Source organism: Haematobia irritans, chromosome 1, assembly GCF_050003625.1.
Source record: "Haematobia irritans isolate KBUSLIRL chromosome 1, ASM5000362v1, whole genome shotgun sequence".
Lineage (NCBI taxonomy): Eukaryota > Metazoa > Arthropoda > Insecta > Diptera > Muscidae > Haematobia > Haematobia irritans.
In genome coordinates, this window is record NC_134397.1 from 1687184 (window position 1) to 1793497 (window position 106314).

General features: G+C 33.1%; 13 protein-coding genes and 1 long non-coding RNA gene across 24 annotated transcripts; 8 read left to right on the forward strand and 6 right to left on the reverse strand.

Annotated features, from left to right (window-relative positions):
• Window positions 1-41623: 41623 nt before the first annotated feature.
• nAChRbeta2 (nicotinic acetylcholine receptor beta2) lies at window positions 41624-57048 on the reverse strand. 2 transcript variants are annotated; one of them, XM_075288756.1, is made up of 10 exons: window positions 56821-57048; window positions 56009-56202; window positions 55813-55941; window positions 55180-55498; window positions 52371-52498; window positions 47241-47416; window positions 46911-47063; window positions 46460-46542; window positions 46158-46264; window positions 41624-42855 (listed from the first exon to the last, which is right to left on the reverse strand). In XM_075288756.1, the coding sequence occupies exons 1-10, from the start codon at window positions 56876-56878 to the stop codon at window positions 42640-42642; spliced, it is 1563 nt and encodes a 520-aa protein (XP_075144871.1). In that variant the 5' UTR covers window positions 56879-57048; the 3' UTR covers window positions 41624-42639. The 2 variants fall into 2 exon arrangements, with proteins under 2 accessions (XP_075144871.1, XP_075144872.1); XM_075288757.1 differs by lacking the exon at window positions 56821-57048 and adding an exon at window positions 56302-56406.
• A 45-nt stretch (window positions 57049-57093) lies between these two features.
• Window positions 57094-59933, forward strand: DZIP1 (DAZ interacting zinc finger protein 1). Its single transcript, XM_075288755.1, has 4 exons — window positions 57094-57556; window positions 57621-59055; window positions 59113-59275; window positions 59366-59933. Exons 1-4 carry the CDS (start codon window positions 57457-57459, stop codon window positions 59819-59821), a joined length of 2154 nt encoding a protein of 717 aa, XP_075144870.1. The 5' UTR covers window positions 57094-57456; the 3' UTR covers window positions 59822-59933.
• A 307-nt stretch (window positions 59934-60240) lies between these two features.
• Window positions 60241-61168, reverse strand: Sld5 (DNA replication complex GINS protein Sld5). The gene is made up of 2 exons (XM_075288758.1): window positions 60530-61168; window positions 60241-60461 (listed from the first exon to the last, which is right to left on the reverse strand). Exons 1-2 carry the CDS (start codon window positions 61098-61100, stop codon window positions 60340-60342), a joined length of 693 nt encoding a protein of 230 aa, XP_075144873.1. The 5' UTR covers window positions 61101-61168; the 3' UTR covers window positions 60241-60339.
• Window positions 61169-61277: 109 nt separating this feature from the next.
• Window positions 61278-62032, forward strand: LOC142219961 (pre-rRNA-processing protein TSR2 homolog). Its single transcript, XM_075288760.1, has 2 exons — window positions 61278-61480; window positions 61540-62032. The coding sequence occupies exons 1-2, from the start codon at window positions 61364-61366 to the stop codon at window positions 61984-61986; spliced, it is 564 nt and encodes a 187-aa protein (XP_075144875.1). The 5' UTR covers window positions 61278-61363; the 3' UTR covers window positions 61987-62032.
• Window positions 62033-62653: 621 nt separating this feature from the next.
• On the reverse strand, window positions 62654-63152 carry PIG-P (phosphatidylinositol glycan anchor biosynthesis class P). Its single transcript, XM_075288761.1, has one exon. The coding sequence runs from the start codon at window positions 63150-63152 to the stop codon at window positions 62658-62660; it is 495 nt and encodes a 164-aa protein (XP_075144876.1). The 3' UTR covers window positions 62654-62657.
• Window positions 63094-63594, reverse strand: Tcs6 (Threonyl-carbamoyl synthesis 6). The gene is made up of 2 exons (XM_075288762.1): window positions 63437-63594; window positions 63094-63376 (listed from the first exon to the last, which is right to left on the reverse strand). Exons 1-2 carry the CDS (start codon window positions 63463-63465, stop codon window positions 63118-63120), a joined length of 288 nt encoding a protein of 95 aa, XP_075144877.1. The 5' UTR covers window positions 63466-63594; the 3' UTR covers window positions 63094-63117.
• Window positions 63595-64541: 947 nt separating this feature from the next.
• Fip1 (Factor interacting with poly(A) polymerase 1) lies at window positions 64542-66722 on the reverse strand. Its single transcript, XM_075288763.1, has 4 exons — window positions 65112-66722; window positions 64918-65053; window positions 64794-64861; window positions 64542-64741 (listed from the first exon to the last, which is right to left on the reverse strand). Exons 1-4 carry the CDS (start codon window positions 66605-66607, stop codon window positions 64585-64587), a joined length of 1857 nt encoding a protein of 618 aa, XP_075144878.1. The 5' UTR covers window positions 66608-66722; the 3' UTR covers window positions 64542-64584.
• A 2228-nt stretch (window positions 66723-68950) lies between these two features.
• On the forward strand, window positions 68951-70032 carry LOC142219970 (uncharacterized). Its single transcript, XR_012717828.1, has 2 exons — window positions 68951-69404; window positions 69462-70032. It is a non-coding gene; the product is annotated as an uncharacterized LOC142219970 (long non-coding RNA).
• Window positions 70033-71804: 1772 nt separating this feature from the next.
• On the forward strand, window positions 71805-76709 carry fabp (fatty acid binding protein). The gene is made up of 3 exons (XM_075288777.1): window positions 71805-71966; window positions 76121-76392; window positions 76456-76709. The coding sequence occupies exons 1-3, from the start codon at window positions 71894-71896 to the stop codon at window positions 76504-76506; spliced, it is 396 nt and encodes a 131-aa protein (XP_075144892.1). The 5' UTR covers window positions 71805-71893; the 3' UTR covers window positions 76507-76709.
• Window positions 76710-79412: 2703 nt separating this feature from the next.
• On the forward strand, window positions 79413-88392 carry sea (mitochondrial citrate transporter scheggia). Of its 2 annotated transcripts, none has more exons than XM_075288774.1 (4): window positions 79413-79552; window positions 86112-86456; window positions 86518-86741; window positions 87487-88392. In XM_075288774.1, the coding sequence occupies exons 2-4, from the start codon at window positions 86134-86136 to the stop codon at window positions 87891-87893; spliced, it is 954 nt and encodes a 317-aa protein (XP_075144889.1). In that variant the 5' UTR covers window positions 79413-79552; window positions 86112-86133; the 3' UTR covers window positions 87894-88392. The 2 variants fall into 2 exon arrangements, with proteins under 2 accessions (XP_075144889.1, XP_075144890.1); XM_075288775.1 differs by lacking the exon at window positions 79413-79552 and adding an exon at window positions 81024-81059.
• On the forward strand, window positions 81590-83464 carry LOC142219968 (uncharacterized). The gene is made up of 4 exons (XM_075288776.1): window positions 81590-81831; window positions 81892-82309; window positions 82377-82497; window positions 82937-83464. Exons 1-3 carry the CDS (start codon window positions 81744-81746, stop codon window positions 82411-82413), a joined length of 543 nt encoding a protein of 180 aa, XP_075144891.1. The 5' UTR covers window positions 81590-81743; the 3' UTR covers window positions 82414-82497; window positions 82937-83464.
• LOC142219965 (8-oxo-dGDP phosphatase NUDT18) lies at window positions 88254-106104 on the reverse strand. 7 transcript variants are annotated; one of them, XM_075288768.1, is made up of 4 exons: window positions 91725-91970; window positions 90270-90338; window positions 89495-89796; window positions 88254-89418 (listed from the first exon to the last, which is right to left on the reverse strand). In XM_075288768.1, the coding sequence occupies exons 3-4, from the start codon at window positions 89760-89762 to the stop codon at window positions 88652-88654; spliced, it is 1035 nt and encodes a 344-aa protein (XP_075144883.1). In that variant the 5' UTR covers window positions 89763-89796; window positions 90270-90338; window positions 91725-91970; the 3' UTR covers window positions 88254-88651. The 7 variants fall into 7 exon arrangements, with proteins under 7 accessions (XP_075144883.1, XP_075144879.1, XP_075144880.1 ...); XM_075288764.1 differs by having other exon boundaries at window positions 90158-90338; XM_075288765.1 differs by having other exon boundaries at window positions 90158-90338; window positions 91721-91970.
• Window positions 93475-96685, forward strand: Pp1alpha-96A (Protein phosphatase 1alpha at 96A). 3 transcript variants are annotated; one of them, XM_075288772.1, is made up of 8 exons: window positions 93475-93732; window positions 93785-93994; window positions 94077-94208; window positions 94670-94886; window positions 95083-95171; window positions 95845-96041; window positions 96116-96263; window positions 96329-96685. In XM_075288772.1, exons 2-8 carry the CDS (start codon window positions 93949-93951, stop codon window positions 96478-96480), a joined length of 981 nt encoding a protein of 326 aa, XP_075144887.1. In that variant the 5' UTR covers window positions 93475-93732; window positions 93785-93948; the 3' UTR covers window positions 96481-96685. The 3 variants fall into 3 exon arrangements, with proteins under 3 accessions (XP_075144887.1, XP_075144888.1, XP_075144886.1); XM_075288773.1 differs by having other exon boundaries at window positions 93475-93725; XM_075288771.1 differs by having other exon boundaries at window positions 93475-93994.
• On the forward strand, window positions 101095-104378 carry Jhbp12 (Juvenile hormone binding protein 12). The gene is made up of 4 exons (XM_075308386.1): window positions 101095-101320; window positions 103438-103527; window positions 103653-103803; window positions 103870-104378. The coding sequence occupies exons 1-4, from the start codon at window positions 101230-101232 to the stop codon at window positions 104300-104302; spliced, it is 765 nt and encodes a 254-aa protein (XP_075164501.1). The 5' UTR covers window positions 101095-101229; the 3' UTR covers window positions 104303-104378.
• Window positions 106105-106314: the final 210 nt, after the last annotated feature.

Here is a 106314-nt window from a genome sequence, read left to right on the forward strand (position 1 = left end):
AGAAAACTTTCTCAAAACATAATAATTCCATGAACTAAAATAGAATTAAATTGGTTTTAGGTTCGCTTTTTTCGAGTGTAGAACCAATGTTACAAATGAGATTGGTTTACAGATGATGTTGATAGATCTGATAAAGGTAATATAGCCATATTTGTTAAGATCTGGGAATGCAAAGAAATATGGAAGCCATATCGAAATTTAAACTAATTTGTATGGGTTTTCACATTGAAGGGAATCCCCCTAGGATTGTGGAGCTGATTGTTTATGAAATGAAGATAATATGGTTATATTGGTACAAATTGAATTTTGCTTTCTTTCAACTAAAAAATTTCGTTAGTTAAAATTACTTTTTTATTTGCTTATAAAGATAATACTTCTTATATCTAAACTTTCGCTTCTCAGGAAACACTTCTTTCGATGTACGGTGATTATGAGGCGATCAAAACTTAAGTCCTGAAACGATACCGTACCAGCCCATGGTGTGTATAGACCTTTCTCACTTCTGATTAAAAAGTTTGGAAGGGACCCATCACATTAACACGTATTTGTCTACCCTACACAGAAAGCAAAACTACTTCCATCCGAAACCATGATTTATGACTAACAATGCAGCGTTTTTTAAATTCATTTTAGGAAAAAATGTTTATCACAAAAAAGAAAAATTCCCTTGTCTACAATTTCATTCTTTGAAAAGAAATCTCTTCTTTCAGTGAGAACACAATAAACCTTCTTCCCTCTGGAACGAAATTTTATGACTATTTCCTTCTTTCCTAATAATATACACATGCCTAGTTATACATGTCTTAACACCAGCGAAAATGCAGTTCCTAAACCTTTAATATAGATCTGGTGGGTGGGAGATGATTTTATCTGTTTATTATACACTAATTTCTACCGGGAAATACATATAAAAATCGACAAAAGTATTTTTAATTCGCTCTGTACATCACCTAAAAATGGCTTAATCTTATTTTTATTTCTTGCTCTTTTATTACATTTCATTTTGTTGGTATTTACCCTTACGTAAATAAAAAATATTTCATATACATATTTTTCGAAATCCTTTCGACAGAATATTTATATGCAGCTGATTATAAATATATGACAACAATGAAATAAAGGAAGCAACTATGAAACAATTGCATATCATATGACTACATCACATGTCCTTGATAGAACCTTAACACATTCGGTGGCTTCTTTGAATAAAAATAAAACAAGACATATTCGATAACTTTCATATTTCGTGATTTGAATTCTGTTTTATCATTCGAAAATGTGAATTTTTCTCCTCCAAGGTTGCTATTTTCACCTTTACCCAAGAGATTTTTGGCCATTTTTGCACTTCTCTGAGGATTACAGCGGAAATTTCCTTTTCAATAAAGGAAATGGCTTGAACCCTTGGACTAACCCTTGGACCACGCGGCAGCTCACAATGATAGGAGAAGCCTAAGCTAACATCAGTTTCTGCATTTTATGCAATTATCTTTTCCATTACACTTGGATTGCTTACGGCATTAGGGCTATCTACGACTGCTATACGTGCTTACTTCTGTATGTTGGATTTGTATTTGTATGACTACTACAATGGTAAGGATATCCATTTGAAGAAAGATACAGACTCTCACTTGCCAGCGCTGTGCAACACAATACAAACAAATGTACAGTTTTTTCTAGTCCTTGTTTAGAAGCACAGAAGTACTTTGCCACAACGGCATTAAACCATTGAAGTACGACTATTGCTTTTATATAAGAGTATATAATCTAAACCAACCGTAAAACAAGCCATTTTATTTCAGATTTATTATTAAAAAATTATTTCAGATTTCTTCAAGCCAAGATGAATTTAATTCAAACCCCTCTTTTTGTAAATCAAATGGCTTAACTTTGAGGACAAATAAACTTTGGTCAAGTATACAAATTTTCATATCTCTAAATCATGGACGGAAAAATGTTGAAAAATGTTCTTTTCTCCCTATCCAAAAATAACATTTTCCTCTAATAGGTGATCATAGTCCTTCTCTGCGTATGGCCAAACAAAATTTGTTGGGGACAAACGTGAAAAGGGTACCATAAATTGACATTTATTAGCTTTAAAGAGGTAACTTTAATAATAAAAGAAGAATTCGTTGGTCTAAAACTTCGTTTCGTAGGAAAGATTTTTTTTGCATATCTACACCCTCAAAAAAAATCGCTTCTTTAACATATGTTCCAAACATATTTTGCAGGAAGCACATATATTATTGGATACTGCCGAAACATTAATATGTTTGTTTTATGTGAACATATTATATGTTTGGAAGCATTTTGAGCCCAAAAATATTATATGCTTGGAAGAATTTTTCCCAAAGACGATTGTGCTCATTCCCTAACATACTCGTTATTTTCACTTCCACGAAATATTTTAATTCTTGGCACCTTTTTCTGTAATACAAATAATGTTGAAGAAATTAGTCACTTTTATAAATTTTTTAAATTTTACCTTTCGCCTGCACGGAGAATCGAACCGAGTACCATACAGTTTGTAAGCCAACACACTATCCACTGGGCTACGTAGCTGTTATGGTCACCAGCAGATAATTATCGTTATAAGTTACATTCATATAGCATAGTTTGCAGCGCCAACGAGCCCATGCAAACATAACATTAATTAACAGAAACATACATTTGTTTGCCACGTGGAGCAGTGGTTAGCATGTCTGCCTTGCATGCAAAGGGTCGTGGGTTCAATCCCTGCTCCTACCGAAAACTTGTTTTTTTTTTTTTTTTTAATTTGCACATTTATATTTATACTATATTAAATTTTTATAATGAAACTTCGATTTCATTCAAATTTTTGGCCTTATCATAAAACAGTTTTCCGAAACAACATACGAGCGGTTTCACAGAAATTGTTCTCACAACATATGTATGTTTAGTCGAAATTTGTAAATTTATATATGTTTGCATTCACACATATGATTTTTATGAAACATTTATGCCCCAAACATAATATATTCTAACATATTAACATAGATGTCCCAAACATTTAGTGTTAGTTTAGGAACATTACATGTTTGCACTTAAATATATTGTGTTTTAAAATTGTGCCCGAAACACACTTTGTTTATATCGGAACATATGAAAAACATATTTTTCTAAGAGTGTATTGGCAAATTATAGAGATCAAAATTCGAGGTCTTAACACTTCCAAAATATGTATATATAGGAACGGGTATATTTTGAAAATGAGTCTACTCTATTTCTTTTTTTTCGACAAGTTGCATTTTAGAAGCTCAATCTCAAAAATTGAATATTGACTGTGTCAACACGTCTTAGAATTGGAATGAGTAGCTTGTTCAATAAAGAGAATTATTGACAAAATAGAAATCGAAAAACAGCTTTTTCCCAGTTTGAACCGCTTAAATCCGATTGCAATTGATATGAGTTCAACATGATAAAATTCCTTTGATTTTTAGCTTGAATTCTAAGTCTAACCTCGCTACTAGATCTAGGGATTTTGACCTTTAACATATGTTTAAGTTAGAATAAAGATTAATTGGGGTTAATAGTGTTCGTTAGAATTTGTATACTACTTTTTGGTACATCCCTGCCAGAGTAGAAATGTCATAATTCGAATATTAATTTATCTTGTCAAAGACCCCCGCCTTCCGCCATCTTGGTTGAGAGCATCTCTCACTTTACTCGTTATCTATAAGCCAATTGGTGCGGTTCACAATTTATCCATATCGTTGGAAACTAGGTAATATTATTTACCATTTTGTATTTATTTAAAATCATCAATAAAGCATCCTGCTTTTGTTCTACATTGAAAAAAAAAAACTAAACTATCATGTTTTTATTTTTCTTTATATTTTCCATATTCTTCGCAATCGGCGAACAACATAAGTCAACAAATTTTGTGATTACCTTTACATAAACATTTTGTTGTAGTTTTAAATTAGCAATTTGATTTTGATAAGTTAACACACACTCCAAATGGCTGTAGCCATTCCAATAGCATGACCCATTGCTGAAATTTCAAACATTATATATTTTCGAAATTTTTAATATTTTACAACATTTGTTCTCAAGTTGGATGACAATGGGTCTGACTTGAGCAGAAAGAGTCAAGAAAAAGGAAGAAAAAAGCCATTGTTGTCCTCGTACATAGCATTCAAATACTTATCCTTCTTCAGCAACAAAGCCAAGAGGTAATATTGACAAAACTATTCTCCAGTGTTTGCCCTAGGCAATAGTCCTAGAAAAAACACAATCACCACCTATGAGCCCACCCACATACACGCACCCACCCACCCATATCCTTTGAATCCTTACACCTAGAATTTAACAAACTCTAAAACTAACTCGTGACTAAGAACTTGTCATGGATTGTAGGTAGGGTTTTATTACAGCCAAAATGTTTCATTTCTTATTGAAAGCGAAATTAAATTTAAAAGAATTTCTACTGGCAATCTATTTCACATAAAAGGTAGTTGGTGTTTGAGTATCGTTTGTTTGATTTACCTTTTAGGGATTGGAAGAATAGTCACCTTTTGCAGATGGAGTTTGTACGTTTGGGCCATTAGTTGACACATTGAATCACCAAAGATCCGTTATTAAGGAATTTCAAAATGTTTATTATTCGAACTGAACATATCAAACAACGAACTAAACCTTAAATTAAAATAAACTTTAAACCTAATTTACCCATATGAATTACTTCCGTTTATGTCATTTTGAAAAAGGGCAGTATAATTTAACCTATAACATTTATATGTATTTTTTGAGGTGGGATTGCCGTGATAAAAGATTTTCTTTTTTATTTTGGAGATAAACAATCGTTTGTTGAGTATAAGAGAAGATATCTTTGGTGGTGTACGAAGTTGGCAACCAATACAAATATTCGATTTAAACACAGGCATAATCCTTCTCTTCATCACAATCATCCCATACATAATGAGTGAGCTAGGTTAAAATATGCCTTTTGACTGCATTCATCATCGCCCGTGCATACAACGATGATAATGACTTCTTTGGCCATGTTTGATAGCATTGGTCCCCTTTATTTCTGCTCGGTTTGCGACTTTTCGGTTTTCAAAGCTGACAATCTTATCTTTATGGTGCTTTACAATACATTTGAATGCTATATCATACACACATCCACACACACCCCCACACTCCTACAATAATATGCAGATATGTTACGAGAAGCAGAAAACTCGTATATGTGTCGGTTGTGTGGGGACGAAAGAGAAAGGGAAAGGAATGTCGGTTAAGGTCGGTTAAGTCGTTAAAAATAAATAACTCTGACTGATATCATTAACACACAAACACCGACACAGATATGGACGAACTAATTAAGAAATGTTCATGCAATGGAAAAAACAAAACGACACATTTCTCAGATCACAAAGAGAATGTCTTTAATATCCGATGCGTTTTTGAAAAACTCTTGTACACCTACACACACACACATTCCCACACAAATCAGCTTTGGATGTGTAATTTTCACTATAAATGGGTGTGTGTGTGAGTATAAGTGTTGGAGATGACATATTTACGCACGTCTTTGCCGCCACGTTTAAGAGCCTAAATCTCCACGGATACTTAAAGCCGAGTGCATAAAAATATCTTCCTTTGATAGTCCAACGGAAACAGTCATGGCCATCATTTAGATATTTTGCTAGCATTTCGTCATTCGTAAACGACCACATTTCAGTTTCTCTTTACAAAAAAATTTAGTATTCAATTAGAGAATATCATAGAAAGCGAAAATATTCTAATAGTTACTAGAAAGTGAATTTCAGAGACTCTATATATCTTCAAAGGAAATGGTAAAAACTAACTTTAAACCAGTAAGAGCCGAACACAAATGTAAAGTAGACGAAATGAGTTATCACTCCAAATGTTTCCTACAACATTATACACATTGGATAGATTTAAAAAGTATGTCAAAATTTATATGCAATTGTAAAGAGTAATTTGCATATCGCAGGAAAGGGGATTTAGAAAATAGCATTAACTTTGATATTTTTCTTGCAGTATCCCACTGCACAAGAAGTTCATTTGAGCCAATTTTCCTATAATTCGTTTTTTTTTGTTTCAAATAGGTTAAAAACAGATTAAGAATTAATAAAATGGTACAATTTTTTTTTTTAATTTAGCCGAAAAAAATGCTAAATCCTTTCTAGAAAAGTTGCGAATTTTTGAAAATATTTGAGGACAAACATTCCAGACAAGCGTTATAATGCCTAAAAAATCAAAAGTTTTAAAAATTATTTGTTAAAATATCACAAAATGTTTTTTTAATTCACATCCAAAACACTGAATTCGCCTCACACCTTAAGAAGTGACGCAAATTCAGTGCAGCGGCTGTTGAAATGGTGGACACCCGTCCTATGACAAGCCCATGTTAAATTCATCGCTTCTGCGTCAATTTGGCACCAATTCCGGATCCAAAAATAACATTTTGACTACTTTTTTGGCAACGCTTTTTTTGCTGGGATGCTATAGGGTAAAGTATATCAGTCAGAGTTATTTATACGCAACAATTCAATATCCCAAACGAAATTTTAGGATTTAATTTAAAACTTTTGAAACCTTCCTTATGAATAACAAATACGAGTACTAATCCAGATGCCGTTTTACCCTAAACATGCCCAGCAAAAAAACTGTCGCCAAAAAAGTAGTGAAAATGTTCTTTTTGGATCCGGAAGTGATGCAAAATTGGCGCAGAAGCGATGAATTTAACATATGCTTGTCATAGGACGGATGTCCACCATTTCAACAGTCGTTGCACTGAATTTGCATCACTTCTTAAGGTGTGGTCCGAATTCTATGTTTCGGGTGTGAATTATAAAATTGTGTCATATTTTGTCAAATAAATAATTTTTAAAATTTTTTATAATTTTTAATGCAATCTAACGCTTGTCTAAAACGTTTGACCTCAAACATTTTCAAAAATTTCCAATTTTTCTAGAATGGATTTAGAATTCTTTTCGACAAAATTTAAATTTAAAAAATTTATATCATTTTATTAATTATTAATCTCTTTCTAACCTATTTGAAATAAAAATTTAAAATTTCTTATTAAAAATATGAAAAAAGCGAGTTTTAAAAAATCGAATCAAAAGAACTTCCTGTGTAGTTAAAATAAAGAACATTTTTGGGAGGTCTTTTGGAAGTGCTTTTAAAGTAGTGCCTTTAGAAAAACTTCAAAATTTTTTTTCTGGGACGACAAGGACAAAGCTTTTAAATAAATAACTCGTTTGTCCATCTTAAGATAAATAGATAGTTTAAGATTAGAATTCTTTTAGTTTCGTAAGATTTTTCTAAATGGTATATATTCATCCTATAGATCTTCCCGAAAAATATTGATCTAATATGAAAGATGACGCAACCTAAATATATCAATTTATACAATATTAAGGAAAAATCTCATAATCTTTAAAAAAAAATTCATTGAATTTAGGATATTATTCTTTGAAATATGTCTTTAAAGTAAAGTAATATCCCTTAAAGTAAAGAAAACCAAACTTACAATAAACTGATATATCCATTCATTAGATTAGAAATGCAAATGCAAATATATTGGGAGCCACCGTAGTGCAATGGTTAGCATGCCCGCCTTGCATACACAAGGTCGTGTGTTCGATTCCTGCTTCGACCGAACACCAAAAAGTTTTTCAGCGGTGGATTATCCCACCTCAGTAATGCTGGGGACATTTCTGGGGGTTTCAAAGCTTCTCGAAGGGGTTTCACAGCAATGTGCAACGCCGTTCGGACTCGGCTATAAATAAGAGGTCCCTTGTCATTGAGCTTAACATGGTCGGGCAGCACTCATTGATAAGAGATAAGTTCACCAATGTGGTATTACAATGGACTGAATAGTCTAAGTGACCCTGATACATCGGGATGCCACCTAACCTAAATATAGTCTAAGACTTACTCTGAGGATGTTGAATCTTTAGTTTAAAGTCGAAGTCGACCTTTTGTAATTTGGAAATTCGACTAATCGACTTTTGACATTTATGAAAATCGACTCAAATCGAGTTTTGATGTTTTGCACAATCGTCAAATCGACTTCTAACCAAAAAATTAATTTCAAATTATTTTTATTGCAAAAAATATTCTATTGTAGTTAAATTTTATTATTTTTTGAGAAATTGTCCACATCCCAATGAAATTTTTATTTTTTTAAGTCTGTCTCAAAAATTGTATGAACTAATCGTGGATATAAAGTTCATTGTCCGTACATACACATAAGTTCAGTGTGAACTAAGGCAAAAGGAAATATTCGTACGATTCCCAAAAATAGTAAGAATGATCTACAGTATGGTTAAAATGGTCATGATTTGGCGGCAATGATTTTGTTCTTTACTTTTAGTTCATGTTTTCTTCTATGAGGTGGTGTAATTTCGTGAACTGCATTTAAAACTTACACCAGGACATCATATTTTCCTGGTTTTAACAACGTTTTGTAGAAATCTCATAATATGGAGAAAAATTTAGTTCAATTTTGGTACGAGGTAGTTCATTTTTCCTATAAAACAGTTTACTTGTTTTCTGTGTATCTATGGCTGACATCATATATTTTGAGAATTATTTTAAAAGGACATACGTTGCACATTCATATTCATTCATATTCATCGTTCCGGTATACCGATGCTTAAAAAATTTAATAAAAGTGACTTTTCCAATATTTTAATAAGTCAAAAACTCGAAAGTCTACTTATCCCAATTTTCAAACAATCGAATGAGCGAATTTTGGAAAAGTTGAAATTCAAAAAAAGTCGACTTTTTGGTTCTGATTACAATCTCTGATAATTAATGAAATAATCTAAGTGCACTAATAACCTAGTTTGGAGATAATACTTACTCCTATATTTTTTTTGTATATAAAAACGGTCATCCCTTGTGCTCCTAAATACACAACATCCTTAAATGCTATTAGAAATTATTAATCCTCTGAATGAAAAGAAACAGGAGTTAGCACATGAATATTCTACCACAAAGACATCCTTCTTCCTATAAAGGAAGGAAAGCATTGTCGTAGTCATATCAATTTCAACAAAATCGCAAAAGGGTGGAAAAACACTAACAATAAAACTGCAACTCTTTTGAGCCACCAACAGATAGTGTCATGTTTAATTTGCTTCACCACCCAAGGATTTATCGCCTCGACCAGAACATGTGGTCCTTAATTGTACTCGCAGATATGTCTTGCAGCCAACACAAAGGACACCAAAGACTACTCGACATCAACAATAGCTGGGAATATTCAAGTTTTTCATTTGCCACAAATAGACGATGATGCCGACAATACTAAATCGGATTGGAGTGATTCATTGCATATGGTAGAGAGAGCAGAAAACTGCATACAAATTCGTTGCATATCTTCAGGCAGTTTTGTAGCATTTGCATAAACATGTCTCGCTATGAATTAACAAGATTCCTCTATGACTGTATGTTCTCATATTTAATGTCAGTCAAATAAAAAGGCAGACCTAGTAGGCGTTAGGATGTCCAAAGGATAATTGGTGGGCACATAATTGAGTTCGCGGATAAAAGGCCGCTCCGTTACACGCTCGAATAGATTTTCAATTGTTTGCACACCATTAAAATGATTCGCACGGTGTAAAAGTGGCACAATACACACACCCACACAAAGAGTGAGCACTGTATGAAAAAAAAACTAATATTGATAGTCAAGCTGGCGCAAACAGAATTTCGTTTTTGTGCTTATAATTCTCTTCTATACTAGAAATCAAAAGCCAAGTTCTATTTGAAAATCTCTTGACAACGAAATCTTTTGGAAAACTGCATATGCTGCCCTTGACAAAATGAAGCATGGAAAAGCCTACAATGGATAACATAAGTATTCGGGGCACTCCACTTCACAGTGCTTTTCCATAGAAATGCAAAATGAATGGAATAAACTACAAAATACGAGTATAGATGAGGAGGCATCAGCAATTTTAAAACGGCATGGCCTGAATATTTGGATATCATCAACAACAAGTCCAAGGTTGAAAATGTATTTAACATCAACGGTATACTATCACTTGGAGTGCTGATAATGAAATGAGTTAAGAAATTCATAATCGATCTTGTACAAGAATACTACAGAAGAATATCTTTTTACTGTATAAACTAATGCTAGGACTTGTTTATTCCTAATCGAAATCAATATTAAATGCAATCGTGCGTATAAAACCAAATCAATCAAATTGCAACTTTAGCTACATACATTAGACAATGGAAATTAACCTTAAGCATTTAAACGTTCAAGTCAATGAAGACAAAACATACCAGGATGACTGATGAATCAAAACCTTAAGGCAATGCCATGCAAATATCATAATGATGTGATTTATTTTTCACAATGAAAATATAAGCTAATATTTGTTATGGTCTTGTGAATTCACATACAATTTTTTTCACCAAAGAGTGAACGAAAATATAGACAAACGAAATTTGCCTTTGTAATAAAGCTCTTTCTTTAAGAGCAAATAAATCCGAAGTTATGGCGAGCCCATGATAATGGAAGGATTTAAATATTACAGCAAATTCATACCACGGAATGTTCGAACAGGCCGATCAGAGAGCTGAAAGTAGTCTGATATAGTGCATTTGCAATACATTTCAACCTATACCAATAACAACTAGTGGCAAGTTTTACGCCGATTTCATTCGAAAGTTAGCGTGATTTCAACAGACAGAAGGACGGACGATATAACAAGATCGAATAAAAGTTCGCCTTACACCTGGTAAAAAACAAATATGTCGACAGACAGACTGACGGATAGACCGAGCTACATCGACTCACGAGCACGGTTGCCACATGTGTTAAAATATACTCATATTCTTCCAAAAATATAGAATTTTGTCTTATTAACATAGAAATTAATGTCTAGCCAGAAAATATAGATTTTTGAAGATAATGACTAAATGCATACACACAAAAATTTTTTTCTGATTCAATCACGAAATTAATTGATCCAATTAATTTTTTAATTGAAATGTCTTCAATCACAGAAATGATAGTATCAATTAAAAAATTTATTGACAGTCAATTAAAAATTAATTGAGTCAATTAAAAATTAAAAAATTGATACTATTAATTTGTGTGATTGATTTTTGTTTCAATTAAAAAAATTGTTGAATCAATTAAATTTGTAATTGAATATTTTTTATTAATTGGACAAATTTTCGTGAAATTTTTTTCTGTGTATTGCGATAATTTAGGATAGCGTAAACGCAGGGCTAACTTAGTAGCCCCAAAAAAATATCCATTTGAACTTAGTTATCAATTAATATGAATATTGCGAAAATTACACTATAAATACAAACATACACCCAGAACCCCTTCTTTAAGTGTGACCCCTTCTTTAAGTTAAGATGAACTGATTGTAAAGAAAGTTGAACTTCGTATAGCGCCAAAGACATTTTTATTTTTTTGAACCATGTGATTTTCGTTGAAATTAGGTAGAATGCATTCCATATATTAGTTAACATTTTCCTATATTTATGTACCACTATACTACAGAATGAAAAAATTTAACTGAATTGAATTCATATATGGAATAATTTTATTGAACTTTTTTCATTCATTGGGACAAATCTTACATATTTGTGGTAAACCTTTTTACTTCAAACTTAGAACTGCATACCTTCGTTTTTAAATACAATTTTATTTATTTATATAGGCAATTTTTTCTTCAATAAAATACACGGTTTATTAATATATTAAATATATTTATTAAGAATCAACAGCATCGACTGGCCTTGAAATATTAGTTTATTATTCCACTATTTCCAATTTCCATGTAATGTCATCAACTGTAAAACGCATTTTTCCTTCTTCTTGTACCTTTCACTTTTAATACGTTGCTGCGTAACGAGTTTGTCCTCCTTTTACAATTTCAATACCTACAAATAAAAAAAAATCATAAACCAATTTTTTCACAAAAGGTTAGCGTCACTGATTGTTACCTGTTAATTGAAGATTCCAAAATGAAGACGAACGAAGGGGTTGTTATTCTGTCTTCTTTCTTTATAAACCATCACGAACATAGTATTTTCTAACTAATTTAAAATAACAAATATTTTATATACTTTATTTATTATATTATTTTACTATATTATTTTTTAACAATCCCTCGGTATACCATAACAACGCGATTCCAACTAAAAAAACAACCCACGCGCAAACATACCGATTACATCGATGACAGTTATCGATTACAGTTAACATAGATAACAGAAATATAGGGAAATTTCCTATATTCTAACAAGTGTGTTTCCTTAAGTTTTGAAAGGATTGAATACTTTTTAGTTCGAATGAACTAAAATACTTTTCTATGCCAAGTGTTATTCGTATGTATGATAAGCTTTCTATAATAAAGGAAGTCAGAATTATCATTTTATAAGAAATTTTACTAAGTTTGAGGAAACTTGGTCTTAGTTCATATTTTGTTTATTTTTACGAATGCTTTGTTATCCGTGAATAAAATTTTCTTGTTCAGTAGTAAATTCTTATACCCAGCGAAGAAAACAGTATTGGTAAAATTCCATGCCTTATTCTAGTTAATGAAATATTCCTAACTGCTTTAAGTTTAGGATTTTTTTACTGAAGCAAGTAAATTTTATCATTTTAAACAAAAATTTAACTTAATGGAAATAAATTGGCTAAACTAAATTGATGAACATTTTTTCCTTTAGTTCCGAAGGCACTTTTTTCTAGGTGCAATAATCGGTATCATCCTAATTTCTCTATACTAAAATTGGTCAAAAATATATAACATTGGAATATTGGTCAAAAATATATAACATTAAAATAAAAAGTTGGTGTTAAATATTTTAAACAATCTACCAAAATGCAAAGAATTCTACCAAACGATACAAACTCTAACATTTTATGGAGAATTCTATCAACTGTGGCAACCGTGCTCACGAGGTTCTGATTCTGAGTGGATCTGTGTATAATGTCCCAGCAAAAACATTTGGAAGTTCTTCCAAAGGCACAACTTTAAAAACACTTCCAGAAGATGCACTCCCAATGATGTTCTTTATTATAACTACCCAGGAAGTTCGTTGAATTCAATTTTTTATAACTTGGTTTTTTCATACTTTTAATGGGTAATTTTAACTTTTTTGTTTCAAATAGGTTAAAAACAGAGTAAGAATTTATAAAATGGTACAAATCATTTAAATTTTGTCGAAATAAATGCTAAATCCAATCTGAAAAAATTGTGAATTTTTGAAAATATTTGAGGTCAAACGTTTCCGACAAGCGTTAGAATCCATTAAAAATTATAAAAAATTATAAAAATTATTTATTTGACAAAATATTACAGAATTTCTTAATTTACATCCAAAACATTGAATTCGGATCACACCTAAAGAAGTGATGCAAATTCAGTGCAACGGCTGTTGAAATGGAGGACTTCCGTCCTATGACAAACCCATGTTAAATTCCGGATCCAAAAAGAACATTTTCATTACTTTTTTGGCGACGCTGGAGTTTAAGAGCAATATGTCTGGTATGGAAATTTTCTCGCATTTTATTATGTCATTTTCACAATATCTACTATGTGATCAGGATATTTTTCTCAACTAGTGGACGAGATATTCTATGATTGAAAAAAGTTATGATTTCCTTTTAGTCACTTTGTCATTATTAAAGTTTAGATCCCGTATAACCTTTAAACTAAAAACAAAAGAACAACTGAAAAATGCTTATCTGGGAGACCCGCATGCAACATCTTCAATAAAACATCAACCCCACTCACATGTTATCTATTCGGGGCTTTATCCACAGAAACAAGACAAAAAATGAATAACCCTAGAAAACAATAGCTCTGAGCAACATTTTACCGCCTAAATAATCCAAACATAAAACTTGCTCAATTCCACAAAACAAAGTGGAATATTAAATTACAAATCTATTTTGACATTTTTGGTAACAGGCACAATAGCTGGAACAATGGCGCATTATGAAGCTCCCGCCCCTTTCCGCACCGAATGGAATGGCATGGTACTCGAATGGACGAGCCCCAATGTTTAAAATTAATGATGAGAGTGTTGCTTGCAGCAAGTGTTTGTGCAAGTCTGAGTATGTGTTGGTGTTTATGCAGAGATGTTTAGATATCCTGTAAATGCTTTTGTATACCAGGGTGTGTGTGTGTGTGATTTTTTTTTTCTTCAAAGCATATTCTCCGCAAGTGGGTTCAGTTCAGTTAAGTTTATCTGTCAGTTAAGGGGTCACACGGGGTATATACTCGCACTCAGAAATAGAAGGCAATTTATTGTTATTAATGGTCCATGTACGTGGTTCCTTGAATAGAATGGACTGGTGGTGCCACAATAGCAACATCAACTGGCAGCATCTTTTCTACTCCGCGTTCACAATAAGGATTTAGTTGAGATTTCATAGAGCTTCATAAAAATTCTATTACAAATGACATTCTCCGTTAGAATATAAGGCAGAATAAAGCCAGCTAAGAATAAAAGTCTATATGTACATATGTACGTCTGTAAATATTAGAGTGGCACGTACACGCTGAAAAGGAATATGATCAGGCCAAATATATTTCAAGAACATATGTAAGTTTGGGACAGTGAAAATGTAACACATACGCAGAGATAGAATATGGTCACCCCAAACATGTTTTAAGAGTCTTTAAGGCCTCTGCTATCTCGATCAACTTCATTTTACGGTCATTCAAAATCATTTTCTGGATTTTTTTTATGTTTTCGTCGGTAACAACCTCTTTCGGGCGTCCACTGCGTTGACCGTCCTCCGTACTCATTTCATTACGCTTGAATTTCAATTATTGTTGATTTCCCTGGGGCAGAGTCCGGAAACTCATTATCAGGCCAAGTTTTTGCTTCCACCGTATTATTTCCCTACAGAAAACAGTATTTTATCAAAACACGAAATTCCTTTTTTTCCATTTTTTTCACAATAACAAAAGTTGCTGCACAAAAGACGCTCTATCTCGCTCTATCTTGACTTTCAGAAGTCAAATTTTGACACGAATCATTTGAAGGCTGGTACTATATAAAAATAATATGCTTTTAATACTAGCGACACCATCTATGTGTCAGACCGGGGACTTATCAGCCAACCTGTTAGTTAAGTGAACTAAAAATCGGGAAAAAATTATTTAAAAATCGGGAAAAAATTATTTAATTAAGCATAAAGATTTACTAAATTCGTATTCCTCACAATATAGTTCATTATTTCTTTAAATTTGTCAATTTTACTATAAATGAGGCCATCATGAACTTCGTATGTCACTAAAGACATTCTTGAAATGTTGAACTCCAATTTCTTCCTTCAAACTACAAAATTTTCTTTAACTAGTGAAAAAAGTTATTTATATCTAATAAATTTTCGTAAATTTGTCGAAAAATATTTACTTAGTTTTGTGATATCAGCGTGATCCCAGCGTTTGTAATACTGTTTAGTTAAAATTTTCTAAAAATTTTCTAAAATTAACCAAAAGTTTTCTTCCTGGTCAGTTCACTGTTTTTTTTTTTTCAGTGTGTAAAAATCTTCAATTTTTTTATTGTTCTCATTAATCTGTTTTTCCACGATTTTAATTGTGGAATCATAATTCCTCACACTTGAGACATCTCATCTAACGCACACAATTCCCTTGTAACACCAAAGTAACCCAAACAGAAAGAAAAATGTGTAGTTAAATTAATGCTAAATTTACTTTATTTTTTTGCAAAAAATATTTGTTTGTAATTAAATTTTCCACAGCCCAATGAAATTTTTCTTATCCCTAGAATGTCTCGAAAATTGTATGAACTAAACGTTCAACCACCATACACATAAGTTCAATGTTAACTAAAGCACAAGACAATTTTCGCACGATTCCCAAAAATAGTAAGTATGAACTTGTATATTGTTAAGATAATCATGATTTGACGTCAATGATTTTTTCTTTATATATTTGGTTAATTTTTTCTTCTATGAGAGTGTGTAAATTCTTAAATTGCAATTAAACCAGTATGTCGTCAGGTCATTACCTTCTTTTTTGTTTAAACAACGCATTGTGAAGATCTCATAAAAATTGAGAACCCTTAAGTTCAAATTTAGACACGAGTTAGTTCATTTTTCCCATCAAACAGTTTACTTTTTTCGGAACATCGGATGTTTCTTCCACCTCCCATACAATGCACATACTCTAGGAATTGGTGGCCTCTCGATTCTAGACCTTCAATGCCGACTCTACAGTGCTAAACAGTTTGAATTAAATATAAAGTTCTATATAATTTTCTAAGCGGTCCACCCTTATATATTTAGATGCCCTCAAGTTAGGAGGTTATGGTCATGGTGTTTTAATGTCCCGCATAAACCCAAAACATCTCAAATAAACGGTGAAGGATGGGCATTCCGTTTCCATTCTTTGTGCTTTTTTTTCTTGCTGTCGTTTTCTTTTGAAAATGAGAAATGGAACAGCTCAAGATATTCTCATAAAATACAACGAGCCTTGTATTCATTTGTGCGTGCGGTGAGGTTGTCAGCTATATTTGGTGCTGCTGGTGGCCTGGTGAGTTTTTGCTTTCCTTTTCTTTGTAGGCAAATAAAGAAGGAAAAAACTTTGAAATTTCACTTGTTTTAAGGCCTTTCATTCTAGGCATTCTATTAATTTAATTGAAGATTATCAGAGATACAATCCAAGCTCCGTTGTTGCCCTAACCCACAACCATAAGGCTGGGAAAAGTGAATGCGTTTTACCATTTAAGCATCTCGTCTGGCAAAGAATTCAGTCACACATACATACAAACACACGCATTTTTAGCGATTGTGCGGTTGATTCTGCTTTCCCCAAATGTAGCTGATGGCAGTGAACATCTCCTCTAACTAAATAGGCTCACATTTAGATAACGATTAAATCGTTTGTACTCCCAGAGCCTCACCGCTCTCTATCATCATCAACAACAACATCATCATTTATCCCCAAGGGCAAGGGAAGACGCAGAAACAGAAACATTACTTTGCTCAAGAAACACTCGCATATTTATGTAAATTGTCATTTAGCGTTAAACGATACTTCAGTCGTCGGTTGCACACACACAGAAACACTAAACCAATACTCGCAGAATGAGAATAGGACTCATATGCGGGAGCATGAATAAACCCTAATCAACACATATGTATGTACACACACATGGATTCCGATATATAGGCAAAACAAAGAGGAGACAATGAGAGAAGTTTTTGAATTATAACTGCTAGTACTGAAATTTTAAGTCAGCTTTTTACTTTTTAATTATGACCCCATTTTGTATAGATTGAGAAATAAAGTTGCAGGATCATTACTCTGATACCCTGAAAGTAGGCTTGAGAAGGATATCTAAATTTAATTGCGATTTCTCTCAAAGTCAATTGCGCTTCCCTAGTAAGAATTTCAATCTCTTATTTTCTGGCAAAAAAGAGATGGGCGGACTTACAGTCATGGCTAGACCGACTCTGAAGATCATTTGGGTAGACCTGTACGTACACTGAAAAAAAAAACATACTCGGTTCCAAAGATTTCGTCTTTACTTTAAAAAATTTGGTATTGATTCCGAGCCAAAGAAGCGGAGAATACAAGTAAGGATACTTTTAAGACACAATTCTCTTTTAAATTTAGGTTTTGTGTACTTGCTTCTAGGAAACAAATTGTAATTTTTCGCTTTCTCAGCTTTTTTTCTTCATATGCTATCAAAGTCCTTTAAAAACGAGTTAACGGCAACTTTATTTTCCAAATTAGGACTCGACTTCCAGTAGAAATTATGCCATGTTTGAAGTAAAACACTTCTTTAAAATATAGTTTTGAAAAACATGTCCTATATTTTAACGATTTTTTGCTTTGTAGCCAAGATGCAAAAAGACAACAAATTTAAAGACAATTTCATTAAATTTAAAGAATTTTTCTGAATTATTAAAGTCAAGTTGACCTAAATTTTTTCTTTCATGTTAAGATACCCATTTTTAAGTCAAATCACTTAATTATAAGGACAATATGACTTCATTGAAAAGTTTATCGACTTTTGGACAAGGAAAATAACTTTATTTTAGAGAAATGCGTCTTCTATGCTAAGCAAAATTTGTATTCGTATTTTAAAGACATTAAATCTTTGACCTCACGACAATATTTTTTTCAGTGTATAATGTGGGGTCTAGGTTAGGTTATGTATAGTTGCAGCCCGTTATCATTGAGTGCTGCCCAATTCCATGTTTAGCTCAATGATCTAATTTTTAAAGCCGAGTCCGAAAGGCGTGTCACATTGCGGTGAAACCACTTAGAGAAGTTTTGAAATGCTCAGAAATGTCAAATGTCAGCATTACTAAAATGGAATAATCCATCGCTGAGAAACTTGTTGGTGTTCGGTCGAAACTCGGATTAAACCAATGGTCCTTAGGCGTGACGTGTGGAGTCTCGGATCAAGATTTCTGAGAGACACATAACCACTTTCCAATGGATCTCCATACAAAACTAACTACATGTAGGCTCTTTGATATAAAATAAAATGCCTTTCTGTAGCGCATCCTATCAATACTACGTTCACATTATGTCTGAAATTTCCTTAAAGTAGATTTCTGCTGAAATCTCTATTGATCTGTGGTTTTAGTTCTAAAACCCACCGTTTTTCAACTCTGTAGTTATTTCCAGGGTAAACCAAAGACAATATAATATGGGAAATTGGCTTGCGTCATACCAAATGTTGCATTGACGGCGCTAGGTCCATACATGTTTGTAATTTTTTTATTTATTTTTTTATTTATTTTGACAAGACCTAGCGCGGTCAATGGTTTGTTGTTCTCAGCAGCCAATTTCCCATCTTCTAAAGTGTATTGTCATAGGGGTAAACTAAAAAATTCTAAATGTTTACTTTTTCCTATTTGTAAACAAAACAAGTAAGGAAAGTCTAAAGTCGGGCGGGGCCGACTATATTATACCCTGCACCACTTAGTAGATCTAAATTTTCGATACCATATCACATCCGTCAAATGTGTTGGGGGCTATATATAAAAGTTTGTCCCAAATAGATACATTTAAATATCACTCGATCTCATTAGCGTAGCTAGACAATTTTCCTAGGGGGGCTATAGCCCCCCTAGCTAAAAATTTATATTTCATTTATTTATATTTCAATTAATGTTTTATTTCATAAAAAAATTAGACATCAAAATAACTCGAAAATTAATTTATAATAAAGCAAGTAAAAGTAGTTCCACACATTTTCCAGCAAAAAAATTTGGAAGTTCTTCCAAAGACACAACTTTAAAAGCACTTCCAGAAGATGTACTCCCAATGATGTTCTTTATTTTAACTACTCAGGAAGTTCTTTATTAAAAGTTTTTTCATACTTTTAATGGGAAATTTTAACTTTTTTGTTTCAAATACCTTAAAAACGAAGTAAAAATTCATAAAATGGTACAAATAATTTGAATTTTGTCGAAAAAAATTCTAAATCCAATCTGAAAAACTTGTGAATTTTTGAAAATGTTTGACGTCAAACGTTTCCGACAAGCATTAGAATCCATTAAAAATTATAAAAATTATTTATTTGACAAAATATAACAGAATTTTTTAATTTACATTCAAAACATTGAATTCGGATCACACCTAAAGAAGTGACGCAAATTCAGTGCAACGGCTGTGGAAATGGAGGACTTCCGTCCTATGACAAGCCTATGTTAAATTCATCGCTTCTTCGCCAATTTTGCACCACTTCCGGATCCAAAAAGATAATTTTCATTACTTTTTTGGCGACGCTGTTTTGGCTGGGCTTGTTTATTTTTTATAAAAATGGAAAATCGTAAATAGGTTTTCAAATTCTGGGGGGGGGCTAAAATTTTTCTGGGGGGTCTAAGCCCCCTCCCCAGAGGCCTTCCTACGCTTATGCTCGATCTGGACAGAATTTGATAGACTTCTACAAAATCTATAGACTCAAAATTTAAGTCGGCTAATGCACTAGGGTGGAACACAATGTTAGTAAAAAAATATGGGAAATATTTAAATTTTATGGAAACTTCGCAAAAGTTTATTTATGATTTATCGCTCGATATATATGTATTAGAAGTTTAGGAAAATTAGAGTCATTTTACAACTTTTCGACTAAGCAGTGGTGATTTAACAATGACAATGTTGGTATTTTGACCATTTTTTTCGAAATCAGAAAAACTTATATATGGGAGCTATATCTAAATCTGAATCGATTTCAACAAAATTTGGCACGCATAGCTACAATGCTAAATCTACTCCCTGTGCAAAATATCAACCAAATTGGGCCAAAACTCAGGCTTTTAGGACCATATTAGTCCATATCGGGCGAAAGATGGGAGCTATATTTAAATCTGAACCGATTTCAATCAAATTTTGCACACTTGACTATACAACTAATTGTACTCCTAGTGCAAAATTTCAATTAAATTCGGCCAAAAATCTGACTTCTGGGGCCATATAAGTCCATATCGGGCGAAAGATATATATGGGAGCTATATCTTAATCTGAACCGATTTCAATAAAATTTTGCACACTTGACTATACGACTAAGTTTTATGTTTGTACAAAATTTCAAGCAAATCGGTATAAAACTCTGGCTGCTGGGTCCATATTAGTGCATATCGGGCGAAAGATATATATGGGAGCTATAACTAAATCTGAACCGATTTCTTCCAAAATCAATAGGGTTCTATTCTGACCCAAATTAGGAACATGTGCCAAATTTTAAGGCGATTGGACTTAAATTGCGACCTAGACTTTGATCACAAAAATGTGTTCACAGACAGACGGACGGACGGACAGACGGACATGGTTATATCGACTCAGGGAGCCACCCTGAGCATTATTGCCAAAGGCACCATGTGTCTATCTCGTCTCTTTCTGGGTGTTACAAACATATGCACTAACTTATAATACCCTGTTCCACAGTGTGGCGCAGGGTATAAAGCGGCGGTTAAATGTGCAAATGAAAGAAATCTCCATTTTTTTCAATATGAACACTTGAGATTTGTAAAGAATTTTTTTGCTAAAGATCAAGAATATTTACGTTTTTATGACCTTTTTATCATCAAAATTACAGGTTTTTAATACCTTATGTTAGTATTTCTTTAATCAAATTTTTTTGGAAACCAATGTTATATTTTTAATGTAAAAAACAAATATTTCATTTCAGAATAACCCCTTAAAATTTGGAAAAATTTTTAGTACTCCTTTGCTTGTAATTTAATAGTGAATTGGTAAGGATTCCTTAACTTTCTTTTAACCCTGTAGAGTCATCCTTATTTTTTGTACATTAACGTCATCCTTCGTCATTTTGACTACGGCTCATTTCAAGACGCTATAATTTTCATCGTGAGCGAAAAAGTGAACCAAACTTGAATTTAATTTCTTATTCAATTTGGTTTTAAGTAGTATAACACAAAAATTCATAAAACGGTCGAATTAGTATAACTTAAATTTACCATTTTCCAAAAGACTAAAATGCATTTTAAATCGAAAATGAAATTACGTGTCGTCATTTTGACAAATGATGACTGTCTAGGGTTAACCATAATATTTTTATGCATATTATTATTTTTTTCATTAGATTTTTTGGAAACCTATTTAATAATTTTAATTAATGTAAAAAATATATATTTAATTTCAGAGTAACCCAAATAAATTTGGACAACTTTTTATATTTCCCCTCAGCGTACAATTTAATAGAGAATTGGTAAGTTTTATATTAAAAATTTGGCTTTCTTTCAACTAGAATATTTATTTTATTATATCCTTCACATCGATAACAACACAGTTTTATGAGTTTATATAAAATACTTCATTATTTCTCTAATTGTTTGAGGTACAAATTTTATGAGATACGTTTTCCAAAGAAAAGTTGAATTCCTTACACCATTTGATAAAATGCCCCCAAATATGGTAAGTTACAAGCTAATATAAAGAATTAAAAACTTATATTTCATTACATGGTGTTAATTTTTAACAATTTTCATTATTGCTTCCATTTTTTTCCAGCAAGATATGTGAAAAAATTACCTACGATGAATAAAAAAAGGATAAGTCAAAATGTCCAAACAGCGAGTTCAAATGAACTACTCTCTGTTCCACGTGGTCATAATTTTTATTCACAAAAAACATTGTATTAAGAACTTTCATCATAAGTTTTTATAATAAAGTACTTTTGCTTAAAGAAAGTTTAATTTTGATGTATGAACATTTTCATAATAGTAAAACGATTTGTTGTTCCTTTAATTATTTAATTTCTCTGTACCGTGGAAGGATTGATTTAAAAATAGTTTAGTTGTCGACATTTTAAAGAGACTATAAGCCAATTTTTATTATCGGGTTTCCCACAAAATAAGCAAGTAAACCAAAAGAATATTGACTTTTTAACTTGGTAGGGGTATATAAATCTTATGGTGTTGTAAAAATGAACTAAAATACAATGTTATAGATGAACTAAAATTTAAGAGAATTATAAACTAGACAAGTTGAAAAAAATCTTAAGGGCTAAATCATGGTCAATATTACTACAGTTTAGTTCATTTTGCAATGGAAATGGGTTCACTGTTTTTTCAGTGCACAAAGCAAAGATCCATCATGACGCTAACACTCTGATCAGAAACAATCTCCTGCTATCCACTGGTCGTAAAGAATAGGCAAGAAATCGAAGAAATTCCCATATATCCTATGACCCTTCGCACTTTCACATTTATATTGCTACATTTGTCTATCATTTCATGATCCAAGGCTGTATCGCCCAAAATACTTCAATATATTCTGCTGCTGCTGCATCAAGGAGTAAAAACATCGAAAAGTCTTACAAGCAGGAATTAAAATAAAGTTTTTCTACCCCACATCATTAGCAAGCAAAGTGTGTTCCTCATTATGGCCCTGGGCTTACCTTGAAAATAGTTGTTATTCGACTGTAATCCAAAAGCTGTAAGTAGATGCTTTCCAGCAAAACTTTGCTCGAAAGCCATTTCCTTTAAACGTTTGGCAGTTCCAAGTAATTAGAGACAACATCACTTACTATTCCATCTAAGGTGTTCATATCTATCTAAACAGGGCTTGCCATCCGGTATAACTTTGCAAACTTGGAACAATTTCGATGATAGCGGAAAACAGACGAGTGGAGTAGAAGGTAGTGGTAGTAGGGCCAACTCGTAAGACATAGACACTGATTGGTTTGCAAACTCCTTGCCGGCTCTACCACCACCACCGCCACCTCAACACATACGAACATTTAGATTTTACCCTGAATAACTTTTAAATGTGTTTCCGCTAAAAGGAAAGCGTTGATGACTCCATCTGGATGGGGGTACATCGAAGCGAACAAACATCGAAGAAATCACATGGCATGGTGGTATGTGTGTTTCGGCTTTTAGCGAATAGTTTAGCTATGAGTTTTCAAATAGATACATAGTTTGGAAACTATTGAACACAGCTGACACAACAACCGGGGGCCACATTTGCCAACAAATTGTTGTCGGTTAAATAAACAAAATAAAATGAACGAATAAAAAAAACAACAAGCGTAAAGTTTGCAAAACATTAAATATTCAAAAAAGGATGAATATTAAAGAGTCATGTGAAAGTTTTCATAACTAAAATTATATTTGCTTAAGGTATTTTTGATATGTAATATGATTGTGTCATCTCAATGGGATGGTAGAAAATCTAAACTGGATATCGAATAGAAAAATCATCCTTCGTTGTAGTTGATAATGATGATAAAGTGAACTCCATACTAGTATTGCAGTTGGTATTATAGCTTTGTGCTAATAATGTTAAGCAACTCAGCTTAGATTGTGAACCGAATAGGTCACAGATCCCTCAAAATATTTGCGGCTAAAAAAAAACTATTTGAAACCCGACAAAGTTTTATAAAAAATCCCGTAATATTTCGATATGCAGGGTCCCAAAAGATGAAATGTGTAACCGATATTATACAGTTACCATTGAAACAAAATTACGCAAAAAGTTGACATAGTTACTGAAATATTACTTCGTCTTGAAAAGAGGTCAAAATGTCTCGCATCATGTTAAGTAGCAAGTATCTAAGGCCGTATTGGTTTTTTTTGGGAACTGCGTATTTTTAACGAATTTGTCGACAATCCCACCTTCCAAGGAGGGTTCTTGAGTATGGTCCCTTCCCCCAAACGGACAGTGAGTTTGGTAGTTCTTCAAAATCTCTTTATTGTCAGCCCATGCCCTACATTCTTTACTGGTCTTATTCCATACATATGTTATGATTCCCACAACTATCCTCTCTATAGTTCTACTACACTTTAAGAGTTATCTCGACGATTTTCATCTCCGTATCGTTCTATCTTTCTTTGTGGACCTCTGTGGACATGTCCGCTTATCCCAGAGTATTCTGAAATGTATAGAATGAAGATTCTAATGTCTAGTCTGTGTACTCGGCCATGGTATACTTCTTGCAACCATAAAACAAAGACCACATTTTAGAATGTAGTTCCAAGTCTCCTCATTCTAAAATAGGCTGGAATAGAGTATCATATAATCGGCTCCACCCTTCTTTACACCCAGAAAAAAGTGATCCCTTCTGTAAGTAAAAATGAACTCATTGTTAAGAAAGTTGAACTTCGTATAGCGCCAAAGACATTTTTATTTGTTTGAACGATGTGATTTTCGTAGAAATTAGGTAGAATGCATTCCATATATTAGTTAACATTTTCCTATATTTATGTACCACTATACTACAGAATGAAAAAATTTAACTGTATTGATTTCATATAAGGATTGATTTTATTGAACTTTTTTCATTCATTTGGACAAATCTTACATATTTGTGGTAAACCTTTTATATCGAAATTAGAACTGCTTACCTTCATTTTTAAATACAATTTATTTATTTATATAAGCAATTTTTTCTTCTATAAAATACATGTTTTATTAATATATTAAAAATACTTATTTAAAATCAACAGCATCGACTGGCCTTGAAATATTAGTTTATTATTCCACTATTTCCATTTTCCATGTAATGTTATCACCTGTAAACCGCATTTTTCTTCTTCTTGTACCTATCACTTTTAATAAGTTGGTGCACCCTCACAAAAAATCGCTCCTGTAACATATACTCCCAAACATATTTTGCTTAAAGCATATACATTTTTGGGTATTGCCCAAACATTTACATGTTTGATCTCTACCAATATATAATATGTTTGAAAGCATATTGGTCTAAACAATATATGTTTGGGTAGTCTAAGTTCCAAACATTTTGTATTTTTGCATCCAAATTCAATAATGTTGTCTTCCAAAAAACAATATGTTATTATATGAACATATAATATGTTTGGAAGCATTTTGCACCCAAAATTATTATATGCTTAAAAAAAATTCTCAAAATGTTATTTATTTATTTATATATTTACAATCATAATGAATTATGAAAATAAACAGGTAATATAGGTGCTAACAACATAGGTTTTCGACCTGAACGCTCAAAATTTTGTTTCTGCCCAATTGTATATTCCCCGACATCTTTCTCACTTCCACGAGATTTTTTAGTTCTTAGCGCCTTTTTCTGTAATACAAACATTGTAGAAGAAATTATTCAATTTTATGCACTCAAAAAAAAGTGAACCCTATATTTCACTAAAGCTGATTTTATTCTCTTTTAGTTCATGGAATTACTACGTTTTAAGAAAGTTTCCATGTCATTAACAATTTTTTGCGTACGTAAGTTAACTTAACTAAAGCAGAAGAAAAAATTATACACAATTGAAGTATAAAGATGAACTAAATTCGTGTCTCCCACAAAATAGTTCAGAATTCCTTAATATTTGTAAATTTTACCAATAATGCGTCCATCATGAACTTTGTATGGCACTAAAGACATTTTTTCAATTTTGAATTCCAATTTTTTCCTTCAAACTACGAAATTTTCTTTAATAAGTGAAAAATAATAATTTTGTCTGATAAATTTTCTCAAATTTGTCGAAAATTTTTTACTTGTTTTTGCGAAATCGGAGCGACATCTGCGTTTATAATACTGTTTAGTTAAAATTTTCTACAATTAATCAAATTTTTCAACAATTAACTAAAATTTTCTTTCCTGGCGGGTTCACTGTTTTTTCAGTGTGATTTTAATTTTACCTTTTGCCGGACGGGGATTCGAACAGCGGACCACACAGTTTGTAAGGATCAAAGAAGTAGCTGATCAATTGCCCAAGGAAAAATAAAATGTTAATGTTGTAATAACAAGCAACAACCACCAACTTAATTCAATATCGCTCCCTGTTAAATAGCGCTCCAAGCTACTAAACACATATATGTTTATAGGCTATTTCTAAATTAATATATGTTTGCATCCAAGCATATTATATTTACAAACATTTTATGTCCCAAACATAATATGTTCTAACATATTAACATATATGTCCCAAACATGTTATGCTAGTTTATGAACATTATATGCTTGCACTCAAAAATATTGTGTTTAAAAATTTGTGTTCCAAACATATAATGTTTATAGCCAAACATATGAAAAACAGCCTTTTTCATCCGTGTGCCTAACGATTTTGTCCTTCTTTTACAATTTCAATACCTACAAATATAAAAAAATCATAAACCAATTTTTTCACAAAAGGTTAGCGTCACTGAATATTACCGGATAATTGAATACGAATTAAGGGGTTGTTATTCTTCTGGTATTTTCTCACTAATTTAAAATAACAAATATTTTATATATTTTATTTGTTATTTATTATATTATTTTACTAAATTATTTTTTTAACTATCTCTCCGCATATCATAACAAAACGATTCCAACTAAAAAAACAACCCATGCGCAAACATATCGATTACATCGATGACAGGTATCGATTACAGGCTAATAAAAGAAATATAGGAAAATTTCCTATATTCTAACAAGTGTGTCCTTAAGTCCTTAAGTTTTGAAATGATCCCAGCAAAAATTCTCATTACCCGGTAATCTTGTAGGTAAGCCTATTTAAAAATTAATAACCACTTATTAATTGGCATCGCTTCGGATTACATTTACATACGCATGTCCTAGGAGGAAAGTACTTCTCCCCAGGCATACTTTCGGCCAAAAAATAAGTAGTGCATTTAAAGCATATAATCACCTAATATGTAATGACTTATTCGTAGATACACCAAAGCTTGCAAAATAGCCACTTATTGTCTCAGGCAACCAAATCTCGAAAATATTGATTTCTATCGCCGATTACAATGGATCAAAATATGGCGAGTGGTGCTGTAATAGGAGAACTACTTGAATAGAAATAGAATATTGTATAAATAAAAAATCTAATAAATAATCTAAATAAGATTACACTCAAACTAATTTCACACTTAAAATAGAAATAAATGTAGGTTGTTTAAGGGAGTTGGATTCGTGAATTACGTTATAATATATCCAATAACCAATTCACATAAGGTTCGAAATCTACTAAAAGTGGATTTTAGGTCTCTTTTTTTTATAAGACAAATGGCATTTGAAATTTTGTTTAAGCGCATTTTGGAAGTGTAATGTCAATGAGGTATAAGAAAGCATTTATTTAAAACATAATGTGATAATGTCATTAAACACAATTAATATGAAATATTTGTGATAAAAAATTCTTAACGGAAAAATTTTCAGAATTGCCTTTACATTACATATTCTTTTTGATTTTTTATGTAAGTGCTCGATTATGTGAATAATTATATTAACTACAACTGCCTAAAAATTTGAGAATAACAATTCGAAAATTACCGAGAAGTATTTATTTTTGTCATTACAAGTTAGTCATTATAACTCGCCGCAATGTAATGCAACGTGTAATGACAGCTTTACTCCTGGTAATGTCAATTGTAATGAGATGTGGTTACCTAGTTTTTGCTGGGATTGAATACTTCTTAATACGAATGAACTAAAATAAGGGAAACCATAATTATCATTTTACTAAATTTGAGGAAACTTGGGTTTAGTTCGGGTTTTGTTTATTTTTACGAATGCTTTGTTATCAGTGAATAGAATTTTCTTGTTCAGTAGTAAATTCTTATACCCAGCGAAGAAAACAGTATTAGTAAAATTCCATGCCTTATTCTAGTTAATGAACTATTCCTAACTGCTTTCAGTTTAGGATTTTTTTTACTGAAACAAGTAAATTTTATTATTTCACACAAAAATTTACCTTAATGGAAATAAAATGGCTAAACTAAATTGATGAACATTTTTTCCTTTAGTTTAGAAGGCCCTTTTTTCGGGGTGTAGCTACTATCACATTTCTTTACAAATCTGCTTCAAACTTCTTCTACTTGACAAATGCATTTCAAGGTTATAGCCCTTTGTTGACTCTCTGACGGTATGGCCATTCGGCTTCATTAATTCGATTTCAATGTACAAGTACACATTTGCTTGCCTAGGAAAAGAAGGACACAAAATGTTACTTCCAAATTACAAAAGTCTAGAAGACGAAACACTAACTTTTAATTGTTTTTTTTATTTCTTTTCAAATCAGTCAAATGTTTGCACTTCCACTAGCACTCCTTCATGGCCTCCGGTGTACTCATCATCCATCCATCCTTGCATCCACTTAGTCAGTTGCATAGTCAGGGACAACGATAGTTACTGAAAACCTACCTATAAGGGGTTTGAGATGTTGTTTGGTACTTGCTTCGGTTGTTTGCTTTGGAATAAAATTGAAATTAATTCAATCTCTAATGAGTTCCTATTCTAACTTTCTTCATTCACCCATCATTCAATGGTGAAGAGTACTGAGTTACGAATAAATGTTTTATGCCTTCAGTGCATGGGTAGTCTGAGTTCTTTAGTAAGTGTTGACAATACATATTACAAGGTTGCAGAAGAAAGGAAACTGCAACTAAATGAAATTCCAATTATTTGGGGAAAGATATTTAAATTACAATAGGACAAATCATCACTCTATTGTCCAAATGTCCATGGAAGTTGTGAAGTCTCCTATTTATATGTTTCATGATTCTTTACCCTTTTTGGAGATAAAATCCATTTTGTTAGTGACTTACATAAGACTATTTACCATCAAAAGCATTTGACTTGGATGCTAAGACTTTGGTTGAAATATTTTGACATTGAAGCCAGAAGAAAGGAAATAAATCGATATTAAACCAAGACTGTGTATTTCTATGACTATGAGAAATATCTCATTAAAGATATTTTAATGTCGTTACTGCTGAAAGTTTCCAAAAAAGTCGTACAAAATGTAGCAAAAATATTTTTAAAAAATTCCAATCTCCTATAAACAAAATAAATCTATAAACATTCAAGAATATACCTTACACAAATTAGATTTCAATTATACAAACACTTACCTTTCTATTCGGAAAAGTTATTTTTTCTTAAATTCTTGCATACTTTCAGGCGGCAACATCCAAAAGAAACCATGGCTATTTCTTACGGAAAAAGTTTCTAGCAAATTAATTTCGCATTAAATTCCAAAATATCGAACGGTGGTTAATATCCTCATTATTGGTAGTCACGGACTCGGCTATAAGTATTATGTCTTTTTGGTTGGTATCTCTAAAACAATCGCAGTATTTGAATTGCTAATTGACTTATGACCTAGGCTCCTACCCAAGCGATGACTTAAGTTCTTTATCCACAAGAGCAAAGAAGAATGATGACTGGAACTCCGACTATGCAAACCTATTTGGCCACGCACTCTGCTGCGTTAAGACTATCCTGGATATCGCTATGGTCAGAAAAAAGTGCTTTGACAGTACAATATTCACAATTGTCCCAGATGTACTAACTATATGGGAACATACGCCTGTAAAACACCTCTTGGACAAGGAACTTAAAACACTGAGTCGAAGTAGTGAAACAATAGTGCAATAGTTATGCCCTGTTCCTGTATATCGAACGAAAACCAGTTCGAAAGAAAGGCAGTCACTCGAATTCGAATGAATTTGGGTTTTTCTATTTTTGAAAGTTCGATTCGTTTGTATGAGAATACATTGATTATTAAAAATGAGTATTTTTAAATTTTTGGCCTGAGAATTCATTCAAATGTTAACAATGCTTTTACTTTTTTCTTGACACTTATTGTATATGTTCGTTTATTACTCGACAACAAAATATCAAGTGACTTGCCTTTCGAAATAGAAGAACAAAAATCAATTTTCTTTCGTTTGGAATACGAAAGAAAGCTTTCGTTCGATATACAGGAACAGGCCATTAGAATGCTCGCCTTGCATGGGCCATGGATTCAATCCCAATTTCGAGCGAACATTAATAAGTTTTTCAGCGGTGCCTTAAGCTTTAAAGCTCCTCTATATGGTTTCACCGTAATTTGCGACGTTCGGTCTCGGCTATAACAAGGAGATGCCTTATCAATGGGGTAAATGTGGAAGATCACAAGGGTCTGAATAGTCTTAGTGAGCCTGCAATAAAGAGCTGCTACTAATCCTCACCTAACCTAGTTCACCTAAAATGATCCCAGCACCTAGAAAAGAAATATGATCACCTCAAATATGCCTCAAGAGCATAATGTTATTTGTTCACGGGGAACATGTAACATGTTTGTCGCAACCATGCTATTTTCTCGTTAATTATGTATTCGATTTCAGCAAGCATGTTATGCTTGACGAGAAAACTATTTTTGCGACATGTTCCCCATGAAAAAGTGACATTTTGCTCATAAAACACAGTGGCAGCCCTATTCTTTTTTATTTTAGCTCAATGTCGAGGGATCTCCTTTTGCAAATCGACCATTTGTACTTTCTGCTATTCAGAAAAGAAAATTAAAATTGATTCAAATTTTAAAACACAACGAATTGACTCGGAAACAGTGCTGCCGCTACTACTTCAATCGAAGTATTTTGCTTCATTTTCACAAAATTTACTTCGTCACTCCTTCTTCCAAAAATCTGCTTCACTTTTTGTTCTGCTTTAAATTTTAAAAATTTTCCCCATATTACCTAATTGTTTTTCCTATTCCTTTAATTACGATGAACATAGCGGTTTTAATCATTGAATTATTAACCGATGTGGACCATTTTTTGCATAGTTTTTAGAGACCATATACATACACCATGTACCAAATTTCGGCCGGATCGGATGAAATTTGGTTCTCTTAGAGGCTTCGCAAGCCAAATCGGGGGATCAGTTTATATGGGGGCTATATATAATTATGGACCGATGTGGACCAATTTTTTCATGGTTGTTAGAGATCATATGCTGAAACCATGCACCAAATTTCAGCTGGATCGGATGAAATTTGCTTCTCTTAGAGTTCCCGCAAGCCAAATTTGGGGGTCCGTTTATATGGACGCTATACGTAAAAGTGGACCGATATGGCCCATTTGCAATACCATCCGACCTACATCAATAACAACTACTTGTGCCAAGTTTCAAGTCGATTGCTTCTTTCGTTCGGATGTTAGCGTGATGCTCAGATCGACTCAGAATTTCACCACGACCCAGAATATATATATATACTTTATGGGGTCTTAGAGCAATATTTCGATGTGTTAATAAACCCCCATCCTATGGTGGAGGGTATAATAAAATGAATTCTATTGTTTTATTTTCAAAAATGTATGTTACTTCCAGGGATCCGGAGCGGAGCGTGGAGCGGAGCGGAGCAAGCCCTTTTTTAGCCGGAGCGGGAGCGGAGCGGGAGCGGCATTTCTAAAATCCGGAGCGGAGCGGGAGCGGAGCGGTTTCCAAATGAAAAACCGCTCCGCTCCGAATAAAATATTACTTGAATGAAATGTGTAACTTTGAAATTACACTGTGTAGGTAATTTCAAATTTAGCTAGTACTTAGCTAGTGTGAGCAAACGTTTAAAATGTACGATATGTATTTTTGTAGGTACGTACATTGGGGAAAACACAACGTGTTTTTTAGTAATTGTTTTCAAAAACGGCAAATGTCAAAATATATCTCTAGTATGTGTTGTAAAAGTAACAACAGTACTTTCGATCAATTTCATCCCGTATTACTACAAAGATGTTTGTAATGAACGTCATATAAATGCAATTAAACGATCTTATTTATGTTTAATTTTTTAGTTTTCTACACTGAAAAAAATATTGTCGTGAAGTCAAAGATTCCATGTCCTTAGAATAAGAATGCAAATTTTGCTTAACATGGAAGACGCATTTCTCTAAAATAAAGTTTTTTTTTCTTGTCCAAAAGGCAATAAACTTTTGAATGAAATTGTAATGTCCTTATAATTAAGTGATTTTACTTAAAAATGTGTATCATAACATGAAAGATACAATTTTTGAGGTAAGGTCAACGTGACTTTAAAAATTCTTTAAAATTAATAAAATTGTTTTAAATTTGTTTCCTTTTTGCATCTTGCCTACAAAGCAAAAAATCGTTAAAAAATAAGACATGTTTTTCAACACTTCATTTTAAAGACGCTTTTTACTTGAAACATAGCATAATTTTTACTGGAAGTCGAGTCTTAATATGAAAAAAAAATAACTCGTTAACTCGTTTTTAAAGGATTTTGATAACAACTGACGAAAAAATCTAAAAAAATGAAAAATTACCATTTACTTCCTAGAAGCAAGTACATAACCCCCAAATTTAAAAGAGAATTACGTCTTTAAAGTATCCTTACTTGTATTCTCCCCTTCTTTGGCTCGGAATTAATACCCAAACTGTTAAAGTAAAGACAAAATCTTTGGAACCGGGCATGCTTTTTTTCAGTGTAAGGACATTCATATTTGCTTTACTATTGTACTATATCCTAGCATTCTCTTATTTCTTATATTAGTTCTCGAAAATTTAATTAAAATTATGGATAGTTTCAATTTTGGTTTAAAAATGTGCGCATATACATTTATTATACAATAAAGGGGAAAAAAGCGAAATTAGGTAACACTATATCTGAGTAAGAATATTCGTGGGTATACCACGGACTGATGTCGATGGAGGTTGTTGCAAACATAAACATACACACACACATTACAAATATAACAAAACATCTTCAAACGTCTGTTGCAAAACAAAAAAAACTTTCGGAGAGTAGTTACTTCTACACTGAAAAAAATATTGTCGTGAGGTCAAATATTTCATGTCTTTAAAATACGAATACAAATTTTGCTTAGCATAGAAGACGCATTTCTCTAAAATAAAGTTATTTTCCTTGTCCAAAAGTCGATAAACTTTTCAATGAAGTCGAATTGTCCTTATAATTAAGTGACTTGACTTAAAAATGGGTATCTTAACATGAAAGAAAAAATGTATAGGCTAAGGTCAACTTGACTTTAATAATTCAGAAAAATTCTTTAAATTTAATGAAATTGTCTTTAAATTTGTTGTCTTTTGGCATCTTGACTACAAAGCAAAAAATCGTTCAAATATAGGACATGTTTTTCAATACTCTATTTTAAAGAAGTTTTTTACTTCAAACATAGCATAATTTCTACTGGAAGTCGAGTCCTAATTTGGAAAATAAAGTTGCCGTTAACTCGTTCTTAAAGGACTTTGATAGCATATGAAGAAAAAAAGCTGAGAAAGCGAAAAATTAAATTTTGTTTCCTAGAAGCAAGTACACAAAACCTAAATTTAAAAGGGAATTGTGTCTTAAAAGTATCCTTACACAGAAAAAAATATCACCAAAATATTTCCAATTAAAAAGTTAATTGAAGTTGAAAATTTTTTCAATTAATAAATTAATTGATACAATTAACTTTTTAATCATGATAGAAACATTAAGTTAATTAAGTCAATGATTGAAATTTTTAAAATGTTTAATTAAAAAATTAATTGGTACAATTAACTTTTTAATCAAATTCGGAAGACTAATTCAGTTAAAAAAAGTGCTGATTTTTTTTTTACTTTTTTAATTAAAAATGTATTTCAAACAATCATTTGTTAATCCAAATAAAAACTCTAAGCCAATCTAACTAAGTAATTAAAAATAGTTACCTTTTTTAATTAATAAATTAATTGCGTTTTGCAATCAACATCAATTAAATTTTTAATTGAATCAATTAAAAAATTAATTGAATTTTGCTGAAAAAATCAATTAATTTTTTAATCAAGAATTTTTTCTATGCCCAATTAAAACTGTGATTGATACTATCATTTTCGTGATTGAAGACATTTCAATTAAAAAATTAATTGGATCAATTAATTTGGTGATTGAATCAGAGAAAAAATTTTTTGTGTGTACTTGTATTCTCCGCTTCTTTGGCTCGGAATCAATACCAAATTTTTTAAAGTAAAGACAAAATCTTTGGAACCGAGTATGCTTTTTTTCAGTGTACTCTGTGTATAGACTTTCAATTCCAATCAGCGTTGCCGTTTTGGTCCGATCGGACCAAAATTGGTCCAAAAGATTTCTAATTTTTGAATTTGGTCCGATGGTCAGACCAAACAGAATTTGGTCCATTTTGGTCCATTTTCATAAATTTGGTTTCTATCACATATTAAATAGTAGATGGTGCACCGCAAAGAATATTGTCGGGAGGCCAAATACTTCACATGCTTCAAATACGAATTTTGCTTAGAATAGAAGACGTATTTCTCTGAAAAAAAGTTTTTCCTTGTCTAAAAGTCTCTAAACTTTTCAATGAAGTCTATTTATCCTTATAGCTAAATGATTCGTGTATCCTAACATGAATACAAATTTCGTTTTAATGAAGTCAAAATGGATTTAATATTTCTGAAAAAATCTTCAAAATTAATAAATGTTTCAACACATTGTTTTAAAGTCATTATACCCTAAACCACATAGTGGTTAGGGTATAATAAGTTTGATCTGCCAAAAAATGTGCCTACAAGAAATATTGATTTTAGACCCCATAAAATATATACCGATCGACTCAGAATCACCTCCTGAGTCGATCTAGCGCTTGGCGTCCGTCTGTCCATGTATTTGTTGTTCACAGGATTTCGGTCGCAATTATTAAGCGATTTTGATGAAATTTGGCACAGGGAGTTTTTTTGGGCACAAGGACGAACGTTATTGAATTTGGAAGAATTTAGATATAGCTCCCATATATATGTATTGCCCGATTTCGACAAATGGGGTCACGTTGCACTTTTTTTACTAACCGATCGTCGTCAAATTTAGCACAAAATAATCTTCTGTATCACCCTTTAAGTCTGAAAATTTCATCGAAATCGGTTCAGATTTAGATATAGGTCCCATATATATGTATCGCCCGATTTTGCCAAATTAGGTCATAAAACCCTTATTTATCAACCGATCTTACTCAAAGTTGGCGAAATGTAATCTTCTATAGCACTAACTATATGTGCAAAAAATCAAAGAAATCGGTTCAGATTTAGCTATAGCTCCCATGTATGTACCGCCCGATTTTTCTAAATAAAATAAAACTCAATTGAACAAATAATACAATGCTTGTACTATAATTTTCTCGAAGAGGAGCGGAGCGGAGCGATTTTTTTTTTCTCGGAGCGGAGCGAGGAGCGGAGCGGTTTTTTTTTCTCCGGAGCGGGAGCGGAGCGGAGCGAAAAAAATGGACCGCTCCGGATCCCTGGTTACTTCAATTTTATTCAATCTACTCCACTTTTTTCCAAAATCTACTTCACTCAATTTTTCACTAGCGGCAGCACTGCTCGGAAATAGAACTCATTGCTAGAATAGCTTACATTTTTTTTCTTTTCATCTTTCAGAATTCTATGTCCTGTCATTCGTTAGAATTCTTTCATTTCATTGCGTAGACGAGTGTTGAATAATTGGAAAATATTATTTAAATATTTGTTTTAACAATCGGTCCTTTTTTCTTTCCATTGTAACCCTTTCACCACAAAACAATTGAAATAGTCCTTGTCAGCCACAATTTAGTTGGAGAACTCTTGCCAAATGGGTAGATGGATGAGGATGGATGATGCAGTTATAACCAGGCGTTTATTAAATATAAATTAATTTCTGGACACAATGCCCGGTGGCATAATAAATCAAATGACCCAATGTTATTTCTTTCCTTACCATTCGTATGTCTTGTCTTTTCCCTTGCCTTTTCTTTTATTTGTGTTGTTGATTTTTTTCTGTTTTGCGCGTGTATGTATGTGTGTGAAAGTCTTTTTCCATTTTCTTTCGTATTTTTTAACGTTCAAATTTATAATACCCCATGGCATGCACATACACATACACACGCACATTTACTTATGAAGGAACTGAACTTTGGCCAGAAGGATGAGTGTGAGTTTGAGTGTATTAGTGCGTAAACAACCACAAAACTGTCTAATAAACTTTGACCATGGTTTCTTATTTTGGTTTTTCTTTTTTGTAGTAGCGACGGGACCAAATGTGAGATCCCTTCTGGACGTGAACCCTTTTTTCACAATATAACCTCTTGTCAGTTATCGAAATTCATGGCACATGATACGAATGCCCAACTTCCCCTGAGGTGGATACTGAACCCTCTATTGCTACTACTACTACTACTACAACTTATTCTTCATGTTTGGACAATTTGCTCTAAAAACATAACGAAAAAAACCACATGTGTTAAATGTGGAATGTGAAAAACGAAAGTAGCCCCGTCTAATACAAGTCATGACAGAATGATGACGAAGCATGCAACGAAAGTATTTTTGCAAGAAATTTCATTGGCAGTAGGACTTGGGTGCTTTTTGAAAAAAAGAACTAAACAAAACTAAACCTTCCGTCTTAAGGTGGGTACTAAGTTCGAGATTAGCCGCTAAAATCGCTAAAGTGAAAACTAAATCAGTAAGAAAAAGGCATAAAATTATACATATTTGTTGCAATTTTTTTTTTTATAACTTGATGGGGAAAAGCCCAAAGCAAATTTTCACAAAGTTTGTATTCCTTAAAATGGATTATTAAAGAAAAGTAATCATGAAAAAATGAAGATTTTAGCGGCTAAACTCGAACTTAATACCCACCTTTAGCCCATAAATTTCCAATCAAATATTTTTTCTTATGTACTGAAATATTTTTTTACAGAGTTTGAAAGCTACGAAATATGACATAATATTCAGTCACGATAAATTTCATGGAAATAAAATATTCAAATATTCATTAAAAACATTTTTATTAAAAAATCCATTGGTACAATCAAAATCGTGATTGATTCAGAAAAATATTATTTTCTGTGTATATAGAATCTGAGACACAAGTTTCTTGCAAAATCAAGTGAAAAATAATTTCAAGATTTGGCTACAATCTTTAGCCTCGTTAGCAATTTGATTAAGTTACAAAATCTTTCTATTCCGATTTTTGCAAAATAAAATTTGAATAACAAAATTTCCAAAATGTTAATATGCTACTCACACTCAAAAAAAAGTGAACTCTCTATTTCACTAAAGCCAATTTAACTTTATTTTAGTTCATGGAATTATTATGTTTGGAGAAAGTTTCCTTTACTCTAATAATGTTTTGTTTACTTTCGTTAAATTAACTAAAACCGAGGAAAAAAATATACTCAACTGAAGAATAAAGATTAACTAAATTCGTGTTTTCCACAAAATAGTTCAGAATTTCTTTAAATTTGTAAATTTTACCAAAAATGCGTCCATCATGAACTTCGTATGTCACTAAAGACATTCTTGCAATTTTGAACTCTAAGTTTTTCCTTCAAACTACAAAATTGTCTTTAACAAGTGAAAAAACTTAGTGATGTCTAATAAATTTTCTCGAAGTTGTCGAAAAATATTTACTTATTTTTATGACATCGGCGTGATGCCAACGTTTGTAATACTGTTTGGTTAACATTTTCTACAAAAATTCAAAATTTTCTAAAATTAACTGAAAGTTTTCTTCCTGGTGGATTCACTGTTTTTTCAGTGCAGCTAATAGAAAACCATGGATAAATGTAACGAACGATTGATCAATTTTTGATAAAAATCGTGAGAAATGTGGAGAAAAATTAAATTTATGTGCCAACAATTTAATTTGTCTTCGAATGTCCCTAATGCAGGGAATTTAATCTGGCACCAAATCACCGCAGTCGAAATCGAGTACTTCGTCTTCGTAATGTAGTTTACGCGGATCACCGCAGTCGTTATCGAATTGTTTTTACTCGAAGTTGAGCACGATAGGTAGCATGCTATCGAAAACGAAGTATGTAGTGATTTTTGAGCAGAAAAAAGGTAAACAAAAAGAAAAAATTTGGTGAAAATGTAATTATTATTCCATTTTGGCAAAATACATTTAAGAAAATATAATATTACTTGCATTTAGGGAATCGGATCAAAGAAAGGAATGCTCAGTAGCCGCTTCAAAAAAACTTATTTTTTCAAGAACATATTTAAAAGCTTCTTTTGACATATGAAAACGTCTTTTAAATCTATGGATGTTAAAAACACAATTTACTCTTACTCTACTTCAGGCAATGCTAAAGGACTGCTTTTGTCACGAATATTTTTCCTTATAATTGCCACTTTGTACTCATCGTCTGAATCCGAAAACGAGGAAAAAAACACTTGGATTCATAATATATTTTTACACATATATTTTAACACACAAAAACAATATAAATATCTCAGAAATAACATAATTTGATAACAAAACATTATTTTGAAATTCTACTCTCTTTCAATTTTTTATTACCATATGTTTACAGCAATGTAAAAAAAAGTATTAGACAAAATAAATTACGATCGAATGCGGTGATCCAAAAATTTAATGCGATCGAAATGTTTCTCTATACGAAACAGAACTCGATGACGAATGCGGTGATTTGGCCCCTGTTTTGAGATTTTGCTTTTACACGAAGTTTGCATATTTTTTCCTCTTAGTTCAAAAGTAATTTCAAGAAATTAACATAAATGTAGACGCCACCAAAAATGATATTCTTTCTAAACCCCCCTACCCCAGCCCGGGAAACCTTCCAAGTAACTTGTATTGAAAGTCAGATATCATAGATGAACATTGCGAACTTTTTGATGGTGCATAGGAAAGTCTAAAAGCATTTGCACATGCTGACGCAAAACTTGAAAAATTCATAAATTCTAATTAAAATCAAACCAAAAATATAGAAACAAAACAATTACTGAAGTAAAAGCTAATAGCACACAAAACCACCACCACATTGTTGTGAATATGTGGAATAAAGTTATTTGGGAGATGTGAACGTGAATATAATCTTAAGCACAATCATCATTGTAACCCACACATATTCACGAAGTCATAAACTCACATGCTCAAGAACGCCTTCTTGCCCGCGAAACAAATCGAAGAAAATTTGAATTGCTGTTTTTCAATTTTTCTTTATAATTATGCTAAATTTTACTTATTTTCATTGGGAAAATTTGTTTAGTTTTATTTTAATTTAATTTTTTTCGAAGCTTTGCAGAGCCCAATGCAATTTTCCTTATACACTAAAAAAATATTGTTGTGAGGCCAAAGATTTTTCCTTAGACGCATTTTTCTAATACTTGAGTATCTTAACATGAAAGAAAATTTTGTTTGACTGTTTATAAGAACTTTTTCAAATCATATCCATAACTGCATCTTTCACCGTGATGTACATTACAGCGGTAGCATTTAAATTACTCCCATATGGAATTTTATTCGTAATCGAATAAAACGACAAATTAATGTCTCCTGAGACTTCTGTGTCAATGTTTTTCTAGGATTCAAATTCAGAATGAAGTAGCTACACTGAAAAAAATATTGTCGAGAGGCCAAAGATTTCATGTCTTTAAAATACGAATGCAAATTTTGCTTAGTGTAGAAGACGCATTTCTCTAATATAAAGTTTTTTTCCTTGTCCAAAAGTCGATAAACTTTTCAATGAAGTCGTATTGTCCTTATAATTAAGTGATTTGACTTAAAAATGGGTATCATAACATGAAAGAAAATATGTTTGGACTAAGGTCAACTTAACTTTAATAATTCAGAAAAAATCTTTAAATTTAATGAAATTGTCTATAAATTTGTTGATATTTTGCATCTTGACTACAAAGCAAAAAATCGTTCAAATATAGGACATGTTTTTCAACACTTTATTTTAACGATGTTTTTTACTTGAAAAATAGCATAATTTCTACTGGAAGTCGAGTCTTAATTTGGAAAATAAAGTTGTCATTAACTCGTTTTTAAAGGTCTTTGATAGCATATGAAGAAAAAAAGCTGAAAAAGCGAAAAATTTAAATTTGCTTCCTAGAAGCAAGTACACAAAACCCAAATTTAAAAGAGAATTGTGTCTTAAAAGTATCCTTACTTGTATTCTCCGTTTCTTTGGCGCGGAATCAATACCAACATTTTTAAAGTAAAGACAAAATCTTTGGAACCGGGCATGCGTTTTCTTTCAGTGTAGTGCGAAAATTTAACTAAATTGTATTGCAGTTTTTGAGATATCCTTTGTGCGTTGCTAATATAACGCAATTTTACCATTTACGAAATTCTTCCTTCTCATTTTTAAAGTAAAGACAAAATCTTTGGAACCGGGCATGCTTTTTCTTTCAGTGTAGTGCGAAAATTTAACTAAATTGTATTGCAGTTTTTGAGATATCCTTTGTGCGTTGCTAATATAACGCAATTTTACCATTTACGAAATTCTTCCTTCTCATAAAAGCAAAATTTAAACTTCTTAATATTTTTGAGAAGTGTACGAAAAATTTCTTCTGCTTTGGCTAGCATTGAATTTATTTCTACGGTCGTTGAAACTTATGCCCACGTTTTGCTCACTTAGAATAAAGAAAATTTTATTGGGCTGGAGAAAATTTCTTAAAAAATGTATGATTTTAACTAAGACAAAAATGTGTATATTTTTTGTAAACATAAGTTAATTTTAGCATCAGTTTAAAAAAGGATTTTTTTGTTTGCACTTAAAAAAATATTGATCTAATATGGATGATTATGCAATCTATACTGAAAGAAGAGATTTCTTTTCTTAGGAACGAAATTTTAGACAAACGAACTTTTCTTTTGAAGCTACATTTGTTTTTCTTTAAAAGCAAATAAAAAGTATTAGAGGCAATAGTTGAATCGCTTACTTAACATTAAAAGGAAATTGCGTTTGTCTTAAATTTCGTTCCGGAGGAAAGTATTTTTCTTTGGGTATTAATTGTATGACTCGCAACTTACACAATATTAAAGACAATTTTCCTTAAAATAATTACCCCCCATGTTCTGGTATACAAATTAGCAAAACACAAAATTTTCCTCAACCTCTATTTCTGAACCATACGAAAATTTTATACATAGTTTTAATGGATAAGACATTTAATTGGAAGAAATTTCATGACAAACATGGAATAGTTCAAAAGATGTTGACAATTCAACATTTTGCGTTTTGCGAATTCATAAACCAGAACATGGGGGTTCATTTTAGTTAAAAATATATAATCTTTGTTTCAAACATTTTTTTCATTAGATTTAGGACTCAAATCTCTGAGTTGGATTTGGATTTTTTTTAATTATCATTTGTTTCTCAGTGAATAGCTTTATTAATATAGCGAAAATTCGATAAAAGAGATATGTATCTTAATTTTAATTTTATGGATCCTAGATTTAAAAACAGATAGGTCGATTAAATTTGTCTTTATTTTAAAGGTGGCGTAACTTTTGCTCGGAATGAATACCAAAAACCTTAAGGAAAGGTCAAAATCTTTGCATCCAAGCAAACATTTTTTTGAGTGTGTACACCTACTGTTCGCATATTCCAAAATTCCTTTCAAATGTACCCTATGAAATAAAACAAATGAATTTCGATTAAACTGCGGATGCTGTTGCCGCTGTGATTATTTTCAATTCAATTCATCTTTTATTTATTTATTTTTATAAACTTTTCTTATATTCTATATGATGAGAATGGGACATATGTTGTATTCAGTACTAAACTGCCTTAGGATTGAAAACAATAGGCAAATGCAAACATAACAAAGTAATGCCTTGTTGTCCTTGTTATTAGGTTGTACCGAAAAAACATCAATTGAAGGGGGTAAGTAAAACGAAAATATTTCATTGATTGTTTTAAAAAGTCTGAAGTATGGAAGACATGCATGAATAGTTGACAATAAATATTTGATTTTATCTACCAATCCTTTTTTTGCGGTACAACCCAATCTTTATGGGATAGTCACATTCTCTCGATGTTCTTAGGGACTAGGGGTAATAAAAATTGTGAGTGTTTAAATGTGATTTATAGGCGAATATGATGTGTGATGATGCTAAAATTCCATTTCAGTTAATCTAAATTGGGAGCAGCCTTCAATTTCAATCTCAAAATTCAAATGTTGTTGACTTTTGATGTTGGTTGCTATATCAATTGATTTTAAAACTCATGCATCCTCTATTTCCATACCCATGCCCATGAGTGAATAACTTGGACGATATATAGATGATGCTCAGCTTGGTTAATTTCCATGGGATATTGCTTGACATACTTCTTGCAGGATAATTTGTGGCTTTTAGACTTCCAAATGGTTTGATAGGTGCGTCCCCGAATGAATGAAAAGCGAATAGGAAATGGCCATATTTCTACCTCACTTCAAACACACGGCCATATCATTTACACATGCACAAAGCCACCGATTTTTCAATTATTCCTAAAGCACTCCCTCAGTGCTCATCATCGTTATCGACTAGAACATCAGCGGAGTCATTACAGTCAGCCTACATAAAGATGAATGGGCATGAAGGATGTGGACGCGATAAAATAGACGGAGAATGATGAATAGTACGTGTATGTGTTGTGGATGTGGACTTGGAGCTAGAGACATTTAATTAACAATCTGACGCACAATATCCGGCGGCAACATGAAATTGTTCTTCCTCAATGGTATCTCACTCAATTGGCGGTCGATTGGGAGGCGCGTGTCATACAATGATGGCGATTGGCAGATAATGGCAAACGTCCCAAAGATGCACGACAAAGTGAAGGTCCACAAAAAGAACCGATCCAAGACCATGGAAACGAATTTCCAATCCTCAATGATCTGAAAGCAAAAAAACGCCATAGAAAGTGGTGGAGAAAAGTCCACAAAGAACTGAGTAGCCAAAAGACGAACAAAAAAACTGACAGAAAAGAAAACAACAAAAACCATTCAATGGTCCCAATGCACAAACACATACAGTTGGAAAAACAGCAACAGAAAAAAAATGGAAACATTTTCAATTAGGCCTAATGAAAAACCACTAAAAACTCATCATTTTAAGCATGAATTGCACAATTTACTTAATTTCTCCCTAATTACCATTTGACCTACCTCCATCAAAATCCAAGCGCAGATGTTAAAATTTGGAGGTTTGCAGCAGAGTTAGGTATGAGAAAAAGTAGAACTAAAACCGCACTAATAGATTTCCCACTCCATTAACTTGACTAGGTTAGCTTTTAATCTTTGCGGGTTTTTATACCAAAAGCCGTAAGAATGAGACCACTATGTGGGATGGGTTTGATCTACGTGAAATATTGAGCCTAAATTTTAATTCTGCTAGTCCATAAGGATTGTAAATCATAGACTTAAATAAATAACAAAATATCAGTTACTAAGTCAAACAATAGCTTCCTACAATATTTATATAGTACTATTGGTAAAGTACATAGAACTTAGATTTTAAAATAAAAAATAATAAAAAACAATTCGAAAAAATGCCATTCTTCCAACACTGTCTCCTTTAAATCGAAACACTTGGCGCAAATAAGTTCCAATTTTTCTTTTATCGCGTCTGAAAAATACTTTTTCATAACGCCCTTGGCAGTGATATCCACCTCATTCTACTGATATATGTGACCACCGAGTTGGGACACTAAAACAAATAAAGGGTGATACGGTCAAAATTTGGTCAAGGTAAACGCGTGTAAATCGGTGAAATCGTTTATTTAAAAAATCAAATTAAATTTCTTTTTCAAGTTCAATTAGTATAAAATTCAGGAAAAAAATTCAGATAGGCTTTCGCTTTTCCAAATTCGAATTGCCGGGCCTCACGCTTGACACCTGCCATCAGATTTGGTACAGCCACCTTGTCCACCTTCTTCGCCGCAGAAAGCCAGTTTGCCTTGAACTGCTGCTCGTCCTTAGCAGTTTTTTTGGTCCTGTTTAGGTTCCGCTTGACAATAGCCCAGTATTTCTTAATTGGGCGGAGCTCTGGCGTGTTGGGGGGGTTCTTGTCCTTGGGAACCACCTGCACGTTGTTGGCGGCGTACCACTCCATGGCCTTTTTACCGTAATGGCAAGATACCAAATCCGGCCAAAACAGTACGGAACAATCGTGTTTCTTCAGGAAAGGCAGCAGACGTTTATTCAAACACTATTTCATGGAGTGGTACGCCTGCACGTTGTTGGCGGCGTACCACTCCATGGCCTTTTTACCGTAATGGCAAGATGCCAAATCCGGCCAAAACAGTACGGAACAATCGTGTTTCTTCAGGAAAGGCAGCAGACGTTTATTCAAACACTATTTCACGTAAATTTCTTGGTTGACAGTCCCGGAAGCTATGAAAATGCTGCTTTTCAAGCCATAGGTACAGATGGCTTGCCAAACCAGATATTTATTTGCGAACTTTGACAGTCTTATGTGCTTGAAAATATCTGCTACCTTTCCCCTTCCTTTTGCCGTATAAAACTCCTGTCCCGGAAGCTGCTTGTAGTCGGCTTTGACGTAGGTTTCGTCGTCCATTACCACGCAGTCAAACTTCGTCAGCATCGTCGTGTACAGCCTCCGGGATCGCGCTTTGGCCATCGTATTCTGTTTATCATCGCGATTTGGAGTCACTACCTTCTTGTAAGTCGATAGTCCAGCTCGTTTTTTGGCTCGATGCACGGTTGTAGACGATACACCCAGCTTATTTGCGGCATCTCGGAGAGAGAGGTTAGGGTTTCGCTTGAAACTACCGGCAACTCTCTTTGTCGTCTCAGCGGCTTCCGGTTTTCGATTTCCCCCCGATCCAGACTTTCTGGCTGTCGACAAATGTTCCCCAAACACTTTAATTACATTTGTAACGGTTGATTTGGCAACTTTTAGCGATTTTGCCAGCTTTGCGTGCGAGTAGCTCGGATTTTCGCGATGCGCGAGCAAAATTTTGATACGCTGCTCTTCTTGCTTGGACGGCATTTTGACAACTGAAGAGTGGATTCCAAAATCAAAATAGGAGCAATATTCTACACACACACACCTTCAAAATGAGGGGTGTTCAGGTTTTTTAAATGCAAAATTGAAAGAAATACGTCAAGTTTATATTGACCAAATTTTGACCGTATCACCCTTTAGCATGGGGAATGCGGTACAAAGAACGAGGAGTTTTCTTTTTTGAGGAACGAAATTGTTGAGAAACGATTACGGAGGAAAGTATTTTGTTTTTTTGTATGTAGAATGGTAATAAATTCGTAACTCAATATGATCAATTCGGAATAGTATAAGCCTAGGCCTAGCTAGATGAGATCGTAACTGTTTATCACTTTGTCTTGGTGCTACGGTCTATCTCATAAAACCCCGATTCAAATCTGGTTGAAGTTTCAACAGAAGGCGTTTACAAGAAAGTACTAAACGTTAGTAAATTCCTCTTGTGCTACTATTAGATCATTCTGTAAGACTAAGTACACTTAAAAAAAAGTTAACCCTCTATTTCACTAAAGCCAATTTAAATTTATTTCACTCCATGGAATTATTACGTTTGGAGAAAGTTTCCTTTAAAATTTTTCTACGTACGTTAGATAAAGTAACTAAAAAACGGGGAAAAAATTATACACAGATTTACTAAATTCCTACTTCTCACAAAATAGTTCATTATTTCTTTAAATTGGTAAATTTTACTACAAATGGGTCCATCTTAAAATTCGTTTGGCACTAAAGACATTCTTGCAATTTTGAACTCCAATTTTTTTAGCAAGTGTTAAAAATTAGTTATGTCTAATAAATTTTCTCGAATTTTTTGAAAAATATTTACTTAATATTGTGATATCGGCGTGATGTTAGAGTTCGATATCAAGATTGAAGAATTCGCGTGCAATTCAGTCGCACCTTAGCTCAATAGGTAACCCAGCTTCTAAAATGTTAGTCACATGTTCATTATAATCACCCCTCTAATTTTTCGAATACCACCAATTCAGTAGAGGTGATTTGGAGTTTTAGATTGTTGCTCTGTATACAGCATTATTATATATAATCTATGTAACCCCAATAACCTAACGTCTTTTATACAGCCGATATATTCAAATTATATTGTTTGTCTTTTGACCAAGTTATTGTGCTAAAGAACCATAGCTTCTCAATTCATTCGAAGTCGAAAAAGTCTACATACCTCATTATCCTTATCAGCATCTTTGATATGTTGTGCAATAAACCGAACCGCACGTAAGGCTTGCAAAACTTCCGGTGTTAGCCGACGTGGAATAACATTATCTGAATCTTGAAGGAAATACAAAAAAAGAAGAAGAAATGGCATTAAGAACAAATAGTCTTAATGGTTATCAACAAAGCTAGCCAACTCATCTATCGGTCTCGAAGTATCTGTGGCTATTTTGTTGAAACTGTAAAGTGTACAACAAAATAACCTCAAATACTTGCATTTGAATTATTTTGATTCGAAATTCGAAAACCGACCTATGGATGCCGCTTGTACACCATTGTCGTAAACGGCATCCTGTCCATCTTTGAAGTCGCATGGATAATCACTGATGCTGTCGCTGAAAATGTGAGAAGGGAAGAAAACAAGTATTAGAAATCAACTCATCATAAGATTTTTCCCATACTAAATAGAAAAGAAATATTCGAGGATAACTCCTAATACAATTAAATCGAAGATAGCAATATCAATAGGGCTGTTTTCTTTTAGCACTGATACTCAAAACATTTCCTAATTCTTTGTTCGGAATCCGTTTTTATGGGAGTTCCTTTGGCAGTACATATATTCGTAAAGCCACAATAATAAAAAATTATTTTTTTTTTTTTTAATTAACAAGTAAGTGTAGGACAATTGATTAATGTTGAAAACGATTCCTTATGAAATAACCTAACGTTAATCATCTGTAATGGAATATAATGGAATACTTACCGCACATCAATCTCATTGGTATAGCCATTGCATTCCGGTAAATTGACAAAGTCCGGCATGTCAATGGGCGAACGTTGCATGAACATGATTTTTGGCATAAACGTAATGAAGACGGTGCGTACCCACGGTGACATGTTGTGGGTAGATGGTGAACTGGGCGTTGGTAAAAGCAATGTAAAAATTCATTAGAATTTTGTGCCATTTGAAGGAGAGATGACAAATGGCCATTAGTCGAGTAAGAGAAGAGATAGTCAGAAAACAAACCAACCAAAACAAAAGGAAAGGAGAAAGAAAGTGAGAAACGTACCCGAATCGGGTTCCTTGACTTACCGAAAGTGGATATTCAAAACACAAACCGTTGTCCAAACAGACAACGATACCAAGATCATTGTAAATAGGAGATATTTGCCGAGCAGCGGAACAGCCAACGATGTGGGAGGTATAATTTCAGCCAACAGCAAGAAGAACACAGTCAAAGACACAAGAATAGAAATACATAACGTAACCTGTCAACGATATGTAAATCGCAAATGTACTCAAGCAAATCCCATGCGGCCACACAGACCGTATAGGAAGCCGAGCACAATTTGTGTGTAGTGGTTATGTCCATTACTCTTGTTATACTCATTTTGTATTTTTCAATAATTTTCAAATGTAAGTTTTATTACAAAAAAAATTTTTGTTTGCAATTGGCATCTAAACAAAAATTAGAAACACCGATACAGACACAGACAGACACACACACGCAGGCATCGGTGTTGTTTGTTGGTAGTGGTGATAGTGGTGGTTAACCAACTCAATGAACATTCATAATTCATCCACATACTCGTGATGGCAAATATTACAACGTATTAATTACAATTATTAATTAACAATACTTTTAATAATATTTTTTTGTATATATTTTTTGATTCTGTTTCATCCCCATTTTAATGATTGACGCAGGATCGAAGTCATTATTATTTTAATGTTTTTTTTTTTTTAATTCTTACTCTACTTCTAAAGATATTTCATTAACTACTATTTTAAATTATTACAATAATACTAAAAAATAGTAAAAGAAATAAATGGAATTAATAAGGCTTACGGTGGAGAAAACTGAAATTTATAAGCGACGAAATTTTTTTCGTTAGGTTTGTATCGTACGAAATACCGGTACTACATTTTAGCTACCGACGGCGGTGGATTGACGGCTAAGCTCAAGCACAAATTCGTACATCTTATAGATCAATGTTCTAATGGGCGCCGAGAATTAAGCCGAAGAAGCCGAAGGCTTCAGCCACAGCTGACTCATTTTTGGCAGTCGACGTCGTCGCCGGTTCAGGCCAACCAATCTGTATCCGCCAGTTAATAAAAGAATCAAAGTTTGTTGATGAGTCATATAGAAGAAAATTGTTTTTTTTTTTAATATAGAAAATTACAATATTAATTCATAACAATATAAAAATATGCCTCAGCGCCAAAAAAGACTTGTAGAGGCTAGTAGTAGGCAACTATAGCATTTACAATTGCACATTATTCATTTTAAGATTAATAACTAAGTATTAATAGTAAAATAATAACTATCGAAAGTTTAAATATTAACCCCCATATTCATAAAAGTTAACGTAAACTACTATTACCATACAAATTAGTTCGATAAACTGTCAGTAAATTATTATGAATATTATTATTATTATATTTGAAATATTAAGACTATTAAACTATGTCAACTTGACTTTAATGTATCTGAAATTGTTCTTACTCCACCCTTAAATTCGATTATTTTTTGTACCTTGACTATAAAGGTAAAAATTATTTAGAAAAGCAGCAATAAACCGCCGCCGCCGAGAGTAAAAATATAGTAACAACCGCCGATAAAAACGTGTCGGCTTTTTTCTTGGGACTAGATTGAAATAGCAAATGTCTCATCGCGCATTTTGAAGGCGGTAGAATAATTTATGCCAGTCGACGAACAATTAAAATATCGATGATTTTTAGTACAGATAAATCAGTTTATAAGAACAATCTTACAACAGTTTGAAATATTTTCTCATGAGATTATAACTCTAACGATTAACTTGTAGATTTTTTGCAGTGGTTAGCGAAATATGATTAATGCAAATTAGAATTAAAAAAGACAAATGACCTCGATCTTGCCTTAATCTTAAAAACGGAAGATCTAAAGCAAAAATAATTTTTAATACTCAACTAATCAAATGGCACAAAATCAAATTCACAAAAAACAAATACAGTTAGGCAGATACTTCAGTTACTTATCTCATGTCTACGTTCATATTTAGGTACAGTTGTGTTAATACATACATACAATTATTTGTTATTTAAAATTTATCAAATTACATACAAGGTACATTATACATACGTACATATGCGGTATGTATGCCGATGTGGCCTAAATACAATGGCAATACATCGATCGGAACTACAGGAAAAATGACCAAGCACAAATCAACGGGTAACGGGAATCTTGAACAAACTTTGAATGTTTCGACTGATATGTGTGATTGTGTTCGACAAGATGTGTTCACGATCGAAAATGTTGTGGACCCGATCTAACGCTGCCCCACCTTATGCATGGATGGTGATGGAAAAACAGAAACACACAAACATTCATGATACTCCCGAAAAACAAAATGAAAACCGCAAATAATTATGAGCCATGCTGGACATCATTTGCAGTACCTCAACTTGTTATTTTTCGCGGTTAAACCAACCGCGATAGAGGTTCACAAACATAAAAGTGACAAGGAAAGTTTCAATCTGTGGGAATTTTATCTTAATTCAGATTAGATAGTCGCATCCAAAGATTATAGATTATAGAAGATGGGAGATTGGCTACTGAGCACATCAAACCATTTACCACATTAGTTTAATACCCTAACCAAACGCGTATACGACAAGTATTGACATAGCATTAAAATGCAAATAAAAAGAAATTAAGAGCACGAAATAAATTTCCATAAAGGGGAAAATGTATTTTTTTTTTTGCTGTTGCCTAAAATTTAATATTGTTTCATTAAGAAAATTACATTTTTAATTTCAAAAATAAAAACTAACAACAACTAAAAGATTACAAACATGTATTAAACTAATGTGGTAAATGTAACATTTGGTATTACGCAAGCCAATCTCCCATCTTCCGCAAATCTATAATCTTTGAGTCGCATCGACTAGATGAGAACTCGTTGCAAACCTTCTATATCTCCCACAATTAGGCTTACCCAAATATTATCATTTCAATACCGGTCTGGTTATATTACTCCCATCCTTGAAATATATTTTGGCTCCAATTAAACCTTACATGGTTTGTGATATCCATATACGAATGATACGTAAATTTCATGTTATGGATTAATTATATCCTTTAATTTTTAGACAATGATGAGATGGGTATAGTCTTACAACAAGTTAATAGGACAAAATTTGCCATGGTGAATATTTGTCGCAACCATGTTATTCCCGGAAATTATATATCAGATTCCCGGAAATTATATATCTGATTTCGTAAAGCACGAATGTACATGTTTTCGTGCACCAGAGAAACATATGATTAGACAACTTAGGCAATTAGGAGTGGTCATAGACTATAGATGAGCCTGTTTTCTCCGCGAAAAAAAATGTGTCAGTTCCAAAAATTAATTTTTTGACATTTCGTTTTGGTTTCTTCGTAACGAGCCATCCCCAAACAATAGTTTTCCGGCATTTGCCTTTATGTTGTTCGTAAAGAGCAATGCTGCTCAAAATTAATTTTTGTATTTTCACATATTAATTTATTTATAAATCCTTTGGCGCGTCATAAACGTTCTAATTTTGTCTAAAATTAGCAAACTACAAAAAAGAAAACGAAAGAGAACGTAAGCGTGCACTTATATTCTTCGTTTATTCTTAATCTTCGGAACTACCAAACATCGTTTGACACTAATGGATCATCTATCTAGAATAGGGACTATGGGTGTGGTCAAGCTTGTAGGATATGGAGAAACTTCAGAGTTCCCTGGGAAAGTGTCTACCGAAGACAGGTAAATAGACGCAGAGAGGAAATATGATCACCTCAAATATGTTTCAAGAGCAAAATGCTATTTTTGGATGGTGACCATGGTACATGTCTGTCGCAGATATGTTGTTTTCTCGCTGAACATAACATGCTCGCCGAAATCAGATACATAATTTCAGAGAAAATAACATGTTACATGGTCCCTATCCAAAAATAACATTTTGCTCTAGAACCATGTTAGAGGTGGTCATATTCCTTCTCTGGGTGTATACGATTTTAAAGAATCCAAACTTCTCCACTACACTCCCTAATTTAATAAAAGAAACAAACTATTTTCTGGAAGTGTTGGCTAGCATTTGATGGATACTTATTTCTCTTTCCGGGTCCTTTTATCATTGTGATAGAAGGAAATTAGGAAAATACTTTGAATCCTGCAAGTTTTATGTGCAATTCAAAATTCTAACATCAGTCTCCCATCACCTTTATGTCTGTGGAACCTCATAGCATTCAGCACGCTAATCCCATTCAACTAATTTATTGTGATATGTGCATTGAACATTAAACAACATTCATGTCCATGGATTACTATATACTATGTATATTTTAAAACAAGCAACATGTATGTATGTATGTTGAAGAATGTATATGTATGTATGTGAAGCAGCATAATGGTTGATAATGAAATTCTGTTGACATCCCATAAAATATTTGCATATATTTCTCGTTAGTATTCTTCAAAAAAATGTCCTATAATTCGGATTTTAAATGCAAGTACGGACGGACAGTTACCAATGTTCACACAATTGGAAAATTCGAGTGTTTTAACGCCTTTACATTCGATGATATTTACGTTATGAGATTTCCTTACTCTTTTTTTTTAATTAACACAAAAGGTGTTCCTTTTACCATAAAATAATTATTTCTCTCTCTCTCTCTCTCTCTGCAATAGTATTGGCTATTAACCTTTTGTGTTAATTTTGTTTGTTTTTTCTTTCTTTTATGAAATATGTAGGGGAAAGATAAAGAGAGAAAAGCATTGTGAAAGCTAAAATTATAATGAAACACCTATGAAGCGTATTGGAAATGGTGTTTATTGTCGAAATTTGAAAGCAATTTTTAGAGCTGATAGCCAGGATTGATGTCAGAAAAATAGGATAAATGAACATGCACGAATAGAGATATATATGTATGTGTATGTAGCGTGTAGGTATGTATGTATAAGTTTATGATCGTCTTTAGGTATAATTGAATATAGATAACAAACATAAACAACTAGGCAATGAACAAGAAACAAAGATAGTTTTCGAAATACACATATATAGAGCCAATAACTATCTATACTCAGCTTACATAACAGCCAGTATACATATATAGTAGATATGTGGCAACATGAAGACGTATCAAATTAAAACTTGTCTTGTAATAGAATCACAAATCATAAGATAGTTATTGGAAGCGTTACTTGCCTTCTCGCCCGAATCACTGGGCAAATAAAACACAAGCACTGTGAGGAATGTTAGAGCCACACATGGAATTATCAAATTGACCGTATAAAATAAAGTCTTTCGTCGCATTGTTAACTTGAATGTAATATCTGTAATTAGAAGAGAGAAACTTAGTTTTATTTTTGTGATTTCGAAAAATTTTATCTTTCAGTACATTGAAAAAAAAAAAAAATATATATATATATATATATATATATATATATATATATATATATATATATATATATATATATATATATATATATATATATATATATATATATATATTGGCATATTTTATTCGAAATTCACCGTCTGCCACGAAATAAGTCGTCAAATTTTCCAACCATTTTTAGTTTAAATTTATATTATTTTTTGTAAAATGTTTACAAATTCATACTATATATGGCTTGGTAACTGAGTGAAAGAAAATCCACCTTTCTATATAGTGTAAATATAAATTTGTACTTTAAAGATTTGTACGACGTTAAGAGCCTATTAGTCGAATTTGGTCAACATCGATTTTGTCAACATAAAAAGTCAATTCGTCGATTATGACTAACATAGATTTTGAAGCACTGGTGTTCTATCAAAAAAAAAATTATCACTACAAACCTCTCCGGTATTGATCCTTCACGAACACGAATTCAATAGACTCTAAAGGTGGGTATTAAGTTCGAGTTTAGCCGTTAAAAACGTAATTTTTTCACGATTACTTTTCTTTAATAATCCACTTTAAGGAATACAAACTTTGTGAAAATTTGCTTTGGGCTTTTCCCCATCAAGTTATAATAAAATTTACAACAAATTTGTATAATTTCACGGATTTTTCTTACTGATTTAGTTTTCACTTTAGCGATTTTAGCGGCTAAACTCGAACTTAATACTCACCTTAAGTATAGCAAATAGTTCACAATAGACATTTCGCATGTGGACATTTTCATTTGAACTCCAATTCCCACAAAAGCAATACTAAGCAATTTTGCTAGTTCTCTGTTATTTGATTTTTATACCCTCCATCATAGGATGGGGGTATATTAACTTTGTCATTCCGTTTGTAACACATCGAAATATTGCTCTAAGACCCCATAAAGTATATATATTCTGGGTCGTGGTGAAATTCTGAGTCCGTCCGTCCGTCCGTCTGTTGAAATCACGCTAACTTCCGAACGAAACAAGCTATCGACTTGAAACTTAGCACAAGTAGTTGTTATCGATGTAGGTCGGAGTATTGAAAATGGGCCATATCGGTCTACTTTTACGTATAGCCCCAATATAAAGGGACCCTCAGATTTGGCTTGTAGAGCCTCTAACAGAAGCATATTTCATCCGATCCGGCTGAAATTTGGTATATGGTGTTGGTATATGGTCTCTAACAACCATGCAAAAATTGGTCCACATCGGTTCATAATTATATATAGCCCCCATATAAACCGATCCCCAGAATTGGCTTGCGAAGTCTCCAAGAGAAGAAAATTTCATCCGATCCGGCTGAAATTTGGTACATGGTGTTGGTATATGGTCTCTAACAACCATGCAAAAATTAGTCCACATCGGTCCATAATTATATATAGCCCCCATATAAACCGATCCCCAGATTTGGCTTGCGGAGCCTAAAAGAGAAGCAAATTACATCCGATCCGCCTGAAATTTGGTACATGATATTGGTATATGGTCTCTAACAACCATGCAAAAATTGGTCCACATCAGTTCATAATTATATATAGCCCCCATATAAACCGATCCCCGGATTTGGCTTGCGAAGTCTCCAAGAGAAGAAAATTTCATCCAATCCGGTTGTAATTTGGAACATGGTGTTAGTATATGATCTTTAACAACCGTGCCAAAATTGGTCCATATCGGTTCATAAATATATATAGCCCCCATATAAAACGTTCTCCAGATTTGACCTCCGGAGCCTCTTGGAGGAACAAAATTCATCCGATCCGGTTCAATTTAGGAACGTGGTGTTAGTATATGGTCGCTAACAACCATACCGAAATTGGTCCAATCACACAAAAATTGGTCCATATCGGTTCATAATCATGGTTGCCACTAGAGCCAAAAATAATCTACCAAAATTTTATTTATATAGAAAATTTTGTCAAAATTTTATTTCTATAGAAAATTTTGTCAAAATTTTATTTCTAGAGAAAATTTTGTTCAAATTTTATTCGGTTCATAATAAAATTTTCATCATTGTCAAAATTTTATTTCTATAGAAAATTTTGTCAAAATTTTATTTCTCTAGAAAATTTTGTCAAAATTTTATTTCTCTAGAAAATTTTGTTCAAAAATAATCTACCAAGATTTTATTTCTATAGAATATTTTGTCAAAAGTTTATTTCTATAGAAAATTTTGTTAAAATTTTATTTCTGTAGATATTTTTTTCAAAATTTACTTTCTATAGAAAATTTTGTCAAAATTTTTATTTCTATAGAAAATTTTGTGAAAATTTTATTTCGATAGAAAATTTTGTTAAAATTTTATTTCTGTAGAAAATTTTGTCAAAATTTTATGTCTACTTTGGCAACTGAATTATATACGTATTGGATCGATCTTTTTTGATTTAATATATACCACGTATGGACTTACATACAATTTAGAAGATGGTGTTAGGAGGTTTTAAAATTCCTTGCCATCGGCAAGCGTTACCGCAACTTAAGTAATTCGATTGTGGATGGCAGTGTTTAGAAGAGGTTTCTACGCAATCCATGATGGAGGGTACATAAGCTTCGGCCTGGCCGAACTTACGGCCGTATATACTTGTTTCAATTATGTTATACTTACCTGAAAAAGGTTCTAATGTATCCGGATAATATTCTTCATTTTTAGTGGCTGGTACTTCTAAAATATCCCACTCGACGGATAAATAAAATTCGCTTAAATCAATTCCAATTTGCACAAGATTACTTCCAGGAACCTGGTCTAAATGTTTCAAATCCACTTGGGCGCCGTTGTATGTCCATGAGCCGAATTTCATAAAACAAATCTGCTCATCATACGGAAAATATTCAACATTCATCTCACACGATGATTTGTAAATTGCTGGTGGTTCCCAAAATACTTCGCCCGTATATTTCAATGTAGCCTTGGTCATGAGAGTTACCTGTAAAAAAAAAAAATAATTTAAATCGCACACATTTTACATGATTTCTTTTAAATGCGGTTAGATTTGATATAAATTAAAAATACAACCGATTATATTTTGCAAGCAATTTCGAAAACGCACAGTTATCACATTGTTTCTTGAACACAGCACTGAAAATAGGTAATGTAAGCTAACAAAGATAAATCAGGAAATTCCTCTATATACAAAATATTTAGCCAACCGTTATCAATATTTTACAGCTGTCATAGCCTCGATTATTAAAGATTCCAGCGTAAAGATTTATTCTCATAAATAATTCTAATTATCATTACCTCATAATTACCATCCCAGTTGTTATAGAGTACAATATCTGGAACCCAGATATGTTCGGAAGGAACATATAGCTGTTCCACACCTCCATATTCTTCAGGATCCCACCGTAATTTATAATCAAACCATCGCTGTGTCAATGAAAATATGAACATTTGAAACAGCTTTCTTGAACTCTTCCAAAATCATTATACATACCTGTTTGACCCAAAGATTTGTGGTCATCACCTGATTCCTAAGATTTACTTCAATCAACTGGGAGAGTTTTAAACCCAGCCATACTGTCAGCGTTTCCGTATTATTGACAACGGGTCTAATTAAACGATTATAATTGCTTAAGAGATCATCATAAAGGCGTTTCGTATCAGGGTTGGCTTCAAAACTCAATGGTGCTGAAAAAATAGAATGAGAAAAAACGTGTTCACATGGAATTAATTATATTCATTACGATATATTATTAGCTAAATTATCTTAATTAACGAAAATCTTACATAGTACCGGCATTTAAGGTGAGTACTATGTTCGGTTTTTTCACCAAAACACGAAATTAAAAGTACAAAAATATTTATGAAGACTTATATTTTTTATCAAGTCTTATCAAATAATGGATAGAAAAGATCCAATGAATTGATTTATAATCGTTATATATTTCTAAATTAATTAATTAAGAAAGTAACCGTGAAAAAAAGCTGCTTTCAGCTTGAAAACTGAACATAGTACTCAGCTTTACTTGGAAAATTTGCATTAATTCCTCATCTCCCTCCCCTTTCATATGTATTTGAAACTACCACCACCAATGTTTACGTTGACCCATTACCGGTACAAAAATAACAACAAAATTTGTTTGTAAACAAATTTAGCCGACTTTCCAGAGTGGAGTTTTTTGCGCATGTCGCCTCTCATCGAATAAGGGTGCTCATTTATTCCTCTCAATATTTCACAACTATGACGAATACATAACGAAGTAATGCAAAATTTTCACTGGGACGACTAAAAAATTTGTCACTTACCCATGCAAAGAGTTTTAGAAATACATAAACAAATTATTATAACTGAAAGTTTAGTCATTATTATTTCTTTCAGTTCTTTTTAGGAGTTGTTCAAGATTTAATTCTACTCCTTTTTTTTAAGATTTTGCTTAAAAATATATTTGTGTTTTACATAATTTTTAATTTAAAATGCGAAGAAATTCCTTTAGAGCCTATAGATGCTGCAGCTAAGAGAGTAAAATGTATACTGAACATTTAACATCAAAGGATGCGGATGCTGGGTTATAACAGTAATGACCTATTTAAGACCAACTGTGAGGACAGTTTGATAGGCATTGGTTCTGAAAATAAACTGGAAATACATTTATGAATTTTTGTACGTTTAAATTATTTAATTGATGTTTATCTATTTTTTATTCAATTCATGGAGAAATAATCGATGGATTTCTCTTAACATAAATTTATTAAAAAAAGGTCATTTCTATATCTCTGTTTTCTTAAAATGCTACCTTAAATTTCCAATCATTCTAAAACTATGTATATTGGTGTACCAATTGCGATTGTTCGGTTACCTAGTCCGTTACTAAGCAACAAAGTTTTTGCTTTTATTTAAATGGAATTTCATTGAAAACATTCCGTGAAGGAACATTTGTTGAAATGTCTTTTGCTTTTAAATATAATTATCCCCAAGTGGCACGGGAATCAGGCTTCCAACTGAGGAATTTTAAAGACGGACCATTGGATTGGCGTTTAATTGGTAAAATGTTTGCGTATATATTTAAAAAACCCTATTTGTCTAAAAACTAAGTTTTATCTATAAGGTACTGTTGAAATCGAGCGTGTTTTGCGAGAACAATGTTTGGAACAATTGGATTCGGTACTGCCCCATTTATCGGAGGCTCCCCTTGGGTCGATACTCGAAAATAAGGTTTTGGATGGAGGTATAGCGAAATATTTCTTGCTTTCTCAATTCTCCATCCAGTATCTGTTATTTTGTCGCAAATTTCTTGAAGAAACCATTGAAGATCTAAGAGAAAGTCACGGAGCTGCTCAAATGGAAGTAGCCACGCTAAAAAGATCGCTCTCAGAAGCAAATAATGAGATACTACAATTACATAAAAAGATTACTCATATGGAGGCTATACATGAAGTTATCTATCCCTGCACATTTTGCACCAAAAATTTTGTAAGTAACGACGCCCTTAACCTTCATATATCTCGAAAGCATTCAGTAAATGTCAGACACGAAGGAAGCGAGACCCCATCAACTAAGGATAGGGGTAATGATTTGAATTTAATTAACACAATTAAACTTGAACTGGAAATCAAGCAACTGAAGGAACGATTAAATAATGCTGAGATAAAAATAAGAGACGGTTTAAAAGTTCCAACGTCCCTTCAAAGCAACAGAAGTGATTTCGAACAAGAGGAGAAACGTAGGTCCTCCACTGTTAGCATAGGTATCCAAAGTAATTTGACTGAAATTAAGGAACAGGATGATAAAAATGAAAATGTATCGAGCCATGAATGTCACTATTTAGGCCAAGTTTCCGAACTACAAGATAAGCTCGTAGACTTGAATCAATGGAAGGAGGAACAGAAGGCACAAAATGCACAATTTTTAATTGAAATTAGTAAACTGTTCACCACTGTTGTGGAATGTCAAGAACTACAGCAAAAGCGAGTCGAAAATGAGCTAATTACTCCATCGCCATCTATGGATCATTTGGATGCTTTGCTAAGTAAAAAGATTGAGGAGATTGGTGAAACAACCACAGCAAAACTTAGCGATGTAATGAGCAAACTGGAATTGAGTTACAAACATAAACTGGAAGAGTTGGAAAAGACATTGATTAAAACTGGACATCAAAACGTTCCTAAAGAAGAGTCTAATAAAATTATGGTAACACCCAAAAAAGAGAATTTGCTAAAAGTGAAACCAGAGGATGAAGAAAAAGTGGAACAAGAAGTGATGGGTGAATCTAAATCTAAAACAGAGAAAGAAATAACAAAAGTTGAAAACCCGCAGATGCCAGTGAAGCAAGTACAATCTCTTAAAATACCCCCAGAGAATTCATGTGAATCGATTTCGGAAGACGAGTCTAGTATCCTTAGTAATCAGACATTTGTTAAGTCGAAATCGGATAATTTGAATAAAAGCAAGGAATATTCTACTGAACAATCAGAGGAGAGCGCAGAAGAGGACAATAAGGACTTACCAACTAAGGAACACGAAAAAAGAAATATAAAAGCCAAGTAAGAAGTCTCTATTCAAAACCAATTGCCCACTTTAAGTTTCTAAAATTTATACAGATCACATGCAAGACCTAAATCAGTTACGAGAAGCGAATCCAAAAAAATGGTAAATTCTCGGTTGGTGGCATTGGGCATTAGTCCTAAGTTAACCCATTTGAGTAATTCGTCTTTAAAGACAATTTCACATGAACTGAATGAAAGACGTCACAAAACTAAAGAGGTAAGTGCGAGTGTAAAACGAATCGGTTTCTAATTTATGTTAAAACAATCATTACAATTAATTAAAAACATTTCAATGCCATAATTGCAGAAGCATCCCAACTTCTATGCAACAAGAAATAAAATCAAAAAATTCGTCGACAAGCTGTGTTCTTCAAAAATGCCGGAAAATGCTCAAGCTTTGTTGAGAGCAACACGACCCATAAAGCAACAAGATCATTCAGTAAAGCACACTGTACTGAGTTCATCCGATGAAGAAGAATCAAATTTAGGAGGAAGCCAGAATAAGACATCAACGCCTATAAAAGAAACGCACTCATTTCATAATACACAGTTCAAACAACGACTGGAAAGAATATTGGCCTCGCCAATTCGAAAACCCGATGAGCAGACTAAAGCCATAATCCATAAGCAAAATGAGCCGCTTGAACAAAGATATCCCATACCTATGCCAAGGACAAAACGTGTGATGTTCAATCAGCCCGAGAAGAAAACCAACGATATTTTTAGTGCATCCGAGAGTGAGAATGAACCCAATTTCAGATAGGAAAAAATAAAGATGTAAATACTAAACACAGTTTTTCAAAACATAGTTTAACAATGGTATGGGCATTAAGATTGAGATTTCAAGTCGGTATTGATAAATGTTTTTCATACACCCGATTTTTAAATGAATGTTCTTATTAACAATTTTCATGATATATGGTTGAAGAGTGTGCAAAATTCATTTTTTTTTTTTGTAACTAGACATCTTTAGAATAGCCGATGTGCACTGACCAAGTTGAAATGGGGTAAAGTATACCATGAGCGGTTCCACCCAACCTAGTCAATTTGAAATATTTGCGAGAACTTATAAAATTTGAACAGGCATGACAGATCTTTTGCACATTTGAGAAGTATCGCTAAGAAATTCCTTCAGCTATAGTTTAAGGTTTGGTTAGGTTAGGTTCATTCACGTTAACCAACAATCGAAATAAACAAACTTTTTTGTTTTAGACAGATGCTGGAATGGCCAGAATGTATTAAACATTATATAGATTGTATATTGCCTAAATACTATTGGATTCAAATTAGTTGCACTTGCTGTTTTTGTACAAGGTCCGCAATAAGTTGATAGGGTATTATATGCTGAGAACCAGCTGCCAGATCCACTTCTTCATCGTCCACACCAACAACAACTGCAGGAACTGTAAAGAAGTTACACATTCAAAATTTCAATACGTTCAAAGATTAAAAAAAAAACATATTTACTTACCGGAAACGTTTGCTTTAATAAATACATGGCTCATCATATTTGGCCTCACTATTCTTTGATCCGTGTCGGAGCGTTGCGTATTGGGCATATATTGAAGAGCGATTTGTTGAAAGCATTCCTCCATACTCTCATAGTATTCTTGGGCAAACTTAGTTTCCTCGGGCGAAAGTCGTCTTTCCTCAACATTTCGTGTGGCCTCCTCATTGAGAATATGTTTAGTGTAGGTCTCAATTTTCTGCAATCGACATCTAAGATAGCTGGCCATTATATAACGAATACGTTCCAATTCCATTTGGTGTACTATATAACGAAAATCATTCTTGTCCAGTTCCTTCATGTTCTCCTCCATATGGGCCACTTGACCCATCATAAGTTCTAGCATATCACTTTGATGCTGTAAAATTTCCGGAGAACACATTTCATTTGTCCATGCTGTTTCCAAGAACTCGAGTACTTTTTGTGCTGTTATCTCTTCTCCATCATAATCGTCATCGGCACCATCTTCCGCAGTGTTGTTTAAATAGTGTTCATCATTATTATGATTTGGGGGACAGTCGTCTTCTTCAGACATTTATGTGGTGTATATTAAGAGTATTCGAACGCCAAAGCAAGAAAATAAGCGGGAAACATTTTCAAAACAAATACACAGCTGGTACATGTCTGACATTTAGAAAACAACAAAGACACCCCCGTAATCTGTCATTGGCTAGATGAAAACAAATGCACCTTCTTCTTCTTCTAGCTTAATCAAAACATTCACTGTTTTGATCAACTATCTCGTTTCACGTGCATTTCTATTATCCACATCTTTGGGAACTCGGATCAATAACAAATATGGATCAAACAGAATTTCAGAACAATTATAGAGTTATTGTTGAGAAGATTTTTAATAATTGGCAAAATTTGCGATTAGCCGTTGAACATGGAATGGGTGGACGAAATGGACACCAAGTAAACCAAAACACCTATAATAAGCATATGCATTCAATAACGCCTAATTATCTTTACAGGTTGCCATAGACATTATGAACTATACTTATCAATATTGCATTGGCAATGAAAACATAACTGAAGGAGAGCTTCAAGATGTCATTGAAGAGCTTATGGACCAGGAATTCGATACCATTTGTGAGGATGGGTCGGTTTCCGAGATATGCCGACATTTATTACGCTACAAACAGATGAGTTTACAAAGCAAATATGCTGAAATCGAATCTGAACTTAATAGGTTGCCACAAGGTAACGAATGGTTGAGAAAGGATGCCAAAATAAACACACACATCGATGATTCATCTGACGATGATGATGGTTCAGATGGATCAACAGACGACGAGCATGGAATGGATGTAGACGATGAACCCACTTCAAGCAGTAAAAGAACAAGTAAACAGAAGCAAGAAGATGAATTTGTTGAACCCGAACCAGGATGGACAACCGTAAGAAGTAAACGAAAATAGTATTAGAGTACGCCAACAATTAGTCCAATAAATCTGATATGCCTAAGACTTGTTTTGTTATTTCAACTCATCTGTTACAAATGAAATATGTTCATTTTTAGGTCAGTATTAAATTATATGAATGTCGAATTAGGAAAATACATCTACAATAAGAGGATGTCCTAAAGCTTCACCAAAATACAACAACGAATAAACGACCAATTCAATTTTATCACCTCAAAGCTAAAATAAATCTTGTATGATATCACATAAATGCAGACGCTTCAATTTACCCTTGGGAGCCACCGTGGTGCAATGGTTAGCATGCCCGCCTTGCATACACAAGGTCGTGGGTTCAATTCCTGCTTCGACCGAACCCCAAAAAGTTTTTCAGTGGTGCATTATGCCACCTCAGTAATGCTGGTGACATTTCTGAGGGTTTCAAAGCTTCTCTAAGTGGTTTCACTGCAATGTGGAACACCGTTCGGACCTGGCTATAAAAAGGAGGTCCCTTGTCATTGAGCTTAACATGGAATCGGGCAGCACTCAGTGATAAGAGAGAAGTTCACCAATGTGGTATCACAATGGGCTGAAAAGTCTAAGTGAGCCTGATACATCGGGCTGCCATCTAACCTAACATACTCTCAAAAAGGCCAGGAGTACACATAAGTAGTCGTACACAAAAGAATATATTAATTAAAAATACTTTTATTTACTTCCTCCAAATCCATAAAATGTAAAGTAGCAATTTGTTCCGAAGAGTCTGGTATGCGATGATCATTTGAACAAAATTGACAATTATCAATGACGCCGGAGTGCTCCATTCGACATTTTACATTTCCCTCTTTCAAAATATTTTGTACGTCCTTCCAAGAAGATACAGATTTGATTGGTTTTCCTTTAAGCAACAATGAAACATCAACGATAGATGAGATTTCATCAATATCAGGAGTTAAGGACATATTAATGGCCGGGTAAATAAAAAAAGCAAAGAAAGCTAATCCCACCAATACCAACATTGGCAATAGGACAGCAAAATACTTATCAGGTAAGTACGATAAACCTAGCTCTTTAGTTGGAAGCAGAGCCCATAGAACATAAAATATAAAGAGTGTTATAACTAATAAATAGAAAGAATAACCATATACCGCTCTATGCGGTGTTGGCGCTGGAGAGTGCTCCGGCATCGAATGATTTTATAGTTTCCGAACACAATAAGAAATTCTCAAAAAATGAAGTTATGGCAGTCCGTAAGTTCTTAACTTGGTCGGCAACCAGATGAACTTCTAAAACATTGCCGTTTAAGGTAAGTTCTTTTTGCACAAAATTCCTCCTTGGTTCTTGATCAACTCGCAAAACGCGATAGGCTACCTCAGCATGCTTGACTGAATCGAATGGGATTTTTAATGTTCTACAAGAAAAAAAGAGTTTCAATTTTAATCACCTCGAGAATTAAACTATGATAACCTACGCTTCCGTGCTTTTTTCCTCCGATGACATTTTAATTGCATGGAATTGACTGATTTGATTTCTTTTCTCGTTGTGCAAAAGAATTATTTCGCCTGTAGTGTGTAGTGATTTGAAAACCACTATGAAATAAAACAATAGACCAAGAATGAAATGAACAGCTACAGCTGTTCATCAGCTGTGCAATCAAAATCAATGGAAGCGGGAAAACCCAGCACACATTTTGAAGGCATGTCAAAGAGGCAGCAACTTGGTTGAAGCAGTACAAGACAGATAGCTTCAATTGTTGCTCTGCCAATAGTTTCACACTTTTGACCAAAGGATGTAATATAATCGTCGAATAAGTGTAGCTGTGAAAATATATTGATAAATTGACGAAAAGGTTGTTAATACTAAACGCAGTTTATCAAAACATAGTTTAACAATGGTATGGGCAATTAGATTGAGATTTCAAGTCGGTATTGATAAATGTTTTTCATACACCCGATTTTTAAATGTATGTTCTTATTAACAATTTTCATGATACATGGTTGACGAAAAGGCTCCACAACAAAGAAGTTAGGACACAGTATGTCATAACGTCTTTGTTGGTGGCATATAGTGGATGCTATATATACAAACTAAACGCAATCAGTAATATCAGTTAAAATTTACGTAAATTCGTTATGTATGGTAAGGTTAGGTGGCCTCCCGATGTATCAGGCTCACTTAGACTATTCAGTCCATTGTGGTACCACATTGGTGAACTTCGTTATGTATGCTTCATCTGATTTTCACAATTATGGCCATATTACCATGATTTTTAACTTCTCGCGAATCTTAAGCATCAACCATATAATTTTCAATTAAATGAAATCCATATACAGAGAAGAGAAACCCCAGTTTCGTAGTTTTTGTTATAGAATATCAAAATAAATTAAAATTAATATTAAAAATATAAGGCTACTTACTCATTAACCAATAACATTGACAATGTACCAAAACATGTAGCCCCCTGAAATTAATATAAATCGTCTACAGAGCCACTCCAAGTAATAAAATTAAATAAGGCAGTAAAAAAACCGTGTACCACTAATGAGATAGTAATTGATGCAATTTCATAAATGACATTTAGGGTATTTAGCAAATTTATTTCTTATTAAATTTGTGTGTTTATTCTTCTTCTTCTTTGCGATGAGACTTTTTATCACTTCTACTTGAGGACGATGATGAAGTTGTACTGGCTTTTTTGGAACGCTCACGATCCTTCTCACGGGATTTTGAACGACGACGCGACTTTTCCCTGCTTCTTGATCGCTCTCTTCTAGACCTAGAATAACATATATTTTATTTACATATAATACGATTTTATAAATAATTACCTCTCCCTGTCCCGATCGCGGTCTCGCCGTCTCCTCTCACGTTCTTCATCGGATCGTTCCGTGGTATCCTATTACAAAATACTTATTAATACAATAAATAATATTAATAGCTATCCATAATTACCGTCTCCTTTTCACTTCGCTCTCGGTCTCTATCACGATCACGTTCTCTTTTATCACGATCTTTATCTCTCTCCTTTTCACGAGATTTTGATCGTCTTCGGGATTTTTCCCTACTTCGGGATCGTTCTCTTCTTGATCTATGAATACCAGAATTAGAATGTATAAATGTTTGTATAAAATGTTTCTGCGATATACCTTTCACGGTCTCTATCCCTATCTCTTTCACGTTCCCATTCTCGTTCACGTCTTCGCCTCTCTCTTTCATCTTCCATTCTATCTGGTGGCGGTCCATTTGGTCCCATCATCCTCGGTGGACCCATTGGCATTCGCATTGGCCCACCAGGTCCCATCATCATGCCCATGGGTGGTGGACCCATGCCAATGTTAGGCGGTGGCATATTACCCATTGGGGGTTGAGGATGAGGCATTCGCATTTGCGGAGGTGGTCCAGGCATCTGCGGAGGCGGTAAACCAGACATAACGCCTGGGGGTCCTGGCATTTGTGAGGATGGAGGATTGGGACCAGGGGTAAGTTCTTTAATACCTGTAGGTACCCAATTTGGATTTTCTCTCCCCCATTGCGAGTCCTGTGTGGGCTCATACCCATAGTCAAATGGTTCTGGCTCATGGAAAAATGGCTCTTCTACTGCTCCCGGCGCACCAAAATTAGGGGGCATTTGACCTGGTCTGGAATATTCACGGCATTCTGCTGTCATAACCTGAATAGCGTTCTCCTTGGCTCCAGGTACTGGTAAAATAGGCCTTGGTCCTCTTGGTATTCCAAATCTTGGAGGTGGGCCCTGGTGAGATCCAGGTGGTGGCATCATGCCCTGTGGAGGCATCATTTGTTCACCCATGTGTCCTGGAGGCGTATGACCAGGCGGCATCATTCCCATTGCCTGACCCATTGATGGCACACTGCCATCATTCACCTTTTCGCCAGGGGGATTCAAATTTTGTGTTAAACTAGCAAGACCAACACCACTTTCAACCACACGAAATCTTTTCTGCCGTTCACAATAAGCACGCCATGTCTCCTCGTTAAACCCATAATTGAAGTAATCCGTAATATCAGCTCCAGGCTTTCGCCAAGGTTTATCCTCCAGTGAATCGATACTAAATTCATGTGCAGCTACTCCATTTATTGAGCCAACGCCCTCAAAATCCTCTATAGAAAACTTTCCAACTTGTGCAGATGTTTTAGCTTTGTCTTGACCACTTGCTGTAGCTAGCAGATTTGACCGTTGCTTTATATTGTATGTACTAGGCGCTGCTTTAATATCGCCAATTACAACATTTATATCATCATCAGATTCATCATCGTCATCGTCTTCATCCTCATCAGGATCTTGTTCCGAGTCGTCTCCAGTTTTGGCCTCATCATTTTTCTCTTGACCTTCCTCTGTTGTATCGGCTGTTTCATTTTCCTCCTCCTCCATTTCATGGGCTGGATCTTCGAATTCCGCCAATTCATCGCCATTTCCTTGTGGTTCATCATCCTGATTTTGTATCGCATCCACATCATCTCCCTGTGTGACTGCCGCCAATGCCTCATTTTCCGCTTTTTCAGACAACAGCAAATTGTCTTTTTCTAACCCGGCGTCTCCATCGCCACGTTCTTCTTCATTTGTTGTAGAATCAGGATTCGATGTACCATACAACCAACTATCCTCATTCGCATCGTCTGCCATTACACAAACACTAATTTTTTAAATTGCGAATACCTCCACTTATTTCTTATTTTGCATTAAAACACATGAAAGTACACTATGGTTGCTCTTATTTTTCCAATACTACGATTGAATTGAAGAAGAAGAAGTAAAGAAGCATACCCGCATACCCCCATACAAGCCCATCTCATAAACGATGATATGCCCTCAGGACATATATCGGGACCGGCATCGTAAAAATTGACGCCGTAGACAGTATTTTTCAGTCGATAACAAAATGCTAGGGCTGCCATCATCCGTTCAGAAAAAATGTATACTGGCGATAAATGGTACAAAATGATTTTAATTATGACCATTCCACACTATACGATTTGTTATACAGGTACTATGCAGACAATAGAGGTGTGCACGTGACACGAAATTGTCGTGACTCACGAAAATTTTCGTGATTCGTGCGTGAGTCGTGAGTCACGCTCATGACAACAGCGTGAGTGTGCGTGATTAACAAACCAAAATGTCGTGCGTGAGCGTGAGTCACGAATTACAATCACGAAAATATTCCCGCTCACCAACATAAAACGCTTAGAAGTTAAATTCAATTACAATTTTAGTGACACCTGGGATGTTAAAAGTTTAATAACACTCTCGATTTTAATAATGCTCATGTTTTCAGACACTTCGGTAAGGTAAATTAATCACGACGTTTTCGTGCGTGATTGTGCGTGAGTACAAATTTTCTTTTCGTGAGTGTGCGTGAGCGTAAGTCCTACCAAAAAATATCGTACGCAAGTGGGCGTGAGTATGATTTTTCAGTCGTGAGTGTGCGTGAGTAAACTATTACTCACATGCACACCTCTAGCAGACAATAACGCCGACCATTCTTTGCCAGTCGACGTCGCCGCCGAATATGTCGACTTAAGGTGAGTACTATGTTTGAGTTTTTCACCAAAACAGTAAATTAAAAGTGCAAAAATATATATGAAGACGATAACATTTTTATCCAGTCACTTCAAATTGTGGATGGAAAAGATCCAATGTATTGATTGCGAACCATTTAATATTTCGAAATTAATTGATTAAAAAAAGTAACCGTGAAAACAGTAGTACTCAGCTTTATATAAAAACAATTACAAGCAGAGCACAATTCTAAAGCAAACTTTTTATCTATTTTCTTTAATATTGACATCTTCAGCAATAATAAAAAACTACACTATCCTTTCACTTCTTCTTATTGTAATTATCATAATTGTATTGTATTTTAATTGGCAATAAGATTCTTATAATCTCTAGAAACGTTTATAAATTAACCCTGTTTAAGTTAACATTCAATTTTGCTCTTTTACTTATGCTTTTTATTGCGTATTTCGTAGCAAAAAATCATTTTTTTTACCTCTTGTGTCATTCAATTATCTTATTTAAACCATAATTTGTACATTCCGTTCTAGTTTAATTAACGTTATTAAATTTTGTTTTGATATAAATCTGTTCGCATGCAATCAAATACCTGTACTGTAAATTATAGGACCTTGAGTCTTGTTGTGCGGGAACTCAATAAATAAAAGAAATATCTCGATTTAAATTTAGCAGGCAATTAATCAAAAATATTAATAGGGCTGTTTTCTGTTAGCACTAGATACCCTAAGCAGTCACGGACTAAACGAAAACAGAGTACTCGTTTATCCAGGGCATCTCCAAAAAATATGCAACACTGTAATCAGTTTGTTAAAAACAAACACAGAAAACAAGTGAAATCTTTCTATTGTGAATCTAAAAAGCGTAAATTTATCAAAATACAATCTGGTAACACCGACGCGACTTGCACCGATGAGATGTTTTTGGTAGAAAACCAGTGCGACGATGTTCTATAGCCCATACAAATGTTGCATCAAGTGCTAAAAAACAACCCTAATATTAAAAATCAAAATTTTGAACATTAGACTCGTTGGTTGATTATTAATATATCCCAATAAAAACAAGCATTGGAGAAATGCTTATATTCAATACACTTTCAAACATTTTTTCAAAAAATTAGATTAGAATTCAATTTGAGAAATTGTTGAGAAAATCGCGCTCTCAACAAAAAACAGACATTACCCTCAACAGTAGAATTCAACACGTTAAGGTGAGTACTATGTTCGTATTTTTCACCAAAACACTAAATTAAAATTACAAAAATCTCTATGAAGACGATTATATTTATAAAAAGTCTTGCGAAATAATGAATGGAAAAGATCTAAGGAATTGATTGTGAACTATTTTGTATTTATAATTAAATTAAATTAAATTAAATTAAAAAAGTAACCGTGAAAATAAGCGGGTTTTCAGCTTGAAAACTGAACATAGTACTCAGCTTTAGCAACAATTTCTCAACACAGTAGCAATAACTTTTCAAACTAAATTTAATTTTAATGCTTCAAACCCATTGGAAAATTTGTTGAAGGCAAGCAATATGCAAGGCCATTTGAACTAATGTTGAAGATGAGATTCACTATCAAATTGATATGGCGATAAAATTTTGAAATGCTGGCAGGGTATTTGCGGAACAACACAAAAAAACACCATCACTACCACCTGGCAATAGAAATAATGCCAGTGTGAACTACCTCTTCATTGGTAGCAAAATATTTTCGGACGTTATTGATTTCTTAACAAACAGTGTTATCAATAGCAAAGCGGTATAGGTAACTAACCAACCACGCATGGTAACAAATTAATACCGTTCGGAAAGGATATTACTAAATTTTGTTGCCGTTAAGTACCGGCATCGAAATTTACTAGGCAAAAGCATACGCTCGCACTACTTTCAATACACGACGGGGTAAGTTTTGTATCAGAATTATTTATTAGAAGTAATTATTTCTCTATATATACTTAGGTCTTCCAACTGGGCTATTTCCTGCAAAATAAAAATATTAATTTATAAACTTTTAGAGTTTTAATGTCAACCAATTGTCCGCAAAATTAAAAGATATTCGTTTATCAATATGCATTTGGATATAATCAGTCAAACAATAGTTTTCGAATCAAATGATAAGAAATAATCATTGCTTAATTCTCCTTCAAGACAACAATATTGGGTGAATAAATAACCATGCTACGTGAGTGTGTGTACTATACAAATATATGACACCCTATATGCTGTCTCTTGGACGGTATTTCCCTTTGTGTTATAACAATTATAGTTATAAAAATTAATTGAATCAAAGAATGATAAGTGGATTGGTCATCATACACAATGGACTGCCCGCATATGTATGGGGTAAACTTATCTGAAGGGACAGTATACAAGTCTTAAGGTAAAATTAATTGGATTTATTATGTATGTGAATATATGACAGATTACGAGCTCTGTATAGGGAATAGTTTAATTTAGTGATAAGTTCAATGGTTTACTTTTTGAAAGATAACATGAGAAAGAAGCTCAGAATAAATATTTTAAAGTAGTATTTCTAACAATTTTCGTCATATAAAAATGCAAATATGTGTATTTAAGTAATTTTTAATTATGATTTTCAACGTTGATTATGATTTTTCTGTGATAGGCGGAAAGAATTTGTCCTAAAATTTAAACAGATCAATGGCTTGAACAGATGTTTTTAACCACAGGTCAAAATATTTAAACTTCTTACCATTTTCAACACAATGAATGAGGAAATATATATCTATGTGGATCTGCCTTGCACGAAGAGTCATGGATTCAACCAAGACTTTAAAAATAAAAATATTTTTTTGTATATTCCAGTCCCATGATAAAAAATCTAAAATGCGACCAGCAAACATTTTGTTTGCGGTTATACCTTAATTTTTAGAAATATTCAGATTTTTTACAAAATTTTGGTAAAATTATTGAAAATTTAAATCAATCTCCAAATGATGCTTCTCATTGTCACAGGCCGGCGTGAGTTGGTTAAAAGAAGAAAATATGATTGATTTTTTGTGAAAAGTTTCTCTTGTGCCTAAATGTGAGTATTGAGTTCAAGTTTAGCCGCAAAAATCGTAATTTTTTCACTAAGTGAAAACTAAATCTGTAAAAAAGGCATAAAATTATACATATTTGTCACAGATTTCACTATAACTTGATGGGGAATAGCACAAAACAAATTTTCACAAAGTTTGTATTCCTTAAAATGGATTATTAAAGAAAAGTAATCGGAATACAAACTTTGTGAAAATTTGCTTTGGGCTATTCCCCATCAAGTGGGTGCTATGTTCGGTTCCGCTTCCGCTTATTTTCACGAATACTTTTTGGATCAATTAATTTCCAATGCGTTTTCAATCCAAGTTTTAACAAGATTTTATAAATATATAAATTTGTTTGGAGGATAACCCAAATGTAGTACCGACCCTAATGCATTATGTTAGGTTCAATCATAGACACAAAATACTAATAAACCTTTTTTTCAGAAAAGGTATTAAGTTCGAGTTTAGCCGCTAAAATCGTAATTTTTTCACTAAAGTGAAAACTAAATCAGTAAAAAAGGCATAAAATTATACATATTTGCTGCAAATTTTATTATAACTTGATGGGGAATAGCCCAAAGAAAACTTTCACAAGGCTAAACTCGAACTTAATATCCACCTTTAGTTTTCACTTTAAAGGTGGGTATTAAGTTCGAGTTTAGCCGCTAAAATCGTTATTTTTTTCACGAATACTTTTCTTTAATAATCCATTTTAAGGAATTAAAACTTTGTTAAAATTTGCTTTGGGCTATTCCCCATCAAGTTGTAATGAAATCTGCAACAAATATGTATATTTTATTTATTTATTTATTGTTTATTTTAATCATACAGTAAATGTATGATAAAAAAGAAAAGGGGAAAAGTAGCATTGGCTGCTAAGGCCATCAGCTACGTATAATTTTATGCCTTTTTACTGATTTCGTTAAATATTTTATTAATTAATTATTTTATTACATACTAAATAAAAATTAAAACGAAATATCCGAAATATTAAATTATTCATATTTTTATTAAATTCGTATAGGCATTTTGGGGATGATAAGCAGATTCTAGATACTGTATGTAAATACAAAATTTTAATTATTAGATTGCTGAAATAAGATAAACCCACAACGAACGTTTCTTCTCTTCGATTGTTGTTGTTAATAACCGACTGTAGAAAAATCGATAATGCCATATGAATATTTGAGAGCGTTATCGTTATCGTTTTCCCGATTAAATGAGTGCACTTCTTTTTCATATAAAAACGCTGCCGGCTCTTCGTTGAGAAATTATTTCCTAAGGTATCAGTCGTTGAGGCGGTTCTCAAGTTTTGAAGTCTTATCTAAAAAAAAGTTTTAAGCAAAAATGGCCTGCTGGGAAGGAAAGAAATACAAATTGGAGTCTAGTGAAAACTTCGATGAGTACATGAAGGAATTGGGTGAGTGAAATTTTTAATCCTTATTACCATATCACACCCCTTGTGAAGTGAAGAACAACTAGAATCCATGCGTGATTTAAGTAGTCCAGTTTCGGGTACACACATACATAGCTCTTCTCAACTAAATCATGGGGAACAAAAACGAAGTACAGCATTCATTTTATATTATTATTAAAACAAATATAAGCATACCGGCATTTGGGAATAAAAAAAACTGGTTTAGGTTTGCATGTGTTTTGCACCTTACATTTGGGCAATAGACATGACCGTTGAACCGTAATTCTTCGGCTAAATTGTAGTTCGTGACTTGAGGAAAAAAAGTGTCATCATTAAACTTCTATTTCTGGTCCACTTCAAAAAAGTTACAAATCAGCACTGGTCATCCATGACGGTAATCAAAAAATTATATTCGGATAAATGAGTGTTTTTGTAGAAATCGGCCAAAGTCCAGTAGATAACGTATTACATTTCAAAAATCCATAAATCTCATTGCGAATGCAATTCTTATAAGGGATTGTCTGATATCACTATTGCCGTTCTTCTTTACTTATCAAGTTAATGAGGAAAAACGAATTGTCGTGACTTTTTTTATTATTAGCAATTTCGGACTTTGGAATGTGCCGATCCATATATATATATATAATACTTAATACAGCATTTTGTAGCAAAGTTTGCTTGTATGACATTCGCCGATTGCACAGACCACTGCATGAAGAACTTAAGACCACAACAAATTAACTTTGGGTACTACGATAAATAATCATTTCCGATATTTGCCAATTAAAAATAAAATGCCACTAGCCCTCAAATCATATTTCTCTAGATTATTCAATTTTTATTCTTTTTTGGCAATTTGTGTTTTTGTGGTTTGATTTGATAATTCTTTTTCGGGTACTATCAACCAATCCATGAATTCATACATATCTAGTATATACCTACCATCCCATATAGCTAACTTCTTATCTAGATTTTGGCAACTTTGACACACTTAATCGCCGAAATGCCAATAAATATTCTTCATGCCTATCAATGCAGGCAGCTCTATATATACTTATAGACATGAGATGATACGAAAACTCTGTCTGTATGCATGTCCGTCTTGGGGCCGAGAGGGCAGCACAACGGTCTTATTGAAGTGTCTCATTAAGTACAGTCTCAAAATTCTATAAATCAATTAAAGCCAATTGAGTTTTCTTTTCGATCTTAATTAAATTGGTTTCAGTTCCATTTATCATAAACATTTTCCCACCTTTGTCGCTTTTTGTGAAGCTCTTTTGTATATGTTCACACACTACTGATAGTCATGCGATAATTTATGTGTATGGACGGAGTGCAATGCTGTGCTGTAACCGGCACTTTTTAGGAAAGCAGAATGCCCAAGCGCACTCATACAACCATACATGATGGGCGGGAGATCATTCTTAATTTGTTTAAGTTTAATAAATTGATGACAACCGGTCATAAGAATCTCCAATACAGCTCCACTTTTGAATTCTTCAACTGTACGGGTGGGGATCACTCATAAGAGGTTACACTACTGAGCTACCATTTAATGACGACCACAAAACGAATGTTAAGTATATACCAACAACTGTACTTTCTTCCTCTCCTTTTTATCATAATATCGTATTCCCAGCAACAATAACAAAAACAAAGTGCCTTAGCTCATTAGATAATATTGAACGAAGTAACCACAGGCAAAGCTGAACAATAACTTATTAGGTTTCATAACGAATGTCTCTGGAATATGGATGAAATTATTTTAAACGTAAATCATCGTAACAGTATAACCAACATACCCACTTAGGCAAAACAAATCAACAAGGAATTGTTGTATGAATTGCAAATCTAGCTCTGTCAATGCATGTTGCTTGAAACCCCATTTTAGTAAGAACTCCCAAATCTGAATTCTTTCCTCGATTGGGTGTGTGTGGTTTTTGTTTGCATTTTTTTGTTCTAATATAGAAATTGCAATGCACAGGAACGGCATTATAGACATTTTATGTTATTGGTACTAGTGATGGTTAACGGTATATTGCAAAATGTTTTTTTTTATTTATTAAGGTAATTTAATACACCAAAGAAGCCAACAATAGTGTACTACCACTAAAATATTAAAGTTATATCTTTATAAACAAAAATTGAATAAAATTAACTATTACAAAAACTAAGTATATGAATTGAGTAGTTCTATTACAATACCCAAATATGAGAAGAAATCGTATGACACGTTGTATTTAATGTGGTTAGAAATATACCACTTTAAATAGTATTAGTAATGTATCGTTGGCCTATTTACTTAACGTAGTTAGAAATATACCTAGTTAAGCAAGTAACAACAAAGCTATTGCTCATAGAAGATACGGAATGCTTACCAATAGTACGTTTGAAATATCTATTCACCAGTTGAAAAAACTGTGCTGCATGTTCATCAACCGCAATGTTCAATAGTAAGATCCCGATATCATTAAGTTAGGGTATGTCGTCTTAAGAGAGCGGTACGATGTTCGCTTTTCGCGTTGAATTTTTTGCGGTTACCTTATTAAAATAGTGCGATTAAAAGCAGATAATTTAACTCAATTGACACGCATTGTCTTTTCATCTAGATTTGATTATGATTTAACAGGAATATATTTGTTTTCATTTATAATTTTGATTATTTGGAAAAAGTAAAGCGAAAAAGTGTGTTTCAACTCGAAAACCGAACATTGTGCCGGCCTTTAGCCAAAAACGCATATACCTTATCCATAAGGTCGGAACTGATATAGGTAAAATCGTTTTTATTTTTGTCGTTTAAATGGTTGGAAATGGAAATGAATTGAAATGGAGTTTCCAATATAAGCTTTCTTGTCGTCCTTGTTATGCATGGCCAAGTTTTGTTGAGTTAATTAAGTGTATCTAATTTTCAGCAAAATTACTGTATTTCTCAGCTTGGAACTTCCGGTTAATACCTTCACAAAGCGATCTGATAGATATTATCGAATTTTCTATAATACTGCGTTCAGTATTATAGACCTATAGCGACCTCTAGTACATGTATTAATATAATGACTTATTTATTAGCCTATCATCAGTTCCCTTTATTGTACGATCTACTCATAAACCTTATAATACATAGATGATCAAATATTCTCTTTAAAAAAATGTGTCAGTTCCAAAAATTAATTTTCTGACATTTCGTTTTGATTTTTTTCGTAAAGAGTCAGTCCCAAACATTAATTTTCGTGCATTTGCTTTTATGTTGTTCGTAAAGAGCAATGCTGCTCAAAATTAAAATTCGTATTTACGCGATTTTGGTCACAATTTTTTGTTCAAATATGAACTTTTAATATATTAATTTATTTATAAATCCTCTGGTGCATCATAAACGGTCTAATTTTGTGTAAAATTGGCAAACTACAAAAAGGAAAACGAAAGATATTGTAAGCGTGCCCTTATTTTTCTCGTTTATTCTTAATCTTCGGAACTGTCAAATATAGTTTGACACCCATGGCTCATCTATGTATTATAAGGTCTATGGATCTACTCATTTCAATTATGAGACCATATTGGTAAAGCGTTCTTTTAATGTCAGAGAGGTAAAGCGTTCAGAGAAGGAAGCCACCGTAGTGCAATGGTAAGCATGCCCACCTTGCATACACAGGGTCGTAGGTTCGAACCCAGTTTCGCCCAAACACCAAAAAGTTTTTCAGCGGTGGATTATCCCACCTCAGTAATGCTGGTGACATTTCTGAGGGTTTCCAAGCTTGCTTCTCCAAGTGATTTCACTGCAATGCGGAACGCCGTTCGGACTCGGCTATAAAAAGGAGGTCCCTTGTCATTGAGCTTAACATAGAATCGGGCAGCACTCAGTGATAAGAGAGAAGTTCACCACTGTGGTATCACAATGGACTGAATAGTCTATGTGAGGGTGAAATATCGGGCAGCCACTATACCTAAACTAATGTCAGAGAACGAGCTTTAAAAAATCAAACATATATTTTGTAAATTATTAAAACTTCAAAAGTGCATCATCGCACGATTTTTCTTGGTCAAATAAAAAAAATCTTAAATTAAATTGTCGATAAGTGATTGATAATTTCACCTTTATCTAAATTTATACTATGTATTATTGCAATGAATACTTATCCAAAATTTTCGTTTATATTTTTAAGGCGTTGGCCTAGTACTACGCAAAATGGGCAACACCGTCAGCCCTACTGTCGAATTGAAAAAAGATGGCGATGTTTACACTTTCACCACCTCATCGACTTTCAAAACATCTACTATTACTTTCAAACTAGGAGAAGAATTCGATGAAGAAACTTTGGACGGTCGTAAAGTAAAGTCTATTTGCACATTAGATGGCAATACTCTAACCCAGGAGCAGAAGGGTGACAAGCCATCTACCATTGTGCGCGAATTCACCGATTCCGCAATGACCACTGTAAGTAAATTCATAGATATTACATTAAATTTGCTCAAAAATTAAATATAATTCATCTTCCAGACCCTTACTATTGGCGACATCAAGTGTGTTCGCGTTTACAAAGCTTGTTAAGCTCTCGATAAATGCCTTCTTCATTATGGATAACACTGACCATTTTTGCATGGAGACCTCGTAACGACTGAGATCATTTCCAATTGTTTTTTATTTAAGTTCCAAGTAATGATTGTTATTAAATAACAATATTCTAGTTTTGTATTTAAGGTCTTTGTATAACCAATCATTGGTTGCATTTAATAATAATATACTGAAGTAAATATTGGTAAATAGTTTCATTTGTGGTAAACTCTATTATATACAAAATGCAATTAACAATTTAGCTAAAAAAGTTTGGGTAGATATTGGAGAACAACTAAAAAAATTAAATTAATAAATTTTGTACTAGTAGTTTGGTCATTTTTAAATTAAAAATTTAAAAACCTGCCAACGTTGAGATATCATAAATGCTCACAATAACAAAATTAAAATTTTCAAAACACCAACAAGAGATTAATAGGTAGGAGGCTTCGGACTCTGGTCACAAACATGGAAATGGAATCCGATTATCCCAGATTTTCATGACGCTGCGTTAGTGCTACGTTAGCTAACGAACTTTTAAACCGTAGTATGGATATATCTGTCATCTTGCCTATATTTTCTGTATGCCTGAACTTAACTACTGAACATTTTTCAGTTAAAGTTATCTGGAGAAAAATATTTCCATTTTACTTTCTGTTAACGGGCAGTTAAAGCCCAACGGAGCCACATGAAAATGGCAGTATATGTTTGTTTTTAAACAATAACAGTAGTTTTATGTTTACTTAAACGTTTTGGTATATATCGTTAATAATATTTACTTTCAATTCTGCAACAACGACTGCGTTTAAAAAAGACTGATTATGGAGATGGTTACTTTTCTTTAATATGTTATTAAAAAAACAAAATTGATTGAATTGATCCTTTGGATTATTACCTCCAAGTTTATTTATTTAAGTCTATGGATTACAAACTATAAGGACATTGCCAAATCGAAATCAGTGAAAATTATTAAACTGCTCTCAAAATTGGTTTTGTAATGTATGCAAGATTTTGTAAAGATACTGCTTGTATATTTGTTTTTATTTTGCAGTTTCAATTTTAGTTTGTAACAAAGTTCGTGTTTTCTAGGGGAATGTAACATTTAAAAGTTCAAAAAAGAATAAATATACAAAATTTCCCGTTAACACGTATGTGGAAGCCAATGATCAGAAAGATCAATTTGACAAGTGTCCTTAGTCCCGACGACACAAATTTTGAAACATTGGAAGTATAGCAGCACATTATACAAAGAAATTTCTTTGAGTGCGCGAACCGTGCAATTTTTCTGGATGTTGGGAGTAATAAACGTGTTTTCAGTCGCAACACTGCCCTCAAATAACCCAACGTGTAAATCGGCTCTGTGACGCAGGTAATGAACACCCGTCCATCACTGAGACATTCGAATAGGTACTATAGAGAGGGTCGACATATGGATATTGTTGCTGTATGAATGATTTTGTGGTATGCATTATTAAGGAGAATGGAAATGGTCATTTTGATAACAATTGGATGGTCAAAGACAAATCTATTAGGGAACAATAAACTAAAACATTTCGAATTATATATTACGTTATTCAAAATCAATAATATATGCTAATATTATGTAATTAAAAATGAATTACATAATATTATCAACAATATATCAATTGGTATAATCAACTATTGTACATGCTTATTTTTATCTTAGGCTTTTTTTATTAAACAAACACTATTATTATTATTGACATCATCCTCCTTTTAGTTTGTCTTTAATTCGACTTTTTTGCAATAAAATTAAATAATTTATCAAGCTCAAGGTCTAGGTTCGGTATTGTTTATTCTTTATGTATCGATATTTCGGATTAATATGTAAGGCCCTTTCAAGGCAACATTATAGTATATTTGCCACCTTCTCTTTCCTATTGAAAAATTACCAAACACTCGAACTTGATTAAACATTTTATTATTCTTCGATTATAAAAATATCGTATGTCGATGGATATAGATTTGCGTAGCTCATTTAACTTTGTAATTTTGTTTCACATGTAATTTGTTTGCCTAGTCAGAATTACATTACTAGAACTAAAACGTCATACAAAACAAAAACTCAAATATAATATAATAAAAATAATAGTACATTCAAACTTCTCTCAGTGAACTTCTATACAATGAAGTTCACTCTATAATGGACAAATTTCAAAAACACTTCTTTTTCCCATTTTCTTGTATTCTGATATAATTTCTGTATAATGAAGTAATTTTCTGGTCTCGTCATGATTCATTCTAGGGAAGTTAGACTGTACTTGGTATTATAGTAATTTCTGATCTTTTAAATTAAAAATATTGTGTTCCATTCCAAGCTTAAAGACTTCTGGATCTTTTTCGTATGCGCTTATCAAACAGTTAATAGTCAAAACGCAGCTTTAATTTCTATCAGATTTGTTTGAAATTATCGAAAGTCTATAAATGGTTTCGCATTAAACCCCAATCTAAAGTTGGGTACTATTTTTTTAAATTTTTTTGTCGACCTCTATGTTTATTTATTATGTTAGAATAATAAATTCATTTTTGGGTACTACGTTTAGCCGCTTAAAACAAAAATAAATATTTAAAAGCAGACTAAATTTCTTGTGGAAGTCCGTTCTTCGTAATTTTTACAACGTAGGCATGGCTACTTGAGTGATATACTCACAGAAGTATATGGCTTTCAGCTATGTTAATTTGCCCCAAATAGTTGTATCGAATATCCAGTTTTTTTATAATATACACATATAGTTCTAAACAAGCATTTCAATTTGTTCACACATATTATATACTTTCCTTCGTTCCTCGCCAATGTACAAGTATGTTTATGTATTGTATATGTGTTCGTATGTAGATTTGTATACGTTATTGGTTAGCTGGATGGTTGGATCGTTTGCTAAAAAAAAAAATAGAGAGTGAATACATTGGCGTTTTTGCCTCTCCAAAATACGTTGAAATTGGAATTGAATTGGCGATGATGGTTGGTTTAGTTAGTTGCTTATTGGTATCGTTCGACAGCGTTTCCCTCGCTCGACTCCAGGTTGGTGTAAATCGCGTAGCTTATTGACACAATATGATTACTTCGGTGGTCGCCCCGTATTAAAAACAAACAACGATTGCAAAACAACTAAAATTTTGATATCGAATGTAGAAATAAGAAAATTTGAAAATTAAACCAAGTGTTGACGTGATCATGGATGGGGGGATTGACAATACCCATTATGTTTTCTTTAAATAAGAATTCGAAATCTGATGGTCTTATTGGATCATACGAAGAGTAGGCGTGACGTAGTAGTGTATCAAAGATTTTTTAGTTCATTAGGCCAATGGCATATGCAGCAATATGTTAATATAGGACTGGAATTATAATTATACGCATTTTTGCCCTGCGCTCTTGCAATTCCTTACAAAAAAAATCTTATATAAGAGATGTCGTGAACACACTGCTACATATACGAAATTGCCAAGAGATGGACGATCGTTATTTATGACATAATTGCAGAATATAGGCAAAGGCATCAGATCTTGGCCCTGGAGAGTATTGTCTTATCAGAGAAGAGATTATTTCGAAATTCATACACATGTTCAACTACTACGAACTAACAACTAAATTTCTAATTACACTGGGTTTCTAATGTATTTGGCTGGCGCTTCGAGTGGTCGTCATAAAAACAGCAACTAACGTTCGATGTGTTTATGAATATCTGCTGTATAGTTAGTACCTAAACTCATTTCTAATCCCATTGAGAATGCTACTTTGGAATTTGTTCCGACTACATGTAGAAATATGGCGACATTAGATGGGCCCTTGAATGCAAATTTACGAATTCATTAATAACTAAGACCATCGGGCGAACAACAAAACGTTCCTCAGTGATTGTTTATCTACTCTCAGTAGTGCTGATTCCTCGACATTAATATAAAAAAACAATAAAAGATTTTACGATTATTCAAAGACCAGTCTAATGTGCATACATACATAAATTATTATATTATTCCCAGTTCGCTATCATAAGAGCATATAGAAAGATTATCACCTGATGATTTCCCTTACCCAATCGGTTGGCGTCTGTTGAACACTTTTGCATATGTGAACGTTTGCTGGTGATAATGAAGGCAAAAGTGGGAATACAGTTAATTTTAGACATGAAGTTGGTTGCTTCGATATTCCAATAAAACATTTATAAGTTTTAATAAGTGTTTCTTATGATGAGGATTCACATCCATATTTCGGATGTAGCTAAACAAAATCATTTAGCCTAAATGAAGAAAAAAGCAGTCATGTTTTGCCAATAGACAATGCCGACCAAAAAGTAGCCACCAACTGCATACGATTTCGTAGAATTTTTACAAAAAATTGCACTTTGTTATATTAGCAAGCAAATATTGCTTCATTTTTAAATTGGATTTGGGGATTAACATATATTATCCACCTACTTCAACAATGTATTTATTAAATATCCAAAATTATTCAAAGTTCTTCAGTATATGCTTTAATTTTTATTTTTCAGAATCACTGGTGCGCTCGCTTAAACAATGGGCAATTGGTTGGTCAATTATGAAAAGCCGATGATTGATGTCTTTAATTTTGACAAAATAGTTGATTAATATCAAATAATAAAGAGGATAAAGAGCTTCTAGGAAATATTTTCTGCACAAAAAAGAGAAATATCAAACACGTAAAGTATTATACATTGTACCAATACATCTTTCGAAGTACTACTTCCAAAAGGTTTTCAAGACAGTTGTGCTCAATCGTTTCTTGTAAGAATTCCTTGAGTGTACCATACAACATTCTGCCCGACACGTTAAAGACTTAACTTGGCCCCAAAAACATATGTGTAAGAAACAGCTTTATGATTATGCTATATTGAACGATGCATAAATAGAACTCGTTGAAGCATACAATTTTGTATACCTCATTCACATTACACTTAAAAAGTCCCCTTTATAGCCCATACACATTAGGCCAAACATCTACTAAAAGTAGATTTGAAATCCCTTTTTTTTACAAGGCAAATGACATTTGAAATCTGGTTTTTGGAAGTATAATGAAGTGACTATAGGTTTGTTCGCGTACTTTTCCAGTAAAAAATATCCAGTAAAAACCAGCAAGAGAGTAAAAACCGTTTTTACTCTCTTTGCTTTGTTTTTGCTCTCTTGCCACAAAAAGTACGCGAACGCCATCCAGTAAAAACTTGCAAATAAAACAGATCAGGTGATTGTATTTTATGTTTCAAATACGTAAACCAAGAAAAATGAATAAAAGAAAATTGGACGTAATTTGCTCACCGGGAACATACAAAAGAATTTCTTTCGGTAAGTATGATACAAGAAATAAATAAATTCAAGAAAATGTAACTTTCGGACATTTTACAGATGAGGAATACCAGCAAAATGTGGTGGACGAAATTGCTGGTGATAGTTTTGAGGAAGTAGTTTTCACCCAGAGTGAAGATGACTTTCTTTACCCCCACCAAGAGTTCCACGTTGAAAATGAAGTCATCACTTGCACCAACGACGATGAAGGAGCCGGGAAGTCCGTGTGGATTGAGCCAGCAGTAAAATTTTTGATATCCAAAGTGAAAGAATTACGGCCAAAAGTGGGAAAATCGGCCAGCCTAAAAAATAAAAAACAAATGTGGATAAAGATTTCAGAAGAATTGTGTTCACTTGGATACAATTTCAATTCTCAACAAGTGGAAACCAAGTATTTCAGTTTGGAACGGAAATACAAACGCACACAACTTTACAACTCTAAGACTGGTCGGAATAGGCAGACGTGCCCTTATCAAAGGTAAATTAAAAAATGCATGCACATGTTTGTTAAGAATCTAATACCATTATGTCCTTTCGTTTTGCAGCGAATTGGACGATCTTTTGCAGGAAAAAAGTCTATAAATCCAGATTTTGTACTCGACAGTGAAGCGGAAGTGTCTTCGGCGGATTTAAAACTCATCGAAGGCCCAAATTTATCTGAAACAGGTACAAAAATTTCGTTTGGAATTTTAAGGGTACGCCTTACACGGAAAAAATCGTCCTATTTCGAAAATAATTCGGTTAATGACGTTTTGTTATTATTTATTCTAATACCTCATTCACATTACAATTTCAAAATCCACTTTTACTAGATTCAACTGTCATTTGCCTTATAAAAAGTAGATTTCAAATCTGAAATGTAGATTTTGAGTGTAATGTGATCCTATAACAAATTTCAATGTCGATACATATTCTTTGCATGCGTCATCATTCTATTGTAATATTTATTGGTAGTAAAACGATACCGTCCAGGACTAATTTGTTTCTCAATTTAGATGTAGATTTATAGATCACAATGCCAGCAAGCCCGTAGCAATACGGACTTGAGTCTTGGGTCCACTTAACCAGGTTTTTCATGTTATAATATTTTTTATATTTTTCGAAGATCCATGTAGTTCATCATCAAGAAAACGGAAAACAGCCCTTCAACAATTCATAGACATGTCTGAAGAACATGCAAAAAAAAGAGAAGAGAGTGATGCAATTCTACAACAAACATTAGAACAAAGTATGAAACAAAGAGAAGAACGTGCCGAACGAAAAGAAGCTCTGGAGAAGAAGAAAGTGGATTTGCTTGAAACCCTAGTGAACATATTGAAAAAATAATTTGTTTATCAATACTTCCAAGATATTTAATTTATCAATTTCTAACTTACAGTTTAGTTAACCAAAATGAACATTTGGTATTTTCACCATATTTCTAAAATTTAAAATACAACATGAAAATTACAAAATATGTTTTATTTAGTGAAATGAAATAGTTTTAAAATAATTTTCAGTGTAAATGAATTTTTTTATTTTTTTCTATTTCGTCTTTGTAATAGAAATATTCACAAAAAATAATTAACAGTGCAAACAATGTTTCTTTCTATAAAAATAAATAGTATTACTCTATGTGAAATAAATACAGTAATCCCTCGTTTTATTGAAATTTATAGTGAATTTTTAGTAATTTGAGGTCCCTGAATCCAAATCTGCATTTATTTTTTTCTATCAGCTCGATTTTTCGAGATATACCGTTATGGCCAAAATTAAGGCACTTTCGCTACATAAATTGGAATAACTTGAAAACAGTTCAACATATTAAATTAAAAAATCAGAAAATCCCTAACAATGTTCTCTTTTAGCCGTCTTTCCTTGAACGATATCTCCAAAACTACTTGAAAAATTGAAAAACAATGTAAAGACGGCTAAAAGAGAATATTGCTAGGGATTTTCTGATTTTTTTTAATTTAATATGTTGAACTGTTTTCAAGTTATTCCAATTTATATAGCGGAAGTGTCTTAATTTTGAACATAACGGTATATCTCGCAAAATCGAGCTGATAGAAAAAAAAACAAATGCAGATTTGGATTCAGAGTTCTTAAAAACAATATTCATATAAGGTAGATAAAACAAAAAATTTAACGACGTAAATCGAAACAACGTAAATCGAGGGATTGCTGTATTCTCTAGTCGATATGATTACCTTACTATATTTTTAAATGTAGAGCTATAATTAAAAGTTAAATAAATTAAAATTAATTCTTTGTAGTAAGTACATCTTGTATTGATTTTGATATTGCGTTTCGCACGTCATCTCCACGCGAAATGTTGTCGTTATCTGGATAATCATCCATAAAATCTTCTTCCTCTTCCTGGAATGCAGTTGGCTCAAAATGCATACCATCTTCGTTAGCAATGTTATGAAGAACACAGCAGGCTCTTATAAAATGGCAAAGTTTTCTCATTCCTCGCAATTTGCAGTAGTATAACTGCCGGAATCGTTGCTTTAGTATTCCAAATGAGTGTTCAATTTTAATTCTACCAGTACTCAGTTTCATATTGAACTCTTTTTGAGCCTTTCTAAGATGCCCGTTGTCCTTGTAAGGTGTAACGATGTATTTATTGCAAGGATATGCTGAATCACCTAGTAAATAATAATCTGAAAATAAAGAATTAAGGAAAGTCTAAACTTGTAGACATGTCCAACCTCCACAATATGACGGTAACTTGTTATATATTGGTGAATTCTTCAGAACCCAACTATCGTGGCATGATCCAGGATATCCGACAAATACATTTATGAAATTATTGCGTTCATCACATATTCCCTGTAAGCAAACTGTTACGTTCCCTTTTCTATCAATATATTCATCTTTTCCAGATTTTGGTGGGTCAATGACTACATGGGTACCATCAATACAACCTGTAATTGGAAACATTGGATTAATAATTTAAAAACAAAACTGTACAAAGTTCTACCTATAGCTTTTGGTATCATACATTTCTCTGCAAAGTATTTAGATGATTCCTCCTTCTTTTCATCTGACGGCCATCGTATAATTTCTGGACTCAAACTGCTAAAAAACAAAGACACCCTATTTATTATAGCGCTTATTGTTGAAAGGGACATATTGAATCGATCAGACAGATCTCGAAAACTGCAAGATTCATGACCAGCAAACCATAAAAAACATAAAACTTGAACATTTGCTGGAATTCGTTTATCGGAACGAAGCATTTCATAGTGGGGCCATTTGGAAAAGAGATTTGTCAGCGATTCATAAATTTCTCGTGAAACTCGAAAGTGGGAACGAAATTCGACGTTATTATATTTTGGAACTGTTTCTTCTATATATGATTTGATCGAATTTCTCCTATTTTTTTCTTGGAATATAGCCATGCCTTTATGGAAGATGTTGCTTTCCCTTCTTAACATGTGTATAATAATTTCATTCTCCTCATCCTCACTCTCCGATGATGATGATTCCATTAAAAGCATTACGGTGGCTAACACAGCAGTTGCAGGTCCTTTAATTATTTTGTATAATTATCTTTGTAATAACTCAAAAAGCTAATGTATTTACCTTGCATTTCTATGGAGTGGGTACCATCCCCAATCGAATGTTCTGTAGTAATTTCCATTTGTCCGGGGTTTTATAACTGGTACTTACAAGTTTTGTTAAAACTTACATTGACCACAGCAAAAAGAGTGTATCTTTAAATAACTTGTTTACAAAATGAACAGCTGATTCTTACAAATGGTAGGTTTTGCAAGATTTTACTGGAGAAAAAATCTCTAGCAAAAACTTGCAAAATATTTAAGCTAGAACTGTCATTTTTTCTCTCTCTCTGACTCTCTTTTGCTGGCTTTTTGATGTAAACGAACGACTTCCAGTAAAAATTTGTGATAATTATCAAAAATTATGGGGTTCTCGAACGGAGCTTATGCTATACTTTTCCGTTTTAAAAGTTTTTGTAATCTTTTTTATTTAAGAATTATAGAACTTTATGCACAAATATTTTCAATAACAAAACAGCAACTTGACAAAAATATTTTAGCGGTACTGATAGCTTCGCTGATATAGAATTATTTAGTATTTAAAGATAAACCTATACACTACGGTAGTACAAAAATGCAAAAGTTATGTCATCATAAAAACATCACGTAGTTCTTTTACTCTTCTTTCTTTATAATTCAAAGACAAACAAAAAATCGTTATGCTTACCTTCTTCGAAACCCGCAACGACAAATAAGTAACATTTAAGTAATAATATATCCTTGCAAATGTTTCAGCCTCCAAAATTAAAAATAAATTATGGATCGTCCAATGGGTGCCTTTGTTAATCCCTTCGGCCAACGGCCCTGGATGTCACAGTCAGGCGCCGCTGCCCCTAGTGGCGGTGGTAAGGGTCTGAAAGGTATAATAGCTGGTGGAATTACTGGAGGTATTGAGATTTGCATAACATATCCAACTGAGTATGTAAAAACCCAGTTACAGCTCGATGAGAAAGGTGCCAATAAGCAATACAATGGAATTGGTGATTGTATTAAGAAAACTGTCAATCAAAAGGGATTCTTCGGACTCTACAGAGGACTTAGTGTTCTACTCTATGGTAGTATACCAAAGTCTGCAGCGAGGTAAATATTATATGCTTAATTGTAATGTAAATAGATGTTAACGCTATTCCAATTGTTTTAGATTTGGTGCATTTGAAACCCTTAGAGGTCATATGGCCGATGAAAATGGTCAATTAAGCGCATCCGGAAAACTGCTGGCTGGTTTGGGTGCCGGTGTTTGTGAAGCTGTTGTAGCAGTCACACCCATGGAAACTATTAAAGTGAAATTCATTAATGACCAGCGTAGTCCAAAGCCCCAATACAAAGGTTTTGCGCACGGTGTAGGGTGCATTATAAAATCAGAAGGTACATATGTCTAATTTTATTGATTTTTGATACAAGTAGCATTGCAAGTCTAACCATTCTACCACTGTGGATCCCGCCAGATTTTAATTAATTAATTGATGAAATGAATGCTACCAGAGATTCACCTCCATTCTCCACTAGATATACTACCGTTTAGTTTCGCTCTTATTGGTGCTCAAACCGCCCAAAAATTTCTACAATTAATCCAATAGATTTAAATTACCTTTTTATTTCCAACAAACTCTGGAAAACACTTTCGCCAAGAAAATTTAAACAAGACTCAAATATAGATCAGATACGATAATTTCTTTAAATTATACGACAGATCTTTTAGTGGCGAATAAAGAATGATAACCCCAGCTTCTGCATATTGTTCAAAACTAGTCTGCGAACGATGACAAGCAGATAAGGCCGATAGATTAGATTCATGGTTCAGCAGCCGCATACTCTTTTAGGGTTAGTCAAAAATTTTCCAACACTCATCACGATTCTATAAAAGATGGGTCTACAATTTTTCTTGACAAAAAATCGTTTCAGATGCTTATATACAGCAATAACTACATAATTTGAGCAGAAAAAGAACTTTATTTTATGTTAACTACTTTTTTACTTAAAACCATTCAAGTTTATTCAAGAATGTCTTTAAAAATTCGTTGCAGTTTGATGTAAATAATGTGAATTCATAGATTCATCAATCGAAATATGGGACCAACAAATCAATTAATTTTGCTTTGCATCTTTCTAGGTATAAGTGGCATTTACAAAGGTGTAACCCCGACTATTCTGAAGCAAGGTTCAAATCAAGCGATCCGTTTCTTCGTTATGGAAACACTTAAAGATATGTACAAGGGCGATGATAAAAATAAGAATGTTCCTAAATTGGTGGTTGGTGCTTTCGGTGCTGTTGCTGGCGCCGCCTCCGTATTCGGCAATACACCTTTGGATGTGGTGAAAACGCGTATGCAAGGTTTGGAAGCAGCCAAATATAAGAATACAGCAGATTGTGCAATGAAAATATGGAAGAATGAAGGTCTTAGTGCATTCTACAAAGGAACAGTACCTCGTCTTAGTCGTGTCTGCTTAGATGTAGCCATCACATTCATGATATACGATTCCTTCATGGACCTTTTCAACAAAGTTTGGAAAGATTAAAACCTGCCTCCTAGTCATTATATGATGCCTTTGTATATAAACGTTCATTCATTTAGAAAAGCAAATAACAACAAAACAAAACAAACGAGTGTATTGGCCATGGCGAGCAACTACATTCATTCAAATGTATGCTAGATACAAAGCATGTTGTGTATCATCTTGTGCTGTGTAGTTAGATATTTCTTCTTTTTCCAATTTTGCTGACTTTCTCCTTTTTCCCCAATTGACTTCGATATCGTTTTAGCAACATTTTGTTATTACTTAAATGTATTTTTACATTGTTCATGTATCATTTATGTAGCCGAGTAAGACCAGTCTATTCCGAATTCTGTAATGAATTGCATTTAATTGAAGACCATGTCAATTTTTTATGTAGTTTATTAGTTTAATGTTTTTTAATTATACACACACAAACTTAATACAATATAATTCTAAAATAATAATAATAATAATGATAATAAAACACTCTGTGGAAATAAAGAGGCTTTTATCAATTAAATCGATACATACTATTTATGTAAGCGAAAATAATTCGATCGATACGACGAGTATTGCAGGGTTTGTTCGTTCGTTTTTTTCACTGACTTTGTATGCTTAAGCTAAGCTTCTTCCAATAAGCGATCACGTTTCTTTGGATGATTTGTGACATTTTTTTATAACGAACAAATATTATACACAGAAATCTATAACAATTTTTTTATCCAGTGAGTATATACACAATTGTGGTATTTAATAAGGCATAAGTCAAGAATCACAATTTATCGAATAACATTCAAGGGAATCGTTGAGTGTTTACTGGATAGTATCCGGCCAAGCTTCTCTTCCAAAGTTTTACTTAGTTCATGCCAGGTGCACTTTCCAATTAGGGCAACTTCTTCCAAAGGAGGACGAAATACAACTAGCACATTTAAACAGATGCCATCTGTAGTATGTGGTGGAGGTGATGGACAATGCTCAACACTTAGTATACCATGGGGACGATGCTGAGGTAATTCTGCACCAAATAGCTCAACCATAAATTTTCGCAATGTTGAATGTAAACTACGCTGGGGATGAACTTCAACGGTTGGGAAGTGATGCACATTCTTTTCGCTCACTAGCACATTTAGGGCATTGGTTGCACGTTTCCGAATGACTGCCACCACCCTTAAATAATTTTTGTGGTGTGAATATTTTGTTGGCAATATTTCATTGTGCCACAGAGATGGTGACTGGTCTCGATTAGCATACGCTTTGCCAATTTCCACAATGTTAAGAATATCGTTAGCCCTTAAAGGTAGTTCTTGTATGTTTTTGATCCACTTTGCTTGTAATGATTCACTATCAGCTTGCGCTGGAGTCTTTAAAATCCCACCTGTTACGGTACCAGTTAAAACGAAACGAAACCAAGAACCACCCGCGGCCTCTATTGCCAAAAGTGTTGTAATTTTACAGTTAAGCCCAGTTTCCTCAAAAACTTCCCTAACTGCAGCCTCGCATATCGTCTCATTTTTTTCCATACGTCCAGCTGGTAAATACCATTTGCCTAAAATCCATTTGCATCGAAAGTATATATATATATATTAATTTTTGTGTTGTGCTTTCTAGAGTAGCATGCATACCTGCGCATGACTGCTTCGCTTCCTGCATAGCCAAGACTTCGTTGTTCTCATTGAACAAAACACATGCGACAATATAGGTTACAGTTTTGCCCAAAACTGGAACAAAATCAGATGCAGCTGTTGGCTGGATACCCTGAGCCTCGGCGGTTGCATTTTGTTCTTCTAAAGAAAAATCACACAACTCCTGAGTAATATCATCCAAATCTTGTCCAGCTAACACACTCAATAGTTTTTGCTCAATCGATGGTAAACCGTTCGTTTGTGGCATTTTTCTACCTTTTGTTACGCACCTTTTGTTAAATCTGAGAACAAATATTCAAAATGTACCATATTAATGATTTCATATTTAGAAAAGAAAAAGAAAAAACAAAAACAGCCTCGAATTCCATTCAAAACAAGTCATCTTGAATAATAAATTGTAAATTACTACTCCCTTCCCATTCCAACCGACGTCTAAAGGAGTGAGAGAGGGAGAAAACATGTGATGTGCCAAACAAACTCCATGTATTTCAATGAATATCCAAAAACCGCCAAATTTTCATTCAATTGGACACTTTTTGTAAAAAACAAAAATATCAGAAAATTTTCTTAAGAACTCGAAATTAAAAACAAATCGTTTCAATGGGAATTCATGGCTTGGAAAATACAAGAAATCTTTCTTACTTCTAGGTGTTAACGAAGACAATGGCCAATACCAACCAGTCTAGTCGTCGTTGTTTAGGAATGTGGTTGGGGAGATGTTGTTTTTTTTTTTAGTTTTGTATTCAACACATACCCTTACTATTTAGCGATTCTTTGATTAAATATTCTCTTTTATTTTGCGCTACCTAGCTTTATTTTGTCTCTGGAATAAGAACGAATGAATGAAACTATTTTCTAGTTTCAGTCGCAAAGCGATAAAATGACTGCAAAAATAACTTTTGTCAAATCCAGTTGGCTCACAGAGAAATTCGCGTGACACGGTTGAATGTTGGAATAAAACTGTTGTTTATTGAGCAGACTTTTCAACTTTTGTGTCTCACAGCTGTACGATCATGGTGATAGCTTAAGCGGGGATATGGGGTTGCACTCATCGACATAGTATAATAAAATACTAGCAATAGTAACATCTTGTAGAAGACACAGACTGGATATGTGATATACATAAGTGCCAATAGCAGCAACTAAGCACTGTTACAGGTACATTAGCACTGGTTTGACTTGTTTTCTTTGGCGGTCATGCCCAATAGAAACACTTCAAACACACATGCTTGTAAATTTGTTTTATTAGGGAGAACCGATTGTTCATTGTCCAATGAATCAAATAAAAAGATCATGTTCGACCATACATTGGAGAAGAATAAAAGGATATATATTTTGCTACCCTTCCACCTTGGATGATACTAAACATGGATGCTAATCAACAAAACTCAATAATCCATTGCACAATGCCACCATCTATATACTCAAGAGTTAAAATCAAGAGACCAGTGTGCATACCATGTGTATAAAAACCAAACATTACAAAATTCAAGAACATTTGAAAAATTATAAATCGGTTAGCAAGCTTAAGAAAGTTATTTAAAGAATTATCTAATACAATTTTGAAATAATCCACTAATGTCTCTAGAGTAACTGGACAAATACATAATTTAATGAATCGTAACTATGGTTCGTTTTCCTTCGATTAGAATTTCATCCAATCCAAATACATCTTTTCACTAATTTCGGCTCAAAAACCAAACATAGTACCCACCTTTGGGGAAATTTTGTTTCGATCATCCCTGATGTACTTTTGTATATACATGAATTTTATGATCATTGTTAATTTCTCAGGCCAATATTAGAAAGTAAAAACATCTACTGGTTCTCCCCCGCCGTCACTTTTTGTGTGGATAGTGGAGCTTTCAAATTTAATTACTCCTTGCAACTTTTCCTTTTCAACTATACGCAGTCAATGACAAACGTATTGTTGGCAGGAAACTTATTTCTTAGCCTATATATGGATGGGTTCATATCTCAGCCAATCGAATGTGTCTTATCTAAACATATATGCCAACACAACCATTATGTATAAGCTAATTGTTTTGTTAAATATAGATACCCTCTTAATGATGATATATTTAACACACATTTCCAATATTCCATTTGATTGTCAATGCATTTTGGAGTCCCTATATTTTGGGTTTATTAGTTTGTTTACTACAAGTAGTTTCCATTCTCCAACAAAGAGCAGTTGCTACATACTCACATATGTTGGAACGCTTTATGGTCGATTCTCCACCAATTTTAATAGTAAACATTTGTTCTTAATTAATGACACCAAATACTAACGTCTTGTTATTGGAAAAAAAATCTCACAAATATTGGAGGCTTGTCGATTACTTAAAAATCAATGCCAACTTAAGTCAATGTTTGTTCTCATCATAATCCTTTCCGATGTGTCACGAAAGGGTTATTAGTTGGAAGATGTTGATTTATACTCAATACTCCTAAAAATGGATTTAGATCCAATTTCTAGAGATGCCAGATGATTGAATATGAGCCTCTTTACACACAGCACAATGACGCGCGTAACTTTTTAATATAAGTCGGAGGAGTAAGTCGGGTAAAAAATGATTGAAATTAAATTAAAATGTTTAATTAAAAATTTATTTTAACAATACAACTTAAAACACAACAACAGCCATTTACAGGTAACTCCGTTAGGCTTTAACTGTCAGTCAACAGAAAGTAACTGAAAAAATTTTTTTAGCTGGCATATGGAATATGAAGGTATGATAACAGATATGTCCATAGAACGGTATAAAAGTTCGTTAGCTAACTTTTCACTAACGGAGCTTCATGAAAATGGGGATAGGAAAAGTAATTTATGAAAATGATTGAAAATAGTCACGTTTTTAATTAAAAAATGGCGCAGGGTATAATTAATTGAATAAACATCAATTAAATTTTTGATTGAACCAATTAAAAAATTAATTGAAATGAAAATCAATAAAATTTGTAATCAAGTTGTTTTTATGCACAAATTAAGACTGTGATTAATACTGTCATTTTCGTGTTTGAAGACATTACAGTTAAAAAATTATTTGGATCAATTAATTTCGTGATTGAATCAGTAAAATTTTTTTCTGTGTGGTTTAGTTCTGGCGAAGCAAAAAGAGTAATCTAATAATTATGAATATGTCTTGTATTTGCTAAATCTATTTTTTTTTCTTTTAAATTAAGGAACACTAGCAGTCAATGTTTATTGATCCATTTAGAAAAAAAAATGTTTTCGGTTCTTCAACATCCATTGGGTAACATTTTAAAAAATCTTCGCATTTTTATTTGCTAGACCACTAATTCCAATTTTTCGCAATTTAATTTATTTTTTAGCAGACCCTTTAGAAAAGGCGATATCGCACCTTTACTACTGAGGTGCGCTAATACTGAGGTGGTGACAAATTTGACCTCTTTAATTTTGGTAAAAAATTGTTTAGTTGGAAATGTCGACTTTTCAAGACTGCACTCATTTTTTGCCCGTTATCCACATTTTTAGTTAACAGTTGCTGTTAATTGATAAAAAGGAATGGATGTTGAGTTGTGCACTTTCTTCTTCCACTAGATGCGCTGCTTGTCCTTAAAGCATTTGCTTCGTTTCAGCAAATCCCAGATTCTGGGATTTTGAGACAATCCCAGTAATAAATAATCGTAGTAAAGGTAATCATTGAATGAGAGCATGCTCCGCAGATGTACATAGACCATATGGGTGTGGAAAGGGGTTTAAGACGATTACAATGTTGCCAATTTATTGTGAATTAATATAAAAAATTAATTTGTCCTATTGTTTATTGACTCACAGGACTTCGAGTATTGATCAATTTCTATATAGAGCAAGTCAATTTGCAATGCAGACCTTAAATTTATTATTTACAGCTACAACAAATCTAAATACATTGTGCACCGCTAAAAGTCGAATTATCGATAGAGATGATAAATCATCGAGAATCGGCTAAATACCGTAATCGATTTCCTCTTTCAGACTTTATTTCATCGTATAATTATTTGGAGGAAATTAATTGAAAGCATAGTGATAAGACCAAATTGCTATTGGTTTTTTAATACGCGCACAAGAAGAGGGGAATTTGGGTTTTGCTTGTGTTAGCAATTTAGAGATAACCTGTCCGTGATTATTGTGAGAAAATAACCTAAGGAAAGTCTTTTTCTTGCCTAACGTTAGGCCTACACCCCCTCCCTCCACCACATAATAGTGCGTAGTAAGTTAAGGTATACCAAAAAGTAAAAAAAATATATAAAGTCCGATATTAGAAACCATCCTGGAAAACGCAAGTGAAGCAGGTATATTGGCAAACCCTAATTTATCCTGTACATACTGTTTTGTAATATACACCTGCGGCAATAACACCACAACCACCATTAGTGGGGCCACACAGGGACGAAGCACACTATAGAAGAATACAGCACAGCGAGAAATGTCAGATATGAATATTGACAGCATAATATCAAGATTATTGGAAGGTAAGCACTCGCTTCTCATGGAATTTGGATAATTGACACATGAGGCTCCAATATGTTTTTAATATTCCGTTTTTTTGTACAGTTCGTGGGGCAAGACCTGGCAAAAATGTCCAGTTGTCGGAAAGTGAAATACGAGGATTGTGTTTAAAGTCCAGAGAAATATTTTTATCGCAGCCTATACTATTAGAGCTGGAAGCACCACTTAAAATATGCGGTAAGTTAAACATAATTTATCGCCACTTAAAAAAAAATCTAGCTAAATTAATATCTATTAAACGTCTTTTGCAATGATGAACGATTTTCTTTGGCACAGATAAGAGTTTTGGGCCCTATAGTTCATCTTGGACTATATGTGTGTACATACATATGTGTGTGTGTTTAATTACTCGCGATTTCAAATCACATTCCGTGACTGTTAGAAATTTAATGTAAGATTACAGGAAAGCCACTGATGCTCAGATGATTGATGTGCACGACACATACGATCTACATACTATATAACCATAAGTAAGATTTGTTTATGTTCGATTTGTACAAAGTCCGTTTAACATTACAAATCATTCTCGTTTTTAATAAAGCATATGTATGTAACATTACATTATGTCTATATCCGTACATGTGAAACAATCTAATTGATAATCCTTTCCAACTGATTAATTCATCTCTCCATTTTAGGTGATATTCATGGACAATACTATGATTTGTTACGTCTCTTCGAGTATGGCGGCTTTCCCCCAGAATCAAATTACCTCTTTTTGGGTGATTACGTTGATCGCGGAAAACAGTCTTTAGAAACGATATGTTTATTACTAGCCTATAAAATCAAGTATTCTGAAAATTTCTTTCTACTACGTGGTAATCATGAATGTGCGAGTATTAATAGAATTTACGGGTGAGTAAAATCTAAGACTTAACTTGGTTTTAACCATGTTATGTCTTTGCAAGATGGCCCATCAGTGTCATATGAACTTTTTTCATATGATAAATGCATTTTTATGTGCAGGGTGGTCCATCTATGTAAAAATCTGAAATCTATAACTTTGAAATTGAGAGAATATTCAATCTAATCGATGAATTTTGTATTCTAGTTTTTATGATGAGTGTAAAAGACGTTATACAATCAAGCTGTGGAAAACCTTTACAGATTGTTTTAATTGCTTGCCCGTTGCAGCTATAGGTAAGTTAATCTATGGACAAAATCATTCTGTATATAATTACAATGAGGAAAATACGAAAATAAAACGCAGATGCTCTTAAAAGGTCGATAACCATATAAATCAGCGCCCCAAATATTCTCTACTAACAAATCTTATGATTTTAAACTATAAAAAGCTAAACTATATATAAACTATATAAAACTCACAACTATCCCAGTGAGTTCAAGTCCCACCATAATTTCAAGGGTCCAACTGACTATTTTGCTCTGCCGGCTATGTTTGTTATTTAGTTTCGCCATTATGTACTCTTTGTCAAGCGATCTAAAATCTTCTTCAAATTAGGCGCAACGTACATACATATCATTGTTCACTTGTAATTCAAATTTGATTATAGCTTTAATCAATTTATTTATATTACACCACAATATTTCCATATACCTTTCACTCCCATTGTAGCACAAGAGCAGAAAGATGTCCACATTTAAATATTGACCAACCGAATTTAAAATAAGCAAATACTTTATATTGTGGTATAGCGTATACTGTGTAATAGTCTCAGGCTCTTCATACTTCTTATGGACCTAAAAATATCTATTTGCCCATTTATTTTTTTTATAATGATAATTATTGACGAATATTTCCTTATGTTTGGAGTGTTGAAGAATAATAATTTCTATCTTTTTTTACACATAGTTGATGAAAAAATATTCTGCTGTCATGGTGGCCTCAGTCCTGATCTAACAACAATGGAACAAATAAGACGTATTATGCGACCGACAGATGTTCCCGATCAGGGTCTGTTATGCGATTTGCTCTGGTCGGATCCTGATAAAGACACAATGGGTTGGGGTGAAAACGATCGAGGTGTAAGCTTTACATTTGGTGCTGAGGTAAGCTAAAAAAACTTTACTTTATGCTTAGGTAGCTACTATAAACGAAATATATGTGTTATAATTTCTCATAGATCGTGGGAAAATTTCTTCAAAAGCATGATTTTGATTTGATTTGTCGTGCTCATCAGGTAGTAGAAGATGGCTATGAATTTTTTGCTAAGCGCCAATTGGTCACTTTATTTTCGGCACCAAATTACTGTGGTGAATTTGACAATGCAGGTAAAACTATTGTAATTCTTTTGCATTTGTGATTCTACTATTCATATATTTTGTATGCTTGCCAGGTGCTATGATGTCAGTGGATGAAACTTTAATGTGCTCGTTCCAAATTTTGAAGCCAGCCGACAAACGTCGTTTTGTCTATCCAAACTTCGGCAGTTCCGGGCGACCTCTAACACCACCACGAGGTGCCAACAATAAAAACAAAAAGAAATAAGTGTAAAGTTCAAATTTCAAATGTCATGTTCAAAACTTACTACGTACCCTGTGTGGTTAATTAATTAAAGCAGAATATACACAACAGATAATATAGAAGAAAACACACACACACACACATATACATTCATTATGAAAAAAATGTCCTTCTAAAACTTGGTTTCTCGTACAAAAATAGAAGGCTTGTAATTTTATCTGCAATTGTTTATATTTATGGTTTTGTTCAACAAACTAAATTATTGATTATTATATGTCCTTATTAAGAGCTAATTTTTTTCAAAAAATCGCTTCTACTTATAAATATGTATTGTACAACTCTTATTTTTAGGGTAATTTATTGTTTGTCCTTCTTTTATATTTCTCCCGCCTATTGTGATTACGTATAATACTTTCCGCTTTTAGTTGAACCTCTTAGGTATCGAAACACGGCGCAATTATTTTTTACAATTTAATTTAATCACTTATACCAAATACAAGTATAAAGAAACAAACTGAAAGTAAACAAAACAACAAATAAAGAGATAAACGAATCTTTATAATTTAAGAAAAGAAAACGAAAATAAATTCAACCGAATGCTACAATATTATATTTGAAGAAAAAAATCTTTCCTGTTTTATTTAATGAGTAACGTTGCTGGTTTCATGTCAAATATAGATAGTAATGTTAAATAAGTAATGTGCATGTTTTACACTCAAAATCATGGATTTTTTAATGGATTAAAGCAAGAAATCGTATGAATTTAAGTTTTAGTTATTTGACCAAAGTAAACATGTTTTGTTATTACATCTTACAATATCTGGCATATATTTAACGCTCGAGAGTTAAAATCGGTGCACGTTTTTAAACTTATGTAAGCCAAGCGCAAACTTATCCTCTGTTTTAAATAAATTGCATCAACTTTGAAGACGGAAAAACCAAAAGCAATATGTTTATTGATGAAAAGATCATCAGAAAGTCTCTATCATGGTAAAACTTTAAGAAACTAATTAATTGTTTTTCTATATATGTTACATATATTCAGTTTTGTTATTATTGGTTTGCTCTTCAATAATCATTGTTGTTTTGATTTCAGCTTAAAACCATGCGTTGACTAAACTACAAGAGTAGCTTAACCCTGTAATTCCCAAACTCGCCTTTAGGCGGTCTTCAATAAAACAAGAAGCTTTTAGTAAAACACACTTAAAGACAGCAAAAATATGTAAAGGAAAACTTAGTCAAAACCCTACAAGAGATTTTGCATCATATACTGCATTTTATCGTATTGAGTTTCCTTGCATTTGGGTCGTAACCCTGGACTATTTTATCAGCTGGCAGAAAAAACGGGACCAATACAGGAAAAGTATATTTGTAAAATTTATTTGGGTCAAAACCCTATGACTTCAAGATGGTTGGATGGACGGCCTATACTTGCATATTATTCTCATATATTCACTTTTTTAATAATTATTTTAATTGCCGATTTTTGTGCTGGATAGCATATTCTAAAGCTTGAGTAACAATTATCAAACGTATCACTGGATCAGAGAATGAAGCCGCCGAGTCGCGCCGCCGATTTCAGTCGCCGCCGACCATTTTTTGCCAATCGACGCCGCCGCCGAATATGTCGACTCATCTCGACTCAAATTTAGCCGCCAAGTAATCAAAAATATCGATTTAAATCAGAAAATTTTTTATTAAATTGTCGTATTTTTTCCAAAATTTTGAACACAACCAATCATATTTAATCTGCTATAATAATTTAGCAAAAATTTAGCTCAGAAAATTTGAACGAAAAGTAAATTTGTTTGAAAGATAGGTTGTACAACTAATCTCATTACCATTCGATTAACTTCAAATTGATTTTATAATGGATAATTGTCCGCTGTCGAGTGAACAAATTTATATCGGCTCAGCCGTCAAGCCGCCGCCGCCGACAAAAATGGGTCGGCTTCATTCTCTGCACTGGACTATATAAATAAAAAAATGAATTTTTGATACAATACTAAACGATGCCGAGGCATTAAGTATCGCATTGGAAATGCAAATAAAAATGCAACAGATAAAGATATATTCGATTTAAATTTAGTGATTAGTCCATTGGAAGAAATAGTTTCTACTTTTTGCAGTCGGAGATACTATTGGAATATGGTTACCACTATATTCGCGTTGTTGTTAGAATAATCCATAAAAAGTTATGACTCACACTTTTTTCAGGTCTCTTATTATATAGCCTCATATCATCGACCTTGGCCTCTTTTGATAGTGGAAAAATTTAAGTAATTGAAAATAATGTATCATATAAACAACTAGACACTTGTTTAAGATAAAGGCAACAGCTTCAGCGAGAAGAAAGAATGATTATTTGTATTATCTTGAAAAGAATAATAGTAATTTGTTATGTGAGAAAGAAATTACCAAAATTTAAGCGTATCAGTTTGGACCTTGGGATCTTGATGGCGGAATTTAATAAATGATTTTGATTCTCTGGAACTATAAATAAACATTCTTCATGGAAATTCCGATTCCCTCTATCCAAAATATTAGAAATTTCGTTGGTAAATATATTCATGCTGGCAACATTGGAAAATATTATTTTGCAATGCGATTCAGTTTCTACGCCAACTTTTTATTTGTAGATGTTGTTATTTTTAATCGAGATTAATTGATGATCCAATTCCTGAATTTAAATTAACCCTTTCAAAAGTCACCTTAGTATTCCTTGGCGAAGGCACACTAATGTCCATGGGTAACATACATTCACATGTTTTTTTATAAATATTTCCATTCTACTCGACCATTGTTATATTATTACTACATCCTATGTTATATTAACGGAGATGCGAGTGGTGACAGTCAATGAATAATATCAGACAGCAAATTATCGCAAATGTAGACAAAGAATTCAGACTTACAGGTTTAATATCCAATTACAGTAGTACTGATTACTTCCGCTTCCCAAGGCAGCATACAACATTTACGCACGCGCGTATGTATACTAGGGTGGAGTAATTGATATGGTTAAAACAAAATAATTTGAAATGCTTTAAAAATGATCTAGTGAACGAAAACAATAAACTATGAATAGTTCCTTAGGCAAATTAACTAATGGACACAGTCCACAACTCATCAGATTTGTTTGTTTCTGACATAATTCATTCACATAACGAGATGGGCCATATATGTTTTTTATCGGCATCATTATTTAAGCCGACATTTTTGAGTAATTCAAATGTTTGTTTGTTTTTAAATCTGTTTTGACTTATCTATAAAAACATAAACTCCAATAATTTCCTGTGTCTAATGCCGCTTAATATTCGTGGAAAATATCATATTTTTTGGAAAGATAATGGTTTAACCACAATTGATATATGAAATACCATTTACCCTAATATTAAAGTTGTAATGCTCAATATCGAACCCCACACAACAACAAACAAGTATGTTGGTTCAATTGATACGGTTTGCCTGTCTTGTGCCATGTTTGTAAACAGAACCTGGCAGCGACTTACAAGTTCAATAAACTCAAAGGAAGGGCACTCAGAGTAAATAGCATCAAGAAGGCATGATTAATGCGTTTGTTCGTATGTGTATTGTTATGCATAATGGCCAAGTTTTAACACAAAATTCCATCACTCGTTTAGTTATGGTGGCTCATTAGACATTGCTGAGATTTGAAGTTTTACTATGCCCAAACAAGCTCTAAATTAGCAAGCTTTTTAGCGGAACATATGAAGACAAAGAAACCTGTAAAAATATGGGCCAAAGCTTAAATAAATCTGAATGAATGCATTTGCACTGAAGAAAATTATTTTGTGACACTTTTACGAGATGTAACACAAACCATTTTCCAAGTTTTAACACAATCAAATTAATTTTAGTTATTTTGATTGATTAATTTTATGTTTACATTTAATTAAAAAGAGTGCAACCTGTTTCTTAGGACAACAAGTATTTGGACTGACGTATTGCCCAATTTTGTTAGACTAAAGAGGTAGTTCTGTGTCGATCGGTATTTAAAATGCGACCTATTCCATATATCCGGTAGATAAATTTTTTGTAGATCAAAATTATTATGCTTTACCACTTATTTTATTTATTCATTCAGATCATGTTATTCTAAATCATATAAAGTTATTTGAACGGATTACTCTATAAATTTCCATAAAATAATCGTATTTGTGTTTCAAATGGAAAAATTGAAATTGAAATCTAGCCAAGTTCATAAATTTACTTTAAAGTATTAATAGAGTCTAATCCTTAACGTAGCATATCACTCTCTACGAAAATATAGTTATTACCAAAGATTAACAATTTTTAGAGTGTACTTTTTAGCATATCTATGTATGTACAAATGTAAACATCTAAAACAACACACAAACGAAAGCGAGAAGCAAAAACCTGATGCTCTGCATCATTTGGTGCATTCGATCCACTAATATATAATAAATAACTCTTTAGTTCTATGAGTGTGCACCACCAACGACAAAAATGCATGTATTTGGCTTAAGCTATTTAATCTACCTGGTATAAGGCAGACTACCCTGCAGGGTATTCACGCATATTAGCCTCACAAATACATACAATTGTTTATGTCCAAGCTGTGTTAATGGTATAAAAGCTCCCGGCCGGAGAGCATCCCCACATTATATAGGTAACGTCAAGAGTGATATTTACTTCAGAAATCGAACGTTTTCCACAACAGTAGCGTAACAGCTCTTAAACACAACAAATTAACATCAGTATTATAAGCAATTTGCACAACAACAAAATATGGAGCTGCGCTTGCGTTATAGACTATTTTCTCAGACATCAGCCATTTTCATGGTTTTTTGTATGTTGTGCTGTGCTGCAAGAGATTTGCGTAAGTTTTCCATAATTATGCGTACTAGTGAATGCATGTGATGGAAAAAAAAACATAAGATATTTCGAAACAGTAGCATGGTGTTCAAAATCATAGAAATAAATACGTTTCCAAGGAATACATGAATTTGAAAATAGAAAAAAATAAAGTGATGCAATTATAATAAATGGAATTGTGAAAAATATATCTGACGAAGAAATAAGTACAGACACGGATGCTAAAAATATATAAAAGTTTTGTGTAAATATGTTTACAAAGATTACAACAAGACATTTTTATGCCTCTATAAGGACTCCGCACATTGTGGGACGTTCGTGAGAAAGAAGGTGCCTACTTCAAAGCTTTGACTTATATTGATTGCCACAATAGATAATTACCATTGTTTTTTCAAGAAAAAGTACTCAGAAAATACAAAATAGTTTTGCATTAAATTTATTCAGAGATCGGAGATTTCTTAAGAAGAAATTTGTTTTTAAATTGGACGGAATCATATTTCTGCACAACCGTTACTAATCTATAATCTCATACGACCTTGCTAGTTTTTTGTATGAATGTTATTTACTTACAAGTTTGCATTATTTGTAAGTTTTTCATAAAACAAATGCAGATTAATATAATTCGTAAATATATGGCTCTAACGCCACAAATGCAACATTTGGTATCATGCCGACCAATTATGTTTGGAAACATTCACTTGTTCACGAGTTCTACATCATTTTTGTATAAAAAAAAAAAAAACAATGTTAAAAATTTAAAACAATAGAAACGCAAATTTCTTTTCTTTTGCAAATAATTTACATATAATTATTGAATGACTCGAGAAACTCGTACCTTTGAATCCCCCATCCATAAATATTATTTTAACACAAGTTCTTGTACACGTTTGAACAGCCTAAATATTTTATATGCCACCGTGTATACAAGTAATATTATACCATATTTAGAATAAACATAATACAAAAATGTTGTATCCGTACGTTAAGACATTATATTTTTTATTTTAAACTCGTTTAATCAAGTCAAAGACAGACCGATACCATCTCTTAGTTGTTCAATGTCAAGTGGTATCGCTACCTATCAAAGATTAGCCGATTAGCCAAAAAAAAAGATTTAAAACACATCCCAATTCGTCATGTGTGTTAGTTGGCCGCTCATACATATCAATAATTTATAATTTAAATGGCATCAGTCGCGCGAGCCCACAAGCACACAGTTTACCACTCATTCATAGTTTATTCAAAACTGACCTATGTTAACAATTTTTTTTAAATAATAATAATAATTTTCTTTAAACTAGATCCTAAAATAAACCACGTTATCGTGATCACATTGCTAAATCTCTTCGAACCTAGCGGTAGTGTGCGATAAATTAAGTGAGTAATTTTATGATAGATATGAACTTCAGGGGCTACATTTTAATGTGGAGATTATTAATTTTTACTTAAGGTTTAATATTTCAAATTTTTATATAAAGAACACATATTTTCTAGTTTACGAGTTGTCAGTAACTTAATGGAATCGACATTAGGTATATGAACGCCGAAAATCTACTTTTCGACTAAACAACTTTTGATATTATTGAAATTGGTTCTGCAAATCAATTTAACTTGTGTTTTCTCCCCTAATTAACGGTGGGGTTGTTACTGAAAAAAAAAATAATTTACGTATGACTTACTAAGTCCATTACATTTAAATTACTTAAGGTTTAAATTTACTTAAATTTTTTTATTTACTTTAAAGTTTCTAGGGTAGACTAGTGGCGAAACTCAACATCTATTTTCATCAATTAACTGGTTCAAACTATAAGAAAAATTGTCTAGTCTCAAGTATTTCTATAAATGAATTCTAAAAAAAACAAGTTGGAAGCACTGTAGAAGGAGAATAATACTATTAAAATCGCAGGATCCATATACAAAGGGTGGAATTATGCCTACGCCAAATTATCAAAAGAAACAAAGAAATTTTTAGTATCATAAAGATCAATAATAAACTTGAATAGAAAGATAATCTAATATCAGTACGACACCCATATATAAATTTCAACTTTATCATTGTATATTGCTGTTTTTAAACAATTTTTAGAAATGTGTATCACGTTTTGGTTTTATTTATTTCAGCGGAATCTTTCGACAAATGCAAACGAGATGCAAACTTTGATAAATGTCTTGTGGATGCTGTCAATAAGGCTATACAGATATTAAAAACGGGTAAAATATTATTGTAAATAAAATACAAATATCGTGTATGTAAAAAAACTGCATAAAATGAAACATACTTAAAAAAAATAAATACATATGCACGAATTGAAGGTTGTCGTTTGTTATTTTTTCAGGCAATAAAGAGTTTGAGATTCCAGCACTAGAACCCTTGCATGTTAAATCGTTGGTCATAGATGCCGGCACCGCTCCTATTAATCTTAGACAAACACTGAAGAACGTTATGGTGACAGACATGATATCAACGAGCAAAATACACAGATATAGGTAAATTATTATGCAAACCATAATACTGTAATAATTCTTTCAATTTTCTGTCCACTTTATTTATAGAACTGATTTAGATAAATACCTTATCATATGCGACAGTGTTACCGACCGCATACAAATGCTTGGGGATTACGAAATGTCTGGCCGTATACTATTACTACCCATTACTGGAAATGGACGGGCAAACATTACTCTAATAAATACCAAAATCGAGCATCGATTAATTGGCGAACCCTTCGAGAAAGACGGAGTTCCATATATGCGCCTCAAAGAATACCGTGTTACATTTGACCCAAAACGCGTCTATATGCATTTCGAAAATCTTTTCAACGATGCACTGCTTTCGCAAACAATGAATCGGTTTTTAAATGACAATTGGGAGACTGTTTTCAATGAACTAAAAGTTGGATATGCAAAAAGCTTTGGAAAAATTTTTAGAGAACTCTCGAATCGACTTTTCGAAAAAATACCCATGGATTCAATATTTTTAAGATAACTTATAGCATTTGTTAATTATTAAAATCTAAGTATTATATGACTATTTGAATATATTTTTTTACAGTTTATAAAAAGTCCGACCATTTTATTTTCAATCCAAGGAAATTGGGCGGGGCTAACTAAATTATAATTCAATTCAACGAAATTGTAAGAATAAACAAGTAAGGAAAGTCTTAAGTCGGGCGGGGCTGACTAAATTATAACCTGTAGATATACATTGTATCAATTTCGAATTTGTATAAAGGTTAATTTTATTTTTATATTTAAGTCTGACCCGGCCTGGACAACATTTGTTAGACTTCTACAAAATCTATAGACTTGAAATTTAAATCGGGAAATTCTCTAAGGCGAAGCACAATATTAGTAAAAAAGATGGGAAATATATAAATTTAAAATAATTTTTATGCAATTTCACAAAAGTGTGTATATGATTTATCGGTTGTTTGGTATGTATTAAAGGTATAGGCAAATTTGTATCAAATTTATACAAGATTCTTCTTACCAGTGACGGATTAACACGGAAAATATGGGTACATATATACATATGTGCGCTTTGTCTAAACCTGAGCCGATTTTGATAAAATTTGGCACACTTGCTAAAATGTTAATTGTACTCTCGGGAGCCACCGTGGTACAATGGTTAGCATGCCCGCCTTGCATACACAAGGTCGTGGGTTCGATTCCTAGTTCGACCGAACACCAAAAAGTTTTTCAGCGGTGGATTATCCCACCTCAGTAATGCTGGTGACATTTCTGAGGGTTTCAAAGCTTCTCTAAGTGGTTTCACAGCAATGTGGAACGCCGTTCGGACTTGGCTATAAAAAGGAGGTCCCTTGTCATTGAGCTTAACATGGAATCGGGCAGCACTCAGTGATAAGAGAGAAGTTCACCAATGTGGTATCACAATGGACTGAATAGTCTAAGTGAGCCTGATACATCGGGCTGCCACCTAACCTAACCTAACCTAATTGTACTCTCTGTGTAAAATTTCAAAATGTTTGCAGAAAAACTTTGGTCTCCGTGGTCATATGAATCTATATTGGGCGAAAGATATATATAGGAGCTATATTTAAATCTGAACCGATTTCAACAAAATTTGGCATGAATGTATTGGGGTAAAACGTTGGCCTTAAAACTCTCGCTTCTAGGGCCATATAAATGCATATCGGGCGAAAGATATATATGGGGGCTATATCTTAATCTGAACCGATTTCTTCCAATAGGGTTATATTATGACCCAAAAGACATATTTGTGCCAAATTTGAAGTCGATCGGAGACTGCAATCTAGACTTTGATCCCAAAAATGTGGTCACAGACAGATGAACATGGCTATATCGACTTAGGGGCCAGCATTATTGCCAAAAACACCATGTGTCTATCTTGTCTTCTTCTGGGTGTTGCAAACATGTTGGCGAAGGGTATAAATATGGAAAGATTTGAATTCGTTTCTGTTTTATGTTAGGGTTTTCCAAAATGAATTACATAGGCACTGCGATCCTATTATTACGGGAGAACATGTCGATAACATTATCCTAACGAAAATTGTGGTAGCAAATATACGTATGGATTTCATTTCCGGCTCACTTAGATTATTCAGTCCATTGTGATCGTGATGCATGTATTTCTGAGAGATCATATTTCATAATGTATTTCTCACCTTGCATTAAATCCTCGTTCACTATTCGTTAAATCCTTTCGCAAATATTAAAACTTCAATGTATTTCTTTCAAGAAAGCAAATATCAGTATTTCAATGCATTTCTTCCAAACTACAAAAAGAGGTAAAGAATTCACATTCACTTCTATTTATACTTTGATGACTTTTACCGCTCAAAAAAAAAATTCAAATCAGTGACAGTGAAGCGGACCTTACACGGTCGGATAAACACTGCGACAGAGGTTCGGCTATTTGTTGTGTGTTCGTTCAAGTTTTGCCTTTACACTATACGTACAAATGTGATGACAACATGAAAAATAAGAAGAAGCATAAACATAAACAATCCCTGCCAA

Excerpts from the sequence above, each read along its gene's own strand:
- Fip1 (XM_075288763.1), bottom strand. The coding sequence starts at position 66,607 with ATGGCAGACGATGCGAATGAGGATAGTTGGTTGTATGGTACATCGAAT. Across the intron at positions 64,862-64,917 it reads AGCGAAGTGAAAAGGAGACG|GATACCACGGAACGATCCGA; the intron begins GTAATTATGGAT and ends ATTTTGTAATAG. Across the intron at positions 64,742-64,793 it reads CGCGATCGGGACAGGGAGAG|GTCTAGAAGAGAGCGATCAA; the intron begins GTAATTATTTAT and ends ATGTTATTCTAG.
- Pp1alpha-96A (XM_075288771.1), top strand. The coding sequence starts at position 93,949 with ATGTCAGATATGAATATTGACAGCATAATATCAAGATTATTGGAAG. Across the intron at positions 94,209-94,669 it reads AGCACCACTTAAAATATGCG|GTGATATTCATGGACAATAC; the intron begins GTAAGTTAAACA and ends TCTCCATTTTAG. Across the intron at positions 94,887-95,082 it reads AGTATTAATAGAATTTACGG|TTTTTATGATGAGTGTAAAA; the intron begins GTGAGTAAAATC and ends TTTGTATTCTAG.
- LOC142219961 (XM_075288760.1), top strand. The coding sequence starts at position 61,364 with ATGGATCAAACAGAATTTCAGAACAATTATAGAGTTATTGTTGAGAAG. Across the intron at positions 61,481-61,539 it reads GTGGACGAAATGGACACCAA|GTTGCCATAGACATTATGAA; the intron begins GTAAACCAAAAC and ends TTATCTTTACAG.
- sea (XM_075288774.1), top strand. The coding sequence starts at position 86,134 with ATGGATCGTCCAATGGGTGCCTTTGTTAATCCCTTCGGCCAACGGCCC. Across the intron at positions 86,457-86,517 it reads ATACCAAAGTCTGCAGCGAG|ATTTGGTGCATTTGAAACCC; the intron begins GTAAATATTATA and ends CAATTGTTTTAG. Across the intron at positions 86,742-87,486 it reads GTGCATTATAAAATCAGAAG|GTATAAGTGGCATTTACAAA; the intron begins GTACATATGTCT and ends GCATCTTTCTAG.
- DZIP1 (XM_075288755.1), top strand. The coding sequence starts at position 57,457 with ATGTCTTTTGCTTTTAAATATAATTATCCCCAAGTGGCACGGGAATCA. Across the intron at positions 59,056-59,112 it reads AAAAGAAATATAAAAGCCAA|ATCACATGCAAGACCTAAAT; the intron begins GTAAGAAGTCTC and ends AAATTTATACAG. Across the intron at positions 59,276-59,365 it reads GACGTCACAAAACTAAAGAG|AAGCATCCCAACTTCTATGC; the intron begins GTAAGTGCGAGT and ends CCATAATTGCAG.
- Sld5 (XM_075288758.1), bottom strand. The coding sequence starts at position 61,100 with ATGTCTGAAGAAGACGACTGTCCCCCAAATCATAATAATGATGAACAC. Across the intron at positions 60,462-60,529 it reads TATTAAAGCAAACGTTTCCG|TTCCTGCAGTTGTTGTTGGT; the intron begins GTAAGTAAATAT and ends ACTTCTTTACAG.
- nAChRbeta2 (XM_075288756.1), bottom strand. The coding sequence starts at position 56,878 with ATGACTAAACTTTCAGTTATAATAATTTGTTTATGTATTTCTAAAACT. Across the intron at positions 55,942-56,008 it reads CAAATCTTTGGGTCAAACAG|CGATGGTTTGATTATAAATT; the intron begins GTATGTATAATG and ends TCATTGACACAG. Across the intron at positions 47,064-47,240 it reads GTTTTGAATATCCACTTTCG|TTCACCATCTACCCACAACA; the intron begins GTAAGTCAAGGA and ends ACCAACGCCCAG.
- LOC142219968 (XM_075288776.1), top strand. The coding sequence starts at position 81,744 with ATGTTTCAAATACGTAAACCAAGAAAAATGAATAAAAGAAAATTGGAC. Across the intron at positions 81,832-81,891 it reads ATACAAAAGAATTTCTTTCG|ATGAGGAATACCAGCAAAAT; the intron begins GTAAGTATGATA and ends GACATTTTACAG. Across the intron at positions 82,310-82,376 it reads CAGACGTGCCCTTATCAAAG|CGAATTGGACGATCTTTTGC; the intron begins GTAAATTAAAAA and ends TTCGTTTTGCAG.
- Tcs6 (XM_075288762.1), bottom strand. The coding sequence starts at position 63,465 with ATGTCATCGGAGGAAAAAAGCACGGAAGC. Across the intron at positions 63,377-63,436 it reads GAGGAAAAAAGCACGGAAGC|AACATTAAAAATCCCATTCG; the intron begins GTAGGTTATCAT and ends TTTTTCTTGTAG.
- LOC142219965 (XM_075288770.1), bottom strand. The coding sequence starts at position 89,762 with ATGCCACAAACGAACGGTTTACCATCGATTGAGCAAAAACTATTGAGT. Across the intron at positions 89,419-89,494 it reads AGCGAAGCAGTCATGCGCAG|GCAAATGGTATTTACCAGCT; the intron begins GTATGCATGCTA and ends AATGGATTTTAG.
- fabp (XM_075288777.1), top strand. The coding sequence starts at position 71,894 with ATGGCCTGCTGGGAAGGAAAGAAATACAAATTGGAGTCTAGTGAAAAC. Across the intron at positions 71,967-76,120 it reads TGAGTACATGAAGGAATTGG|GCGTTGGCCTAGTACTACGC; the intron begins GTGAGTGAAATT and ends TATATTTTTAAG. Across the intron at positions 76,393-76,455 it reads CCGATTCCGCAATGACCACT|ACCCTTACTATTGGCGACAT; the intron begins GTAAGTAAATTC and ends TTCATCTTCCAG.
- Jhbp12 (XM_075308386.1), top strand. The coding sequence starts at position 101,230 with ATGGAGCTGCGCTTGCGTTATAGACTATTTTCTCAGACATCAGCCATT. Across the intron at positions 103,528-103,652 it reads TATACAGATATTAAAAACGG|GCAATAAAGAGTTTGAGATT; the intron begins GTAAAATATTAT and ends TTATTTTTTCAG. Across the intron at positions 103,804-103,869 it reads AGCAAAATACACAGATATAG|AACTGATTTAGATAAATACC; the intron begins GTAAATTATTAT and ends CTTTATTTATAG.
- PIG-P (XM_075288761.1), bottom strand. The coding sequence starts at position 63,152 with ATGCCGGAGCACTCTCCAGCGCCAACACCGCATAGAGCGGTATATGGT.